The 104,156-nt window shown below is 36.7% G+C and overlaps 2 protein-coding genes across 2 annotated transcripts; one reads left to right on the plus strand and one right to left on the minus strand.

The window, feature by feature from the left end:
- Positions 1–9,525: 9,525 nt before the first annotated feature.
- On the minus strand, positions 9,526–66,271 carry BZW2 (basic leucine zipper and W2 domains 2). Its single transcript, XM_033088909.1, has 12 exons — positions 66,129–66,271; positions 46,171–46,235; positions 38,181–38,357; positions 35,007–35,110; positions 32,358–32,423; positions 28,886–29,021; positions 25,395–25,504; positions 20,944–21,114; positions 18,858–19,004; positions 17,661–17,799; positions 10,676–10,798; positions 9,526–9,984 (listed from the first exon to the last, which is right to left on the minus strand). Exons 2-12 carry the CDS (start codon positions 46,226–46,228, stop codon positions 9,956–9,958), a joined length of 1,260 nt encoding a protein of 419 aa, XP_032944800.1. The 5' UTR covers positions 46,229–46,235; positions 66,129–66,271; the 3' UTR covers positions 9,526–9,955.
- Positions 66,272–66,630: 359 nt separating this feature from the next.
- On the plus strand, positions 66,631–100,164 carry ANKMY2 (ankyrin repeat and MYND domain containing 2). Its single transcript, XM_033088681.1, has 10 exons — positions 66,631–66,907; positions 73,933–73,997; positions 77,094–77,232; positions 78,594–78,692; positions 86,484–86,644; positions 91,154–91,368; positions 92,152–92,287; positions 95,599–95,727; positions 97,438–97,567; positions 98,992–100,164. Exons 1-10 carry the CDS (start codon positions 66,841–66,843, stop codon positions 99,174–99,176), a joined length of 1,326 nt encoding a protein of 441 aa, XP_032944572.1. The 5' UTR covers positions 66,631–66,840; the 3' UTR covers positions 99,177–100,164.
- Positions 100,165–104,156: the final 3,992 nt, after the last annotated feature.

Here is a 104,156-nt window from a genome sequence, read left to right on the forward strand (position 1 = left end):
GTAATTTTGTGTTTTTCCTATCAACTAGAACATAACAAGTTATATAATAGGTTTTAAAGGTGCTTTTTAGGAAACAAAACAACCAGAGGCCTGATAACTGGCCCCTTCCCCTTTGTGACAGTGATACTCATTTACTGTGTAATATTAACTTTGTGATATAAGTTGTGACCTAAAGGAATTCTCTCTTCCTCGTGATAGCATGAATTCCCAGTCCCTGATTGATTTTTTTTTCTTTTTTTGGTAGTAGTGAGCATAGCTGCCTTCTTGATTGTTTTATTAGAGATTTTTGTCCTATGGAAACTACAATGATGTTTATAAAATATCAGGTTTTTCTTGCCGTTGCCAAGGTAACTAATACCTGATAGAGACAGTAATAGAAGGTGAAGGAGAATTTCTGGAACCAGAGCTTTCTCTTTGGAGCTGGGAGCCATCAATTTGAACATGAGTTAAATGATTTTCATATATATCTCTGACCAGGATCTTGGCATGGTATAAAATTGTCAATTATTGTGTGAATGTAGTAGAGTCAGATGTCAAGTTCATAGCACATACAGTCTCCCCTTTGTTATCTCCTAGATCTCTTTTGACTTTTAAAGTAAATTAAACCCTACTTTAAGCCATTACTAATAACATGAAAACTTGTTCCTAAAGTTAGCTTTCCAGATGTGGAAGCTACAGATTTTCTTTTTTTTTCAGGGTGTTTCATGAGACAAATGTTGCAGAGTTGAAAAAAAAAGCTTACGTATAAGAAATGCATACAAGGATAGGTGTGGGGATTGTGTGGCTATAGCTACAAGCTGGAATGATAGGCTGGTCAATATTCCTAAATAATTCACTGTTCAAGGTCCTGCTTCTGGAAATGGCTGAGTAGTTTCTGTAAGACCTAACTCCCCATAGATACCAATAAACTCTAAACGAAATAGGAAAAACAATTACTTGAAGACACTGGAGAGTAACAAAAATTCAGGCAAATACTGGTGGGAGGGCAAAGAATGAAAGAAGTTGACACTTAGAAGAGTACTGGGTGAGTGAGTTGCCCCCAGCCCCCACCACCTTTTAAAAATGCATATAGTATATATAAAGCTTTTAGCTTGGGGGCAGTTCTAGAACAATGAGTTGATTTCCCCACCCCCACTCCCACTCTCTCATCAAAAAAAAAAATGGAGGATGAAATATAGTGGAATAAGACCTTAAAAGCACTGAAAGATAAAACTGCAAACCCACAACACTATATCCAGTGAAAATATTCGTTAATAATGAAAGCAAAATAAAGACGTTTTCAAATAATAGTAAACTAAGATAATTTGGTAGCAGATCGACACCAGTAGAAATTCTAAAACTAGGGATTTTTGTCTTTTTTGTTTGTTTGTTTCATAATTAAGATAAATGATGCCAGGTAAAACTCAGATCTTCAGCAAAGAGGAGCACCAGAAAAAAATAATATAACAAATGTAAATGTAAAAGTGTAAATAAATGGATAGGTATAAAACATGTTTTCTTTAATTAAAAAAATACAAAGAACTGTTTAAAACAACATCGTATTCAGGAATGTATAATGTTTATAGATGGTAATACATACGAGAGCTATAACATAAAGGATGGGAGAGAGGTAAACAGACCTATACTGTCACAAGATACTTGTATTTTGTGCAAAGTATTACAATATTAATTCTAACTAGATTGGAAATTTAAGATTGTCTGTTGTAATCTGTCCGTTGTAATCTCCAGAGAAACCACTAAACAGATAACATAAAGAGTATAGCTAAAACAGATTGGTGGTTGCCAGAGGGGGTTGGGGGGAGAGGGGAGGTGAGGGGTGGGCAAAATGGGTGAAGGGAGTTAAAAGGTACAAACTTCCTGGTATAAAATAAGTAAGTCGTGGAGATAGAATCACGATGATACAAGGAGTTAATAATACTTGACTGCATATTTGAAAGTTGCTAAGAGAGTAGATCTTTAAAGTTCACAGCACAAGAAAAAAATAAATTCTGGAACTATGTATGGTTATGGATGTTAACTAGACTTATTGTTGTGATCATTCTGCAATATTACAAATACTGAATCACTAAGCTGTACACCTGAAACTAATATATTGTATGTCAATTAAACCTTAATAAAAAATAAAGAACGGAGGGTATAGTTAGAAGGCAATCAATAAAATAAAATAGAATTCTAAAAAATATTCAATTAAAAAAGAAAGCAGGAAAGGAGAGACAGAAATAAACAGAGAGACAAGTAAGAAAAAAATCGTAAAATTGTAGACTTAAATCCAACTATATCGATAATGACTAAACACACCATTTAAAAGGCAGAGATTATCAGGATTTTTTTTTTTTTAAAGCAAGACTCAGTTATGTGCTGTGTACAAGAGTTATGCTTTAAATATAAAGACATAGGTTGAAAGTACATAGATAAAAAATGATATGCCACACAAATAGTATGCCTAAAGGGTGGAGTGGCTATGCTATCAGACAAAGCAGACTTCAAGACAAGGTTTATTACTAGAGGTAAAGAGAATCATAAATGTATATGCATCTAATAACAGAGCTTCCAGATACATGAAGCAAAATTGGTCAAATTAAACAGAAATGGACAGCGTATAATCTGAGTTGGAGATTTTAATACCCCTTTCTTTGCGATTGACACACTGCCTAAGGGGGTTAAAATCATAAAAAACATAATCTCTGACAACACTGTCAACCACCATGACCTCATTGATATTTATAGAACACTCCACACCAAAACTGCAGAATTCACATTATTTTCAAGTGCACATGGTGCATTCACCAAAATAGACTATGTGCTAGGCTATAAAACAATTTAAAGGCTTTGAAATCATACTTTATATGTTCTCTGACCACAAAGAAATTAAACTAGAAAGCAATAAAAACAATATGTCAGAAATATTCAAATATCTGGAAATTCAAAAATGTATTTATAATCTATGCGTCATTTGTTCATAATACATTAGAAGCCATTTAGCATTCACATGCTGTGATGTAAAACATATTTTGATGTGAATTAAGGAGCACAGGACATATGGCCAAATTAAACAGCTTTTCAAAAATCCGTGGAAAAGCTTTACAGTTTGGCCAAAAAAGATAAATGATTATATATTTCATTTGCTATTTTATCCCAGCATTAATGCTACATCAGGTTTTTAAAAATATTTTGTTACAAGGTAGTTGGCCTAAATGAAAGCCTCCTATCTAGACTTCTATGCACATGTACACATAAAATTCATTTTTCACTACTCTGTTGCCTCTATGTTCCTCTCTATTACCCAGAAGTCCATCTTGAGAAATGTTGAGAATACTCACATTCTAGATTCCATTGTATTTAGAAAAGCTGCAGCTCTTTACCACAAAACCTGCTGTCGTGCTCGTTGATGAGCATACAGGAAGAAACAAAAACTCAATACATTTTCATTTCACCGCTAAATACGAAGATAAAAAATTGAGAAACACCAGCTTTTAGAACTATTACTTTTCAGAAGGTGTTTTCACACACTTGGAAAGAGTTCGTATTATCCCTCAGCTACTTCTATAGCTTGATCTGAGTCATAGAGCTGCAGGGTAGTGACGTCATCTATCCTTCTATCAGGTAAAAACCACGGAAGGCTGCCATGTCATCTTGCCCCAGATACTGTGCCGTCTCTCATCAGCCTTCACAAAGAGTGAGATCTACCATCTCACTAACCCCAAAGCCTGGTCCTGCCTTTGTTCTACTTGCCCTTTCACCCATCTGTCATTTTAGGGATGTGTTCCAAGATGGTGTGACACCTGTGAGGCCAGGGGTTCTTAAACCTGAGTATCATCAGAATCACCAGGAAGGCTTGTTAAAGTAGATGGCTGGGTCTAACCCCCAGAGTTTCTGATTTTGCAGTTCTGGCATGGGTCCTCACAATATGCATTTCTAGCTAGCTCCCACATGATGCTGATGTGGCTGGTATAGGAGCTACATTGAGAAATACATTGGGTTTTCCTGTTAAAGGAGAAAGAGTACATTGAGAAAGGTTCCAGGATTTACTCAAAGGACTTTTTCTATTTTAAGAAGACTGTCAGAACAGAGATCTTTCAAACCCTCCTGTACCTCTTGAGTACTTTAGGATTCCAGAGGAGATAGGAGTTTAAGAGAATTAGGGGAGAAATTATAGAAATTCAATAGCTTTTCTATTTTTTTAGGTACCCCATTCCTAACGAATGCATCAATATCTTTTGCTTCAACATAGCTGTTGGACTAAGGGATCTAGTCTATCCCAGCGATTCTCCAGCAGCAGCAGGAACTTGTCAGAAATGCAATCCCTTACATCCTACCTGCTGAGTCAGTAACTCTGGAGCTGTTGTCGGTTGATTTGTAATTAACAAGCCTTCCAGGCAATTGCAATCACAGTCAAGTTTGAGGACTAGTGACCTAGCCCAGCCAGTGACATTTGACCTTTCTTAGACCTGTTCTAGGATGGATGGTGGAAGAGTAAAGGGATCACAACTCGTCAATATTGTGTGATCAATACCCACAATTTGCCGTTACAGTATTTTACGAGAAAGTATTTTTGCTTCTTTTGGAAACAAATAAAGTATGGTGTCAGGATCATTTTATAAATTATGGGCCTTCGTTTTATTGGCTGTTTCGGAGAATGACACAATCAATTATGATGCATTTCTATTTAGTGCATTCATCCAAATTCTTACTAAGTAGCAGTCAGGCTGTGGTCCTGATGCTGAACTTTAAAGAAGATACAAGAACATATTAGATAAATTTATGATCGACGCTTTAAGAGGAATTCTTAATGCCCATTTGCTCATTTATTCATTCATTTACTGAGCACCAATTCTTGCCAAGGTATGCGTTGTGCTGAATGTCAATCAAACATACAGACATGAGAAAAATACAACAATACCTCCTTTTGAAGCCAGAAAGTCAGCAGGGGAGTGGACCTTAGTAAGTATACGGTTCTGTGTAGCCCCAACACCAGCACTTCATTCGGGAACTTGTCCTCACACCTCACCCCAGACCGACTGAGTCAGAAACTCGGTGGGGCGGTTCAGCCAGCAATCAATGTTAAGTCCGTTGCATGATCCTGAAGCATGCTGGGATTTCAGAACCAGCAATCTAGCCTTTACATCTTACCTTTCCTAGGTCAGACAACTCTGAGAACCCGATGAAAACCATCTCGCATGTAACTCTAGGTGCTGTGAACTGTGAAGTCCCAGTTTGAAGGACTCATCTTGCCCAGACCCTCATTTTACAATTAAGCAAAGTAAATGCTAAGAGTTAAGTGACATGCTAATTAGGTAAACAACTAATTAGCAGCAGATTGGTGTCTCCAAGCTCAAGCCAAGCAATTCCAAGTGCATCTCTCTACAACTCTGCCTACATAGCTACTAAAGCAAAATGTGGGAGAAAGTACACACAATTGAAGCCACAGTGATTTATGATTTAATTAAAAAATATCTGTGTTGCCCATATAAAAGAGAAGGCAGGGAATGATTTTCTTTTTTGTAATGAGTATTTTCAGGAAACGCATGTGTTCCAAAACTCTCTCTGAAAAACAGATATGTACCTAGGAATTATTCTCTGTGCCCAAAAAGAATAGCGCAACATTTTGGTCCAATAAAAAATAATGTTCTCGTGGTTCACGTGTTCTTGAAAGAGCCGGGTAGTATGGTTGGTAGAGCAACTGTGTCTACTTAATCACATACCAGAAAGGAACCAAACACAAAGAACAAAAGGAGGTGAAGCAAAGTTGAGTAAAAGAAGGCACAAACAAACTACTGTGTGTATTCGTTTCAAACACAGGCAAAGTGAATCTATGCTGTCAGAACTCAGGATAATGATTTACCTTTAGGTGGCGGAGGTAGTGAGGGGACATAAGGGGACTTCTGTGACTCTGCTAATGTTCACTATCTTCATTTGAGTGCTGCTGATACAGGTGTTATTTCTATTCAAGCCACAGACTGCATTTTTCTATTCCGTATCAATAAATAGTGAAAACACACATACACAAAACCAGGTGTAGATATTTTAAATATGTCAAGACTAGCTCTAAAAAGGTGTTTTGCACGGAAGAAACAGTTTTACTCCCACCTATTTATTCCACAAGTGGAGGGCCATGGCAGGGGAGAGGCCTCTATCGAGAGGGAACTTGAAGCCGACCATTTCTCAAAAGCAGATAAAGTGGGAAGAACTATCTTCATTTTATCGGAGAAGGTGAGGTTAGACACTGAATCAGCAGAACTAGAAACGCCACATTGGCTCAAACCAGATGATTCTACAGCCGTACAAGATCTGACGTGTCTCCAGACTGCTGGTGTTCTTGGCTTGAAAATGAAATAGTCTAACTTTCCTTGCCCCTACAATTATACAAATCAGATCTGCTGAATTCCAGAAGTTTAAACTTTCATGTGTTTAGAGGTTAACGGATTATTTTTAAATTTCTTATTGAAACGATATTGCCTTGAACCGGCTGCATTCAAATGCATAACTGCAAATTCAGAACATCAGACCACATTAAAAATATTCAACTCCTTGGGCCCAAATTCCATTTCTATTTTTTCCCTCAATAACCACAGATGAACAATGATTGAGGTAAGAATATTTTAAGTGGCTATTTTTAAAAGCAAAAAGTCATAAAATACCTTATATTGAGCAAGAGTAGTAAAAATTATGCCCCACCCATACCAAGGACAATTAAATGTATTTTAAAGTCGTGTTTTCAAAGAATAGTTATTGATATCGTAAAATTATTGCTAAAAGTCATGAAGAAACTGAGGCCTACCAATCACCACTGTGAGCATGGAGACCTTACAGCCTTCAGGTGACTGCAGTTGCAGCCAACACACAGCTTGACTGCAACCTCACAAGAGGTTCTGAGCTAAATAAACCCCCTTAGCTAAGCTGCTCTCGGATTCCTGACTTACAGAAACTGTGACTTAACGTTAATTGTTTAAAGCTGCTAAGTTTGAGGATGGTCTGTTACGCAGCAACAGATAACTAATGTAACTACTTTTATAATTGGGACAGGTTTTATTTTTAAAAAGGAAACAGAGAAACTTGTCTTTGAGAGAAAGCGCGTTTTGGTTTGAGGATTCATGAAGTCCTTGCAGTTTGAGCCCTCTCCCCCTCCCCAAAGCTTGCTTTTCTTGAGATCACTATCTCAAGTTCTGTTTGGGGAAAAAAAGGTCTGTGTTGGAAAATGCTCAATATTTAGTATTCTATAATTGCTATAGTTTATAGATTAGAAAATAGATTTTCCAGATGTTTATTCAACAGAAGTGCTAGTTTTAAAAACCCTTTCCCTTAAGCTGTAGAAACTTAAGATTCTCATCATAAATACTTTTGACAGCAGATTATGGAATAAAAAGCTTAGGTGTAGGACTGTAAAGATGGGAAATTTAGTTCCATCTTGGTAACTAATTCTAAAACCTTGCACCACTATATGCTTTTCTAGGTCTGGGTGGTCACCTTAGAAATAGTGGGGCAAAGTCAAATATCTTCTAATGCAGTGACCTGCACACTTTTTCCTCATCCCCTAAAATGAGGAAAAAAGAAAACTCTCTTACATATTGGCATGTAAAATTAAATATAAAAATATAAAACGTACAAGTTGATGTCAAATTTTTTTGTATCATAAATTGAATGTAGTTTTCAATATTTTATCTTTAAAAATATTTTGTCAAAATACTACAAATGCAGATTTAATTTATGGAATATGTCTACCATATATCCTCATTGACAGTCAGCACTTGCCCAATTAGTTGGTCAAATCTATTTTTAAATTATAAATTTTCAATTCAAACAAATACATTAATATGCACTCTTTGATGTGACTACCACGTAACTTCATAATTCTGATTATTAAGATAGGTGGCAGGGTAGATAGATAATGGAGACGTGGTTTGAATTGATGGCCTGGAAGAAATCAGATACCTCTCCTTTCAGTTTCCTGCTTTACTCTAAAGGGACTAGTCTGTGAGAGCAATGCATTCTAGAGGCACCCTTTTGTTTAGTACCATATGGTTTTCACCTCCGGGACAGTGTACCATATTGGGATGAATGAGTTAATACTTTCTTTTATAAGACAGGAGAAGGGCAATTGTGAAAGGGTGAACTGGAAAGGAAAACTGGTATGAAAGAGGAGCATTCCACAGTAGATCCATTGTAGGAAAGAATGTCCTGGCGGGGCCAAAGAAAATGTATACAAGTGGACACTTTGGTCAGTGTTGCTCAAGCAGTAGTTTACTGTAATCAGAAGTGTATGGACACTGATGGTAACCACTTTGAGCACTTTTTGTAATTGCAGAAGTCAAACGTGACTTGTATTCAGCTTTTGTTATTAGTATATATTATTACAATTTTAATAGTTTTTTCCTTTCTTAAAATGTGTATACATTTTTTTTGGCACCTTCTGTATAAGTACATCCAGGTGTATGCTAAATAGTTTAAGGTCCCATAAAATTCTTTATTCTATGACTTCCAATCATTCTTGGTCACAGTTGTCTGTCCTTATTTTCTATGTAATGAAACTGACATTCGCACCTATAATTTAAAAAAAATACTGTGTTTCCCAGAAAATAAAACCTAGCCAGACAATCAGCTCTAATGTGTATTTTGGAGAAAAAATTAATATAGGACCCGGTCTTATTTTACTATAACGTAAGACCAGGTCGTATATAATATAAAAGACGCATTAGAGCTGATTGTCCAGCTAGGTCTTATTTTCGGGGAAACACGGTGTCTATTTAAATTGATATTCCTCTGTCCATTGTTGGGGCAGAGAACTTGACAGTGCTCTCACTACATGGGAAAAACGACAGTCATCAAAGGCTTAGCGTTTGGAAAATGGAAGGACTCCATCATATTAAAGATTTAGCTCGAATGCAGTCAAATCATTCAGAGGGAAAAAATTCTTTTTTCTCCTGAAGACAGATAGGAAACTAGAAAACATCTTACCTCGGTGAACAGTTTCCAATGTTTCCTCTTTTTGTTTCAACTCTTACTTAGCTCATGTTTGTCTTGGCGACTACCACTGCCGTATCCGCGATCCTTAAGTTTTTCAAGAGTTAAGAGTTCTGTAATAAAACTATGAGCTTACCAAACAGTAAGATACTTCACATTGCTACTGTTGCAAATAGGATAATTTAAAAAATAAAATCACTTAGTTATAAATATAAAGAAAGATCTATTTACATATATAAATATTTCAGCTCTTCTCTAGGAAATAGAGTGGAGAAAAACCTGAGAAGTACGGAACTACACATTTACATAGCTAATAATTATTATTAATAATATCACTTCATGGTATTAGAGCTAATGCATATGTAATTTTGGGTCAATTTCTATTCACTATGACAATAACTGAAATTTATTATTTCTGATGCTTAAAGGAACAGTGTTGTTTTCATAGACGACAAGAAATGTAACTTTTCAAAACTTTGTATGGGGGGAAAAAGTAAAGCAGCACACGGAAATGTCGTCTGTGTAAGTAGTCATGTACAGTAAAGAAAGAAAACCTGAGAGTATAGGCCCAGATTATTATAAAGCCATTTATTTTTTAAAAAAAACTGGTTTGTCAGATCACATACACGAGCAGAAACACACCTACCAAAGTGGCCCTGTTACAGACACCAGTGGGGCGTTTACCACACAGTACCTGAAAAATACAGCTAAAAAAGAGGAGTCTGTTGAATATTTAATTTCAGATTCCTACTTGACTCCTTGTTGAATGGCTTTAAGTTAGCATATAGTGAGTGAGAGGTAGAGTCCCAAGTATAATAGCTGATGCCTCAGGGCTCCATTTAAAAACAAAACAAAAACAAAAACCACTTTTCCCTTCTGCACAAGGGAAACCTATCCTATTTTTTTTTTCCTTTGTGAAAACGGAAGCCAAGTTTCTCTTCTTCAGCATTCCCAATCAAAGTGTTGTGTGACTTAGGTATTGTGCTTCTCGAGTCATCTAATTTTCCTCCCCTTCTGATTCAGATTCTAGGAGAGAAGAAAGTCAGGATTTTTATTGCTGTTATTTTTTCCTTTAAATAAGGTCATGAAAAGAGTTTCTAATCCACTCCTCGCCCCTGCTATGTCCCCAAAAGACATTTCTATTCTAGGCATCCATTTAGGTAAGATAGTTACATATGAGGACAGATAGCAAACTTTTGCTCCCTTTGCTTTTAAGTGAACTTTGCCTTACTAAAAATGCAACATCCTCATTAATATTATTAAATAGGAAATATAACTACTTTTATTCTTTGAATCACCTTAAAATAAACTTCATTCTTAGTTGCATTCACTCTCATCTATTATTGTTCTTCTACTTTGTGTTGCCATTTTAAATATCAGTCACTGGTAAAGGCTTATAAAAATCTACATAATCCGATGTGTGATTAAGGCAAATGTATTGTTTTTTTTTCTTTTCAAATCTGCTAATTATTTTTTCCTCTTTGTCCTCCAGTAGGGTGGATAATTTAAGAGGGTTTTGTTTTGTTTTTTTGCCATGTAGAAATTTTCATTGCCTTGATTTCAGAAAGGAAGGCTAAGCTGTAGGCAAAATGTTTGATATGGAAGATAGTTCAAGACCTTCAGTTTTAGGAAAGCAAGAAAAAAGACATAGATATCTTGAATTATAATGAGAAAGTATTTACTAAGTGCCCACTACAGTTGTTAAATGGAATCGTACCTTCTTCTGCATTATGTAACCACTCAACAAATTTCTTCATCTGGTCAAGAAAAACACTTTTGCCTTTGGCCACGTGTGCTTCTTTGTACCATTTCAATATTGCTTCTTCACTCAGCACGTCAGCTGCAATTTCAAATCAAAGATTTCAAAGTCACTACATAAATGTGATGTTTTAAAGCACCTTTATGTCTTACAGTTTAATAGAAAGCAATCGCTTTTAACATTAAAAGCTCTGTTATAAAAGAAATCCATACCTGAGACTTATCAGAAGATAAAACCCAAGCTCATTTCCATATAGAGCTGTGGCATATTTTAGCAGTTAGCACAGTAGATAGCGATGATAATGATACACATCTCATCAGGCACAATATAATGCAAATGTATATACAAGTCACACTGGGACTTGGAAACCTCTCATAGTCCTAATTTTCTGGTAGAAAACTGGGTTATTTTGCAATTTTGCAAATGAATCAGCAATTCCAGCATTTCAGAACACTCTGTGTTCTGCCAACTTCAAACACATTTTGATTAAACTGCAACCTCAAGTGACTGGACTTTTAAGGGGATTTACTATTTTAGGAGAAAAGAAGGGCAAATGAAAAAAATGTAGATAGGATGCAATGATAGTAACAAAAAGATGTAAAGATGAGCTTCCTGGGTATATCATGGAACCAATACACACATAACCCAAAGTTCTACACTTTATCGCTAAATCACTAACTTGTTTTTCTGCAGCATCATATTCCAAATCACAAGACAAATGTTTTCCTTGTACTCCATTAAGAGAAAAACAGAGACATACTAGATAGATTTCCTATGGGTTTCTAACAAAAAGTATTATCTATTAACTATTGATTACCTAAAACTCTAAATTCCATAAATATGCCTTGGTACCATTGAGTTACCATTAGACTATTTAATGTTAAGAATAGGAAGGGGATTATGAAAATAATAGCATATATACACTGCCAATGTTCTAATGGGTTGTCTTTTGGGATTTTGGAGTGGGAAATGAGGCACAAAACCAATGAAAAGGATTTATTATTGTCCCCAATGCCTGCCCAATGCATTACAAATGCTGGTAAACCACTCTACTGATGTATTTGCAGTTAAAATATAATTTTAACTTATGAAAATGAGAGAAATGATTTGATAGTTTTCATTTAAAACACCACTGACCTTTTCATAATAAAACCTTGGGTTTTTTTTGTATTTTTTTAAAATAATAATTTGCTCTGGATTCAATGGAAGTGATGGAATTGGCTAAAAATGCACAGAATTGGTTTTAGAAAATATACGGTTTTCATTTGCTTATTTTTATCATTAAATATACTACATTTTGGAAAGAAAGGAGGAAGTCTGGATTTATTTATTTATGAGGACTGGGCATAAATTTAATCAGGAGCCCTACAGAATTACCGTTAGCTTCTAGGCTTTTAGCTTCTTCTGTTCCCAGCTCCACGAATTCTCCACTCACAATGAGGAAAGAACTTTCTCGAAAGAACTTTCCCACCCACTTGCCCTCCAAGCCTAGTTTTTACAGAGGTGAGGAGCAGGCAGTTTACACCCTAAGGAGGAAATGACTTGTTATTGTGCAAGACTGCTCTACAGAGATTTTTTCCGAGAACACTAATCAGCTTAAACATGGGATTTAAGAGTCTCTTTTATAAAAGTTGTCTTTACAAGATCTTTAAAATGCTTGTGATTTAGATCAGTAATTTCCCAATTGCTCCCCTATTAGACACTTCTCAGTATGTACACCCAACATATGTATTTCTTTTTGTTTATAAATTATATGTATGTTCCACAGAGCTATTATTGTCATAAAACAAACAAAAAATGGAATTAAAACTGTGGCAAACATGTTAAGGGGCATTCTATTTTTTCTCCTCACCTTAATGAATTGCACATAATACAACATACATGCTGGAAAGCTGACATAGACTGCAGTTTAGTGACAGTGTTTTGAGTGTTTCCTTCGCAAAGTTCAGAGCTCATTCCTATGTTTTACTGCCCCCTAGAGGCTGAAAGAGGCCTTGACAACTACTAAAACGCTCGTCAATGACAGTTCTTATGAAAAGGACACTAAATGGTAAGTAAACCTTACCACATGCATGGTCCACTGAAAATCAAACAGACTGTGCAACGTTGAGTTCTTAGAAGAACCTAATTTAGTAATAAATACTTGCAAGACCCCATTTCTAGTATTTTGGAATAAATAATAAAGAAGGGACAGAAGCAACCACACAGGGCAACGTATGAGGCAAAACATGAACATCAAAAAGTTTGAGAATTCAACTTTTGTTTAGAGAAAAGTCTAATTTTAAAAGGAAGGAGCCCCTTCTGAGGAATGAAGAAGAGGGAGAATTTTTTTTTCCTCTAAGGAAAAATGAAAAGAGTTATTTAAAATTTGGAGACTACAAGGTGTTTGTTAGGATCTCTCAGAAATGCCAACTAAGAATATGTATCAGTAAAAGTACTAAGAAAGACATGTTCCAATTGCACACAGAGTTCCCTCAGATTAAAATATATCAATTATGAGTTAGAGGCCCTTTCACTGTCCTCCCACCCACTGCACATCACTCTCTGTATGAACCTTGTTTTAGCCATTGACACGTGACTGTAATTCTTGGTTTTCTTCCCCACTCTGAAATTCAGGCAGTCAGGGACTGTTTTGTTCATTTAATTTCCAGCATTTAACAGAAGAACTGTCATCTAGCATGCATGCAACCAATGTACAGTGGACAAATTCATTCACTTGAGGAAAACTAAGTATTTCTCAATTGGTAGAGTTATAATTTAAAATTTAGATTTTCGTGAGGATCAAAGAGACAACATTGTAACAGTGGTTTGAGAATTGTAAAGCTTTAGATAACATTAGTTATTTAGATATTTAATTGAAAACTGTGTCACTTGGAACATAGGAAATTCAGTACTTTTTTTATTATAGATGTCACAAAGGGACAAACTCAAAAATAATTCATCTCAAGAATGCTGGGACTATATGGTGAGAAGCCCAGAAACCTTTTATTAGAATGAGAATAAGAAACTTACTTTAGAAAAAATTGCATGAGGGACAGGATTTAATCTAAGAAATTTCTGCAAACAATAAAACCCATGATAGGGATACTAAAAGTGCTTGAGAAGGTAATTTTATGTTTTTCAGACCTACATGCTGAGAATATGCTACTTAGCTTCAGGAAGGAAGGAAGAGAAATTATTTTTAATAGTGAATAACGTGATATTTGAGAATTATTAATGAATTTATTATTTTTCCTTACTGACTTCAAAATACAAAAAAACAAGATTTTAATACAGAAAATGAATCTTTACTAAATGAGCAATCACCACTTTTTCTTTCATTGCTGAAAAGTGTTATAGTTTGTTCACCTTTATGCCGCTGTTATTTAAATATTTTAAAATCTTTCAATAATGGCTTTATTTAAGTAACTAGGCTTGTCAAAGGGGACATGGGTAATCATATCCCCAACTTTCTGTTGTCCTCATGTTCTGGAAATATGGGGAAAGTGTGTGTGTGTGTGTGTGTGTGTGTGTGTGTGTGTGTAATGAGAGAGAGAGATTAAAATGGAAATAGAGAAAGGATCTCCATTTTCTTAAAACCTGTATTAAAGCAAAAATGTTCCTTACAATAAATAAAAGGAACTCACATCACTAGATAAAAGAAGCAAACAGGATACAATTTGATATTTGTAAAATGTATATGTATATGTGAAATTAATGATAAGTAGAATCTTATACATGGTACTATAGTTTATGGAATTTATCACTCCTGACATCAAATACCCTTTAGACAGTGGTCCTAGACCAACAGTCACAGTATCACCGGCAAACTCTTGGGTCCAATCCTGGACCTACTGAGTCAGAGTCCTTGGAGATCTGTGCTTTAACCAGCTCTCCAGGTGGTTCGCATCACATTAGAGTTGGGAAAGGAGTGTTGTCATGCACATTGTTCATCGAGCTTTCTAGACACACACAATACATAACAGAAGCATCCACATTCTTATACAAAATAAATAAAATAGATGCCGCCTGGGGCACAAGTGTCTGTTAGATGAAATACGGTCAGAGTAAAAACGACTATTCAGAAATGCTAAGAAGGTAAACACAATAAACCTCTTAATAGTGGTATGGAAAAAAACCATTACTCTGGGGTTTCATGTTCTTAGGAGAAAACATAATTATTTCATTCAGAAAAATAGGCTATCTGTATAATTTTGTGGACAATCATGCAATTTCCTTAAAACAATGACATTTAGTTTAAACATCTCAGTGATATAGTTTAAGTTTTCATTAAAAAAAGAACTTTCCTGATATCATTTCCACAACTAAGCCAGAATAAAAGTGATGTTGCCCTTGGGCTTGCTCATACTCGCCACAGACCTTACTAACTTTAGATGGCCTAAAAGCTCATCATCGAGTTAATCAATGGCCTAAGGAAGAGCTAATGCTTCTTCTTTTAACTTCTTGATTATTTTATAATTTCGCATCACTGTTCCTTAGCATTTGGGACTGACATGTAGGAAGTAACTCAAAGCCGCCAGTTTTGCTAGCTGTCAGTAGTTTCTGTAAGTATAATGGGGAAGGATGTTGGCATCAATGGTTAAAATGAGAAATCTGAAGAAGGACTTGGATGGTTCGTATGTGTGGAGGAGAGACTGTTCCATGAGTGACCACTGTCTATCCTCTGAGATGGACTCGGGCCAGAATGGAGTTGCTTACCACAAACCCTCCTTAGAGACTGTCGGATTGTAACCAATATTCATTCTGACAAAAAATTCAGCACTTTGCTCTCTCCCTCCTACCTCCTGCGACGTGCTGGTTCCTGGAACAGGCCCTTGTTCTGACCTAGTCAAGCAGGTAATTTCCTGTACGTGGTAGAATCCATGCACTAGTACCTGTGACTATATTCTTACCATGTATCATCCTTAGGTGCCTGCCAAGTAGCACGGAGAATATCCACTTTGACAGATATGTCTCCTACTGTGTTTCCCCAAAAATAAGACCTAGCCAGGCAGTCAGCTCTAATGTGTCTTTTGGAGCAAAAATTAATAAAAGACCCAGTTTTACTATAAGACTGGGTCTTTATAATATAATATAATATAATATAATATAATATAATATAATATAATATAATGTAAAATACCGGGTCTAATGTCATATAATACTGGGTCTTATATAAATTTTTGCTCTAAAAAATGCATTACAGCTGATTGCCTGGCTAGGTCTTATTTTCAGGGCAACAGGGTATGTCAGTTTCCCTTCATAAACTGTTAGTTGACAGATTAGAGAGGCCTGCCTCTTTCTTCTGTTTTTCTCTGCCAGCCTCTTACGGAGATAGATTTTCAGCCTCCAGGTTTTTCCCTGGGTCTGCGTGTACTAACAATATGCAATCTAAATGCCATTACTGCTAAAAAAAAGTAGTTTGTTTATTTTTTTGTGAATTAAATAGAATAATGAAATGAGATGATTCTTCAGATAAGGCTCAAACAACTAAGTCTCAGTTTAAAAAAAGATTTGGTAGGAGACACTGGTTGGGTTAGCTATTAAATGACGAGAAAGGAAACTGTACTTAGGCTACTAGTGTAGAGACAGTTTGCTTTTCCGTAGTGGAAATCATGGACCCCGCCCTCCCCCAAAGCAAATGTGAAACCTATCCCACAGGTCTCTCTATCACCAGCGTAGACAGAATGGCCACTGGGTGAAGGGACCCTGCTTCTCTTTGTTGTCTGCTGGGTACCATAGGTGGGTTGGCAATATGATCTTCAGATTTGGTCCTCATGGGTCATCTTGGGCATCATTTAAGCCCTCGTTTTAGGACATTCCTATCTCATGACCTTACCCAAGAGGACCTAATTTGGATCTGGCCAGAGAATTCGGATTTTACAGAACTTCAGATGGGACTTGGCAGCCATCGCAGCCTCCTATTGATATAAAGAGTGTGTCGAATACCTTAGTGCTGGGACAGTGAAACATCACCCAAACTCCTGTGGGCAAGATGCATGTACTTGAAAAATCTGGACAGCTGATGAAAACACTTTGTGAAATGCTATTACACATTTTAAAAATAGCTATTAACCAAAAATATAAGATTTTTATATCTCAGCACCCAAATTATCACTCAAAATAGGCAAATTTAAGGACACATCAAAAGGAAAAGAAAGATTTGGCTGGTATTCATTTATACTTCAGTTTTTCTGATATTAGGCCATTTAAGATTGTAGTAACTTCTAATAAGCATTTCATAATGTTCAACATGTATCATTTCTCAAGAGCTCCTTTTTCCTCCCTCATAAAATTACATAAACCCAGACCAAAGAATAGTCCATGATTATTTTTTATATGCTGTAGGTATAGAGATCGAGATCAGTGAAAACCCTAATAGCATTCATTTATTAAAGGCAGTGCCAGTTGGCATGGCAACCTAATCCTTATAAATACAATGAAAAGACAGTAAATGTGAAAATCTAAAAATAGCCATTTCCAAGGAAATAGAGTGGCTGGGACAAATAACTAAAGTACAAAGTGAAAAAGCCAATTATTTTAGTAATTTTCAAATCAGCTTTATGGCACTTGAAAAGGTCTGAATGAACATAACTTTCTGTACCATTCTGCTAATCATTGCTATTAGAGCTAATCCTTACAACTCAAAGCTAGACCTAATTACTTGGCGTAAGTACATTCTTTTTCACTAACCCCTCCCCCCACCCCCTTTCCCGCCCCCAACAACCAGTTCCTCACCAGTTTTCTGGGAAGTTCCGCCAAGGAGAAGTACCTAGGGGCCTCATCAGGCTGGTTCCTGAGTCCAGGCATAAACGGCATTTGCACTTACTCTCTATACATAATCAGGCAGCCTCACTAAAACTTGCAAAGATTAGTGTGATCCCCAGGTCACCCTCTGCTTCACCCCTCAAAGTGTGGCAACAAAAACATAGGAACATGGTGGTGGAACAAGGTGGATGGTTACCTTTATAAAAGAGAACCACGATCTTCTGAAAGGCTTTCATGAAATGGATGTTGTCGTAACAGTATTCCTGAACCTTCTGCAGGAGGATCAGCTCTGACTGGCCTTGGGAGCTGAACACAGCCAGCAGTGGGGCGTATTGCTAGAGGGGAAGTGGGGGGGGGGAGAAGCCGTTAACTTTTGTGGGAGGTACAGCGCCTGCAGCGCTTGAATCACAACAGTAATCTGGAGATTTGCTTAGAAAACGTTCAGTTTTTGGATTAAATTCTTATTATATTGTGTCTAATCAAAATGATTTTTTTATACCAGCATCTTACCAGATTTCTCTCAGTGTTCCCACTAAAAGGAGACCAAATATGAAATTCCGACTAATATGATGTCTGTCTATTGGAGAGTGTGCAAATAAGACAAAGAGTGAGTTTCCCCTTCCCCAGACATCCAGACCCCCTCACAGGTCATCTTTATGGTTTTGTTCCTATTGTTCCCTTTGCCCCAAATGTCTTTGGCTTCCAATCACTGACATACAGCCATCGTTTCCTCTCAGAGCCACTCAGTTTAACGCTTATCCCTCTGAGGAGACTTCCGTGATCAACTTAACGTGCAGTTTACTCACTGCTCTGTTTTCATAAACCCCAAGTTGTCTCTCGTATTCTAACCTAGTTTATACTCGGTCATCTTTGACCTCCCAATTCAAGTGTAAACTCTGAAGGCAGGATCTAAGTCTTCCACTTGTCTTACCATCGTTTTATAAGGAGAAGACAATTCATAGAAGCAAAGATATATGCATCCATGAACAAAAACATACAATTTATACAATCAGTTGATTTCTTCCACCACTCAGATACTTTTCCAATTCTAATGTCAATTTGTGGTTTACTTACACAAAAATATTCACTAAGAATTTCTGTCATGGAGAACAGAAAGAAAACCAAGAGTTAGATGATACTTCTCTTTAACTTTACTGAATATATGACTAACCTGTGGATTTTCTGACATAGTTTTTAGTAAGAACATACCCTTCGATATTTCATAGGCTCTCACATCTGAAATATTTTAGGGGGTGGCAATTTTGGAAAGAAAGAAATTAGGAAATATATGTTTGGCCTGAGCCGGGGTGAATTGCGGTGGGAAGCGCGCGGCCATACTGCTAAGAGCTGCCGTTGGCCTGCAGCCCCGGTGCCCCCATATGAAGACCTGTACCTTCAGGTGCTTGAGGGCTTGTTCTGCCACAAGCTCCTCCTTCTTGTTCCATTCAACAGCGTTCATGATACAGGTCCACAGAAGTCCAATCACTGCTGTTTCCGGAAGATCATTCCTCTTCATTTCTTCTTTCACATAGAGCACCACCTAAATTTCACGGGAAAAGGGGTCAGAAAGTAAGAGGCACATGGAGAGTTTCTCCTCTCACTGTCCCGTTTAGTAAAAGGTCTGGGGCCGATACATATTTGACTTAGTCCCTTCCTTCCCGGTATATAGTCTCAGATTCCAAGAGGGACAAAACACACAATGATTTTATTTTTCACAAAGCAGATTTATTTTTAGTCCAAAAATTAATAGGCTTAGCTCCGGCCAAGAGCTGCTGGATAATAGGAAATAAGAGAGAATGTTTGTTTCTTGGGGTTTCTAAGGAACCCTGTGGGTCCCTCAGAGTAGGGTTTACTTGAGCCAGTCTGACTTCCTGGGGTTGGAAAGAGGCAACAGAGCTGTTAATTTTTACCTCTGGCCCTCAACTTCAAACTGCTTGATGGATAATGTCTGGGTTCATACAGGCTTGTTCTCCACAATTCATTCTTTAATTATGACTTTTGACGATCTTTATGCCCCATCTCAGTGAAAAGGTAATTTGTAAATAATTTGTGAAGTGTAAAGGCAATTTTTATATGATACATATCAATGCAGCAATATCCTACAGGTAATTTTTCCCTTAAAATTATATGTTTAAATATGCAAATTTATCCTCAAATTTCACAGTATGGAATATAGGTCAGCCTAACTTAATTGTATATCAAACTTGTCTGGAAGAATATTTTTCCTTTTGAAAGAAAATCACAAGTAGAGGTTAGAGCCTTAGAAGTGATGAAAAACCGTAATACATCTCAAGTATACTACTTTGTAATATGTTTCCCCCCACCCTTCATTTTTTAGTGAAAATATATTGCCCTCATTCTTGCTGAACTGGGTTGCAGATGTATCAGCATTGGGTTCAGCAGGCTCTGGGAACACAAGGAACGGCTTATGGTTAGTTCCAGTCCCAGAGCTGGCTAGGAAATGCTGCAAAGACAGGTGACATCTCTGCAACTAAAATCATCACCAGATTTTTCGATTTTGCTTTTTTTCCCATGGAAAATCATGTTCAAGTTCTTTCTTGGAAAAATGTTATTCAATATATCAATGATCTTAATGCCATTAGACTTAGGAATATTTAGTGCTCTAACACGTCCCTCTGCTAGATAGTATCAGTCTGGAATTCTCTAGTCTTAAGCCACATGGGGTACCTTGCAAGGTTTAGAGCACACAGGGTGGTGAGGGTAAGGGACGCAGGAGTAAGTGGCAAAAGGAAAAGACTCTTCATTTAATTTTTGTATTACCATGTAAAAGTGTTTTATAGTCAAATAGGGAGGTTTGCCCAGGCATGAATTTTTAAAAAATATAGTCACAGCCGTATGGACTACAGCTATATAAACTATGTTTACATGTAGCTATACAAAAATGTAGTATTCACAAAACGGGGATGCACAGCTACTGTGAACGGGATCAAACAAGCCACTGGTCCAATGGATCTTTTCCCACGCTATGAATTTACAAACTTTTTTCCCTTCGAATTAAACAAAGAAATAACCATACATATTCATATCCAATGACACAAAACATCCAGGGTTGATTTCAAGCACCACCAAATGCTTAACCACGTTATATAATCTGCCACAAAATGGAAAAAAAAAAAACAAACACAAAAATCCCAACCACTTAATGAGGTAAACTGATAGTGGATGGTAAATCTATTTGACAGAAGAAATATTTTGATAATCATAGCAGTCTGGTAAAATAAGTTATTTGGGTGGAAATTATCATTAATTTCTGGAAGATTCTAGAGGATTCTGAATGAATACTTTAAAACTGAGTGGCTTTAAATGGATGGGCAAATGCATAAAGTTCATAGAGATAAAAACAAACAAACAAACAAAAAACGGGAGGTCTCCTTCAGGAAGGTAAAGCTTGTGCTCCACAGTCCACGTCATCCTCTCATTAGAAAATTTTGGAGTGACATCAGCCCATGGTTTCTCACCTCCTTGATGGGGCATTCCTGAGAAAGACGCTCTTGGAGCTCCTTCTGCAGTTCCTTCCTGGTGCCCAGGGACTGCTGGACTCGCAGGAAGTCGGAAAGCTCCTTTAGTCCTGCGTCAGTGAAGTATTTAGCAAAATGATCCACACTCTGTCTGTTAACTGGAAAGAGTTCCTGAGAGAGAAAAGAGAGACTGTTAGACCACAAGCTACTCAAATTTCAGCAAACATAAAGGACAAAATTTTAATATTAAAATAGACTTAGAATAGCTCATATCTGGAAGAAAAGAACAAGGACTGATTTTCAAAATAATAAATCTCAGGTATATTTCTTGAGCATTTGCTAAGCAATTAGGCAGTTTTACAAAGAGAACAAAAATGCTAAGCAACTTAGATAAACTAGCCTCACTCATTTTGAACCACTGTTGATTTTTTCTTTTACTTGCATCAAAGCATAGCAGATGTAAATACAGAACTAAATTTGCTCAATTAAATGCAAATAACTTTGAAGAATATTTGGAATGCTCTAAATTGACAAGAAAAAATTAAAATCATTAATCACACTATTTCCTGAACCATGAGTTAAAAGACAAAAGTCAGTTTTCATTATGCTGACGTGATTTGAGATGATATTAGAAAAACAACACTGACTATTGTCATCTCATGGACCTCTACTCACATTCTGATAAAATGCTTGCTACATAGTATTCTAAAACACTAGCTTGGGAGCTAAAGAGCATTTTGTTATATCTGTTGATGACAGTGGCTGTCAATTAAGTTTATGGCAAGATCTAACTTAAACCCACTCCACCAACTCTTCAGTTTGTTGCATAATTTTGTTGGAAATTTTAAAAAGAGCAATACACCATGGCTACTCTTATATTTTTACCTCATTTCCATTTTACCTTCCATAGCTTGGCAGAGTCTCAGTAACACTTAGTCATGTTCTAATCCTGTGTGGCTTCAACACCCAACTAAGAAATTAAGGCAATTTTCAAAGCTGTCACATTTTTCAGACTGCTGCAGTCTAAAAAAAATAGATCTAAACTTTTATGTTGGTTAGATTTGCTTTTATACGTTCAATGGTTATGCGCCAATAAAAATCTCAGTAGAAAGATCTGGGTTTGCCATCATGTATAGGGACATAGCCAGATGGATTCTAAGTCATGATTCCATTTTCAATATTCTTATATCATCATCCCATAATTTCCCTTGTTGAGTCATGAGTTTCTAAATGTCAGAACACGCATTCATGTTAAAGCAAACTTTTCATACCAGACTGAAATTTTGTCACTGACATTTGTGCTAATCTTTAAGAGGTCTTCCAAATTTGGGGGCCTGGAACTAAGTTAGTTTTGAGTTTCTTCTATGAATCAAGATGTGTTGGGCCCCCTTTGCTCATAATTGTGTAAAGTACCAATTTTTTATGGCTGATAAACTAAGTCCCAACAAGGTTAAGCAGCTTGACCCAAATTATGCAGCCAGAAATATTTAAGGACAGAGCTGTATGACCTCAAAGTCAATACTCATTCCATTACTCTGTGCTAGCATTTAATACTGTATGTAGGAAGAATGTGACTCCAAAGTTTGGTCTAAAATTATGTTCAGAGCAATATGTCATCAAAGATATTACTCATGGTTTATTTATGAACTATACTCAAAGTCCTCATGAATGTTACATAATATATTCAAAATTATCATTCAGATTAGGCAAAGTCTGTCTAAATCATATCATGACATTTACTGATTTGGAACACAGCTTGCATTTGTTAGAAAAACCCTAGCCTGGTACAAACCTCCATCACCTCATCCGTAGGTGAGGTGATGCTTCTGCCATTGCTTAAGTGTATTCTCAATGCAACAGCCAGAGTGATCTTGTAAAGACCCTAAATCACATTATGCACAATTCTGCAGAGAAATTCTGCAAAGCTTCCCATCTTACTAAGAACAAACGCCAACGTCCCTCAATGATATGGGCCTTGCTACTTTGCTGAGCTGATTTCCTTTTTCCTAGCTCTTATCAAATACTCTCTTTTGCAGTCCCCAACACGCCACGCCTCAAACCCTTTGCATATTCTGTTCCCTAGAATACTCTTCCTGGAGATATCTATATAGCTTACTCCCTTACCTCCTATAAGTCTTCACGCAAATTTCACCTTATCAGAGAGGTTTTGTTCATTACCACTGAAATTGCATCCCACATTCTGACACTCTGAGTTCTTAGCAACTCCCTATTTTTTTCCTCATAGCACTTTTCACTTTTTGTTATATTACATATTTGAACTGTTTAGTTGATTGCCTGCTTCCTTGCAATAGAATATAAACCCCATAAAGGTAAGGGTCTGTTTGTTTGATTCCTTTCAATGTCCCCAGTTCTAGAAAAATTTCTGGCCAATATCCTGACCACTGTTCCCTCTCCAGCGATGGGGAAATGATGTTTCACATCTCCTCTCTTCTCTGAGTGGCTGTAAATCGTTCTTTATTCTGTATTATGGAAGTGGGTAATTGCTAAACTCGGAGGATATGCTATTTTTCTTGCTTTACTAACACAGAGCCAAAGATAATTTTACTGTATGTGTTAATGAAACAAAAAGTTTCTCCTTGACAGTGGAACTGACCCTCTAGTTCCTCATTCGTTTGTTGAGTCAGTAAACATCAGGCAGGCACGGTCTTCGTGCAAAGACGATTACCCTGTCCTCACAGAGCTTATCGTGTTTCTGGTAGAAACTGCAACCTATGCTGCTCACACCCAAAAGATATGTAGACATAGAAACTTAGTAAGAGCAGCTCAATGATGTGTTTTTCAAAAAGAAAACACATTAAGAACTTTTTTAAATGAAGCAACCTAATTAAGTTAACCAAGCTCTGCCTATTGATATCTTTAAGGAACCACGCTTTAAGAAATAACTGCGTCTTTTGTGGCAAGTTGTAATAGATTATATCTGTGTTCTCAATCATTCACTCCCACTCCTTTACACAGTATTAAGAGAAGCCCTTCTTGCTGTGTCTATCTGGAGGGATAGGGAAGACTGAGAGTGCATTAAATTTTCCCATCCTATGCCAGGCTGCTCAGTGACTTCGTTTGGCCAATACAAAGTGAGCTTTTAATGCACTGGAGGGGTTTACTTCAGTCTCCTGTTTCCTGTCCTCGGCCATGAGAATGGCCCAGATGGGAGCTGCTCCTTCAGCTTGGGTTCCAGAATAAAATAGCATATAAATCTCAGTGGGCCAAGATAAAGCTAATCCACAGACTTGAGGACAAGAGTATGTTTCTTCATATGAACTTCCCCTGCTCAGCAACTTCTCTTTTGACTTTCCTTTTATATACAGAGATCCTCTCCAAGTCGCTAGAGAGTAGGTTTCCTTGAAGACAGAGAACTTTTCTATCCTGTTCTCTACTAGCTTCACAGCTTCTAGGACTATGCCTGGCACAGAGCAGGCTGTCAAAAAGTATATGCTGAATGAAAATTATTATCAGTGGCAGAAATTAACTAGAATCTAGACTGCGTAATTTTTCATCTTTGTAATAGTCTAAAAGACTTTTAGAGACACGAATAGGACTATTTCAATGTAGATTTCAAGAGACAAAGGAATTTTACATAATTAAAAACGCAAGTATTTATAACGAGGCAGTTTTAGACTTATTCCATGGATCCACACCCTTGCTGGAATACACTGAAAGAGAAAATCAAATAAAAGAGAAGGTAAAGAGAAGACGGTGGGAGTATCTTTTAATTTTAGACTTTGTCCTAGAATTGTAAAAGCAATTTCATTTAGAATAATCTCTGTCATCCATACTGCTATTACTTCTAGCAGAAAGAAATTACAGAGAGCAGATAGAAATTATGAGGACAAAATATTTTTCTTGATTTTCTTTGAAAAATAGAAAGATAGAGAAATAAAAATATAATCAAGTAACCATAATAATGGAACTTCACATTAACTACCTACAATAAAACTTGTTTGCCATCTTAAATAGCAAAGTATTTCCAAAGAAACTTGGTATAAACAAGGAATCTTGTTTAAATTTTCATTTTGTTAACAAAATGACATGTATTGAAGTTAAGTGTCATCCAACTATATGACCCAAGATATCATAGATATCTAATTAGGTGGGACTGATGTGACTTTACCATATGAAAACTTCAAATTTCTATAGTTATTAGTTAAAGAAGGAAGTGCTAATTCTGATAGATGTTAACACTATGCTAACAAACTTGCAAATTTGAAAGTCCCTGTATTCCTTATGACTCCTTAATTTTATCATTCCATTTATTTATACAAGAAATATTAAAATGGAATTATTTTCTATCTGCCAATAATATAGAAATAAGAGGAACTACGCTCCATTTCAACACAGACCCAGGCATTTTAGTAATGTATTACATGCAAGCACTGACAAAGCCAGGACAAAAGAATGAAACATACAATCCCCTTTGTTCAGACAACACTTACAAGCAGCCTCTTGTCTAAGTTGGCTTTCCTCAAAGAAGAGGTAACAGAGTTGGCATCTTTTTCTGCCATCCATGCTTTAAAAAGCTTGACAGCAAATGAGGCTGCAATGCCTGATTAAAAAAAGAGAGAGAGAGAGAGAGAGAGAGAGTTTCATTCTTTTTATAAGTAATAACATTTGTGATGATGCACAAAGCGACATTTCCCACTAGGATCCCTGAAATGAATAAAAAACTCAAAGACTTGATTTGGCACACAAGAAAAATGGATAAAACTCAGGGCACAGTGCTATTTATTACTCAAGACAGAACATTTTCATTATTGAATACTTTCAAAAAGTTACATTTTTCAAAGGTGGACTTCCTACTTCCAACTTTGAATTTTGTTTATTTTTATATTTTTATTTTATGTATTATTTAAATTTATTTATTTACTTTTGTCAAAAAGAGATTTAAAGCCAAGTGTTTCCAGTGGTTTTGACTCTATTGCACCCTGTGGTTCACCAATAATATTTCATGTTTATAACAGTTATCCTGAGGTACAACAAATAAATCATGAAACAGAAAACTTAAACGTCAACATGCCAACTGATTTTATGATGATACCAGTAAAAGAACATTAACAGTGGCAGATACAGTTATAGATAAACATGCACTATTTCCTTTCTATTTTAGTTTTTATAAAAAGCATTTAATATTCTTAACGAGATAAGCTATACAGATATCAGTGCTGTTGAATTCTTTTCTGGATATTTTAAAAGAGATTTTTAAAATAGTTATATTAATCAGGAAACCCCTCAATTACATGTCCATATTTACATTAGGGTTTATTTCCAAATACAAACAGTCAAATAGCTAGTTCTTCTGTGAATAATTCAAATTCTAAATTAATGTTCCACTTATTAAATAAAGAGTTAAATATTAAATTAAAAGAGTTGAAATATTAAACTGATTTTTCCAAATTGAAGGCTTCACTACTGCTGGTGGCCTAAGCAGCCTCTATTTCCGTTTTTTTCTTTCCTAAGAGAATTCCCATTTTGCTCAGGCTATGTGACTTCTAATTAATCTAAGTCTTGGCACCACCTCCTATTGCAATGATTAGTTTTAGTGACTTCAGCTTAAGGTTATCTGTGCATGGCATCCCACTGGTAACTACTACTAGGTTGGAACTGGTCATGTGGCCAATTTCAGCCAGTCAGCTTCCCACTGGTAAATACTACTGGGTTGCAATTGGTCATGTGGCTGACTTCAGCCAATCAGTTGAAGGCAAGATGAATTATCCTATATATCCTATATCCGCTGAATCTGAATGAGGAAGCATGTTACATAAATGTATCAGCAGACCTCTTTTAATGACTTTGGAGTGAAACTGAAGTCATGAATGGTAATGGGGAAAAATGAAGGAAAATACCTGAGTCCTGAATTATATATACTGCTATTTACCTTGAAGTCTGCCCTATTTTTATATTTATTGTTACTTAAATAAATGTCCTCACACACTAATTTGAGTCATCTGCCAGTTAACTTGCAGGTAAACACATTCAATTGCTATATCATTTAGAGACACCAACTTTACCCAATTTTCATCATTTAAATAACAGAGGAACTACAAAAAAATTTTGGCTATGACAATGAAACACGTTCTAAAATTTTGTTATCTACTTGTTGACATGAATGTTCTAACACTATCATTACTTCATAACGTCAACACAAAATTTAATGTAAATTTATGTAATTAAAGTTAAAAACAACAGGTGTGTAATCTGTATTGTAAGTAAGAGAAATAAAGTATGCTTGGAACTGAGAGTCCAAAATCTAGGCTTATACCTATTATTTTGCATGAGAAGTGGCTTTTGGTGGGAAGGTTTGAGAAGTTTCTTTGTACTGCAGATTCTACTGAGTGAGCTCACTCATATCAGCCTTAGCCATTTGTTGGGTGGGAGGTTGGGGAAAAGGTGTAACTTCTTAATCCTTTCCTATTTAGGAAGCAAGAGTTTAATCCTTTAGTTTCTAAAGACGGTTGAGTATAAAGAAAAAACATATGACACAGGCAGTATGTCACTTCCATAGCAAAGGTATTTTTCTTCTCCTTCCCTACCCCTCCCTAATATTTTACAATAAAAATTTTCAAACATACAGAAAAGTTGAACAAATTGAAATGCAAAACTCTTATACTCACCATCTAGGTTCTACAGATGTTAATATTTTGCTATATTTGCTTTATTATATGTCTTTCCATCTATCCATCTAATAATTTAATTTTTTGATACATTTCAAAAGAAGTTATATACATCACTTAGGTTTTTAATACAACTAGAAAGGCAATTATTTTGTTATGAAAGTTAAAATAATCTGATGTAATTAATATTTACTGTTTATATTTTATCTTATTTTTCTAGAGTAAAAGGGCTAATAACATAAATTCTCTACAGGAAACTACTTAAAAATGTTATAATATTAACAATACATTATTAGCGATTACAGAGTCTTAGCTGTCATAAATCTGAGGTATTTTAAGCTGAAAACTATAGAGAATCTAATAACATCACTTGACTCTTGTTTTACTATTCTTTTCTCGGAAAACTATAACCCTTTTCACTAAGGCACGAATGAGGCTGGGATTCCACATTTACAGGACAAAAACTTTAAGTTCTAAAAGAAACAGATGTTTTCATAAAAGCTCTTTTAATTTATTTTTAACAAAAAAAATAACTCTTTGTTTTGTGTTTTATTTTAACTTGAATATCATTATCCTCCTACAAGAGCCCACTTTTGTTTTATTCTATAACCAAGCAATTGTATTTATGCCTATCAAACTCTTAATGCCTTAAAATAAAATTAAAGCAAAACTCTGATGTAGCCATCTGGACTTTTAAAATGAACATAATGACTTTAAAATGTGGTCAAAATGAACATCTGAGCCCAAGATCTTGAGAAGTAACAGTTCAGAAGAATGGTCCTAATCAGAGAAATAAACAACAGTGTGGGGGGCATTTGGGAACATGCTAAACGGAGGCGGGTGCTTAGGCTGGCATTTTGTGTCTGAGGGCAAAAAGGTTAAATGTCCCAGAAAGCACAAATGAGTCCTATACAATGAAACCATTGTCCCAACAAAATATGCCAGTAGCATGTAAGTTGAGAGAAATGGTCTGGACCACATTAATATTAGGTTATTTGATCTAGGCATTGAGTGTTACACCAAACATTCTAATTTATTATTAATCTTTATTTGCCTTTGTATAGGTATGCATATTTTTCTTTTAATTTCCTACAATAAACATGTACAATTCTCTTATTGTTTGAAGATTCTCTCTCTCTCTCTCTCTCTCTCTCTCTCTCTCTCTCTCTCTCTCTCTCACACACACACACACACACACACACAGCACATGAGGGACGGGTGGGTAGGACTCTAAGAAGTACTGGCATCTTTCGAACCATCTGGGGCTTTCCTTTCCTTTTTACACCTGACAGGTCAGAAAACATGGGAGTAATTACCTTCTTTGACTAAGTTGTCGGTGAAGAGACTGGTGAGGATGGTGGCGGGAAGGTTGCCATTGCCCAGCAGGATCCCCGACAGCATGGCCAACTTTGTCTGCTCTGTTTCGGAAAAGGCTTTAAGGAAGAGGAGAAGCTGTGGGTCAAACAGAAGAAATCATGTCTATAAAGCAAAGGACTAAAGTAGGCAGATAACAAACAGAATGGACACCCAGGGCTAGACGGTGCACAACTGGCAGGTCACATGCAAAGCGTAGTTATTATTCACTGGAAACACATGCATATGTTGGATGCTACAGAAAGTGACTGTTATCAGGCATAGTTCCTTTTTCCAAGTTCATGTAGCTATAGATAACATTCATGGGGAAGAAAAGAGGTATTTGGAGAACAATATCGATAGATTACATCAATAATTCACATTGGACTCTATACATGACAAGGGCATTACATAACGAGCATTATGTTTTCTGAAATATATTATTGACTTTCACATTTGTTCACTTCTTTAGGTGAACCTCCCTGCTACATCTACCTACTTTTCTTTGGGTTTGTTATAGCAAAACAAATAAACACACAAACAAACAAAAAACCAAGAAAGAGTCAATAAACTTTGACATCTGGCATATACTTTGTGAGTTCATAGCACATAACACCCTTTAAAATGAGACTGTTGAGTGAGACAGGGGTTTTCTAGTTCTTGATGCTCTTTTTAAAATAATGAGATTCAAACGTGGTATTTCTTGGATCGTGCAGTTGTACCACCAGCCCTGGTGATGAGGTAATGGAGGATATGAGGTAAAGAAAAGTTCCTAACAGAGAAAAGGCCTTCAATGTGAGCTGGAAAGACCAATTTTGGAGAGGTAAAAAAAAGTAACAACCCCAGAAAGGTTGAAAGGAAGCCAAAGCAAAGGGGATTATATACCATTTCTCATTTTGAATTCTAATAGTACTGAGTCATGTGGAATGCTCTCTCCTCTTCCACCGAGTGCTCTGACTATATTTGATGGCTATTTTCTCTGTTTCATCAGTCCTTCGGCATGTTACTGAGATTCCCCAGGGCTCAATATCACTACTGGGGACCTGCTGACTTTTTCATTACTTTGCACAAGTGAAAATTCATTGGCATCAATACAGGCCTAAGTGCATTAATGCCAATGAAATTCCATTAATTCTATGCGGTGGGTATGGCAGTATTAATTTACTACCCCCAACAGTTAAAGGATTATTACACTACAGAGAGGTTATGTGACTCTGCAAATGTTTATGAGTAAGTGGCAGAACTGGAATCAAACTAGTCCATTTTCCTCCCTATTTATGCCTATTCAAGTCTCAATGAATTAAAATGAAGTCACCTTCTAAGTCCACTAGAAAACAGGAGGGAATGAGACCATCAATGGTTAAAGCTCCAGGAATGGGGCAGAGTAAAAGAACTGACAAAACCACACAGACTTTATCAAGCTGGCCCTTTCCTTCTAGTATAAAAATAAGTAAAATTCAACTGAATAATGAAAAATGGTGTCCAAAATAAAAATTTTAACACTACTTGTTTAAGGACATTAATACACCCATATTCATTAAAAATACTCAATTATAACAAAATGGTGCAAAAGCTAGATCATTCTTTTAAAATTAATATCTGCATTGCTCAATTCCATTAATCAACATTAAAATTAGATGCTGCGTGGAGAGCAGCAGCACTTTCCTTAAAAAATGGATATACTGTGAAAAATGAATCATTCTTGAAAGAGTATTCATCACATGAATGAAACAGTTAAGAAAGTTTTCACAGTTCAAATGAGATAAGAGAAGTAAAAACATGAATGTTATTATTACACAAAGCAGTAAGATGTTTAATTTATTTGAATGCTTTACATCATTTTTTTCCCCATTGTATTCATTCCTTTATTTAATCAAGCACTTGTCATTTTCTAATACCTCACAATATAATGGACCACATTTTTTTCCCATTTAATTTTTTTTATATTAAAAAAGTTATACATGTTAGTAGAATAAAACCTAACAATACAGAATAACGTGAAAAACCTCCTCTCTAATCCTACTCCCTTAGAATGAGCATTAAGGTGATGTGTGTTCTTCCAGATTTTTAAATGCTGTATGTCAATATATTACAAATAACTACATGTATAAACATAGATTGTTTCTACACAATTATACTTTGATAATAGCTAAAACTTGTCAAGTGAACCCGGATACTCTTCTGAACACTTTCTGATCCACGGTCTTCATTTTACAGAAAAGAAAACTGAGGCACAAAGAAATTAAGTCACTTGCCTAAGGTTAAACTATTACCAAATGGTTGCTCTGCATCTTGCTGTTTCATTTAACAATTTATCATGAACATTCTCCCTAATCAATTCATGTGGTTATGCCTCATTCTTTCAAAGGCTGCATAGTATTCCACTGTATGGAGAGATGAAAATTTAATTAATCAGTCTCCCTCCAGTACACATTTAGGTAATTTCTCAATACTGTGATGAATACCTTTACACATATAGTTTTATGTACCCTTGCTAAAGGATTCTTAGAAATGGAAAGCTGGGTCATGGAGAATGTGTATTTTTTTTAAAAATGATTTTACTGTCAAACTGTTCTACATTATCTATGAAACCACTTTGAACAGAGGGAAGCAACTAAGTGAATAGCAAAGCAGATGTTATAGTTGCTTTCTTCCCTTGGTTTATAACTTAGGCTGACATCTAAAATTGGAAACAATGACAAAAAAAACACACAAATCTGTAACAAGTTAATGTAGTGAGTGCTATATATAAACACAGAGGAATTACAAATTAGAAGAGGGACCATGTTGCAATTACTGAAAAGAGGTCTTTAATAGGTGTTACTATTGATTTCACTAATTACTAGAGGCCAGTTACTATGTTAAGTGCCTTATACATTGTATCATTTAGTCCCACAACAACCAGAAGATATGTAATCTTATTGCACCTATTTTACAGATGAGAAAAACCAGAGATTTACACCGATACATTATGTCCAAGATGTGCTTTTATCCCTTTTGCTAAACTGTATATCTAACATTAAAGGAATTTTACTGAGTATAAACTGTTGTATAATGCTTTTTCATATGCTTGAACTAATTAAATCACCTTATCTTGATTCTTCCCTTGATAAAGTTATTTTTCTTACATGTTTGGAATCTCTACTTTTTATTTTAAGCTCTGAAAGATCAGAGATAATATTTTATAAAACTATTCCTATTGAACAAAGCATGCTGTCTTATATTAAATATGAATGAAGACAGTCTAGGCTAATAATCATTTTTTTCTTCCTATAGCTATTAGTTTAAGATCTGTTATACTCATTCATTCAACAAATATTTATTAAAAACTTACTATGTCTATGGTACTTATGGACAATTATTGTATATGCAAAAGTTTTATTCCCCTCCATTTCATCACTTTAAACAGATAAGGCATTACATTTGAATTTTTACCTTTTTCATTTCATCCTCAAATGCCTTTTCCAAATACTTATATCTCCTGATGAGTTTATTGAAGACCTAAGCATAAAAGAAAATCATTCAATAGTCATAATATTTTAAAAGGCAATAGAAGGGGTAGAAAGTCACCCAAACCACAATATGGATCTACAATAAAAAAATTTGTACTTAAACATGCTCCTACTATGATCTGAAAACTATAATCATTTCAAAGGAGTTATTACGAGCTGGGGGGAGAAAACATCAAAATGTACACGTAGAATAAAATAAATTCATTCAAGAATATAACAGGTAAGAAGTCAAAAGTAACTGACGAAAATAAAATAAATATAAAGACACAAACATGTTTTTAGCAGATAAGCAAAACTGAGTGACTATAAAGGATTACTGGTGCCCACAACCCAGTTAGAATTCTCAAGCAGGGTTTGCAACCGTGTCAGAGGAATTCTGGAGTGTTTTTTTAAGTGGAATGAAGTTTGTTATGGACTGAATGTTTGTGTTCCCCCCCAATTCATTTGTTGAAGCTTTAACCCTCTAGTTATAACTGCATTTGGAGGGAGGGACTTTAGGAGGTGGTTAAATGAGGTCCTAAGTGTGCAGATCTAATCCGATAAGACTGATGGCCTTAGAAGAAGAGCCAGAAAGCACATCAGCCGGCACCTTGATCTCGGACCTCCCAGCCTCCCAAACTGTGAGAAATAAAATTCCGTTGTTTACTCTAGCCGATCTGTGGTATTTTGTTATGGTTAATACAATGTACTTATTTAAATAGGGATTTTATAAATATTGATTATTTTAATAACTGTGGAAATGAGTTCAGAATCTAATTCCTTTCTCTGACAGCCACATGATAGACTCTCATCTTAAAACTTCCAGCATTTATTTCTTAATGTAATCAAGATGGAGTCCAAGAATAAAAGTTATAGTATTGCCCTTTATGGGGAAAGAATAGTGACCCAGGCATCAAATTGACGAGTCCTGATATTTCTTCCAGGCACTTATCTTTTTTTCCCCAATGGAACTCAATTAGCAAATAATACACCTTGTATTTGCCTTAATTTAATTCTAATAAAAATTCTATGAGGAAGGTAAGGCAGGCACTGACATTATTTGGTAGACCTAGGATCTGCTACTAAGTATCAGAGCAGAAACCAAACTCAGAAATTCTGATCCTTGGTGAACTGTGCTTATCTGACATACCCAAAGGTGAGTGGGGATTATAAAAGCCCAGCTTGTGAACTGAGTATCTTTGCTTCAGTATACATCTGCTCAAGGGTTTTGTTGTTGTTGTTGCTGTTTTTTGTGGGGGTTTTTTGTTTGTTTTGTTTTTTTGCCATTTACAAACAGAGTAGAAGCAAAGCTTTATAGAGGACAGGTTAGAATCTGGCCCATTCAATTCCAGTGCTTAATCTTTGGGTCCATTTTTAAAGATCTTTGCTTTTATCTACTACACACTTCTTATATATAAAAAAGGAAAGAACTAGCTTTGCTAAAATAGCATGTAATTAAAATAATTTCTTTAAGTTTAAATTCTTAATGGCTACATATCCCAAAATAGTTGGCTTAGCATGCCTTACACATTTTAATAACCAATGTCAAGACAGTTTCTAACATCTGAAATTCAGTCACTTAGTTGCCAGTGAGTCCTATGGCCTTTTTCTTGTAGATACTGAAATGTGTATAACAAGAAGCCTTGTTAACCTAGGACTTGCCCTCAAAGTTTAATTGAGGACAACAACTGACTTTTAAGAAGGGCCTGTGATAGAGTCAGAACAGGAACACACCACCCCTAAACTGGCCACCCATGCTGCATACGAGTAGTTCAGCTTTATAAGGTAACATCGCATTTTACACTCGTGTCACTTCCTGACCTTCACTAGGGCCTAAAGACTTCTTAATTTTTACCAATCCAATGAATGCAAAAGGATATTTCACAATTTTAATGGAAATTTCCCTAATGAGTCTGAACTCTCTTCATCTGTTTTTGAGGGGAATTGTGTTTCCTCCTCTTTGAAATGCCTCTGTCTTTCCCTAATAGGTTGCCTGTCCTTATCAACTTAAGAGTTCTTCATTTAATCTGGATATGAATCCTTTGTGGGCTTTATATCACATATATTTTCTTGCCTCTTTCTTTTTAATAGCTACATGATAGTCTATTAATATGAATGGCCAAATTTTACTTAACACTGGACTGACTTTTATATTTTTTTATCCCTTGAGATTATTAAAAGCAACACTATGATAACTAACACTGCATCCATATCTGCAGGATGAAGTCCTAGAAGTGGAGTTGCTGGGTCAAAGGGAATGTGTGGTTTTAGTTTTGAAAGAGAGTGCCTAACTGCTCTCCTTTAGGTTAGACCCATTTATACGTCCACCGGAAATGACGTCAGTATGCAATTCCCCACGTTCCTTCAAGGGGAGAAGTAGAACAACAAGAACAAGAACAAAAAAGTCTACCTTCATGAAGTTTTAACGCCCACTGTCTTATGATGGATGCAATTGAGTATCTTTTCAGATGTTTCAGAGCTATCGAACATCCCTACAGAAAAAGTGGCCTGTCAAATTCCGGAACCTAACGTGTCTCTAAGCGCTGATCAAATGTTTCCCTTCTAACACTAATCGCTCCATGACGGGCTCTACCTGAGCATAGTTTCGGATGGTTTCATGATCTTCATTTGCTGAAAACACACAGTGGTTGGTCATCTTGGTCTTGTCACCATCATCTATGCGTGTCCCTCCAGGGGCTGAAAAGAGAAAGGTCATTTCAGTTAGGACAACACTGAAATGATAGGAGCATTTGCAGAACAGATCAGTTCCTGCACATCAAGGAAAAACAATCCAAGTAGACGTAAACGCTAACGGTAATATAAAATTTTATACAACGATGTGCTTGTGTAGATGTACACATGTTATTATGTATTTGCTTCTGTTTCTAATATAATACAAATTGGTTGTTCCATTTTATGCTCCCACCATAGTGTGTGAGTTCTACATCCTTGCCTTCATTGGATCTCATCAGTGTCAGTCTGGTTCATTCACTCCAAAGTATATCCTTAACCACGGAAGCTAAACAATCACAGTTATTTGCTAAACGTCATTCAGTTATTCTCAGTGCAGTTCCTGATGTTTCCCACATCAGGACATGGTTCACTTTTCAGGCTGGATAACATTTTGTTGGACTCTGGTTCAACAACACTGGGATTGACCAGACCCAACGCTCACAGTAGCCTTTGTCGGTCTCTACTTGGGAGGTATTAAAACTCTTCCCTTCTCCACTAACTCGGTTATCCATACACGGTTGCACAGTATACATTGTGACTCTTTGCCCTTTGTATTTGGTCACCCAGCAGCTAGCTGCATTAGCTAGGAAGAGTGTAGATTATTTTCTCATATTTCTCCCCCATGATTCCTATATGGAATTATGGAATAAACGGACTAGAAGGAAAGAATGCCATTTTTCTACGACTCAGCTTTCCACATTCAACGGCTCTTTCTGTAAGTTTTAATTGGTGGATTAGAAGAACAGAATCAGAACAGTAGGTATTTTTGTTTTCTGATTTTACTTCATTTTAGTTAAGGTAGAAAGTTGGAGCACGCCAAGTTAGATTAATGTCTTTCGTGTACTCAACAAATATTTATATAGACTATATACCTGTAACAGCCACTTTATTTTTCATTTGTTTATTTGTTTAAGTATATAACTGCCTTGATTTAACTTGTGGTTTCAGATCTTTGGATGGAAAGGTCTACACATAGCCAACTTTTTCCAGACTCCAGTATTTAGTTTTATAAGTAAATTAGTTTTTAGAAAAGTCAGCTCCTTCAGGAGTCTATTTTCATTCAATTAATTTATGCATAACATTTAATTAGCTTTTTGTAATGAATTCAACCACCTGGAACAAAGTTTTATTAAGATGATAATCTTCTAAAAACTCTGGGCTAATGACTCCTAGCTGATAGAAGTTACATAACTGAAAAGTCTGATTTTGAAACTATAGTCTTTTTTCTTAAATTTAAAAAATTACATTATTTTACAAAACAAAACATTTGTTACACATTAATGTTGCTACAATCAAAAAAATTTTTCCCCTGATATTGGGACTAATTATTAATTGTCATTTCTAAAACTTTTGATGAGCCTGCAGTTTTTTTTTCCAAAGTAGAAGTAAAAGAAAGTACAGTTATTTCTTGTATCTACTCTTCAAAGGGTACAATTGAAAGACCAAGTAACCATAGTTTCAAGAACAATGAGAGAAGGTAAATTTTTATGTGTATGTGAAGAAAATGCATAGGTAGTTGATAAATAAACAAAATGTTCATTTAAAAAACAAAAGTGCCTGCCTGGCTTCATTCATTACATCACAGGTCTGGCCTAGGTAGACACGTGGTTTTGTACTGCCTGCGCTCAGTTGTACCAAACATTGTGCTCTACCCTCTTCTTGGATGTATGGATGTAGAGGGAAGGAGTGAAATCTGGGCTGCAGATATAAATTTGATGATTATCATTATACAGATGGTAAATGAAGCCTTGAGATAATCAGTGCAAAGCGTACAGATAATTTAATACATATGTGGAGGGGAGTAAGTATGGAAACCCAGGAGTCACATAAGAAGTGACATCCAGATGATGGAGGAAGTCTAAATGGTCTTGTTTAAGGGAAGAAAGTAAAACATTTCAAGAATGACAAGAGGGTCAGCCGTGCTGCTAGGAAGGCAGTAGGAACTGAAAAGCATACATATGAGTGACTAATGGTCGTATGTGACCTTGGCAACGGCAAAGATCTGAAATTTGCTGAAGACTATTTCTGCAAGGAACTTACTAGTGCATCAATAAAAGTGTATCATAATTAATGAGATACAAAAAGCCAATAATCATATCAGAGAATGCTCAATTTTACTATTAACTTAAAACTTTTAAATAAAAATATTTATCATTTACCTGATTGACAAAGATCCAAATAAACTGACAAAATTTAGAGGACCCAACATTGCTAAAAGGGTAGGTAAACAGGAACACCTGATTTTTGAAAAAGTGCTAATTAAAATATTTCTTTGGAGGGCTGATTTTCTCTCTCAGGGAGATTTGATAGATATAGTCTATTATACCACGTCACTTAAATAGTATTCTGAAGCCTTCTTCCCTGATGCCTCTACTCTCTAAGATAGTGTTTTTATTCTACTTTTTACCTATCTTAAAAAATTTCTAAACTTCTATCTTTAATTCTTTTGGTTATATACTCACAATTACAAAGATGTTTTTAAAACTAGATTAAAACTGCATTTCTTAGATTTTTTTTTATTATTTATGGATGAAATGGCATTTAACAAAACACTGGTAATTATTTTTAACTTTGTTGACACAGTTACATTTCACTGTACCAAAAAAAAAGGGTGAGGTTCAAAAGAAAAGTTGCCATGGCATTTGGGAGTTAATTAAATATACTGGAAGGATCTAGATTACATACACAAAGTTATACTCTACTGCAGAAATTATTCCTCCTATGTTAAATACTCCGGAAATACTGAAGGATTAGGGATACATGGAAAAGTTGGCTTCTAGCTAAAGCAAAGTGGCCAAGTGTGTTGTAATATTAACGAAAATCCTCAATTCTATGCCTCTCTGAATAATCATTTCACAACCACACTAATACCATTCCAAATTGTAAATCTAGGTAAAAGTTGTAGACACTCCCATTTGTATTTTTTATCGACTCTCGTAAATGTAAACTTATAAAGATTCTATCTTGCAATGAAATACTTTGATAGAATTAAAAGTACATATACGACAAGAAGATTCTATAATGCACGGCGTACCAAGCATACTGCCAGCCACCAGGATATCAAAGAGTGTGTCTGCATAGCGACGATAATCTAATCTTGAGCCTGTAGAGTCCAGAAACTTGGCTACAGCTTCAAGGTCATCACCAGCTTCATTAAGCCCCTGGACAAGTGTATCCCTGAAGACTGTGGGTTCGAATTTCTCTTTTTCATCTAAAACAAAAAATTATAAAATTATTCCTTTATATACAGAATATTCCCCAATACAATCATCCATTTCCTTTGTTCACTGTCCTATATTTCATAGTGTAATTATTTAAAAGTAAAAGGAAAATTAAGTTTTCCTATTAGATTTCCATGTTCTGAAACTTTATTTAAACAAATAATTTATTCCTGTCTCTAATAAAAAAAAAATTAATGATTGATGATTTGTGTCATTCATAAGATAAGCCAATGTAATCCACCAACCCTAATCATCTGAGTAAAAATAGAGTATAACATTCAAAGCTTACAATTTTGTTTCACCTAAGATAGAGAAAAAAAATGATCCAGGGAGAATCACCTAATAATAAAGGAAAATATATAAAAAATAAAATTAATATTAGGAGGGAGGAAATAAGAAGGGACATTTCTTTTATATTTTTTATTGAGATATAATTGACTAATGTATGTGTGTGTGTGTATATATATATATATGACATAGTGACTAATATATATATCACATATTAGTTTCAGGTATACAACATAATGAGCCCATATTTGTATATATTGTAAAATAATCACCACATCATGTCTAGTTAACATCTATTACCACACATAGTTACAATTTTTTGCTTGTGGTGAGAACTTTTAAGATCTACTCTCTCAGTAACTTTCAAATACACAGTTCATATATTGACTATAGTTGCCATGCTGCACATTACATCCTCATACCTTATTTGTTTTATAACTGGAAGTCTGCCTTTTGACCACCTTCACCCATTTTTCCCATCCCCCAACGCCTGCCTCTGGCACCCACCAAATTGTTCTCTGTATGTACGAGGGATTTTTTTTTTAAGATTCTACATATAAGAGCAGTCATATTATATTTGCCTTTCTCTATCTGACTTATCACTTAGCATAATGCCTTCAAAATCAATCCACGATGTCATAAATGGCAGGGTTTCCTTTTTTAATGGCCAAGTAATATTCCATTGTATATATGTAGCACATCTTTATCCATTTATCTACTGATGGACACTTATGTTGCTTCCATATCTTGGCTATAGTAAATAATGCTGCAATAAACATAGGGATGCATACATCTTTCTGAATTAGTGTTTTTGTTTTCTTTGGATAAATACCCAGAAGTGGAATTGCTGGATCATATGGTAGTTCTACTTTTAGTTCTTTGAGGAACCTCCAAACTGCTTTCCCCAGTGGCTGCATCAATTTACAATCTCACCAACGGTACGCAAGGGTTCCATTTTCTCCTCATCCTCACCAACTTGTTATTTCTCGGAGGGACATCTCTCTTTACAAGATAAATTATTCTAGGGTATTTAAATATTTAATATGTATCATGAGCTTCAGAGCAGATGTTCTCAACCCTTAACACCCTTAAAAAGTACTGAGGGTTCTAAAGAGATTATATCTATAAGTAGATACTTCACAGAAATTAAAACTGAAAATTAAAAGAAAATATTTATTAAATGAAATAAATTAGTGAGAAGAGAGGTACTGTTTTATATCTTTGCAAATCTCTCTAATGCCTGGCTTCATAGCAGACAGATGGATTCCTTTATTTGCTACATACAATCTGCTGTGATATCACACATCCTCTAGCCTCTGGAAAACTTTACTGTAAACTCATGAAAGAATGTGTGAAAGGGGCAAATAATATTTTAGTATTCTTTTGAAAATAGTTTTGAGGGCTTGAGAGGATTTAGAAATATAGATATCATGTAGCTTTCTATCCTTAGCAGACTCTAGAGAGACTTCTTGTTGAAGGTCAGTTTGGAGCTAGATCTTGAACCAAGTTAAGGATCGTGTACTGTTGAAAAGAAGTGAAGATGACAAACTGGAGGTCAGATGAGGCATTAAAAAACAACTAGATTAAAGAGAAGGGATCTCAGAATAAATTCAAAGCACTTCACCTTTTCTTTCCCTCTCTTACGGAGAATGAGTCTGGATGGGTGGAGAGAGGGACAAAGGATGAACCAAAAACTTCTAAAACATTTCCTATCATAAATATCTTTAGAGAGACAAGTGGGTATTACAACTATAAAAAAGGAGGAGGAAGAGAAAAAGACAAAAATGCTATAAACAAAGGAACATTTCATGACTAGCAAAGAGTTCTTCAAAATGAAAAATATAACAGAAACAGTTAAAAACTCAATAAAAAAGTTGACCTAGCACATAGGAGTAAAAAGATAAGGAAAAGGGCAGGTCCGTCAAATGTCCAATTATAATAATGTCCAAGTACAATAAAAAGAGAGTTAAAAAAAAGGAAAGGAAATTACTTAAAAATTTTAATTCTTGCAGAATTGAAGAGTACAAGGTTCCAAATAAAGGGCTCTCTGGGCACCCAGCACAAGGATTACAAGTGGAGCTACAACAAGGTGCACTCATTATCACGAAAGCTCAGAATGCCAGGAATAAAGCCACTATCTGAAGTCTCAGGAGCTAAAGAACGAATCACATATTAAATGTCAAGAAACAAAAGGACACTGAATTGCTCAACAGGAATATCATCAACCAGAACAAATTTCTTCACAATTCTAAGGGAAAACTATTTCCAATCTAGAATTTTAATTAATCAACCTATTAAATCAAGCGTAAGAGCAGAAGGAACATATTTTGAGACATTCAAGGCCTAAAAAATTACGTTTCTTATACACTTTAAAAAAAAAAAAAAAGCTATTGAAGCAGACAGTCCACCAAAACGAGAGAATAACATGATCTCATGATCTTATTAAGTCATGAGATCCCAGAAAAAAAGAGAAAAAATACAAAGAGACGGGCCACTCTTCAGGATAGTGGTGAAAGGAGAGTTCAAGCATTTAAGTTGACAGCTATACAGCTGGCCTAGAGAGTAAATCGACTAGGAGAGCGTTTTTCAATAATATGATATACGAATTCCTTCAAAATAATACTGTTAGAATTCCTAGTGTTTGTATTAAGAGCTTTATATCACAAAGAAGAAGGTTAGGGCTGACTAGTTTTAAGGCTCAGAAAATAAAACTATATATATACACACACACACACACACGTATATATGTATATACACATGTGTATATATGTATATATATGTGTGTGTATATATATATGTATATATATATACACACATATATTAAACTTATTAAATCCAAAGATAAAATGATGCTCAGAAATAGAAACGTAATCAAATAACAGTTCAGCTATGAATAGCATGTACACAGTCACACTACTGTGAACCCTAGGCAATGGTCTAGCTCAAGCTGCGACATAATGAAAGGACAGACAGAGGGGAGGTTTGCAGGTGAGTGGGGGCCGTGAAAGAGCCGAATCCTCGTCTTGCATAGTAAGAAGAGCATATATACTACCTCTAACAGAAAACCAAGAAACAGCCATATAAGAATGTTATTTGGCTAATGAATGTAAATGTTAAAAGAAGCAGTTAAAGAGTAGAAAGAGTTCCTCTGGAGAGCGGACTCGTTACCTATCTTATAGAACTGTTTGACTATTTAAACCATGTGCATGCATAACTTTGATACAATTAAACACTACATTTAAAAACCAGACGACACCTTTCTGTTTTGTACAGACTGACTAACTTACAGTGGTTTCATAGCAGGGATGTGTTGTAGGGGGTTACTACCACAGCCTCAGAACCAGAGGAGAAGGACATTCCCAGCACCAGTCAGTCACGCAGCATAAGATACCATAAAAACAGATGTAAATGAACTTGAACACTATTTGTCATGAACAAGAGAGAAAAGTCCTTGTGACGCTATAAGCAAAACATTATGCAGCCAAGAACATGCAAATGTCGACAGCAGAAAAAATATAATTAGGGTCTCGTTGTGTAAAGGGGGAAGAGGTGATGGGGAACTCTAGAGAACTAGATTATTATGAGCTGGAGGAGCGGGTGGGAACTGGCTCTGAGCAGGAGGAACTCACTGGCAAGGAAAGGAAACAGCATCCCTTACTCAGGGTCTAGCCAAAGGGTAGTTCTCCTTCCCCAGTGGAGAAAAAGTTCCCTCTTCCTGTTAATACAAGAGCAGGAGAAGTAAAGACCACAGCTATTTATTAAGTCTTGTGACCAGCTTCCAAAATCAATTGAGGCCATCCCCACAATGGCACCCCAACATGCTTGGATGTTGACTCCAGTGGTAGAATAGACTTTGGTGATTTGAAAATTATAAATTCAAGGCACTAGAAAATATAAGTTGATAAATAAGGTATTACAAAACCCAGACTATGCTACAAATTCATGCAGCAGACTTTGTTTTGAATCTAAGAGACACTAAAAAGTTTTGTTTGTGAAAAGGCCTTCGTCCTCAGCTATACTTTTCCAAAAGGTTGGCCAAGGCAGAGGAAAAGCAAAAAGAGGAAGACCGCACACCATGGCCAGATATAGCTTAACAGTGAGCAATAATGCATTAGGTCAAAATGATCACTTATAGCTTGGGAATCTTAAAAGCATGAGGCATAATGGGATTAATAATTATTTTGCAGGCTGAAAAACAAAACTCCCACCTGCTAAGATAAGTGTCCATTCAGAGGAATACAAAATTCCTGTATAGGAAAATGGCAAGAACATTGATGGAAGTTTGAGGAAATAAGATGACATTTTACTCAAAGGTTTTTAGTTTTGTTTTGTTTTTCATGCAAAGCAACAGTATAAGTAATTTCATATTTCATTTGGGGACAGTCTAGCAGAAATACTGACAAAATCTTAACGACAATATGACATTGCTTCTGAGTTTCTACTTGGCAGGTCAAACCTCCCTTGAAGTGGGAAGTATATAATTAGGGTCTCATATTTCCACTGTGTTGGTGAATCACAAGGGTGGCAATGAAGTTATTTTTAATAGCCCTTATACTGACATAGAGAAATGGGGCTATTTTTCTGACCCTCAAATATGCCTGTAAGTTATTTAAATGCATTGCTTTCTGTGGGAACTATGGTAACTGGTTAAAACAGCACTTTCCCAAGCTGTTAATTAAGTGATAAGTAACATAACCTACATTCCTTTCTAAAGGTCACTGAGGTATAGTAAGTGAAAAAGAACTATCATGGGTTTTCTAACCACATACACATATCTATTATAGTTACATATACATATAGTTAAACATCTAAAACTTTACTTGATTAGTTGCTAATACCACTGACTGTAAATCTAAGAGTGATTTAAAACTGCTAGCACAGATCTAAAGTCCCAGGGATAAATCTAAGTACATGGTCACTCTCAATGCCTCAGTTTAGTCTTTTTTTTCCCTCTTATTTTCACTAATTTTAATCTAATTTCCCTACAAAATTTACAGGGAGGTCAGTTCAGTTATTGAATATTTCGTTTAGTTAAGTATAACAATGGCTCAGGGGACAGATTTTCATCCTTTTAGATTCCCACAAGCCACACTAGAATACATAAGTTTCTTTGGAGAATATATAAATAAGATGTGCATATTTCATAAAGGTGAAGACAGTCGGAATGGAGTTCTGTATGATATGTCCTATCATAATGTTGAATTTTGATGTCAAGCAATAAGAAATACATTTCGTACCAACTTGCACATGCAAAAGCATTAGCTTTGCTAGGAAATAGTTTCAAACTAAAGACAGACCTTCAGAAGACAGCCTATCCGAATGACCTTGAAATAGCCTCAGCCTCACATTTTTTTCCTCAGCTTTACAAAACTGCCAAACATTTATCTGAAGTCAGCTCCATCATAACAGCAAAAGAAAAGCTCAAGCATAATAAATCATCAGGAGGCCTTCCACGATTACGAAGAGTAGAAAATGAGGTTGACTCCATTTTTTTCATTTTTTCCCCAGTCAGCCAGTCTGGCACAAAATGGCTCAAGTGCTGCTTCAATCTCCTCCAGACCTGGGCTATGTAAATCCAGATCAACTGACAAATGATATAGAGCAGGTTTTTGGGTAGCTGTCTCTCTGAGTGCTCCAGGAGCAATAAAGCACAGGCATAATCTTGCCCACCAAATGAATCAGAGGCAAAATAGCTCAGAATTATTAGAGAAGACCTTTCCGGATCAAAACTAAAGATTGCCTCTAAGGCCAGTTTACTCGTTGAATCATGTCTGCTGTTGTGCAACACATCCTTGGGCCCGCGCTTGGCGCTGGAGCTCGGTTACGGTGAATCAGCGTCACACTAATAAAGATGCTTGAGGTGGAGACCCAGGTCTGAGATTAACACATGCCCTTAGCGGGCAGGTGATGGCAAACCTTTCCACACCTCACAGTTGGGCATTATTATGAAATATTCTCACATTACGAGGCCCAACAACACCTAAACTGTAATTAGGTTTCTGAACTAGATTGTTCCTTACCGATTAAGTCCTTTTGAAATCAACTATGATGATGATTTTTTTTTTTTTTACAATCATTTTTTCCCCCCGCAAGACTGCTTCACACACTAAGACAATGAATGCGTGTTGGTTATCGCACCTTCTCTTGGTACCAGTTTCCAGATTTCAATGGGGGAAATGTAGTGCAGACACAGTTTATAAGAAGACTGAGTCGAGGGCAGTGGCTCAGGCTATCTTGTACTTAAGACAACTTACATGGATGAACAGGGGGGTTAAAAAAAATAGAAAGGAGAGTACAAAATAGAAATACTGTACAAAATAACCATTTTGCTACTTTTAAATTTTTAAATTTTCATTTTTTTAGTAGGAACATGAAGCTTTCCAGCAGGCAGCATTTATAGTCAACTTCAACCTTGCTGCTATCTAGTGACTCCTGCAAACTCTTCTAATCCAAATGATCAACTATGCTGAGACTTCTTTTCTTCCTATATGTCTAGACGTGCTACTTGCCCACATACAGCACTGCAAGGAGATATCAGCCGCAAGTGTTGCCTCAACACCTCAATTGAAAATGCCAAAGCCATATAATATGGGTTATCAATTCAACAATTTAGCACTTGATGACCATTACATGGCATTTTGCTTCATAATTAGCAATGAGGCCTTCAGAAAGATAATCAACCATCATTTATCTTTATACATGACACTTACATATTTTTCAGTCATTTTGCTCAGTGTGAGTCAACATAATAATTTCATATCATGTTTCCCATTTTAAAACGTTTCCCTATCAAGTCTTGGCTCAACTACTCTTAAATCCAAGGGGATCTCTATATAGTTACGCAAAATTGATTAAATATAAACATTTTGAAAATAATTTTTACAAAGAAAGGTTGATAAGATGCACAAAGCATAAAAAAGAAGTCACACACATAAATAGAAACTTTACTGGTGATCCTCAAACTGGGTCTATGAGATCACTACACTTCCCATAATAATTCCCATAATAAAGACACTAAGGCTATCTTAAGTTTTAAAGCTATTATGGCAGTGAATTTAATTTGACTTCCTAAAATCTGAAAAGGTATAAACCCTGTCCCTAATTTACTTTTCTCTTAGTTTAACCATCCTTGTTCTCAACACGCTCTTAAAAACAACAAAGAAAGCAAACACTGAATACAAATGCTGATGTCAAAAACTGGGAGGTTTATCAATTGCACTCATAGCCTCACATGAGAGGAAGGCAACCTGAACAGATGATTTTGCTCATTTTGTAGATAAAGACACAAAGCTGAGACAAGTTAAAAGACTCGTCCAAAATCAAACATCTAAGTAACTGGTGGTTTGGAGGCTTGATCGCAGAATTTCTGATTCTACATCCAGAGTCAAATAAGTAGAATGAGTGAGGTTAGGTGGAAACAAGGATACTTCTAATTCTCCCCTAATTTTATATTTTGATTACAACTTTAAGCACCCCCCCCCCCACACACACACACAAACATGCAACAAAACCTACCCCTTTTCCGAGTTTTGAACCGCTGGCCTGTTAGCACTGGCTTCTGATGCTTATTCATAAAATTTCTAAAAACAAAGACAATGAAGATTATGCATTTCAAATAAGCAGTTCATATAAAAACATATGGCTAATAAGCATATGTTCAACCTCACCCATACTGAATATACTTTTAAAAATGAGATACAATTTTAACAATTGAACTAGCAAAATTTTTATAAAGTTTAATGATATCTAGTGTTGACAAAAGACATAGGGAAAACAAAACCACAGACATAAACTTTGGATAAACTCCATGTAATACTTTTGAGAAGTATTTGGCAAATACCTATAAATATTTACATGTGCATAACCTATGGTCCAGCAATTGCTTTACTAGGAATTTAATCTACAGTTATAACCACACAAGTATGCACATATACCTGTGTGTGTGTGTGTGTGTGTGTGTGTGTGTGCGTGTGTGTACACATAGGGATTTAGTTGCAGCATAGTTGGATGCATAAAAGAAAAAAAGGAAAGGTAACCACCCATAAACATGAGTCTGGTGAAATAAGTTATAAGAAGCCACCAAATGCGACAGTATGAAGCTTCACAAAAGACTGAATTAGAGCTCAGAGTTCTACATATTTGCCCTGTCTTCCTGTCTGATGATGTTTTCTGCATCTACTTAACTTCCCATCACTCACGATGCTCCAGCTACACTGCCGTTTCTTCCAAATGTGCCAGAGAAGATCACCTCTCTTCTGGGAAGGATTTCTCCATCCACTCACCTGGCTTACTCTCTGCACCCACTCAAATGCCTCCTTTTTAAAGAGGCCTTCCCTGACCATCCCAACTAACGTGGCCCTTTGTTTCTGTTCTCTGTCTCTCCCTCTCTCCTTACCTAGCTTTATTTGTCTTCAGAGAGCTTAGCAGTCCCTGCCATTTTATTCTTCTATTTGCTTACGGTCTATTCCCCCATGAGAGTGTAAACGACATGTGGGTGGGGACTTTATAAGTTTTACTCAATACTCTGTCTTTAGCACCTAAAACAATACCGAGTAAAGAGTAAGCATTTAATAAATAACTGTCAAGTAAGCCGTGGCACTGATATGGAAAGATGATCGAGGCATGTCCTTAATGAAAAAAAGCAAGTTGAGTAAGAGTATAAAACAATATTTTGGTTAAAAATGGGAATATATAACATCTGCTTTTCCATGCAAGCAAAATTTCAGAAAGATGTCTGTTTACCTCAGAGAGTAGCAATTTGGGTATTTTATATTCTCCTATTGGATTTTATGTACAATTAAAAATATAATAAATTATCTTTGATAAAAGTGAAAAACCTGCTCTGTAAGACATTTTACAAACTGAGAATAACTTTGCTGGCATAAATACTACAATCTAAAAATATGTCAAGAATGCCTAAATTATGACCAAACAATTAAGATAATGTCAAGCAAATTATTTAACCTTTCAAATTTTTTAAAAATGGTGACTTGAAAATGTCTAGATTTTCTCCAGTACATACACCCTTAAACAAACAAGAAAATTTGCAGTATTCAACTAAATTACTTATTATGTCTCAAAGTTTAAAAAACATATCCTTAAGAACACAGAAAATTATTCAATATATTACCAAAACTTTCTTCCCATCTCATGAGAGAAACTTCTATCTTCATATAGAAAGCAATTTGTTTATCATTGAAAACTTTAATCATAATTTAAAAATGAAACTAATTAAAAATAGTGACAAAGCCCAAAAGTAATTTCTTGTATGATTTAAGTAGACAGAATTTTTATCAGTCTTATAAAATGAACTTAATACATCAATGCTTTGAGATATAAAGGTGACTAAGCTAGATTCCACACCCTCAAAAAACACAGACTACGGAGATACAATCCCAACATTTATAATACAGTGAGATAGGTGAAACAAGGCAGTACAGACCTAAAACACCAGTAAAGGACTGATTGTTGTAAGTATACTCGTATGGGGCGGCAGCTACCTATTGAAATAGTTATAAGTGCAATAAATTTAATCAATGAAATCTCATTTTGTTTGATAGATGTTGGAAACAGAGCCTCTAATGCATTATTTATATTCACTGCAAAACTCTCATTCAGAAATTTTCCTGTCGGCATTTTCAACAGATTTACTCTGGATTTACTCAGCTAACATTTCACTGAGGAACAAGTAATGAATACATATACACGAGTGTGTGTGTGTGTGTGTGTGTGTGTGTGTGTGTGTGTATTGCTACACCTTCCCAAACACAACAAATATTACATAAAATATTTTGCTGTGTTAGTAAGGAAAAATACCTATTAAAGAGTTGGGTCTCATACTGAGATACAATAAATAAAAATAGAAAAAACAGAGCCCAAGCAGCCTGAAACTTCTCTAGTAGGAGCACATGAAATGAAGGAGTTACTCTTTGCCAAAGATGATTTTATTTTCGAATAAAAAATATTTTAAAAGTGTGAGCCCCTCTCTAAAAGTTTTTAGAGTCCAGAATATAAACACATAGGATTCCCCTAATCAACTCTACCTTTGCACTCAGTTTCTATTTTTTCTGCTAATGGAGAATTACCACTAAACACAGCTCACCTATGAGAGAATTATTAATAACTCTGTTTTAAAAATCATTAGCTGCATTTATGCTTTCTTCAGTTCTAAACACAAAATTTTGGTTCTTCATTGGCTAGGTAGTTATGTGGGCTTATTTTTCACACCCCCAATATATTCTTTGTGGAAAATAACACAATGACATATAAACATAAAAAGTATGCAAAGATTTTGATGTACACAACACCAAAAAAGAAAACAAACAGAGACTCACCTACTGGTATTGAAAGACTAAATGAAGATATTCTGTCCACCAAAAGTCTCTATCCTTTAAGCTGTTACTATTTGGAGCACAGGCTTGCCTTCCTCTAAATTTAGCTCTCCCTGCTACATTATTATCTGCTCCAGTGAGGGTCAGCCTTTATAAGGCACTCACCGAAGCCCTGGCAAAAAGGAGCAAGGGCACTTTGAATAAGAAACTGTGCTAGCTTAAACCTGGGAATGTCACAAAGAAAGAGTAGCAAAGACAAAACAGTTCTATTGGGCCAATGTCAAAAGCTTACTTTTATTAGATTGCATTACAATTTACAACTTGAAGATAACTAATTAAAAAATATATATATATATTTTAAAATATAAAATATATTTTAATCAATATATATAAAATATATATATATTTTAATCAGAATTTAACAGAATCCTGAAAGACAAATTTGTCTGGGGTACAATCTATATACATCATGATCTGACTTCCATTAAAAAAAAAATCACAAAAAGAAACCTATAAGCCAAGCATAATAAAGACCAAATCAGCTCATGTGCAACCAACATGGAAAAGCTCCATGGTTTAAAACATTTTTAAAAATTGCACGCAAAATGCTAAAACAAAATGGATTTAAGTATTTCACATGTTATCTAAGCGACTCAATTCCTCGGTATTCCACAAGATAAAAAAAACCATAAAAATACAAGAGTGAGCCAATCAATAAAAAATTAGAAACCGGGTACTCTTTTCACTCTTCATTTGCTAACTATCCTTGTGTCCTTTGCAGATTCCATCACGCACACCTCCAGTCAGACAGACTCGGGGCCCAAGGGTGATAATGGGCCAGCAGCAGCCCAGATGTGTCTCATGGTAACTCTGTACTAACTCTGCCAGTTGCCCAGCCCACCAGCACCATTTGCATGTTGTCTTGCTTGGTATTCTTGAATTCTTCTCTTTTTGGAAAGACTCTGATCTACCAGAGAAGGATTTACCTTCTAGTTGTCCCTACAAGGGGATGAGTGTTCTCAGCTAGTAACCCAGACTTTTGGCCAGTTACTTTGTTTTTCTGGTCTGGCTCATCTTTGATCTATGATAATCTGCCTTATATAACCTGTTGCAGTACAAATATGTGTTATACATATAATAGGTATGCCATTCAAACAACCTCAACTTTATAAATATGCATACTCTAAAGTGAGGTCACCATCTTTTTCTATAAAGAGATAGAAAGAAAATATTTTAGGCTCTATGAGCCATGTGGCCTCTGTTCCACCTACTCAATTCTGCTGTTACAGTCTGAAAGCAGCCACTGATAACAAGGAAACAGGTGGTCATGACTGTATTTGAATAAAACTTCACTTACAAAAACAAGTGTTGGACTAAACTGGCCCCCAGGTTGTAGTTTGCCAACCCCCATCCTAGAGCAGTGCATCCAATAGAACCGTCTGTGATGGTGGAAATGTTCTATATCTGCACTAACATGGTAGCTGCCAGACACATGTGGCTACTGAGCCCTTGAAATGTTACTGGTGTGACTGAAGAACTAAATGTTTAGTTTTATTTAATTTTCATTCATTAGAAGTGAAATAGCCAGTGTGTCTAGAGGCTATTATACTGGGCAACCCAGTTCCAAAGCATTCCTTATAGCCCGACACTCTTCAATTTGATAAAAAGGTAAAAATACATCCAAAAATAGGATTCCATTAATATTTTTTCAAATCAAGTAGCTCTGAGGAGCATTTTGCCCAAATGTCAAAACCACGGGGCTACAGCAGAAAAGGAAAGGAAAAGACCAAACGTCAAAAGTGAAACTCTCTGCGTGGAGTCAGTTTCACTTAAGACAATGCGGGGGGGAAAAACTTTTGATTCTAAGATAATAAAAAATTATGGGGCAGCAATACCATCCCATAAGGATAAAGTGTTTCATAAAGATAGAGCAACGCTAGCACATAAAACTTGTAACATAATTCAGCCACTTTGCTGCAACATTCTCAACAAGTACTTTGTGTTTAGTTGTTAAGTTTCAAGAATTACGTTTTATTTTATATTCCAAATGAGTGAAATAATTGATTATAAAATAACAAACTAAAAAATGCCCAGGATTATAAACTCTTCTCCTTTCCATTACAGCTAAAACTTCACGAAGAAACATCATAATATCCTTTACAGAATGTTATCATATCCAGGAATCATTTGGGTTGATAACACTGTAGCATCATTCTCTCAAAAGAAGCCAATATAATTAAATTGCTCTCTAAAAGATTAAATTATTAACACTGTATAGCAATAAACTAAATGTATGCCTAGAATAACACTATACAATTTGTTTCCCAGAATAGCATTAGCTTGTTTAATATCCTTACCATGATTTTGTAACAAACTCTCTATAGTCAAAATCACTCAGCCTCTACAAAAAGCTTCATTATATCTCCTAGTAAATTCTATGTAAGTTTTAGTATTTACAATAATTGGAAGAAAAACATTAAAATTTTAAAATGAGATAGCCTATAGAAGAAAAATGTTTCTAAATAAAATCAATATTCCTTTCTTTAATACAAAGATTATTGTTATACTCACAGCCCCTTCATTCTTATCACTATAGGTATAAAAGAACAAAAATTTTTCTTAACAAGCATGAAACGTAATAACAGTTCTCTCCTCAAAAATCTACAGCTATATTTTTCAGTGAAAGGCATTAATAGTGGAAACATAAATCGTGCTAAGCAACTACCTTATAAGGAAAAAAATGATCAAAGCTTGAAGGAATTGTGTTGTGAAAAAACCAGTACCAAGAGTTAACTAGTTCCTCTAAATCTTCCCTAAGAAGATATAAAGGCATCATGATAAAATTTTCATTATAACATTTCCAAACCTCTATCACCTTAAATTCATTAGCATACCTATCTTATTCCTAAATGCTGATATTTTGCTTCCCTTTTAATAAAAATACAAATATTCCAAATATTACATTTTAAGTATCAGTGTACAACCTCTTCATAGAAATCGAAGTCCCCTAGGGCTTGCACATTCCCTCTCCGTACCCTTTCATTTGCCCCAGATGGAAGCTTTCCAGATCCTTCCCTCCCACTGATTCACCAGGCTCATTCACCTTTCCAGATGGTTTAATCTTGCTCATGTCCTTCTCCGTCTCTCAACACTTTGAAAGACACAAACACACATACACTCCACACATTGTAGCATACTTTGTAGAAAACCCATCCTTCAAATATTATGTTTCAGGGCATTTTAATAGCAAAATGCCCTAAAAACTCTCTCTTCTAGATAAGACCCTTAGAACTTCTGTCTACAGACAACAGGCTTTTGATAATGATTGCATACGTGTATTTCACATTGTAAATTCTGAGAATTTAGAGGAAATGGTGGCATAAAACAAGGAAATGTCCTGCGGTCGTTTAAGTATACTTATTAATCTAGCACGTATTCTGGGGGGTGCTTATTGTGTGTTAGGCTTTGTACTAGAGCAGTGGTCTCACTTCAGGGTTATTTTGTTTCCCAGGGGCCATTGGCAGGGTCTGGAGCTGTTTTTGATTGTCATGCCATGGAGAAGAGGGGTGTTACTGGAATCTAATAGGTAGAGGCCAGGGATGCTGCTGAACAATGTACAATGAACAGCCCCCCCGCCCCCACAACAAAGGTTATTGGGTCCAAAATTTCAATAGTGACAAGGTTGGAAAACCCTGAACTAAAGAGGAAACACTGGTGAACAAAACCTGACACAGTCCTTGCTCTCTAGAATTAAAAATTACATGCACAGTTCTAAACACCGTGGAGCAGCAAGCAGGCAGATACTTCCTTGAATGATTTGCTTGTGTTTGCCAAACACTGAAGTCAAGTTTAGAGAACACAGATTTATCACTGAGTAGCTTGTCATAGCTAAAATCAAAAGTATAATTAGTATACAAAACAAAAGCTTCCCACAGTCTTTGATACTAATTGATGTACTTCCATGTTGATAATTTTACATCCTCTGATATCCACAGGGAGGGCGGAAAATAGGCAACGATCTGGGATTTGAAGAGGAAGAAAAAGAGGAAGCTGAGCACCAGTAGACAAACTTTCTCTATTCCCGGATATTACAGTCATAAATAAAAAGACATTAAGGAAAAAAGGGACTTTAAAATGCAATATATGACTAAAAAATACTATTGTTTAATTTTTATGACTTGGAGAAAGTAATATGCTAAGTAGAAACAGGAAAAAATCAATTCTATATACGATAGGATCTTAGCTACATAAAATATACTAACACTCAACAGTGGTCAACATGAGCAGTTGGGATCAAGGGACATTTCATTCCTCTTATTTTAGTTGCCCATATTTTCTATAAGTATATATCACTTTTATAAAGTTGTATATGTTTAAATAAAAAATCTTTAGCCTCTTCTGAAGCTCAAACCAATTTCAAAAGAATCATAAGTAATAATATTATTCGTGCATAAAAAGAAATGTCACAGGATCTAAATATTATTTCCTACTAAAAGAAACCAAGGTTTCTTGCATAAATGGATGATTCCAAGGTTGGAGCAGGGACATCTTGTGTCCGAAAATACGGACGTGCTTTAAAAAAGGAAAAAGCAAAAGCAAATTTATCCGTACACAAGTGAAAAGGAATTAACTGGGTAGAAAAGAAAGCTTTTACGTAGGAAAAGGAAACAGTTAGAAAATCACCATTCTGCACTCATTGTACCAAAAACTGATGATGCACGAGTCAAGTATGCTAAATGTACCCTGAAGTGTGTGCGTGTGTGCGCGCATGTGTGTAAGGGTGCTTGATGAGCAACATGATATTTACCTAGCCTCAAAGCATCTTCATATAAATCACAAAAGGAAAAATAATAACTACACAGTAGAGAAACAAGATACCTTAACCAAGTGACAACTGCCATCCCATGTTTCTAGATGTTTTACACTTAGGACAGGATATTGTTTTATGTGGTGTTCCAAACAAATACACATGACCCGAATTTAATCATGAGGAAACAAATGCATGTCTAGGGACATTCTCCAGAACAACTGGCCTGTATTCTTCAAAAATGTCAATGTATTAAGGAAAAAAAAAAAAAATGGAGACCAAAAGACAGTTGCAAATTAGAGGAGAACCAAAAGGACATTACTAGATGTAATATGCAATCCTGCAGTGGTGGTGGGGGTCGGGGGGGGGGCAGAGGTGGTAGTGGAGGGGGAGATCACATACATACATGTATGCATACTCATATGTATGCGAGTATAACATATATAACATTATTGGAATAATTGATGAAATTGGAGTAGTATAAATTATGATAGGTATGATATCTATATTAAATTCACTAAATTTTATTATTCCACTATGGTCCTGTAAGAGAAGTATCTTAGTCTTAGAAAATACACACCAGAGTAATAAGGGATAAGTAATAATAAAGGACAAAGTGTACACAACCTGGTTCAGAAACAACAGTGAACATTTATGCATAGAACCATGGAGCAAAGGCAAACTTTGGAAGCCATATGTATTTTAGAGAATGAACTAAAGCAAGAACAATGAAGGGAGCTGAAAAAAAGCCCAGGAACCTGAACAATACAGAGATTTTGTATTTTCTGGGAGTGCTGAGAAATCAAGCTTGCCACGGAGAGAGAGAGACCATAACTTTTCAACCCCTTCAGGATTTGCTCAGCTGTGAAGATGGAAATCACCTTGCTGTATTGATGGCATTCTCCAGGAACAAAACAACACACCAACAAAAAAACATCAACTCTTCGTTTCAAGATGCTTATAATACATTACTCTGGTTAATATAGTCCTTGCATTCGACTGTCCTGTGTACAAGAAGATATTTGAGTATTTTAAAAATGCCCTCATTGCTGCATCAGACGAGAACGTTCTTTATTCTGTTGTATTCATAGAGCACACAACGTGCTTAGCACACAGGCGTTACGAACTGCTCAACCACACCCCACACTACCTGTGTTAGTCCTGCCATGGAAATACTCGTCTACATTACAGCCCTGAGTGAGGAGAGATTCAGATGTATGTAAAATAAAACTGAGAATTATTAAATATCACAATCAGGGGAATAAAGTCAAAAGGAAAATAAATCTGTGTACGCAAAATACAACATGAGCTGCTTAAAGATAAGAAGTGCTAACCTCTACTAATTCAAAACAAATACCTAAAGGCAGTTATAATTCCTGAACAGAAAAAGTTTTTACAGTTTTTAAATAAAAGAGCCCATTATTTGTTCTATGTATTTAAAAAAAATATTTATCAAGCAAAAGCACATAAAGTACAAAATGTTGTATAGTAACTTAACTGATTAAAAAACATACATCCCAGAATTTACCGACCAAATTAATTTCTTCCTTAAACACTATAAACTATAAACTAATACAGCTATATTACTATAGTTAACTATAAACTAAATAATGCTTTTATTAACCAAAACTCTTTTTGATTAATATTTACGAACCCCTTCTTTAGTGTTCAAAGGCAATTAACATACTTTTCAAAGAGCAATTTAAAATATTTGTTAATCAATTATTAACAGAGTAAATATAAAATTCTAGGTGATGATTTGGAAGGTCCAAATCTACCAAGATATGGTTTTATGTGATCCATTATGTTTATTTATCTCATTAATATATGGTCATAAATTTTATGTATTATAAGACATACCACTTGATTATTTGAGAAAGATGTAGGAAAACAAATATTTATTGTAGAGAAAATAATTTCTTAAAGACCTAATTATAAAATCTAATTATAAAATTATAAAATCTGTTCATCATGTACAATGCTGAAAATTTAGGGAAAAATTGGGAAAAAGTATCCATAATTCAAATTTTCAGTAATGACAACTAATGAAGGATATAATCCTTCATTTTGGGGAAGACGCACAGTGCACATATACAGAAAAAAAATAATTAAACACAATTCTATCATCTTTTCTAACACTACACCAAATTACAACTTTAAAAATTAAAAAAAAATAACTGCATTAGAATTTGCAGTTATGCGACTTGATTCAATGATATCCTCTAGCATCTTTATTTTAAAAGCCATGTGTTCTAATACATCACTTTAGGAAAATCAGAAACCTTTCTTGGAGAGGGAACTGTCTTTGAAATTTTTAAATCATATTGTAGTTTTAAGCTTAGAAAAAATAAAATGGCCTCTCTATATTTTTTTACTTTCATTGGCTCATTTAAATTATAAAGTACTAATACCCTGATGGCAAAAAACTAGCACAGCCTAAGAGCATAAAGTGAAAAAATAAAGTCCACTTCCCATGCTTTCACTGCTGATCTCATGCTACGGAGTAGAGTCCCACTCTAGGGAAGTAATAACATATTTAATCTTTTAACCCAGTCTTACATATACTTTAAGAAAATGTCTATGCATATGAACAATAAATCGACATACATGCATGTGTGTGCGTGCGTATATAGAAAATGAATTGAACATTTATGTCAGGCACCCAGTATGTATGAGACCATGTGCTATCAAACAATCAATAATTCATCACCAGTAACAAATGTCCCCCTCTGGTGGGGGATGATGGTAATGTGGGAGGCTAGGTGTGTGTCCAGGCAGAGGGTAGAGAGCAAATCTCTGTACCTTCCTCTTAATTTTGTTATTAACCTAAAACTGCTCTAAAAAGACAGTCTTTAAAAAAAAATCAGCAGGGAGTGGTGTCAAAACGACAGAGAGCAAGTCAGTTTCTTAAGGCTGAGTTTGTGTCAGACACAAAACTGATGGGGTGTTTCTGACTACTATTTGGGAAGTTAGAAGATAAGGTTTTATGGAAAGGAGGATTGAAGGGAGGTCCTCTCTTCTCAGCATTTCAATCAAGCAGGAATCTTCTGGGAAAAAAATAACACCCTAGACTGGTAACTAGTGAGATAATTTGCTTTGGAGCAATTGCTTGAAAAACCTGGATGGTAATGGACCTTCAGGATGCTCAAAGGTGGTAGTAGGCAGGCGTCCAAACATTCCCTCACTTATGAGATTTCTCAAGTCCCTCTTTCCCCCATCCTCCCAGAAGGGGACCTGCCCGAGCCTGTCTATCAGATGAAGTTTTATTTGAACGGCTGTACACACGAGAAAGATACTTAGCATACCCATGCCTATTTCACAACGAGAACAACATGAACTGCATAGAAATACCAAAGTCTAGCCTGAGACTTAATGGGACACAACACAGCAAGGTATGAGACTGTACTCCCTGACACAATTTTATAGGTGTGGACCACACAAACTCAAATTAAAAGAGAGGGGAAAACCAAACCAAACCAACCAACCAAACAAACAAAACAGCATAGTACTCCAAAATCTCTCAAGCATACTTTTTTAAAAGATTCAAACATATAATCATTCCTTTGTATTCATTTACCAAACACCCATCTGGTACTAGTTACCAGGGATGCAGCAGGGACCAGTCAGACCAGTTGCATGGTGCTCCCTTTCTCGCAGGTAGAGGTTTGACCCAAGCACTGCACAAAAAGTCTGGCAGACTGAAGTAACAAGAATTACTGGTCTCCAGTATGCAAGGTACATCACGTGATGCATTGAGTTGCAGTTGTGTTTATGAATGCTTTAATAATTCAATGTGTATGCTTTATTTTTAAACTTATAATTACTGTACATGATTGAAAACCATGGACCTAAACCCAGACTTTCTTCTAACACTCCAGGAAGGCTCTGAGATGTCACACCACTTGCTTGAGGTCATGTGTTGCATTCTAACACTGGTGATATAGCAGAGATCAAAACCAAAAATCCCTACCCATCAGGGGGGCTCACATACCTGGAATAGTCAGGGACAGAATCTGATTATCTCAAGCTCTACTCAGTGCAATTTCCCAATAGGCAACCAAAGTTGCTGCAGTGTCTTGGGAAATTATTTATGTGACTCATAAAGGCAGGTTTTTCATTATTTGCCTCTGATTTTATGGTTTAGAATCAGATAAAGTATAAATATTAATTTTAAAGTCTGGTTCAGCACTTGGATAAACTGGATTAGCATATATTACCTCCAAAATGCAAAAGAGTTCTACATGGATTTATATTAAGGAAAAAAAATGTCTTTCGTGAGAGGATTTAACAAAAATCCTGCCTCTTAGGGACATGTAAATAGTAGGAAATTTATGGCACCGAGGTTTCCAGTACTATAGGAACCAGTTATCAAATTATTTCCTGCTGAGGCCCAACTCTAACAAAAACAGTCTTCACACCCTAAACACTAAGGCTACATCCCTTTCCTCTAGCCCGCAGTTTCCTCTCTACCATCAACTTGGGGGTCTCCTTCCTGTTTATAATAACCCCAGTCTATTACCTTGTATGCTGAGAAAAAAAAAATGTCATGTTCTTTTCTTTTTTCTTTAGAAATGATCACAAATCCAGGAAGCTATCAAGGTTAGTTCGAAAAGTATTAAAGTCCTTTGTGTGGGTGTACAAAAGAGGATGACAGCAGAATATCATGAAACTGCGCCACCCACAGTGGTGTATGCTATATTATTGATGGTAAGTGTTAGGATCCCTTATTCTTCACCTCTGCCCAGTAGTTTTCTTAAGATTCATTTAGAAGTTCTCAAAAATAATAGTATACCTGACAATTATTTTTAAGTCATGATCTAACATAAAACTAAATTGAAATATGGACAGAGAAAAACATATCTTTCACAGATTTAATTATTAGTTTCCAAATAAAATATTTCTATAACTGAGAGAATTAAAGATAGTCAAAGGAGTGTAGTTTTCATATTCATGTGTGGTGTTCATCTCCCTTATATGTGATCATTATATTTTCTTTCTTTTTTGACATAAACTAAAAAACAAAAAGACACACTCGATATTAAAAATCAAGGAAGAATAATGAAAGCACTGTCTCCTCAGCATTTAGCAAAAGAATGGCACATTCATTGAGTTGCCTTTATTTTTCAAAGAACAGTTTACAAATATGACTATTAAAACATTTTTTTGACATTCTTCACTCAACACACGCCAAACCTGGAACAGGCCAAATGATCCCACCTGGTACTTAACTGCCCAAAAGATATTTGCTAAAGAGACCCACGGCCTGAGCATAGACATCAGAGTGAGTTAAGAAAAGTATTCTTGTGCACACCCTGCCAATATTGGTAGATTTTATATTTTAAAAAAATTAGAAATTATTCTAAATCATCATGTGTTTTTCCCCCTAATAGATACAAAGAAAATATGCTGTGGAAATTCCTAATGACAACCACAATTCCCGCATTCAAGTGATTCACATTAATCTGATTGTTAAATCCCCCTGAGCGCTCTCTCTCAGGGTTAACTGCTTCAGCAATGTCTTTATCCATAAGAATAGGGAAAAAAACCCAAAAAAACAGTCCAGTTGGAAAAAACAAATTGAGAAAATAACAAATCCTAAAATTCCTTTGAGGTGTAGATCAGGTTCCATGGATCGGATATTCAGACATTTCATTTGCAAAATAAACTTCACCAAGAATTTCCTACTCATTTTATTTTCCAGCTGTTTTGGCTATTTATACACTAGCTATTTTGGATAACTTCAAATCACTTTGTATTCACGGGCAAACTATTCAAACAGTATATGATTTTCTCTTTCATTGTTTCTTTTCTTAAGTCCATTATCAACTTTCCTGCTACCACCAATTCTGGAGATACTGGTTTATCATTTTCAGTTTAGTCTTCACCATGGGATGTCACATTTTATAAATTACTTGAGAGCAAGAACATACTATCAATGTGTTCTTTAAAATATAATCTACTGCATTTTTGATTTTAAAAAGTTGACATTGAGGAGAACACAGCTTTGAATGAAATCATTTCTAGTTCCAGTATGGTTGGCCCTGCAATTACAGCTAATATTTACTCTTCTGACTTGCCTGGCCCAATTCACCAATCCTTCCAGACTCTGTTCAAAATTTCACTTTCCCCAGGAATCAGACCTTCCACTGAGCTCCACCCTTGTGTCTGTACTGCTCTCTCTCTGGTTGGGGACTGGAGAAGGCTCTGCGGAGGAGGGGTCATTGGAGCCGAGAAGGATTTGAGTCAAATGGGATATGCAGAAGGGGTGGAGGGTATTCCAGGAGCAGGAAACAGGGGATTGGGTAGAAGAGCAACAACATTGTTGGATTTAGAGATGGAAGACTGGCAGGAGCCAGATAGCCACTTAAACATGCGAAGGTAACTGCTCAAAGGTGTCTAACCTATGGGAAGAGCTTTAGGACGATTACCTTAGCCCCTTTTGCTTCAGGGGCTGGCCTGTCTCCACCAGGATAGTATAAGCCGCTAGAGGACAAAGATCATGTGTTATCCTGTGTGATTCACTGAACATAGTAAATGCACACCGAGTTTCTTGTTAATGTAAAAAATAACGTTAATTCTGAGAGACGATTACTAGAGTTATATCTTGTATGAAAGAGTCTCTCTTAATTTGAAAAATAATTTTCATCTTCCAAAATGCAGGAAGATAGGCTTATGGCAAATACTAACGTCTATACAATTTTACTTTGAAATGATTTATCAGCTAGGCCTATAATTATGTTATTCATATATTTTCCAACTGCAAAAATAGACAGAATTGGCCCTAAAAATAACAGTTCACTTTTTATATAACATTTTATATTCCACAGCGTATCCTCACAGATTTCAAAGTCACCCTATAAATTTGGTTAACATCCCCGTTTTATATATGGAGAAACTGAAAGCCTTGGAAAATAAATCTCATCCTGGAGGCTGGAGCCTTGGTTTTCTCATTCTAACTCCCAGGGTTGTGGCTATGCTTGAGTGTCTCCCAGGGACCATCCATAATCATTTCCTACCAGGTCAGAAGAGGCTACTTAATGGGACTGCTTTACTCTACATATCAACAGACCAGGAAGAGATTTTACTCGGAGGCTAAAGAACACAGTTTTAAGGACTGCTTTGTCTGCAGGCTCTAACATAACCCCACAATAGATAACCAAATGACAAGAGATAAAAACTCCAATTTTCCAGCTTAAATGTATTCATTGGGAAAGTGAATGCTACCTTTTTCCTTCTGATGCAGAAATAACTTTCTATTTTTAATTGTTGGAACAGTTTTATTATACTCAGAGATAAGAGGCACCAGACTAGAGTTTTAAATTCCACAGTGACATATCCAATACAAACATGTGTCTAAGTTGGATATATACTAACGTGTGCTTCAACATGAACTTGCAGTGATACTGGACTGGCTACATAGTCCTTAGACATCGTGAAGACCTGACTTTGAATTTAAATCTTCTTTAAAAAAACCATTCAAATAAAGTCTGGGGAGACATATTATAAGGATACAAAAAATTTACATGTTGTCCTTTGGATACACTGACATTTAATAAGTCCAAAACATAATAAACTTAAACATCAAGACACAAGTTAATAAAGTTGCAAAAATCCATAAAATTGGTGTTGAAACAAGCAGTTAGATATGCAAACTCAGAGTAAGAACCTAGAAGACACACCAAGGTGTGCCTGAGTCTGGTCCTGATTTTCCTACATTAATCTACGTAGCCTAGCAATACTGACACAGCTCACAGCAGTTTAGGTACACTTTTATTTTTTTTTGGGGGGGGAAATGCCTTCTGACTTAGTTTTATGAGACACAGAAGAAAATCAGTAGCTCTACTTCATTCACCTCTTGATTTTCTCAGTTAAACTAAATATATTTGCACCCCTGTTCAGACTCGTCTGCAAATTACTCTGTCAGTTTCTCAAAATGATGAAGATTAATTGCCAGTAAGATATTCATAAAACTGTGACATAGCACTGAGTAATGCCACCTACCTGTTATTTTCATGGAGCAGTTAAAATGTGATGTGAACAGTTTATGGAAAAGCATTGTTCACAGGACAGTCTCTTGCTGATTTAGGTATAACTGTTTTAACATTTAAATGAATAATTTCATAAGCTAAATTCCAAGTATAGAGAAAGAGCATTTGTATTCAAATTACTTTCTTATGTTTTGTTAGGAAAAAACCTAGAAGAACAATTTCTTAGAGGCTGTAATACTTCCAAATTTTACTTTAAAAACTTCATTATGGAAAATTTCAACCATATCCAAAAGTAGAGAGAACAGTATAACGACGTCAACACACTCATTGCCCAGCTCCAATCGTTAAATCAACTTTGTTTCATTGATACTTAGTCCCCCACTGTCACAGTTACATTGAAGCAAATCTCAGATGTCGTATCATTTTCTCTTTAAGTAATTCAGTATATACCTCCAGAAGATAAGAGATCGTTTAAAAATATAACCACAATCTTATTTTCAACCTGAAAGAACATAAAATTCCTTAATGTCATTAAATATCCACTCAGTCAAGAAATGTACCTAAGTCTAAGGACAGAAAGTCAAATGTCAAGGAAGACATTACCCCGAAAGATAGAATACTCAAACCCGAGCTAGTCCCCCGCAATAAAAAGGAAACAGCATTCGCTTAAGACAGAGAGCTGGAGGGCAGGGGCTTTCATGGGGGAATCCAAGCAGGGCACGCAAAGTTTGCAACATGCGCACTTGGAAAAGGTTTTTCTTGGTTGACAGCATTTGTCAGCATATCCAGCAGCTTGAGACTGAAAACATTTGAAGAACTTCTGTCCTTGGTTATGACTGTGATGATGCCACCATCAACGTCACAGTGCCAAGAAGAAGTAATCAAGTACGGACACAAATCCACCTAAAATAACTTGAAGATCCAACTGAATACAACTCAGCTTATCCTGGGCATACAGTAGGTACAAGACAATGGGTTACAATCTTGATGAACAAAGGTAAATTACTTCGATAATTTAAAGTCTAGAAGGAGAAGGGGTCAAATAGATTAATAATAGCCATAACAGAATGCCATGAAAAGGGTGACTGCTTTAGGTATTTTCATGGGGATCCAAGGGAAGAAGCAACGATGTTACTTGGGTGGGGGGCCCTTGAGGGTCATTAGAAGACAGAGAGCTGTAGAGGATGTCAATAATTGCACCAGTAACTCCTGTCTAAAGATTTTACCTATGCCCCTAGCTGAAGGACGTGAATTAATGTGTTTACCAGAGTCTGTACTCTCCTCAGTAAACAGGGTGGGAGAGGTGATCATGAAAGGTGGAGAAGAAGTTACATGTAAATAGCATTTTGAAAACTGAGCAGCCCTCAGATTGTGGGAGGAGAGAGTCAGTGAAGAGGGAAGGGAGGTCATTCCAGGAAGAGAAAAGCAGAAACAAATGGGTGGAAATTACTGGCATGTTAGGGAACCAGCAGCAGCCTGGTGAACCTAAGAGCTGAGCATGTGGGAGGGGCTGGCTGACTGGAAATGTCTGCTGGGACCAGAAGCTGGAGCCTTCCAGGCTAGAACTGAGCCTTTATTCTGTGGCCAGAGAAAAGTCATTGACAAGGTTTACGTGAATCCGTTCTACCTTTACAGAATGTCTCACTCTTGCGTGGATGATGGGTGCTCAATGTTTATTGAACTGGTGGTGTCTTGAATTAGTTTGATGGGGTGAGATGAGAGAGAAGCAGGCCACTTAGGAAATCCATTGCAATAGGCCAGGAGAGGTTCAGGGTGACAGTAGTAGAAAAGAGATGAGGGGACACGTATACGCATTTCAGACATTTCAGAAATCAGTATTTCTAAAAATGTAAAGAAAGAAACAGAAGAGAGACCAAAGCGTTATACAAATTCTATTATACAGAGTGGAACAGTGTGTTAGCATGCTCCCATTTCTGTAAAAAAAAAAAGTGGAAATATACATATGAGTATGAGGAATAAACACATAAAATATCTCAAGAAGGATTTGAGAGGAATAGATACATTGGTTGTAGGGCATGGAGAAGGAACTGGAGAGAGAGGAAGGAGAGACTTTTGTCCCTCCGGCATGCTGAACCATATGACTATCTATTAGCTGGTTAACAGGATATATAATTTCCCCCTTACTGTCAGCCAACTAGGCAGAAAATCAGGAAAAGAAGAAAAGTTTTAGAGACAGATCTACATTCCAGTTCTGGCTTTGATACTTCCTAACGGTGGGGGATGGGCAAATTGATTAATTTCTTTTAGTTTCTGTGTTCTTATTTGCAGAAATAATATTGGTAATTCCCACAATTCTATAATAATAATTAAAATAATCCTATACAAAGCATCTGGTAGAATATCTATCACAGACTAAATACTCAATATGTAGTTATTTCATTATCAATAAAACTTCTTTGATATGAATATATTCTTAGTACAAGAAAAGTTCCTTGATCTAGTTTAAGGATGCTCATTAGCTAATCTTATTCCTACATTAAATATTAACACTGTACAAAACGATTAATGTAATCCATCTGATGAACACTATCCATTACATATCTGTTTCTAGAAATTTAAACAACATATTATTTATCTGCATTTCTAGGTAGATGTTAGTTTGTCTTTAAATGTCTTGATTTACTGAAGTCATGTATTCACAGAGGACTAAATACCAACCAGGTGCCATAAGGCACCAAGAAGTAATAATAAGTTGCTATCATCGAGGATCTGACAACCTCAGTGAGACAAACAGGTGTGACCTTCAAGTAACCATGGCCCCAATTTGGCACAAGAGATGGAAATACTGGCAATGAAGTACCCAATTCTGGCCATGCACTGCTGTAAGATGTTAAGTCACATTTTAGGGGAGGTTACTCTGGAAGCATTTTCTTAGGTGGGTTTCTACTGCATGATACTGTGTTTTAAATCAATTGAGACTGTGGCAGTAACAGCATTCTAAGTGTTACAAAAGCTTGGTCACTCTCAAAAGCCTTACTACATGTTGTTTGAACAGCCACATCATTATTAAAGCATCATCCAACAAAAGTTTCTTTGTTGTACACTGAGATGGATAATTTCAAACCATTTTCACGTGAGATGTTCTGGCTCAGATCTGCCCCAGTCTGTAAAGATGAAGAAGTCTTAGAGAAGAAAACAGCTGGGGTTTAAGAAAGATTTTTGTTAAAGGCAGGAAATAATGATGAACATCTTCCAGAATTTCAGAAGTGTTGGTGAATGCTTAAAAAAAAAAAAAAGATGATGGTGTAAACCAAAGGAAAATGCACTTCACTTCGTATACACTGTGGGGAGAAAGAGTGGTGGTAGGGATGCTTAACAAAAACCACCTAATTATTCAAATATTTCTCTTTGAAGCAGATGGATCTTGGGAGAAACATCAATACTAGTCTGTAGAGAAACAACAATAAAACGAAACGTACACACTAATTTCTGAAGCAGCTTTCACTGATGCTGTAAATATGTTACGGATGCGCGCCCTGGAGGGATGACTGACTTCGTATCAGCAAGCAAGTCTTGTGTCTAAGCCACAAGAGGGTGCACACTTGTATTTACCCCCTAGCTATTGGAGCTCGAGGCTACATATTACAGTTGAATGAAGACTGGATTAAGAGGCTAATCTAAGGCTATATATAGACAGCAACACCAATTTAATCTCCGCCCCCTTCCCTTCCCCTCCCTATTTCCATAAATCTCAAGATCGGAGTTACAAAGAGACTGAGAACTCTAGCAGAGCGAAGAGGCCCTTCCTCCCCTTTCCCTTTAGGTCGTCTCTCCTAAACGAAGTATTAGTGCAAGTGTAAATTGCTTCCAAACATCCTTAACAGGCACCACAAAGCGAATCAGACCCTGTTTTCTTCTACAGCTTCCACAGAGGCCAGAGGAGATGACAAGTAGTGTGCGTGTGTGTGGTGATGGTGAGGGGGAGGCTTGCCAAAAGATAACTACCTTCTTCCTTTCCACCCCTAGTCCTGAGCTTCAGCCCCGGCCTCCCTGGGAGACGCATCTGGCCGTGCCACGCACGAGACGATGTGCACCCGCCACTTCCCACCGCGTGGTGGGCCCCCACCCGCTCGCGGTCCCAGGGTCTCCCGGGGCGGCCAAATGTGGCCAGTGGCGGGTCTTCACTCGGAGGCACTGATACGTGGTATGTGTGAGGTTCATCGTGTCGAGGGTATGCTTCCCCACGGAGAGGCAGTAAGCCACCCACCCCAGCAGGCACATGCTTCCTCCCAGCCAGCTCCAACCCCGTGGAAGCCCCAGCGGGGCGACGGCCGCGGTTCCCGCAGCCCCCTCTGCTCCCCCTGCCCCACCTGGGTTGCTTCTCACCTGTCGGAGAAGGTAGCGGCGACGCGCGAGGCTGGGAGCTGCGGCGATTCCAGCAGCAGCAGTGGTAGCGGCAGCAGTGGCGGCGGCAGACAATGGAGGAGTGAAGGACAGACACATTGACATAGACACACGGAGCCCGGCGCAGCCCCGCCTCCCGCCCCGCCCCGCCCCGCCTCCCAGCCCGCCCCCGACCCGGGCCGCGCCACTCCGGAGGAAATGGGGGAGGTGAGCGAGAACCTGGGGCCTCTGCACGCCCTAAGCAGCCATCGCCGGACACAGAACTTACAGATAGAGTTTTTAAATATTGCGTGACCCTGCGTATCTGAACCCGACAGGATAGGAGTGGGAGACGGGTAAGAGGAATTTATTTTCCCCCCTCTGGTTTTCTCCATTTGTTTTTGTCTTCCCAGGCTGTTCCAATGGGAGTCTTTGGCTGCCTCCTCTTACGGCTCCTCCTACGGACTCGGCCAATGATTCGCGGGGGGCGGTGACTGCCGCTGGGGCCTGCGGAGACCGCCTGCCCGGCTCGCCGGAGCTCGCCGGCTGCTCGCCAGCCCGCGGGAGAGAGGAGAGAATTCGAATGCTTCCGCGGTTGGCTACTCAGTATTCTGGTCTCTAATTGCCCCTCTGCGGCTGGCGTCCCTAACACAGACACATCATTATTTTTTAATTCTTCCAAAGACTCAGAATAACCTTCAAGCTGGCGGGAGCAATGGTTCACATAAAGAAAGGCGAGCTGACCCAGGAGGAAAAGGAGCTGCTGGAAGCCATCGGAAAAGGTATGGGTGCTGGGCTGCCACGGAGGCGCTGCCAGTCTGGCCTGGAGGCGTGGCGGAGCCCCGGAGGAGCCCCAGGCCCCGCTGACCCTGGGCTGCGGTTCTGCATGGATCGCTGCCCCGGACCGGGAAATAGCGTTTCTCGCTTTGGTCTGGGACCGGTTGCGGGGGCGGAGAGGTAGGGAGGGAGAAGTAGTGCTGGGATGAGAGCGGAGGTTACAGAGGCTCGTCCTTTAAATTAGCTTTTGGAAAGGTACACATTTCCAGGTCCCCCCTCAGATTATAAAGAACGATCCAGGGGTGTGGTCCCCAGGGTGTGCATTCTTCAACACTACTTAGATGATTTTGACCACGGTCTGTCTTGGCGACAGTGGCCTGGTAGTTTCAGGTTCTTAGACGGGTGTTTAAAAGGCCGTTTTCGACTTCCGGAGGCCGAAAGATCTGGATTCCGTGGATGTCCCCGCCCCCGCTTGGGGGTGGAGGGAGCTACTAAGGAGAAAGGTTCTTTATTAGGACACAGAACTAGTTCTGTAATTTGCCCCATTGAAGTTTCTGCGTCCAGACCCCTTCTACCCCCTGCAGGAACTTGCAGAGAAGCGAGGAGTTTGGCTAGGCGTCCACACCCCTCAGCACACTTAGTACGACTGCGATCTTCTAATCGCGCTTTCCTTTCCACTCTCGCAACGCGTGTCCCGCTTCCGCCGCTCAGGGTCGTAGGCAGGGAGACGCGGGCCCTGGGGACGAGCCAGAAGACGTGTTTCCCCCTCATTCCGGAAAGGACGTCCCAGAGGTGTTCCCTGTTAAGTCCCGTTACCTGGCAGGTACATCAGCGTGACTACGTGACTTCTCCTGCAGCCACAGAGCGGGGATGGGGATGCATGGGACGGAGGGCACAGTTAATGTGGTTGTTTTAAGCTCAAGAATGAGAAAGCCACGTCTGCCCTCGAATGGCAGAGAGGCCAGGCACTGCAGCATCCAGTGCCTGGCTTCCCAGTTTCCAGTCTTGTCTTTCTTTCTAAGTAGTCAGGCCCAAATCTGGACCCCCAGAGAGAGTAAGGCAGATTTATTCTTCATGCTGACAAGTAAAGTCTAAATGTAAAAGAAAAAAAAAAATCGGATTTGAACTCAACAGGTGCGGATGAGCGGAGACCACCCCATCTGATGTCAGCAATTTTAAGTCGCAGCTATATTTATCATAAATGTTCTTTGCCTGGAATTGTGGGACTTGCTGTCTTCGTTTGTTCTGCACGGTTATCACTGACCTATTTGGCATTGCAGCCTTTCTATTCTAACTCTCTCTCTGGGTAATTTCTCCCTGCCTTTGGTGGCTCTGGGATTCAATTCAGCAAACATGTGAGTCCCAGCTGTGTGCCAGGTACTGTGCTGGGCAAAAAGGAGACAAAGGATCAACCCACAATCCACTAGGGATGCAAATAATGTTTTAAAGCAGTCCAGAGCTATCCTGTTCTCTTAGAAGTGTAAACAAGTGAGTAGTTTTATAAAGTGGGTCTCTGAACGGGGCAGTCGTGGTGGGGGGGAATCCTTGGATATATTCTTAGATGTCCACCAGTTTATATTTTAAAGATTAAATAAAAGAGAATTAATGTGAATTTAAGCAGATTAGTGCTGTGGTATTTCTGGGCTCACATCCTGCATCAAGTTGCACCTCTGCACACACTGCTGTTTTTCACCAATTCTATTGGCCCAAGAGGAGGAGAGAACTGAGATGAACTCAGTATGTGGATACTTTCTTATCAAGTAAAGGTCCGTGGGACACTACTATACTCTCAAAGAGAAGTAATGGCAGATAGGAGAAAACTACAGCCAACCTTTATTGAATGTTATTATGAGCCAGGCATAATTATTATCACTTGATGAACTCGGAATTATTTTTCAGCTACGACATTGTGAGAGACAGTATGGGATGTGGTTCCATGCAGGCCTGGTTTGGAATCCTACCACAGTCTTTTGCTGGAGATGTGTCCTTGGGCAAGTGTCTGTTTCTGAGCTTCAGGTTCTCCATGTGAAAAGTGGTACCCACCTCACAACACTGTGTGATGATGAAATGAATTAGCATATGTAAAGAATTTAAAATGTTACTAGTGTTGGGTGTTATTATCATAAACATGTCTTCACTTTAGAGACAAGAAAACCAAGGAACTGAGAAATTAGATAACTTGCCCAGTGTCACACAGGTAAAAGCGGTGGAGCAGAGATATCATACAGCCCATAGTCCTAGAAATATGCTGGACTTGAAAGCAAAACAAAAAAATGAAACCAGCACCGTAGCCATCCATACTGTATTCACTTTGAGAGGCAATTTAATTTTCATCTGTCAAGTTACTTTTCATTTTAAATGTTATTGACTTTTATAGTTTTGAAGATATTCAATTTGTAAAATAATATTTGGTTAATACTTGAATAAAGGTCACGAGCAAAATTTATTGTGTAAGAAACATATTTTTAAGGGAGTGGGGGGTTCTTAATATTTTTTTCACCCTTTAGTACATTTCTTAACTTTGAGAAGCACTAGATTAGTCAGTACTAGTACTTGGAACTAACAATAAATTTTCAGCCAAGTGTGACCTATCATCTTGGCCAATCTAAAATAAACTCAGCAAATGTTTGAGTGCTTTTTTCTTCCAATCACTGCCCTCCAGAAGTTAAGCAGACTTCCAGTCCAGAAAATAGCACACGTTGCTCCTGGGAACTTTTAGAACAATTTCATTTTCTGAGTGAATTCACATGCGAAGTATTCTACAGATTGTATATGTGTTAGAATGCCAAGATGTTCCAGGTGAAACTTAAGCTGTTTCCTATCCATATAAATCACAGATAAAGACAGCATCCATTTCACAACATTTAAGGAGTGAAAATTGAAATGACTGGAGCACATTTAACTGGCTTGTATTCCTGGTAGATTGACCCATTCTTCTAAGTTCTGGTATCTTTTTCCTTAAGCACAGAGGAAGCACTGTTTCAAAATACATTAAACCTTCTTTAAGGATATAAACCAGAAGACATCCCATTACTTACTTTGTTTAGTACTTGAAATCCTTGGAATTACTGTTGTTGACTTAACAAGATAATAATGTACTCACTTTTTTTTTTCATTTGTTGTGTAAAATGAGCGATGAAACAGGTTTGGATAATAAAGCTTATTCTACCAACTTCATTGAAGTATAATTAAAATACGATAAATGGTGCACATTTAAAGTGTACACATTTTAAAAATCAGTTTTGACTTAGGTATACATCCATCACTATAATCCAGATAATCAACAGTTCCATCACCCACAAAAGGTTCTTTATGCCTTTTTATTATCTGTCACTCCTTCCACCACTGTCTCCAGGGAACCACTGATAGGTTTCTGTCCCTGTTGATTAGATCCCTTTGTTCTACAATTTTATTTAAATGGAATCATATAGTAAGTAGACCTTTTTTTTTTTTTTTTTTTGCATGGCTTATTTTACTCGGCATCATGATTTTGAGGTTCATTTATGCAGTACCGATAGTCTATTTTTCATTTTCTTTTATTTTTATATATGGTTGTACCATTATTTGCTAATCATTCGCTTTGATGGATATTTCAGTTGTTTCCAATTCTGGACTGTTAAGAAAGATCTTGCTGTAAGTCCTGTGTAGTTAGTATTGTTATTTTTAATATTTTTATGGTTTAGAAAGATTCAGGTCTACTAATAATTATAGAGATCAAAGAAAAATTTTAATTTAAATATATAGTTACCATTAACTCAATGACTGGGCAGGTTATGCTCTATGGGCTTCATTGTTTTCATTTACAAAACAACAGCTCTTTTAGATACTCTAATTTTTATGCAGTGATTCATAATCCTAATTGAAGGCCATTTTGTTACATAGTCTAATAATAGATACGACTAAGAGATCTTTTAGAAATTTCACATTTAAATAAATTCACCATTTCAATATACAGTTAAATTAGAAGTCTACTTTTAAAATGCATTTATAACTATGTAGTTATAATTAAATCTAAATCCATATATTGTTATTTTAAAATTATGACATTATGTTATACATGATTTTACTTATACATACACATTAGAGCAACTAACAAGACACACAGTATTTTAAATAACTTAACTGGGATTAGATTCCTTACAACATCCCTTTTTGGGGATCCCACTAACTGGTTGAAACCCATACGAAATCCTATGGTTACCTGATGGATTGCTGGAAATAGAAATGTCAAAAGTTTGTTTCTCCCTTTTTGTTTGTTTTGACTACTACATCTGCTCACATCTGCTTGTCTTCAGTTAGAGATTTGTGGTCCCAATCTAGATATTAGAAATAACAATGAATTATATTGTGCTGCTCTGAATATAAAATAACAAGAGCATCTCATGTGCACTGAGAGAGTACTCTGGGCCCACCATTAGGACAAGCCCTCAGTCTTCCTCAGAACTCTACGGGTTGGATACTCCTATCTGCTTCCCAGATGAGGAAACTGAGGGTTTCATAGGACTTGTTCAATTTCACAGTAGTCCTGTGGTGAGATAGGAGAGACGGTGGTAATGTGGGAACACCCCTGTTAGCATCATATCTTCTCGGCTAAAATGCTGAACCATCCAGATTAGGCTGGTCATCCCCACTTTAATGAGGCAGGTTGGGTTGTATTTTCTTCTTTGGTTGAGCTACTTGGAGAAATTCTTTTAGGTTGGTCAGCCCCACTTTAATGAGGCAGGTTGGGTTGTATTTTCTTCTTTGGTTGAGCTACTTGGAGAAATTCTCAAAAGGAAAACAAATCATTAAATATTACTTTCATAAGTTATCAATCTCTTAATTTTTGTCTCCACCTAAGATAAATGTTGGGTCATTTCATGTCTCCCTTATACTGTGTTTCCCCCAAAATAAGACCTAGCTGGACAATCAGCTGTAATGCATCTTTTGGAACAAAAATTAATATAAGACCCGGTCTTATTTTACTATAAGACCGGGTTAATATAATATAATGTATAATATAATTAATATAATACAATATTGGGTCTCATATTAATTTTTGCTCCAAAAGACACGTGAGAGCTGATTGTCCAGTTAGGTCCTATTTTCGGGGAAACACGGTAGTACTGTATCCCCAGTCTTAAGAGTTTGTTAAATCAGATTTAACATAACTTCTTTCCCAGAGTAAAAAAATGAATCTTTTAACATAAAAGCAAACTATTGTTTGAAAAGCTACTATGGACAGTGAGAAAGTAAAAATCTGTGTTTCACATTTCTGTGCTATTCTAAACTGGTTTCTTACTGTCATTAAATTAGGAAGACCAAATTAGAAATCATCACAAGTTTTTCCTGTTTGGGTATTTTGCTCATCCATTTTCCAAAATCTGTTTTCATTCTCTAGAAGCCCAAACCATTCCAGAAAAAAATTTCTTATCTTGGTCCCTGCATTTCAAAAGGCTAACTGGCATGCAGTGGTATGTGTGTGCATGCCTCATCTTTTCTCTTTTTCATTTCTGATTGCTCCTTGACAGGACAGATTTAACTTAGATTGCTGGCCATTGGGCGAAACATTTTATAGTTATAGGCCTGTTCTCTAATGTGAGCCAATTATGATTTTAAGCTTCATCTTCCCCTAACATGTAGCAGGCCTTGACTTGCTAATAATCCCTATGGTGTTCTTCCTGTACTGCATAAACATCTCGATCAGATAGAAAATAACTTCAGTTATTCTTTGGAGGACAACAGGACTTAGCTAAAGCATCTTGCTCAAGTGAAAGTGAGGTGTGGGAGTTTTTGTTCTGTTGTAATTCCTCTCTGAAGATGTTTGAGAAAGTCTGATAAGAAGCCACCGGAATGGATAAGGGTGGCTTACATACTTGAAGGCTTTCATCTCTCATTCTGTAGCCATTCAGCCAATGATACCAGCTGTTCTCAGATGGAGTACAGGGTCAGACCACGCACTATTTACAATCTAGCGCTGCCATATTCCAGGGACTTGCAGGTTATTCCTTGACATTTCCCCAGCAGGGCTGTTTGTCAGCCTAGGAGACCTTTCTCTGTCTATTCCAGGTTGGTGACGGGCAACCAGCTGACACCCGTAAGAAGCAGGTCAGGGAGAAGCACGCTTATCTTTATCCTGCATTCCACCTTTAACTGGAAGCCAAGCAGCATTTAGCACATGCTTGAACTATAATAATTCTAATTTTAAAGAGAAGAAATAACTCCTAGTTGGGGGATGTTCTTATTCTTTTGTGTCCTTTCACAGTAGAGGCTTATCTCATCCTTTCTCTCTGAGAACATTCAATTCCATTGTTCTCTTCCCCCTCAAACCAGAAATTTTTTGGCAGAACCTGTGGCTGACTCTTATTCATGATGATAATAGCAACATTCTTTCCTGCAACTACTTGCTTCTGTCCGTATGCCTTACAGAAGACTGGAAAAACCTGACAGTTGTGGCCCAATTACAGCTTTTATCCAAATTTATAGAGCCCTGACCTTCAGGATTACATTAGCGGACTTTCAGTATGAGAGTCTGAATATTGACTCTAGGGCACTTTTATATAGCGCCAGGCTTTAAAGATATGTTTACCTAAGCATTTCCAAACCAAGAATTCTATTATAAGTATGCCATCAATTCACAGGGCCCAGTGGTGACAAACTATAGAAATACTGACTGTATTTTGAACTCCAATTATTATATTGACCGGAATTTAAGCTTCGGATGATAGGTTGGACTAGATGCCCTTTAAGATTTGTTTCAGTATTAAGAATATTATGCTTTGTGATTATTGTATTACTGCCAAAAGGAAAATGTGGCCAATTTAATACACTCTAAGGTCAGTGGGAATAAAAACAAGATGGAGCTATTTTAGTTTCTGTAAATCTATTCTTATGGATAATTACTTTGTGGAATAGTAGTATGTGATTTATGCTTTATTTCTCAATAACCTAACCTGAGTAGTCTTACAGATAACCCTTTAAAATCTGTCTCCTTAATGTTAGATTTTTTTTCTATTCTAATGATAAATAACGTTTGTTTTTTTTTTTAAAGGTACTATCCAAGAAGCTGGAACACTATTAGGCAGCAAGAATGTTCGTGTCAACTGTTTGGATGAGGTAAAATGTTAAAAAGTTTAATGAAGTGTTTTATTTCCTACGAGAATGGATAATATAAAAATCTAATAAGAATTGTTTTCTAGCGTGTGTGCCTGCACGAGTTATATTAATATCTAAATCAAATGTAAGCAGACAGGTCACAAAGGCAAATAAGCATGTAAGGACATGGTTAATTGTATCAGTGATCAAATAAGGGCAAATTAAACCAAAATTATGTCATTTCTTGTGCAGTGTGGGAAACACTGGACTTTTATATGCTAATGGTTTTGTGTAAACTGGCATTGCATTCTGGTGAAACTTTTAAAATTTGTGTCATTTTTAAATGTGCGTACCTTTGATCCAGCAATTCTACTTCTAGGGACCGTTAGCTAAACCCAAAGTCTACTTTCTAGAACACTTGCTACACAAAATAACTTTCTGAGATGATGGTAATGTCTATTGTGAGCCGTTCAGTATCAACCCTTAGCTGTATGTGGTTAGTGGCTATTGATATACAGCACTGTTGTAATGCTAGAGAGTTAACTGAACTTCCGTTTCTCATGGAGAAGGGGAAGGGTTTTGTTAACCCTTTACTCACACATGGGTAGCAAAATTAATATCAGACAAAATAAAATTTAAAGCAAATAAACATTAATAGATCAAGACTTTCTTATAGATTAAATTAATAATCCACTGAGAACATAGCAGCTTTAAGCCTTCACTTATAAGCTCTGATGTTATAAGCTCTGATGTTCATAAAGAAAAAGATAGAATTAAAAGGAGAAATTTGCAAAACCAGAATAGCACCTTTCAGAAGCCATCAGATTAAGTAGAAAAAAGTAATTCGGGGGACAGAAAATGTAGCTAAGCTAATTAAGAGTGTGTACTGTATATAAGAAAAAAATACTACATCTTCTTTTTACATGGAACATTAATAGAAATTAGTCTATTTATTACACTATTTATAAAGGAATTTTTAGCTAATTTCAAACAAATTCACCAAATAGAATACATTGAAATAGAATACATTGAAAATAAATAAAAATATGATCCAAATAATAAAATATATAACCTGAAAAAAGTTACTTCTAAATAATTCTTGGGTAAAAGAAGAAATAGAAGTAGAAATTGCCTACTATTTAGAAATGAAAACACAACATTTGTCCAAAAACTTTTATATGGGGAAAAATGTATCAGAAACAGGTTCAGAGATTGCACAGCAAATGACATGGTTGGGATAGCTCATTAGCTCTTTGGAAAGAAGCTCTCTCGTTGGTTGGCTCTGAAAACCAATCCTTGCTAAGAAAACAACTGGTAAACAGAAACACCAAAGAGAAAACTGAGAATTTTTTTTTTTTAAATGAGAAGAAAGGGAGTATCAGGAAACAGGGAGGCAGACAGATAAATGGGCTGACATAATTGACACAGATGACAATTAAAACACAAGCAGACATAAAAACACAAGGACAGTTTGTAATGTAAGATCCAAAAGCTTTGCACGTTTCCTTTGCTCTTAAGCATATTATCACATTGTATTGAAAACTGCTTTAAAACACATACATATATATATGTGTATGTATATGTGTGTGTATATATATATACATATTTATATATATATATACACATATATGTGTGTGTGTATACATATATATATATATATATCTGTGTGTGTGTGTATATAATTGTAGGACAGTTCTGTAGTCTTGGGATTATTCACTTTGAGCCAGATAACCTCTCATTCATTGTAAGATGGGATTGCTGGTGATTGACTGTCCACCCGTATTGTCCTTCCTTTCCCTCCAGGCTACACACTAACTTCTTATGTACCTGTTATATCATCCTTTACCGGCTATCGTCCTAGTCATGCTCTGAGTACATTTTTGCCTCATTCAAAAGGTATGACCAGGGGCGGCCAGGTAGCTCAGTTGGTTGGAGCGCAGTGCTCTTAACAACAAGATTGCCAGTTCAATCCCCACATGGGCCACTGTGAGCTGCACCCTCCACAACTAGATTGAAACAACTACTTGACTTGGAGCTGATGGGTCCTGGAAAAACACAATAAATAAAAGTTTAAAAAAAAAGGTATGCCCAGTAGTCCATTCCCACTCCCTTACCACTGCCTCTGTATAATGAGATTCTGATTACCCACATCCACCCAACCCACCCCAACATTCAAACACCCCGTCCTTGTAGACCCAACTAAGGGAGTCTTAAAGGTATAATCTTCTTATCATTTTTCTATTACTACTTTCAAGAAACTTTGACGACTCCCATTAAGTAGCCTCTTGCACAACCACCTGAAAGGTCCCAGCTTCCCTATTATTCTCACTTCAATAGCCCTCTGAGAATATTGATGGCTTATGTTCCCAGTAAGAGTCTGGAATCATCAGGAACAATTCAGATTATATTAGCATTCTAAGATTTACTAAAGAGATAGTATGTTTTAGAGAGGTTTTCATCCAAAACAACGTTGAAATTCCAGTGCTTACAGAATTTATCCTGGATTACTGAGAACATTCACTTACAGAGAATAGCTTGTTCATTTATCTAGCATGTAAACAGTACCGAGCTTTTCCTCATATTTATACTGTTTTCTTTCTAACCAAATGATATATGTGATCAAATTATAAATGTGGTTTGGGAGATCACTCCTTTGAAATCATACCACTATAATATATATTTACTTCATCTTGTTTTGTTCATTGGCAGTAATTCATGGAAATCCGTCCAATACAGATGAATTCAGGCAATAGCTTTATAATATCTCATTAAGGATATTGCATACTCTATTCAGTTTTCCCCTTGGTAGACATTCTGTTTTGAGGTTTATCCTTAGTTTTTTTTTTTTTTTTTTTTTAATGCATTTGTATCTGTTTATTCATTTGTTTCTCTAGGAACTAAGAATATTTGGTAGAGATGAGAGCCCTGATGATCTGGGTTCTGATCCCTGCCCTGGCCATTTGACAAGTTATGTATGAAAGTACTTTATAGGTTATAAACATGATTTTATTAATTCATGTTTATTTTGTGTCTTTAATTTAATTGCAGGAATTGCTCATATAGGTGGAGGAAAAGTAAATAAGTAAAATTAATATATATTTTTCCTTTCTGTTAAAGAATGGAATGACTCCTCTAATGCATGCTGCATATAAAGGAAAACTTGATATGTGCAAATTACTTTTGCGACATGGAGCTGATGTAAATTGTCATCAACACGAACATGGATACACAGCCCTCATGTTTGCTGCACTTTCTGGTGAAGTTTTAGCATTTATTCTAATGTTATTAGTATTAGTCACCTATACAACTTTTTTTTATAAATACATATATATTTTTAAATGAAATGCATTTTTATTATAGTAATTTGAAGGTCAATACTAATGGAAAAGAATTGTGGGAACTGGTTTTTGAAAAGTTGTTATATATGAAATGTTGTATAGTTAGTTTGTTCATCTGTTTTGTTATTTAAATGAATGGATTCTTTGTAGTGACAATATATTTTGTGTAGACAAGGAGCTGAATCTGTTATTCTTTCAACTTATTACATAATAGTTCCTTAATGTTCTGTATATTGAAGTAATACGAAAAGTTTTGTTGTTCTCTTGAGAAAATAGCTGCTCTGATGGAGCTGTATGTTTGCTTCACCAATATTTATGTGCTAAATAGTTTGATCCATTTAGAAATTTATTCTGATTCATGTTGCTTACGATTTGGTAAATAAAGAAAATTGGGAAATATTATCTAAAATTAAGTGGAGTTATCTAAAATTGCTGACATTTTTAAGAAAACGAAGATGTAATGTTATCATACTTTAAAAGCAATAGTCTGTATTTTTATAATCCTGGAAAGCATTTCTAAGCATGATATAAAATATGGAATTCAAAAAGGACAACATTGACCAATTTGAATATATATAATTTTAAGATTTCCATGTATAAAATATACTATATAGAGTTAAAATACAAATGAAAAACTAAGGAAAATATTTACTTCATATCTTAAAGGGTCATATTATTATATATGCAAAGTTCTTATAAATCGATTAGAAATGACAAATACTGCGGTAGAAAATTAAATAGAAAATGGAACAGGGAATAAAAGAAATACAACTGGCTAATAAACATATAAAACACTTTCACCAATATCAGAGAAATGTAAATTACAACAATGAATGTAAATATCTATAATGATTCCATTAGTGATAGAATGCACATAGAATAAATGCAAATGGATGGGTTGGGTTAGCAGATATTAAGTGAAGACTTCATTTTATCTCTTCTGTCTTTGTTTTGATATTTTTGTTTTCACTTTGTACTAAGCATCATCAAGACAAATGTATTTCATCCTGTTTAAAAAAAAAAAAGTGATACTCAAATCTATTCAATTCGTTTTTGCCTGATGTGTTTTCCAGAAAATAAGTTTAATTTCTATGTGGGTTCTTGTAGCATTTTACTCTTTACTGTCATTATGATTTATAGTTTAGGAAACAATGGAAATATCCATACGATGAAAACCTGAAACTTAATAAATGAGAAGAAAGGGTACAGATAATTTAGAAAGGGGTATTTGAACTGAGCGTTCCTTAACATTAGCACATATGTTCCCATTTAACCCTAGGTAATAAAGACATCACGTGGGTAATGTTGGAAGCTGGCGCTGAGACAGATATTGTCAACTCTGTGGGAAGAACAGCAGCTCAGATGGCAGCCTTTGTGGGTGAGTTTTTATGGCAGTTTTACATGAGGTTATACCCAAAATTTTCTCCATGGAAAAAATACCACTTTGCTTCTCAGAGAACATTTTTATTTGTTTTTTAACAACACAATGTTCACAGCTCACTAGGTTTTGTCTAACTTAATAAAATACGCAGTGACACTTTGGAGAAAATGAACAAGCTATTTGGAATTTCCACTTTGTGAGATACAGAGTATGGTGGGGCCATTTTAGTTGCAGATAAATGCTTTGAATGAGCATATGTTATTTCTCTAAGGGAAGTAGTTTAACCTAATGTTTAAGAACATGAACTGTGGAGTCAGTGGTCTAAGGTTTAAATTCTGGCTGTGCCACTCACTAGTACCGTGTTTCCCTGAAAATAAGACTTAGCCAGACCATCAGCTCTAATGTGTCTTTTGGAGGAAAAATTAATATAAGACTCAGTATTATATTATATTATATTATACTATACCCAGTCTTATATAAGACCGTGTCTTATATTAAGTTTTGCTTCAAAAGACACATTAGAGCTGCTGGTCCAGCTCAGTCTTTTTTCCGGGAAAACATGGTAGGTTACTGAATGATTCTGACTTTCAGTTTCCTCAAGGTAACATGTTTACATGGTTACTGAAAGGATTAAAAGAGAAGATAGACTTAAAGAGCTCCATGTGCAGTACTAAATAAATGCCATCAGTTACTATTATTAATAATAATTATAATAATGTAATTCATAGGAAGGAGCCTTAATAATAGTATATACAACTCCTTCATTATCATTCTCATGAACCACAGCTATTTATTGTGTGTCCAATATTTTTTGATATGTTAATCCTGTTACTGGACATAACCTAGGGGATTTAGAAGAGTGAGGAGAGGCAGTTAGGAGAGTCCATTGATAGAAAAGCAAAGCTGTAAACATCTGATTTTTTGAGAGTGCAGTAAGTAGCCTTGTGGGGACTAATAATTTATTAAACAAATACTTAATGTTTACAACCTATATGCCAAGCATCACTCTAGGTGCTTTGGTTACAGTGGTGAACAAGACAGAGGACATTTATGCGTTTATGGCACTTAGAGTCTAATAGCAATAACCGGTCTTGTGAAAATATACTCTCAGGGAGAACGTAACAGTTCCATAGAAATACATCAAAGAGAGGGAATCTTCTATCCTCTTCCAAGGAGGTTTTGACAGAAATTACATTTAGGTGTAGATAGAGTAGGAATTAGTCAGATATCGGTGGTCGTGGTAACTGTATATTTTGTTAAATTTTACTATAAAATTATCTTAAAACTACTACTAGTAGCTGCTGTTGATTAAGTTAGGCAGTCACTGAGTCACTTTATGACAGCTCTGTGAGAGCAAATATTTTAATTCAATTTTAGGAGGATTTAAGAAAGCTATGGCCTTTCTGTGCAAACTTCAGAGAAATGTTTATCTCCCACACGTAGGGGTTCCCTGGTTGCCCCAACTCACCTCTAAGCTAATTATGAGGGGGTCAGTCCAATGAGAAAAGAACACTACACTAGGAATCTTGAGATTCCCATTTTAGTTTGTGTGTACTGCTAATTAGTTAACTGGATCACAGGTAAATCCCTTCACCTCCATGGGCCTCTGTTTTCTGATATGTGCCATGAAGCCAGGCAATAAGACAATCTGAAGTTCTGTCTAACTCTGCAAGTTTTCATTATGTCCATGATTTAATCATAGAAAGCTCAGCTAAAGGTTAGGTACCTGTGCAGATCACAGGGCTGGAACTGGAGGAACCTGTTGTTTTAACCAATAATCAAATGCTCTTTTCTTTTTCTCAACATGTCTACATTAATAAAAATCCAAGGTAGAAATTGTCCATAATCCCATCCTAAAATAAGAGTAATGTTTCCATTGTGTATTAATCTGTTTAGACTAATTTCATAGACAGAAAAATTACACCCTTTGATTTGACATTATCTTTTCCAATATAGTTAGTCTTTTTAAAAACTCATTCTCCCCATTTTATTCCCTTCAAGTGGAACAGCATATATACATACGTATGTGCACCCAGGTGCACGATTTTTGTTATTTTTTAAAAATGTGATCATACAAATCAATACATTCTTTGTAACTTGTTTTCTTCACTCACCAGTATGCTGTGGAAGTCTCTCCCGTCTCAGTAGGTATAAATTAGTTATTCAAATAGCTGTCCGATACTCCACGATATTGATGTGCCACAGTTCATTTAGCTCTCCCCTATTGCTGGATTTTACAGTTTTTTTTGTAATCACTTTACTACAATGTAATAATGATCCTTGATCTTAAATTTTTACATGGGAGTGCATTAATATGTGTAAGACCTACTTTCAGAAGAAAAATGAATTGAGACACAGATGTGTATTTCTAATTTTAATGTAAGTCTAGATTGCTTCCCAAAAGGGCATAGCAATTTGCATTCCCATTACCACCCTCACCAGAACTGGGTGTTTTCACTCTTTGATTTTTGCCAACCTGATAGTTGAAAAGATGCTGTATTGTGAATGTACTTTCTCAATATTAATGAAATTAAGCTTCTATTGTTGGTCATTTGTGTTTTCTCTTCTGTGGATGCCTTCTCCTATTTGTTACTCATTTTTCCTTTCAGTTGTAGCTTTCTTATTGCTTTGAGGAGCTTTCTGTATATTATGGATGCTAACCCTTTGTTTATGAAGTGTCTCACAAATATTTTATGCCAATCTTGATTTTCTTTTGACTTTATGGGAACTTCTACTATAGAAAATTTATTTCTAAGTAGTCATAGTTTTCCTTTTATAGCTTCCATGTTTCTTGTCTGGCTAGAAGAGGTCTTCGTGACCATGGGTTAAATCTAAGTATTCTCCTCCTAAATGTACTTCAGATAAACAAAACAAAAAAAATGTGGTTCTAAAGTTTATTATTTTAGAGTTCCTTTCTCCATGGATAGTTAGTTAATGGTGATAGCACAATTTATTAAATCACTTAACATTTTCCCACTGAACTGAAATACCGCTTTTGTAGTAAGTTAAATTCTCTTATATACTGGTATCTATTTCTGGATCCAATATTCTCTTCTACACATCTGTTTGTCACTTTCTGTATTAATACCATGTTGTTTTGATCACATTGACTTTAAAGTAAAGCAAATGTCCTCTCAGTTATTTCCCTTTGAATGCAATTCCTCCCTTCCCCAAATCCTTTTCAGTTTTTGTTGGACTTTCATTAAACGGTTATATAATTATTTGCAGAGAGTTGACATCTGTGTGATGTTAAGACTTCCCATCCCCATCACATAATGTATCTTTATATTGTTTTGTTTTTGACTTGTTTTTAATCCTTCAATAATACTTATTAGATTCCTTCATATCAGTCTTTCTTTTAAAATTTATTTTTATATAAAAATGTCTTCTTTTAAAATTTATTTCGAAGTAATTGATAGTTATTGTCTATTTTGTAAAGAAAATTCCCACCACTACCTCCACACTCTTGTCATTTCTAGCTCGCTATGGGTAATAAAGAGAAAGCTAGCGATTTCTTTTTTTTCCTTCTCGTCATTTTTATTAGAGTCTCTGAGTTTTATAGCTATTCATTTTTATTTATTTTCTATTTGAATTAACTTCAGGTTTCAAAGTAAGAATAATAGTAGTGATAATTGGCATCTCATGTCTTTTTCCTGTTTTTAATGGAAATAGTTTTAGCTTTTACTTTTTATTATGATATTGCTATTGGTTTTATTATTATATAATGCTATTCTTTGTCTTGTTTAATTTTTAGTTCTTTTTCTGATATTATAGCCATTCCTGATTCCTTTTTTGTTTTTAGCATTTTGCCAATAATCTTTGCTTGTCCCTTTATTTTCAATATTTTATCATTTTATTTTAGTAGTGTAAATACTACTATACCTCTGTAGTTATAAACATAAGTGGATTCTGTCTTCTAACCCAAAAGATAGTCTTTCTCTTTTAACAGGTATTCAGTTTATGCATATTTCATATAATTACGGATGAACTTGGTTGCATTCCTCCTCTTTCACTTCATTTTTTTACTCTATATTTCACTTGGTGGTTATTTCTTCGTGTGTGTGTGTGTGTATTTGTGTGTGTGTGTGTGTGTGTTTCCTTAATGTGATTGGCCTGGTCATGTTAGAGTATATTTTCTCTTTTTATTAACTTGAAAGATCAAGAAGACTTTTCTATTCCACTAGTACTTGCTTTCCTATTCACAACACTCCCAATTAAATCCTTATTTCTCAATTCTCATCTAAAAACAGGAACAAAACTATACTCTATGCCCCACCCCCAAGGCACTGTTGTGGCCCATTCAGCTACCCCAACAAGAGGAAATCCTTATAACTCATTTATTTCTCCACATCCTCTGCTTTGCCTTTGTTAGGCAACAGGCCTTTCCTTTGCTCTTCCATCACTTCCACTAGCTCTGGACTTTGCTGAGAGAGTTTAGTGTTAAAAAATACTGAAAGTACTAATATGTTATTAGAGTGTACCTCATAGTATGTTACTTCTCTTTCAGTAATTCTCATGGTCAACCATATAATTTCTCAGTCATATGCTATCTCCACCCATTCCAATTATTAATATCTCTGTGGCCCAGGACTCTTCTCCACTGCTTCCTTTCCTTCTTGCTCCATCTTGAGTTCTCTGTTCTCAATTAAGTTTTAGTGACAGGACCTTCTCAGATAGTATGTAGGTTGTATATTGTTTGAAACCCATCATAACCGAAACTGTCTTCCTCTCTGAAATGTGAGTCATATCTTGGCTAGTTTCGTGATTCTTGTATCGCTATTCTTTTCTTGCAATCATATGTAGAATTTATTCCAGTTTTCTAAATCTTGGTTTTGCAAATGAAAATTTGATTTATGTTCTTTTATAAATATTTTGTTTCTCCTTGTGGAAGTCTGTTTCAATTTCAGTTTATCCTTGAAATTAAAAAAAATTTTTTTAAATTTAAAAAATTCTAGGATGTGTCTACTTGTGGGTGTGTTCTGATTAGTCCTGCCCAGGATGGACTCAGTGAGCCCATTCAATCTAGAAGACTCGAGTCTAGTGATAGTAACACTGGAGCAAAATAATACCCAGGTTTCCCTCATCCCCAGCATTTATTTTCTATATTAATAGTACTGTTTTATTTGTATGTATTCAGAATTCATAAATTAAAAACTAGTAAAACTGAATATTTAATAGTTTCAATTATAAAAATATAAATGCAGATTAAGTAAAAATTTATAAAGATAAACTTTATATGTCACTCTAATATAAATTATTAGCATATTAATTAAAATAAAATGTCAAAGTAAGTACTACTTGAGAAAAGTAAAGTAATACTATTTTTTTCTTCTGACAAAGGTGCGATCCTAAGAAACCTCGAGACCTGTGACTGTCATTGTTATGTAGCTGGTATTTTTATGTACAAATAATTCTAACTGTTAACAGGGCGATTTCTGACTATACGATTGGGGGCTGGTGAGAAGATATAGTTACAAGCTAATTCCACATTTTCTTCTCACCCCTTTGTCTTCAAATCTTGATGTGTGTATTTTGATATTTTTCAAGAGTGGTTTTACAACACTCTTTTCAATAGAACATCTGTCAGTTTTCTGAAGCTCGATGTAGACTGTGCTTTAAGGAAGCAACACAGTTTGTCTTTATCTGCTCTAGTTTCTTCATATCTAGTTGTAAATTCCCACACGTAGTTCTCTGTCAGTTTTGATGCTGTCGTGTGTCTATCCCACTTGCAGTAGCTTTGCTTGCCTCTCATTTTTCTTGAAGGTTGTTATTTTCTAAACAGAGCACCTCAGATTTTTAATACATCCTATTACTGTATGACTTCTCCTCAAGATATATATACGGAGCTTTCTGATCAAAAAGAAAAAGAAACTGGTGTTTCAGTTAATAGCATCAAATAACAAAAATGATGTTATGATCACTACTAAAATTTACCTTCAAATCAGGGACATGTTTTTCTGTCATATGTTTAATTATTAATTCTCCATCCATTTCTTTTTTTCTTTCTGGGATTTCTATTATTTTTCACTACTACATTTTCTGTATCTGTCTTTTAGCTCTCTCGTTGCTTCCATAATGATTTTTATCTCCTATTTTTTCTCTGTTTTGACATAGATCATCTGCTTCATCATCTATATTACTATTTAGTTCGTAATAAATATTAGTAACTAGGATTACCCCTTTCAGTTTGTCTATTGACTTTTTTTTTTTAATTGGGGAATATTGGGGAACAGTGTGTTTTTCCAGGACCCATCAGCTCCAAGTCAAGTTGTTGTTGTCAATCTAGTTGTGGAGGGCCCAGCTCACTGGCCCATGTGGTAATTGAACCAGCAACGTTGGTGTTATGAGCACTGCGCTCTAACGACTGAGCAAACCGGCCATCCTTGTCTATTGACTTTTAAAACTTTCTTCGTCTATGAAAGTCTGTTTACATACTGTAATTGATCTGCTTAATTTACATGTTCCTGTTCCACAACTATGGTTATAGTTTGGTTGTGGTGGAGGTTGATGTTGTCAGTATACTTCTCACTGAAGAGGCCACCTGTCGTAGGCAATGATTAGTCTCCTGAGATGCTGGGTGCCCTTGGGCACTTAGCTCTGCATGTCCCAGGCGGTCAGGTAGAGTCCACAGGGTCAGGCAGCAGTGGACCGAAGTGGCACCGTCTCTGTACCGGTGGGCCCAGGCTCAGCAAACCAGTAGGTATTTTGTCCTCTGTTGAGACGAGGAGGAAGCCGCTTCTCTCTTGGGTTTTCAGGAAATCCTGGACTAGCAGAACCCTCTGTCAGCCCCCCGTTTAAGGTCCACATGGCCCATTGTGCAGTCCCCCTGTAGGTCACCTGTGGTTGGCAGGATGAAGTGACTGTCCCAGTACTGTGCATAAGTGGACAGGGGCCATAGGCTGCCCAGGGTGGACCACTGTCTGGGAGCCCCAGCGTCTGGGCCTGCTCCCTAGAACTCACATCAGCCCATGTCAGGCAGGAGGAGGAAGAAATCTTTCCTCCGGAGATCCCGGAAGAGCCGGCACCCACAAATGTTTCCTGCAGGTTCTGCCTGCTGGCCCAGAGTGGCCATTTCCTTCCTCCCGAGAGGTAGTGGAGAGGGGTCTGGGGAGAGGGAGGCCTCAGAAACACACATGCCGGCCTCCAACTTTGCCATGGAAGGTGTGACTTTCATAGAACCATTTTTATCACTAGACATGGCGTAGCAGTGGCACAACAATCTACGAGAAGCCATAATGTGGATTCCAGGCTTGTGGGAGCAAAAGGTTTTTCTCTGATTCATTTCGCAAAGAGGCCAAGCTTTTCTCAGATTCAAGGGGAGGGGATACTAGTTTGCTAATATGAATGATAATTAGGATAATAGAGTTTTATAAATTGTTTTTTTTTTTTTTAAGTTTTATAAATTTAAATTCTGTACAAAGAAAGCCAGATGTGGTTGGGGAATTATGACCATCATTTGTGTAGGGGTGAGAAGAGACACGTCACTTACAAGCAACCTTTATAAAATACTTAGGGCCAATCATAAGCTGAACATTGCTTTTTTTGTAATCCATATACTCTTCATACATATTATGGATTCTGTGTCTTTAAAAGATTATTTCTTGACTTCACAAGTGTTCCCCAAAACATTTTACCTCTCCTCCTCCTCTACTCTCCTTTCCTGAAAATTAAAGATGTTGATGCATGTTTACCTTACAAGAAAACAGAGCAACATAATTTATAAGAAAAATTGGAAAGTGTCTTATTTTGAATGATAAAAGAACAAATTTCCTATTTTGCTATTAAAAGGTCAACATGACTGTGTGACTGTAATCAACAATTTCTTTCCTCGAGAGAGACTGGATTATTACACTAAACCCCAGGGACTGGATAAAGAGCCGAAACTGCCCCCAAAGTTGGCAGGCCCGCTGCACAAAATTATCACCACAACAAATCTTCATCCTGTCAAGGTAGTGTAGCATTTATTGTATTTGCTTTTTATTTAAATATTGCTTCAGAGTTCAAACTGTTCTTACGACTGTGGTTCCCTGAAAATAAGACCTCGCTGGACCATCAGCTGTAATGACTCTTTTGGAGCCCAAATTAATATAAGACCCAGTCTTATTTTATTATAACATAAAACCGGGTCTCCTATAATATAAGAGCGGGTCTTATATTAATTTTTACTCCAAAAGATGCATTAGAGCTGATGGTCCGGCTAGGTCTTGTTTTCGGGGAAACACGGTCTGTAGGATCCTAACTGTCTGGGGTTGAGTTTTGCAGCTGGAGAGCTTGCGATGGGTTCTCTTGTTCAGCTGATGAGATGAAGGATGCGCTCAGTTGAAACCTGGAAGAGTGAGAGAACACACACTAGAGAGGAAGAGAAGCTAGGTAACGAGGTGGGTTCAGCTGAAGCCTAGCTTCCCCTTCATCTTACAGGGAGCGCTGGACTGTTAACGGCTCCGGAGAGGCAGGGGAGCCAGGCTTTCCTATCAGTCATTGGCTGAGACCTGTCCCCAGAGGGGAAGGACAGCCCCCGCCAATAGTGCCCCATCAGGTGGCTCCCTTTGAGTGAAGGCAGCTCCCTGGCTGGGGCAGGAGGCAGCTCTGAGCTCCCAGCCACCAGCACTCCCAGTAGCTGGGACCTGGTGTGCAGGCCTGGTACAGAGGATCTGGGTGGGGCACAACACCATCTACTCCAGCAATTATCCCTCCAAGAGGTGTTCTGAAATGTAATCGTGAACAGGTTTCTTAATGCAAGTAGCTATTTGATGCCTTGATGTAATTTAGCTCCTCCAGGAATTTAGTCAACTCACAAATTTGCAAACTTTGTAGAGCAACCTGGAAGTTCACAGGGCTTCACTGGGAGACTTCAAGAGCGATTCTGCACTGTTTTCACTGCTATTTTCTTCATATTTTATACACAGCCCTTTTGTTTGTTTATAAAATAATTTTTGAATCAATCCAAATGAGTATAATTTCTTCAGGGAATCATTACGAAAAACACCATGTGTGCCCCAATGATGCTGTCCTTTATCAAAATTCTGTCATATGTCTTCATTCTTAGTAACTCAGAGCTGTGTGGTGAGCAAAACAGTGAGTTGGGTGAAAAATTGAGGTTTTCCCGTAATACAAGGTGTTATTTTAATGTAGTGAAAATAGATTTCTTTAGAAGTGTATTACGAGTACACTGCACCATTAAAGTAAGTGGACAATTTTCATAAACTAACTCTTTTGACAGCTAACACTCATTTGGAGATATAAGTTCCAAACTCTATATAACTATTGAGGTATCTATTGAGGTATCCATTTGTATATAGTCTTTGAAGCTTAAGAAGCAAACAAACCAACAAAAGTACCTGTCACGTGGCCCTTCACCCAGATTGATTTTCTGGGCCATCGAGAGAGATGACAAGCCAGCAGATATTTCCTGTAAGACAGAGAAGTAGAGTCAATTCTGATTTTATTTTTCAGAACTGGAATGGTTTACTTAACATCTGAAAAAAACTGCTAGAGGCAACACTTGCGATCCTAAGTGGGCAAAAAAAAAATTCAGCTGTGAATCACATGTTTGTATTTCTAGTGAAGGTTATATAGGACTTGGAATTTAACCTTTAAAAAATATTTAGCCTCTTCTGTATCAGTGATTCTGCCCCCCCCGCCCCCTCCCTCCCCCAGCACACAGAGGAAAGAGAACTCCTATAAATAGCAGCGACATCCTCTCCACGGCACCCTTTCTCTCAGGGGTGGGGGCAGGCTAGGCTGAGAAGTCAGGCTTTTTCCTAGGGATACAGTATTTCTCAGTCTAGAGAATGTGTATGGTTTTACAAAGCCCTTGTTGTTTCCCTTTAGCCTGAGCATTACAGGATATTCTGGTTTAGATTGATTTGAAGACGTTTCCTCCATTTTTCTGATTCACTGTTTCCACTCCTTGAAATTACAATAATCTCAATTATTGCAATAATTGAGTCTGGGGTGTAATTTTTGACATTTACATGGAACCTAGTCACTCAGGGTTAACTGTCCTAAGAATTATTGTACTTCCAATTATCTTTAAAGGCACATACTTTGAGTAAATTAGATTAAGGGCATACTTATACAGGCAATAAATTATAAAGGTATATATGCTGAAATAGCCTACATTATATTTTTTAGGGCACTTGGTCTTATAATAAAGACAATTCTGTGATTATAGTACCTTCTTTCAGTTCAGACCTTGCTTTTTGTAGGAATAAATATAGTCTATTCACTTGAAAACCTTTCTTTTATCCACACTTCAGGTAAAAGCTGCGCAGTTGCTTTTGTGATGGCCCACGTTTATTGCTTTAGCCCTTTTCACGCTGGCATTGGTCTTCATAGGAAGCATTATAGAAATGTAATTAACAGTCACTCTATAGGGTTAAAGACCTTTTAACACAGCACAGGAATCCTCAATACACAATTCATCTTTTTGCTACAGTGTACCAAACACAGCTACATTGTGTCCAGGTTAAGTGGCTGCTATAGCAATAAGGAACCGTGCTGATACCTGGAATACAGAGGTCAGAAAGGAGAAAACCAGAATCACAGGAAAAATGACAACAGAGGAGCAGAGGCTCTAAGTGGTCAGGAGGCAGATGTGCACAAGTGATCCCATTTTTAATTGTTAAGATGACTTTTAAGCCCATAATTGTTGATTTAGTAATTTTTCTAAAATGGCGTTTAAAAAATAAGAAGAATTCAAAATGCCACTGTATAAACATATTCTAAGGTAGCCATTATTTGGGAGATGAGATATATATGGCTTTTTTGCCTGCTGAAGTATATTTATTCTTTCTCAATAGTTAATAATAAGGGCTTCCTTTATAATATATTACTTTATAGTGCTGCAGAGATGAAAGGAAACTAGTTCAAGTATTATTCTTTGTGTGTAGCTATGTAAATGTTGCAGTAAGCTCATGGTAGAGCTGTGGTTATATATCACTTTTCTTTATGTATATTGCTGAATACTATAAAATAAATAAAGCCTAATGTCTTAACAAACAAAAAAATCATTAAACTGTGTTCTATTTGAGTTTTTTTTTTTAAGAATTCCTACTGGTAAATTTAAGACCCTATACTTTGATTATGAATGCTGTATACAAAAATATTGAAAAACCAGCTTCAAATGATTGCAGTTGACTGCAGAAATATAAATGGGTAATGAATTAGTCTTCCCTGCCAAAGTTGATTTTTGATATGGTAGGTAAAGTTGTCAGGAAATTGATCATCAGGGATTCTGATTGGACTTATTTCATGAACTCTAATAATTTATTATTAAGTGCTGTATTTTAAGTAAAATACTAGATTATATATCAATCTAATAGTGTGAAAAAATAAGTAAAAATCATATTTTAATTTCACAAGAACATTTAATCTATGTTAAATGTCCAAGTAGGAGGTTATGCCTGGGTTTTACTTAACAAATTATCTTTCTTCATGTCTAAAGAAAAGGATCTAAAAAGAAAAGGATCTACTTTATGAAATCTGCTACCTGTTGTTCCCTAACATTTATATGTGTATTACCTGGGACAGGTATTTAGCTATAACATGTAGGTTAACAAATACTGATTTCTGCTCTGTGCATATAATCATGCCTATGTTACACATGTTTACAGTAGTGTCATGTCACCATGAATTTTTACAGCTGTTTTTCGCAGGTGATGTGCCCTATAACAAAGCCAAAAAGAAATGCCCCCTACTACACTGAATTTGAGCTTAGTTTGCACATATACAAGTATGGCAAGTGTGGGACTCATGATGCGTCAGATTTAATAACTCTCTAATGTTCCGCCTTTTAAAGCTATTTTTGCTTTGCTCTTTGACCGGTTCTCATTATTATAGATGATTAGAACACATTAGGGAAATTTCCACAGAGAAATGTAGTTAAGCAGAAAGTCATACACCTTTTATTTTTAGACCTCTTTCTGTAAAAATCTCATTTCCTTGTAATTAATAAGAATTAATGAGAGTTTAGTTCTTCCAGCCATGAAATTCTAAAGCTCAAATTTTAAATTCTAAAAGTAGTGAGTGCTTGTTGATTTCGTTATATAAAGGATGTGCACATATGTCATGTTTATCTTTAGTACAAGTGGTTTTAACAGGGACACTAAAACTATGATTCCAAGTGGCACGCTAACAAACACCCCAGTTTAGCTAGATGTCAGATCACGTGACAAGTTTGACATACCATACGGAATTCAAGAGATTCCACAATATCAGGGTCCTTCTGTATTAGTTTTATAACTTTGATCAGTGACAATTTGTGTTCTAATTTGAATTAACATAGTAAACATAAGACTTGAATTAACATAGTAAACAATTAACTATGAATTAACATAGTAAACATAAGAAAGACTTGATTTGTTAATTTTTATTTGAAATCAACTAAAATTGACTACCGAATTTTGACATGGAAAAGTCTGTCACGGAACTTCTAAGCTCACTAGAATTTCTTCTAGATCGTGATGCTTGTAAAGGAGAATCCTCTGCTGGCAGAAGAAGCAGCTCTGAGTAAATGCTACAAGGTGATGGATTTGATTTGTGAGAAATGTATGAAGCAAAGAGACATGAATGAAGTATTGGCTATGAAAATGCATTACATCAGCTGTATCTTTCAGAAATGTATTAACTTCCTGAAAGATGGAGAAAATAAACTGGATACTCTGATCAAAAGGTACCGTTTTTACCATGTCATGTGTGAAATACACACAAATGGATGATGTGTTATTGTATGAAGCCTTGTTATAGATGTAAAACTTAAGCACTTTAGCAGTAGGTGTTACTATTGGGATCACATTTAGTCTGCAAGAAACAAGGGGCAATTTTATACTTAGACTGAGTGATTATTCCATTCTGTGCTCTTTCTAACAGTGCTTTTGTTATCCCCGGTTCCAGGTGACAAACCTGAGGTTTGGAGAGTTTAAATAGTGTGCATCCGATCAGATAGCTAGAAAGTAGCCCAGGTCCAAATGTGAGAATAGGTATGCTATGCCATAGGCTGCTGCTCTGGATTCATAATGACACTCTGTATTTCCGTTACTGTACCTGGGAGAGCTGTGTCACCCTTGTTCTCTGACCACCAGGGATCAAATTCTCCGATAGTTTTACTGAGAAAAGTGAACTACATCGGAAGGGTGTGACTTGATGCGAGTTTTCATTCTTTGTTCAAATAACTGACATGGTAATAAGTAACTAGCTGACCTGATAACAGTGTTTAGTGTGTTTTATGGTAGGGGTTGCTTCTGTAAATACCACTGCAGGCCCCTAAACCTGATAAGGCCTAGCCTGACATGGACGTAAAGCAGCAGTTTGAATTGAGTCTATCATCTTGATTTTAAGAGACAATGAAAATCTTATGTCAGCAAGTAAGAAACTCCTAAAAGTTTATGGGTTCAGCTGAGAGGAAACGCTTAGTGATTCAACTCCCTCCTATTACTCTTTTAAACATATCTTTCAGCTTGTTAAAAGGCCGACCTTCTGATGGCTTTCCGATATATCAAGAAAAGATCATTAGAGAAAGTATCAGAAAATTTCCTTACTGTGAAGCTACACTTCTCCAGCAGCTGGTGCGAAGCATTGCTCCTGTTGAAATTGTAAGGTTCTTAATAATTCATTTAACTCTATCAGTAAGACCCAATTACCATATTTTGGACAATTAAAGGCATTAATGAAGAAATTATTGTTTTAGAAAATTTTCAGCAACAAACATGGAGATAGGTCTGCCTGTTAACCCTGTTTCTGTTTATCCATTTTTCTTCTCTCGATCCTTTTCTTCCATTTATATAGCTCATGGTTTAATCAATAGTACTTCCCTGTGTCGGAATATGGATGGTTATAGTGGAAATTTACATTTTAAATACCTCTGTAAAACCTGTAAAAGTGGGTACACGTGTACTGTGTAATACAGATACACACATGTTCACCTGTAGCTTGTGAAAAACCAGTAGAGAGTCCCACGCTAGATGAAAGTTGAAATTGATTGTCTAGCTTGATGGCTTCCGGTTAGTGAAGAGGTGAAGGGGTGAGTATGGGACAGCTCCTTGTATGTCCTGATAAACAATCTCAAAATATGTCCCAGCTTCTTAGGGCCTACCTTAATGCCTCTGACTTGATAAGTTTTCCATTCGTAACAACAACAAAAAAATCTATTTATACTTCACAGCTATGGTAAGTAAATTTTAACTTTCTTATCTCTTCTTTAAATTACTTATTGCCCTTTTGTAACATATTTATTTCAGGAGTATCTCATAAGACACTCCCTGCCTTCACTATTTTGAACAGGTTTCTGTTCACCTTCTCTCCACCAGTCATGCTTTTATACATTTCCATCAACCCTTTATCAGCTATTTTCTCTTAGGCTTAAAGTTCGTGCATTGATTTATGCATGAGAGCTCTCCATGATTTCCCATAGAGATGCTTTCCCCATTTTAATATACTTGGCTATTTCAACCTTTTGGAAAATTAAAGTTAGCAAATTATGAGGGTGGTTTATCAGTTATGAATGTGTTTTGACCACACATATCAAACTCCAGCCAACTATCAATTAAATAAATAAGAGTTTATTTATTTACTTAAACTCGGAAGCCCAAAGATAGGCAGACCAAATCTGACACAGTGGCTCAAAAATAGATTGGGGACCCAAACATTTTCCCATTCTTCCATTAGCCATCTGGATTACAGTACGCATGCGTTATGACCTTGTGGTTGCCAGGCATCCAATGCTCGTCCTCCAAGCTTACATTCCTATCCTAGGCAGGTCTATAACTGGAAAACATAAGCTCCCAGAAACACTGCCTGTGTCACATGACCCCTCTTAGCTGCACAGACATCTAGGAAAATGGGTCTTCTGGGCAGGTCTAAACACTGCTGCACTGAACAAAATTATGCCTCTATTAGTAAGGAATTTGGTGGAATGGTTGTCAGAGAAACAGCTAGCAGTGGCTGCTCTGGGGTATTTCCAGCACTAACAAGTGGTAATAGACATTCTACCGTCAAGGGGGAAAACACAAAAACTATAAGTAGCTGCCCAGAGTACTTTAAAAAAAGTCAATGCAAGTCAGTATAGAGGTCAATTCATCATCTTATCCTTGTATCATAGAGTCATGCAGTTTATGACGTATAATGGTTATTTATCCTAGTGATCTGAGTGATGCAGGACATGTTTATTAATAAAGAAAAGATAGGGTTTAATGCATTTGAGAAAACTCTCTCTCTAGAAATTTTTGTTCTTTAAGAGTTACATATTCTGCTCTGTGGAAAACTTGATTTATCTGGAATGCTTGTGATTGGCGGAGATAGCCACTGTTTACTTCTGAACGGGTTTCCTTATACTGCAAGTTCATAAGCCTTGAAGCAGTGCTAACCTTTTCCGTAACACGGTGGCTACCCTGAGGGTCACCTCTGCCCTTTCTGACAATGCAGATGCCCGATCCCTGCTGCAGAGGTTGATTCCCTCTGCCTCGCGTGCTACTCTGGCTTCTCCTATCCCAGCATTCAGCAGGAAGTGTGAAGCATGGACACACTTAAGAAATGTTGCTCCAGCATTATAAAAGATTATATTCTTAATGCTGCTTTGCTTTATCAATTCATAGTGCATATTTTAAGTTCTGGAAGGCTATAATGTATCTGATTGTATAGGACACATTGAATACAGTATCCTGTTTGTTTGTAGGCGGAATGTTTTCCATGGGTGGAGCTTTGGTACTTAAACCCATTCTTCTTTAACAAAGCAGATGACAAGATTTTCTATAGCAAGAAAGAGTTCTTGTCATCCAGTAGTGGCAAGAAAGATTCCATGTGGTTACTCAGCTGTGCCATCAATTTTTTCCTGAAGTAATAGTTCACATTAGCAGCCATGCTTCTAGCAAAATACCGTTTAGTCTTATCTTTGGTTACATCTGTGAGAATATTATGATGTTCTGACTCCCACCCAAGTCCCATTTTGGGGAGGATTTGGAACAGGTCTCAGTCAATTTCGTGTAAAAACTATTTGAACAGAAAAATGTAATTTGTAAATCTGTTGAATATATCATACTCTGTTGATTTGTGGACTACACTGTTGTCTAATCCAGTGTTCTACTTTTGAGGCAAAATAATTATATAGCTTAATAAGTGTTTAGTGTAACACTAAGTACCAGTGATTCTCAAACTTTTAGTATGTTTCGGAATTACCTGTAATAATGCAGGTACATCGAGCACATGCTTAGAGATTCTAAATTAGAAGGTATGGGATAGTAGGATTGATCTGAATATTCTCCAATGCATACCATCATTTGAGCACAACTGCCATAGACCTTCATTCCTGGTGAAATTATTTAGATATCTAGTATCTGTGGTTTCATTTTACCTATATTTCCCCCTCACCATTATGCTGTCTTAATTTCAAAAGAGAACTCTTAGCATTTTAATATGAAAGGAAACCCAGTCCTTATTGTGTGTTTTCAGAAGGAACATGACAATTTCAAAATGAATGTTATTAAAATACTTCTTCAATCTTTTGAATATTTTGTTTGACTATCTTGATATACAGAACAGTGTAAATCAATGTTCTAAGAAAATTCCATTCTGAGCTCATTGTCCTGTATCTGAAATCTTTTGGGCTTAGAAATTTTTTGGGTTTATTGAATAATCATAATTGAAAAATACTTTTATGCTAGAAGAGGGCCAATTTTTTTATCTTGCCATATTTGGAGCTGTGACTTACCTCCCATATACTTTGAATAGAAAAACGTATACTGAAAAAGGTATTTGTCATTTTGTCATAGATAACATCTGTGTAATCTCTAGTCTTAATGATTTTGTCTCATATGTTTGCTTCTAGACAACATTGCTCATGGAGTGTCATCTCAGTAGTTTTTCAATGGTGATTTCAGAATGTTTTCTCTCCTCTTTATACCCACTCTAGGGTTCTGATCCCACGGCATTCTCTGTACTTACCCAAGCCATCACTGGTCAGGTGGGTTTTGTAGACGTTGAATTTTGTACCACCTGCGGAGAAAAGGGAGCAAGCAAAAGATGCTCAGTGTGCAAAATGGTAAGAAAGAAGTTCTTTGAAGTTCATTGGTTTCTGGTTTAGATTTCATCCAAGTTGAAAATTGAGTTTTAATAGTCTGTAAACATAATGGTTGACATTAGTTTTCTTATAAATTATAATAGTTAGATGTAAAGTATTGCATCTAAAACTTAAAAGTAATTTGGAAGAGAACTATGGGATAAATGTAGTTCTGTGCCTCCTTCTGCCAAAGGCCCAGGCTGTCCCAACTTCTGTGCTGACCACCCAAAGAAAGAAAAGATATGAATAAATGAATGGCTATAAGAGAAAGATTATCCATAGGGGACTGAGGCTGGTGCAGATATGCGAACCTAGAATAGGACAATTCATAAATATATAGTCTTAAATCTTCGGATATTGATTTTAACTACAATCTCTTCATCAACTCTTCCTTGTAAAACTTAACTTCCTTCTGCCTGTCACTAGTCGTTCAGCTGTCTGGACTATACTACCCACTTCTGCCAGAATTATCTTTGTAAAGAGCCTATCTGCTTGTATTCTTCTCACATTCAGATATTGCACACATGCATGGGTCTGTACATTCACTGTACCCTATAGATAATGTTAATTTCCTATTGTTTTTAAGGTTGACATTCTTCAGCATATTCTGCTGTACTCTACGTCTCCAGCTTCATCTCCTTTACTTACTTACTTCTCTGAGCCTCAGTTTTCTTAGGTGTGAAATGGGGCTCGAGTTGTAAGAATGAAGTGATACCATCTGCATTGGTTAAGTATCACTGCACATAAATGCACTCCAAAATTCAGTCTTTAAAGCAACAGTCATTATTTCTCCCCTGTGTGTGGTTAGCTGGGCTCAGCCAGGGCACTTCTGTTCCTTGTGTCTCTAACCCTCCCTGACCAGCAGGCCTGCCTGAGTGGGTTCTCATGGTGATGGCAGAAGAATAAGTGGGCCAGTTGAAACACATGAGGACTCTTCAGATTGCCATGCTGACTCATTCCTTTGGCCAAAACGTGTCACATGGCCAAATTTGAGGTCAATTCTCCTCCCCTTCAGTGAGAAGAACTTTGTGATCACATGGGAAAGTGTATGGATGCAGGGAAGAATTGGGGCCAATAATGCGGTCAACACCATCTAGATGGACGGCATATTATCTTGCAAAAATCTAAGCTCTATTTACGCAAACTTCTTACTGTCCTTGAACATATCATTCATTTTCCTATTCCTGCATTTTTGTACAAGATACTCCCTGTACTTGCAATGCTTATTATCCATTTCTTTGTCCACTGAGTCCCCCATCTAGCATGAGTCACTGCTTCCTCTGTGCTCCCATTGCTGTTATTATACATCCTGTACTAGAACATCAATTACGTTGGTAGGTGTTTGTCTCCTTACATGCTGCCCCCTCCTGCCTTTTCTCAACCCGAGCTTGTTCTGGGATAACAATGGTGTCTTCTTTGTCCTTATACTGTACCAATCCTGGCAAATGGTAGGTTCTTAGGTCAATCATTTTTTAGAATCTTTGGTAGACCATTTGGTAGACCATCCTTTATTGTTATAAAGTGTAAGCTAAAAATTACAAATACAAATCAATACACATCCACACATCATGGTTTTAAAATAAAGTATAGAAAACGTAACACTTTAACAGCATAGCTCTTGGTTTAATGTCATCATTAGAAAATCCTGCAGCCACAGCTCTTGAAACTAAACCTACAACTGCTTTCTTTCAGGTAATATATTGCGATCAGACCTGCCAGAAAACACACTGGTTTGCACATAAGAAACTCTGTAAGCATCTCAAGGACATTTATGAGAAACAACAGTTGGAGGCTGCCAAGGCAAAGAGTGAAGAGGAGAAGAGTACGTATATAAACAGCGAGGAGAGGAATGGTACATGATAGGAACACAGGACACACAGGAACTGAGTCTTCTCCAGGGACCAAGGAGGCTTGGGGGTCACCAACATAAGGATCACACTGAAACTCAAATGTGTCCCTGTTTTGAATCCTTGGGATCATATATAGAATATAGTCAGCGTAAATGTCACTGGGAAACAGACGACATAAAACTCTGACAAATGTAGTTTATTCTACATTCTACTTTCTGACTCATGAGACTGCCCTGGAACAGTGGGATGCTTCTGAGTATTTACTTATATTCTACTCATAAAAGATGTTAAGGTCTTTGAATAAGTGAATAATTAAATGTCCCCTAATGGCTACCCAAAGATTTTAAGGTCGGAAGCTTTAAAATTTTTTAATTATAAAACTGCAGGTAAAATTACAGAACAGATTTATGAATGACACATTAAATTGCAGATCTAATAATGCACAGATAAATTACTACAAGTGTCAGGGCAGTGAGTTCCGTAGTATTTTTCATCTCTGTCCCTCATGAGGTGTATGACTCATCTTCATCAGAAACAGTGAGTTGCTTCAACAACGATTTGCATGTTGGAGAGGGAAGGCACCCCCACGCCTGCACCCCACCCCAGAGAATATAGCTTACATTCTGGGGAGTGCATGGAGTCTGAAACAGTTGCCCAGGTGACTTTTATACTAAGCACTTCCACCTTCACCCGTCAAGGGACCATGTCCCCTTTACCACTTGGGTGAGAAACACTATTAGTGGGATGGAATAATTTGTAGAAAATTTAATTTATATAAATAAATCGTTAAGAGGATAGTCAGGCTTTCTGACTGCCATGCTTCCTCCTGCTTTCCGGACAAAACTCAGATCCTGATCCTGTGTGTTGAGGGCAGTGAGTAACAGCTGGTCGTGGTCTAAACAAGAGGTGAGAGAATAGGAATGGCGGTGGAGGGGGAACTCCCAACTGGTAAACATCAGTCCTTGCCACACACTAGTCCCAGTGTTAGAAATACCTTTATTTGCGATAAATGTAGGCTAAGCTTGATCATCCCCTGCTTTGTAGGTAAGGAAACAACTTTGTGCTGTCAGTGATCTCCCCTCAGACACCAAGCGAGTTTATGGCAAAGCTGTATTTGAATGAAGATTGTGTCAGATCCCAGACAACAATCCTGATTTCAAGGCCTTGCTTTGGAGCCAGAGGTCTAAGTTCAAATGTGGCGTTACTAGCTGTGAAACGTTAAGCAAGTTACCAAACCCTTCTCTTCTCATTTCCCCATGTGTAAAATAATGATAATAGAGAATAATTTACCTCATGTGGTTATTATGAGGATTAAAGAATTTAATACACATAAAGTGCTTAGAAGAGTGTCTGGCAACAAAATGACCTTTTTTTTTTTTTCTTTCCCTTTTATCAGATGGCAAACTCGATGTCAATTCTAATTGTGTTAATGAAGAGCAGCCAGAGGCTGAAACGACAGTCTCCCAAGTGGACTGCAATCCTAAAGAGTGTGTGGAAGGGGAGAGAGAAGCTCTCCAGTGTGATGCTGGGCTGGAAGGCTCACAGGATGCTACTGCAGGTCCACAGGTGTCTGAGGAGTGAAAGAGAACAAAGGCCAGCTTGGATGCTGCTCACCCCGGCAGGTAGCTGGAGAACTCAACGTGACTGTGTCCTCACTGCCTGTGACACCCGCAAGGCACCGTGGCAGGATTTCATAGAATAAGCGCTTTCCAGCAAAGCTCTGTCTACCATGTCCTAGTTTCCTGCTGGTTTCTGTTCTATAATTGGACAGACAGTCCTAGGGAAAAAAAAATTTTTTTTTCAAAATATAGGAGAAATATTTCTATTTCCTTTCTGAGACCAGCTTTCCAGCAATTGTTTTCAAAGGAAAATAAATCCCCTTTATATAAGAAATACAGGCTCTAGGGAACAAAGGGGGCAGCGGAACAGGTATAGGAGAAATGAGATTTTTCAGGAAAGAAAAACTTTTATAGCCACAGAGATGGGTAGTTAAAAGAATCATAAGTTATATGTGAATAAAATGCATATAAATAGCACTTAGAATAGTGAAGTTCTGCTGATTAGGATGTAACAAAATGAAGAAAGGCTGTATGGTAAAAGATCTTTGTTATAGTTCAGCTAATTATAGTTTTCTATAGAAATGATCTTGAGTAGTCTGAACTTTATGTTGTTCCTACAGTGATGTTTTATCTACAGTATTTGTACCTTTAGAAATGTCAAATTTTTGGCATTGTCAGAGTTATCTCAGCATGCGCATTTAAAAAAAAAAAGTATCATGAATTTCTTGATTAAATAATGGCTAAACATTCTGTTTCCACAATTGTAAAACTAATTCATGTGTCATATTCCACTTGAAAGGCTGACTTTTATCTTCCTGTAAGCTTTTCTTGTGACCTTCCCTGTCCAGAAACTGATTTATAACTAATTTATAGACTGTTCTTGCATCAGTTTTTAGAGAGTATAGTATTTAAACAGAGCTAGAATGTGATAGCTGAAGACAGTGCTGTTTCATAGTTTCTTGTGTTGATTATAAAATAAATTGTGCCTTTTAATATAACCAACTCACATCTTGTTTCATAGTTTATTGCTACCAGGGGATGGCAAATATTAGAGAAGTATTAGAGAACTTAACAAATATTAGGAAACTTAGCAAATATTGGAGAACAAAGTAATAATTATTTTAATATGTACATTTGCAAATCAAAATGACTAGGATTCTCACCACAACTTCACTGATCAAATTCTTCCATCTTGCTAGTTCTTTTCCCTTATACTCAATTACTTTTCTCCCAGCCCCAAACACATACATCTTTTGCACACCCTATACCATGCTGTTGCAGGAAGCTTTCATGTGAGTAAATTCAGTGTTAAGAGATGTAACTGGTTATGAATTCAGTAGGCAGATTTTGTCTGAACCTGTCAATCGTGTCAGCCTCCCTTCATTCAGCAAGGTACCTCGTCAACACAGATAAACAATTATTTTTGGGTAGTAAAATCGTCCTCTCAGGTTGCCCTGGCCCACAAATATGTTTTTCACCTGCGTTCCCTGATTTTTAATTTTTTCTTGTGTTTGTGTTGACATCATTCTGCTTTGTCATCATGGTCCCTGTCTTTGGATATCATGGAGAGTTATTTAAAAAGCAGAAGGAAATAGGAAAATGAAGAGGTGTGGCAATGTAGCAGTAATTTTCCCCTTCGTTGAAATGAATGTTCATAGGAATCGTGACTCCAACACAGCTATAACTGACATAAATAGGAACTTTTACATCGGACAAAGGGGACTTCAAGTATAAACCATGTCAATATCAAAATTTTCCACGAATGTATTTCAGGGAAGGCGTGGTCATAAAATGAGGTGTAAGAGAAAATTTTGTTGGTTCTGATTATAATTCCTTCCTTTGTCATAAATAACCTAAAATAGATGTTTCCATTATAACGCCATGAAAACAGGTGGTCATCCCAGTTTTTGTTTTTTTTTTTTACCATGTTGGATTATTTTCAGTACGTCATTAAGAACGTTTTTTCAAACAAAAATAGGACCCAAAGGATTAGGACAGTCTCACTATTCCAATATATGCTGTACTATTAAAGCATCATTTGTATTGACAAAAAGCAAGATCTTAATTTAGTAAGAAGCAAATTTCTTCTTCCTCCTATGAATTTCTTTAGTAGATAAACGGGATATATATTTTTACCCCAAAAGATAGCTATAACCTAGTTTCTATATTCTTTAAACATGAAGACACTTTTTTAAATGGTGATCATAACTTGTCTAGAATAATTCAAGTAGGTACATAATTGGCAAATTCAGGGCAATGTTGCTAGTTAATTGATAAACTCACACAAAACTACTTTATCCCAGGATGGTTGCAAATGGGTAAGATTTAAATGTGAAAACAAACAAACGAAATCAATTCCAGAAGAAACCATGAGAGAATTCTTAACAACTTTGGCAGGAAGAGGTCTTCCTAAATATGATACTAAACCCAGAAGCCACAAAAGGAAACACATTCAGCTATGTTCAAAAAAATAATCGGAACACTTCTGCTTCTGGGAAGATGGAGTAGCCATCTTTTCCCTATGCCTCCCACTAAGTAAAACTAAAACCCCTGGACATCATATATAAAACTAACAGCAGAAGGCAGAGATCTCAGTCAGGATCTAGTCAGTGACACTTTGTTTGCTCTGGGTTTTGTTTTTTGCCTCATATATCCCAGTCTCGGAGCTGAAGTAGCCAGCCACACGGAAAAATCAGCTACAGACAAAAAGAAGCCTCAGCACACAAACAGCAGCCAGTCTGCTGTCCTGCCCTGTGGACTGTGAGCTCTAGCCTGAAACATCCACTCCTACCTCAACTCCTAGTCTGCCCCAGCCTGCCCTGCAAATGTTGGACTGGTGAGCCCCCACTATGTCATGAGCCGATTCCTCAGAATAAATTGCTCTGTCTTTATGCATAGACGCTGTTGATTCTGTTTCTCTGAAGAACCCTGGATGATGGACCAGGCGTCCACGTTTGGGCTGCTATAACAAATGACCGTAGACTAAGGGGGCTTATACGACAAACATTGATTTCTCACAGCTCGGGAGGCTGGAACTTGGAGATCTGGGGGCTGGCATTGTCAAGTCTTGGGGAGTGCCCTCCTCCAGGTGGACAGAGGGCCGCCTTGCTGTGTCCTCACAGGGCAGAAAGAGGGCAAGCTAGCTCTTTAGTCTCGTAAGATCACTAATTCCATTCACGTGGGCTCCACCGGCATGACCCAGTTACGTCTCAAAGGCCTTATCTCCACGTACCATCTCATTGGGGATTACATTGCAACATATAAATTTGAGGGGGACACAAACATTCAGTCTTTGACACCAGGTGTAGTCCCTAAGGGACACAGCTGCTCTTGGGGTAAGAATAATTGCATTAACCAACATCTATTAAGCATTTACTCTGAGAAACCACTCTACCTAACACACTATATACATTACTGTGTTTCCCTGAAAATAAGACCTAGCCAGACCATCAGCTCTAATGCGTCTTTTGGAGCAAAAATTAATATAAGACCCGGTATTATATTATATTATATTACATTATATTATATTATACCTGGTCTTATAGAAGACCCAGTCTTATAGTAAAATAAGGCTGGGACTTATATTAATTTTTGTTCCAAATGACGCATTAGAGCTGATGGTCTGGCTAGGTCTTATTTTCAGGGAAACACCGTATCTAACTTAAACCTTGAGATTCCATGAGATAACCATGATTATTTTTTTAAATAATAAGAAATTGAAGCCTAGGGAAGTGAGCTATAACATGTCCAAGTAACATAACTAAAATGGAAGAGGTAAGTAAGGTCTGTGTGATTCCAGAGCCGCAGCTTCTGGCCACTGCACTCTCAGATCTATATGTCACTGTTTCCTGCTTCCTAGTCATGAGAGCTGGTGGATCCTGGAATAAATATGCTTTCACGTGAGCCAGCTTAAATGGGTCTCTGTTGTTTAAAAGAAAGAACTTAATTAAAAGCACCCTCTCAATTGTGTGTGCTATTTTGGTAGAGTTTTAGGTTACTTAAGGATCATGTCTTCTCTATTTTGTGTTTCTCCCCAAATGGTATTTACTACTGTTTTCCAATCACAGCCCCTTAGTCACCCTTCATTACTGAATAAACACATTTAGTATCGAGGAGGTGCGTTTTAAAGCAAATCTTTTTCTTCATGCAAATGAAACATATTTCCATTAGTTCTCTAAAAAGCAGATTAAAATTTTCTAGCCATATTACTGTAATTGGAATAGATTTTTTTAATCTGTTTCAGTGACTATAGGCTTAAAAATACCAGACTATACATTCTTTTACTGCTCTTTTAATGGCTAACTTGGAGATTGCAATATCCCCTCCTTAAATTATTACGATCTAATTAAAAATTAATACTTCTGTCATGCAGGATGTCATGCAGGGACTCATACAGGGTCTAGCTCCCGCTCCCCACATAAGAACGCAGGATATGGCGAGGCCAAAAAGGAACACCCACGGAGCCATAGATAGGGGAGTCATACCATTATAGTCTCGCTGGCAGCTGGGTTGGAGACACAGGAAGCAGGAGCCACACGATCTGCAACCGGCCGTCCACTTCTCTGCAATCCGCAACCTGCACTCAGCCATGCTAACTGCAATCTGTGCTTGCCAGCCACCATCTTCTTGCTAGCCCCCCTTTGCTGCTAGCGTAGCCACGGCAGTTATATTAGTGGCTAATGGCTCACTGGTTACAGCTGACGGCCAACTAGCCACAGCTGATGGCCATCCAATCACAGTTAATGGCCATTTACTACCCGAGCCAGCACCTTTCCACGTGAGTCTGAGAGCCTGGAAACTGCACTTCTGGCTCTGTCCCCACAACTTCTTATGCAATGCATGGGCCAGCTTAAAGCTGATCGCAAATATATACCGTTTCCATCATGAAATGGATTGTCACTATGCCCACCCAACATTATTGCGTGGTGGGTCTGATATACTTGTACTCAGCTCACGATGAGTAGCTTTGATCCAACTGCTACGTGATGATCAACAGTCAGAT

This window comes from Rhinolophus ferrumequinum, chromosome 20 (assembly GCF_004115265.2).
Source record: "Rhinolophus ferrumequinum isolate MPI-CBG mRhiFer1 chromosome 20, mRhiFer1_v1.p, whole genome shotgun sequence".
Taxonomy (NCBI): domain Eukaryota; kingdom Metazoa; phylum Chordata; class Mammalia; order Chiroptera; family Rhinolophidae; genus Rhinolophus; species Rhinolophus ferrumequinum.

Coding starts and splice junctions, on each gene's coding strand:
- BZW2 (XM_033088909.1), bottom strand. CDS start 46,228: ATGAATAAGCATCAGAAGCCAGTGCTAACAGGCCAGCGGTTCAAAACT. Junction 19,005..20,943: donor AGGAATGCCCCATCAAGGAG/GTGAGAAACCAT, acceptor CGTGAAATTTAG/GTGGTGCTCTATGTGAAAGA. Junction 9,985..10,675: donor GTTACATAATGCAGAAGAAG/GTACGATTCCAT, acceptor CTTCTCTCCTAG/AATCTGAATCAGAAGGGGAG.
- ANKMY2 (XM_033088681.1), top strand. CDS start 66,841: ATGGTTCACATAAAGAAAGGCGAGCTGACCCAGGAGGAAAAGGAGCTG. Junction 91,369..92,151: donor CTGGATACTCTGATCAAAAG/GTACCGTTTTTA, acceptor CATATCTTTCAG/CTTGTTAAAAGGCCGACCTT. Junction 95,728..97,437: donor GATGCTCAGTGTGCAAAATG/GTAAGAAAGAAG, acceptor GCTTTCTTTCAG/GTAATATATTGCGATCAGAC.